The sequence below is a fragment of the Salmo salar genome, chromosome ssa20 (genome assembly GCF_905237065.1).
Source record: "Salmo salar chromosome ssa20, Ssal_v3.1, whole genome shotgun sequence".
NCBI lineage: Eukaryota > Metazoa > Chordata > Actinopteri > Salmoniformes > Salmonidae > Salmo > Salmo salar.
In genome coordinates, this window is record NC_059461.1 from 44,612,394 (window position 1) to 44,735,713 (window position 123,320).

Here is a 123,320-nt window from a genome sequence, read left to right on the forward strand (position 1 = left end):
CACACATTCCCCCCTGAGAGATCAGGTCACTGCTGACTCACTACAGCAGAACACTGTCTCTCTCTCTCTCACCATGCCTCCCCCTCTCTCCTGCCTCTCTCTGCCATCTCCTATATATACCATCTTGTTTCTTATGTGTCCCACCCCTTCTCAGGTGCGGTCTCTTTCTCTCCTAACATGCCCGCCCAGAACTTAAAAATAAAAACTTCCCCCCTCTCTCTCTATCCCTCTTTCCCCCTATCTCCCCCTATCTCTCTCCCATCCTCTCTCTCTTTTTGTGTTTCTTAGAGGGCACAGTGAATGACAGTACTGGTTAGTAAGAACTGCAGTGGATTTGTAGAAGCAGTGACCATGACTGCCTTTTCACTAGTGTCTTTGCAGGTTATTGTGTGTGTGTGTGTGTGTGTGTGTGTGTGTGTGTGTGTGTGTGTGTGTGTGTGTGTGTGTGTGTGTGTGTGTGTGTGTGTGTGTGTGTGTGTGTGTGTGTGTGTGTGTGTGTTCAGGTGAGCGGATTATATAACCATCAGAAGGTGTGTGTGTGTGTACATGTACTGTACGTGTGTACATGTATGTGTGTGCGTGCATGCACATGTGTAGTATGTACGTGTGCGTCAGGGGCAGAATGTGTTAGGGCTGCACGGTTAATCAAATTCAGATCGAAATTGCGATATTGACTTGTGCAACATCCATTTCCCAAGAGGCTGCAATGTTCTCCTTTCTTTGACACTGCGTTAATACAACAAAAACTAGAGTACGGTACCTCCTCCAATGAGATGTGTTAGACTTTGTTCATTCACTCTACATGCACAGAGGATGCTGAATCAGGCTCTCTCACTCTGCATTACATGCACATGCTGGTCAATAACAAGCATCCTTGCGTTGAGCATGCAGTTAGAAGATGCTGGTGAGGAGAAAGGGCGGTTTAGGTTTAGAGTTTTAGTATGAGGTTTAGAAACTCTGTGGCTTTACCTCAGAGTTTGAAACATTAGTGCTAACGAGAACTTGGATTTGGTGGCAAAGAGGGGCACATCTTCGGTGGTATGGCAGTATTTCAGCTACAGGAAAACCAATGTCAACCAAATGCAAGTGTTGTGCAAAAAGTGCCTCAGAGTTGTGGCTACAAAATCAAATCAAATCAAATGTATTTATATAGCCCTTCGTACATCAGCTGATATCTCAAAGTGCTGTACAGAAACCCAGCCTAAAACCCCAAACAGCAAGCAATGCATGTGAAAGAAGCACGGTGGCTAGGAAAAACTCCCTAGGAAAAACTCCCTAGAAAGGCCAAAAACCTAGGAAGAAACCTAGAGAGGAACCAGGCTATGAGGGGTGGCCAGTCCTCTTCTGGCTGTGCAGGGTGGATATTATAACAGAACATGGTCAAGATGTTAAAATGTTCATAAATGACCAGCATGGTCAAATAATAATAATCATAGTAGTTGTCGAGGGTGCAACAAGCACGTCCGGTGAATAGGTCAGGGTTCCATAGCCGCAGGCAGAACAGTTGAAACTGGAGCAGCAGCACGGCCAGGTGGACTGGGGACAGCAAGGAGTCATCATACCAGGTAGTCCTGAGGCATTGTCCTAGGGCTCAGGTCCTCCGAGAGAAAGACAGAAAGAGAGAAAGAGAGAATTAGAGAGAGCATATTTAAATTCACACAGGACACCGGATAAGACAAGAGAAATACTCCAGATGTAACAGACTGACCCTAGCCCCCCGACACATAAACTACTGCAGCATAAATACTGGAGGCTGAGACAGGAGGGATCAGAAGACACTGTGGCCCCATCCGATGATACCCCCGGACAGGGCCAAACAGGCAGGATACAACCCCACCCACTTTGCCAAAGCACAGCCCCCACACCACTAGAGGGAAGTCTCCAACCACCAACTTACCGTCCTAAGACAAGGCCAAGTATAGCCCACAATGATCTCCGCCATGGCACAACCCAAGGGGGGGCGCCAACCCAGACAGGAAGACCACGTCAGTGACTCAACCCACTCAAGTGACGCACCCCTCCCATGGACGACATGGAAGAACACCAGTAAGCCAGTGACTCAGCCCCTGTAATAGGGTTAGAGGCAGAGAATCCCAGTGGAAAGAGGGGAACCGGCAAGGCAGAGACAGCAAGGGCGGTTCGTTGCTCCAGCCTTTCCGTTCACCTTCACACTCCTGGGCCAGAGTATACTTAATCATAGGACCTACTGAAGAGATAAGTCTTCAGTAAAGACTTAAAGGTTGAGACTGAGTCTGTGTCTCTCACATGGGTAGGCAGACCATTCCATAAAAATGGAGCTCTATAGGAGAAAGCCCTACCTCCAGCCGTTTGCTTAGAAATTCTAGGGACAATTAGGAGGCCTGCGTCTTGTGACCGTAGCGTACGTGTAGGTATGTACGGCAGGACCAAATCGGAAAGATAGGTAGGAGCAAGCCCATGTAATGCTTTGTAGGTTAGCAGTAAAACCTTGAAATCAGCCCTTGCCTTAACAGGAAGCCAGTGTAGGGAGGCTAGCACTGGAGTAATATGATCAAATTTTTTGGTTCTAGTCAGGATTCTAGCAGCCGTATTTAGCACTAACTGAAGTTTATTTAGTGCTTTATCCGGGTAGCCGGAAAGTAGAGCATTGCAGTAGTCCAGCCTAGAAGTAACAAAAGCATGGATTCATTTTTCTGCGTCATTTTTGGACAGAAAGTTTCTGATTTTTGCAATGTTACGTAGATGGAAAAAAGCTGTCCTTGAAACAGTCTTGATATGTTCTTCAAAAGAGAGATCAGGGTCCAGAGTAACGCCGAGGTCCTTCACAGTTTTATTTGAGACGACTGTACAACCATCCAGATTAATTGTCAGATTCAACAGAAGATCTCTTTGTTTCTTGAGACCTAGAACAAGCATCTCTGTTTTGTCTGAGTTTAAAAGTAGAAAGTTTGCAGCCATCCACTTCTTTATGTCTGAAACACAGGCTTCTAGCGAGGGCAATTTTGGGGCTTCACCATGTTTCATTGAAATGTACAGCTGTGTGTCGTCCGCATAGCAGTGAAATTTAACATTATGTTTTCGAATGACATCCCCAAGAGGTAAAATATATAGTGAAAACAATAGTGGTCCTAAAACGGAACCTTGAGGAACACCACAAATGTATTCAATCCTTTGAAGAATAACCATCCCCTACTTTACGATGATTGCATGGTAAAAAAAAAGCACCCGACAGCAGCAAAGCCCCTCAGCCACAACCAGCCATCAAGTGTAACGCCCTACAAAAAAACATCCCGCAGACCAGTGGAGGCTGCTGAAGGGAGGACGGCTCCTAATAATGGCTGGAACAGTGCGAATGGAATGGCTTTAAACACATGGAAACCATGTGTTTGATGTATTTGATACCATTCCACTTCAGCCATTACCAAGAGCCCGTCCTCCCCAATTCAGGTGCCACCAACCTCCTGTGCCGTAGACACAGAAATCACAGAGGCTATCACCTTTCACATAGCCAAACAGATGGTTCCTATTTACAGTCAGCAAAGACGGCTTCAAGAAGAGGATAAGCCAACTGGACAGGAGATACAAATTCCGTCTTGCACATATTTCTCCCAAGTCGAACACCCCAACACTGGGTCGACAAGACGGCACCGGAGAGCAAGGCTGACGTTTTACGTATTCCTAACCAATTGTGTTTTTTTGTTTGTTTCTTTGCATTGTTTGTAACTTATTTTTTTACTTATTTTGTACATAATATTTCTCTTATGACCGAAAATAACTTCTAGACATCAGAACTGCGATTACTCACCACGGACTGGCAGAATCCTTTATCCTTTCTTTTTCCTTTAACGAGTCCGACGTGAATGATACACTTCTTTCCCGGGAACAGGCCTAGATCCCTGACATTTGTGTGAAGGTGGAGAAAAAGGGGCCAGCGGGATGGCTGCCTTCTGAGAATTCGTAGGCGATCGAATAAATCCCCACTTCCTTCCATTCTGCTAGCAAATGTGCAATCTTTGGAAAATAAAATCGATGACCTACGCGGAAGATTAAACTACCAACGGGACATTCAAAACTGTAATATCATAGGCTTCACAGAGTCGTGGCTGAAAGACGACATTATCAACATACAGCTGGCTTGTTAAACGCTGTATCGGCAGGATAGAACAGCGGCGTCTGGTAAGACAAGGGGCGGCGGACTATGTATTTTTGTAAATAACAGCTGTTTCACGATATCTAAGGAAGTCTCAAGGTTTTGCTCGCCTGAGATGGAGTATCTCATGATAAGCTGTAGACTACATTATCTATCTAGAGAGTTTTCATCTATATTTTTTTGTAGCTGTCTACATACCACCATAAACTGATGCTGGCACTAAGACCGCACTCAATGAGCTGTATTCCGCCATAAGCAAACAGGAAAATGCTCACCCAGAGGCGGCGCTCCTAGTAGCCGGGGACTTTAATGCAGGGAAACTTAAATCCGTCTAACCAAATTTCTGTCAGCATGTTAAATGTGCAACCAGAGGAAAAATAACTCTGGACCACCTTTACTCCACACACAGAGACGCATACAAAGCTCTCACTCGCCCTACATTTGGCAAATCTGACCATAATTCTATCCTCCTGATTCCTGCTTACAAGCAAAGATTAAAGCAGTAAGCACCATTTACTCGATCAATAAAAAAGTGGTAAGATGAGGCAGATGCTAAGCTACAGGACTGTTTTGCTAGCACAGACTGGAATGTGTTCCGGGATTCCTCTGATGGCATTGAAGAGTACACCACATCAGTCATTTGCTTCATCAATGAGTGCATCGATGACGTTGTCCCCACAGTGACCGTACGTACAGACCCCAACCAGAAGCCATGGATTACAGGCAACATCCGCACTGAGCTAAAGGCTAGAGCTGCCGCTTTCAAGGAGCGGGACTCTAACACGGAAGTTTATAAGAAATTCCACCATGCCCTCCGACAAACCATCAAACAGGGAAAGCATCAATACAGGACTAAGATCGAATCGTACTACACCGGCTCTGACGCTCGTCAGATGTGGCAGGGCTTGCAAACCATTACAGACTACAAGGGGAAGCACAGCCGAGAGCTGCCCAGTGACACGAGCCTACCAGATGAGCTAAACTACTTGTATGCTCGCTTTGAGGCAAATAACACTGAAACATGCATGAGAGCACCAGCTGTTCTGGAAGACTGTGTGATCACAACATTCACAAGGCTGCAGGGCCAGACGGATTACCAGGATGTGTACTGCGAGCATGCGCTGACCAACTGGCAAGTGTCTTCACTGACATTTTCAACCTCTCCTTGTCCAAGTCTGTAAGACCAACATTTTTTAAGCAGACCACCATCTGCATTTTTGAGAGGTTGAAAATGTCAGTTAAGACACTGTGCCCAAGAACACTAAAATAACCTGCCTAAATGACTGCAGACCTGTAGCACTCACGTCTGTAGCCATGAAGTGCTTTGAAAGGCTGGTCATGGCTCACATCAACACCATTATCCCAGAAACCCTAGACCCACTCCAATTTGCATACTGAGCTAACAGATCCACAGATGATGCAATCTCTATTGCACTCCACACTGCCCTTTAACACCTGGACAATGGGAACACCTATGTGAGAATGCTATTCATTGACTACAGCTCAGCATTGAATACCATAGCGCCCTCAAAGCTCATCACTAAGCTAAGGACCCTGGGACTAAACACCTCCCTCTGCAACTGGATTCTGGACTTCCTGACGGGCCACCCCCAGGTGATAAGGGTAGGTAACAACACATCTGCCACGCTGATACTCAACACAGGGGCCCCTCAGGGTGCATGTTCAGTCCCCTCCTGTACTCCCTGTTCCCTCATGACTGCACGGCCAGGCACGACTCCAACGCCATCATTAAGTTTGCCGATGACACAATAGCCAATGACAACGATGAGACAGCCTATAGGGAGGAGGTCAGAGACCTGGCCATGTGGTGCCAGGATAACAACCTCTCCCTCAACGTGATCAAGACAAAGGAGATGATTGTGGACTACAGGAAAAAGAGGACTGAGCACATCCCCGTTCTCATTGACAAGGCTGTAGTGGAGCAGGTTGAGAGCTTCAAGTTCCTTGGTGTTCACATCATCAACAAACTAACATGATCCAAGCACACCAAGACAGTCGTGAAGAGGGCACGACAAAACCTACTCCTCCTCAGGAAACTGAAAAGATTTGGCATGGGTCCTCAGATCCTCAAAAGGTTCTACAGCTGCACCATCGAGAGCATCCCCCCGTATATAGTCTATTGTTATTTTACTGCTGCTCTTTAATTACTTGTATTTCTTATTCATATTTGTTTTTAACTGCATTGTTGGTTAGGGGCTCGTAAGTAAGCATTTTACTGTAACCTGTTGTATTCAGCTCATGTGACCAATACAATTTGATTTTATAACCAAATTAAGGGAGAAGTTGAAACGTCATGTTGAATGACTGGACCAGACAATGTTTTGGACACAGGCTGCACCTTGCAATCGTCAGGCTACGCGTTACATGTTTTTAAGGCATGATTGGGCCAACTTCTAAATAATTACACAATCATAAGCTTCCTATTCCATCTGCATCCTATACCTGCCTGAGTAAATAATTAACCTAGGTTATTTAAGAACTCATAATTGTAAAATAGGAACTCATGTTATTCATTAATTAATAAGTGCTGCGCTTATAGCACACTATATTTTCATGATCATGTTCAAAATGTGTGTTTGTTAAAAACTTCGTAGGGATAGGGGCAGTATTTTCACTTCCGGATGAAAAGCGTGCCCAAAGTAAACTGCCTGTTACTCAGGCCCAGAAGCTAGGATATGCATATAGATTTGGATAGAAAACACTCTGAAGTTTCTAAAACTGTTAGAATAATGTCTGAGTATAACAGAACTGATTTGGCAGGCGAAACCCCGAGCACAATCCATCCAGGGAAAAATGTTTTTGAGGTCATTGTGTTTTCCAATGATTTCTATGGGAAACCTGATTTATTAGGGCCTAGATTGCAGTTCCTATGGCTTCCACTAAATATCAACAGTCTTCAGAAATTGGTCCATGTTTTTCTTTTGAGAAATGAAGAAGTAGTGCTGTTCTTTGTACGTGTCACTCTGAAGATCTCTAGTATTTTGGTGCGCATGAACAGGAGCGCGCTCTGTGTTATTTTTCTTCGGTATTGGAAACAGATTATCCCGTCTGTTGATTATTTACATTTTAGGATACCTGAGGTTGGATTAGGAACGTTGTTTGAAATGTTTGCACCAAGTTTACAGGTAACTCATTAGATACTTTGTAGTCATTTTGGGCGAGTTGGAACCGGTGTATTTCTGAATCAAACGCGCCAAATAAATGGACATTTTGGGGATATAAAGAAGGAATTTATCAAACAAAACGACCATTCATTGTGTCACTGAGACATTTGGGATTGCAAAAAGAAGATCTTCAAAGGTAAGGCATTTATTATATCGTTATTTCTGACTTTTGTGTCGCACCTGCCTGGTTGAAATATGATCTTCATGTGTTTGTATGTGGGGTGCTGTCCTCAGATAATCGCATGGTGTGCTTTCGCCGTAAAGCCTTTTTGAAATCTGACACAGCGGCTGGATTAACAAGAAGTTAAGCTTTATTTTGATGTATTACATCAATTTTCGTGAATATTGATATTTCTGTAGTTTGAATTAGGCGGTCTGCAATTTCACCGGATGTTGTCAAATCTATCCCGCTAAAGGGATTGGCGCATTAAGGGATCACTAAGAGGTTTTAAGTAATAATCCTATCTATTATCACATGTAGCCTGTAACATTGTTGGAAAATATTTGTTTCTTTTGATTTAGTGTTCAGTTAGCTAGCTACAGTAGGTGTTCGTTCATATGATCTATTTTTAGAAGTGATGTTCTCTACCCTTACAGTTGTTTTAACCATGTCTGATGGAATTACCATATTTTTTACCCTAGTGTTCAAAAATTCATAATCGAAATTTCAATATCTGGCCAAAAAATGCTATGAGATATTTTGTCCAACTCCTGCCGCCCTAGAGTGTGTGTGGAAATGGTTCCTTGAGCAAGATGCACTCAAATTTTAAAGGCATGTGAGAGTCTGTGCGTTCTGCATGCCACGTTCTCAGCAGTGAATAATTCATTCAGCACATAGTAAGACCTATGAGACCAAACCCTCTCTCTCCCTCCCTCCTTCTACTTCTATCGTTTTAAAACTCACAACTCTTTCTCACTTACACTGCGCAAGACTGAGTATTCTCTCCATGTTTGGTCCTCGTAAGCTCAGATCTCTGCTCTCTTTTCCTCTCTCTGTTCTGTCCATCTCTTCTGTCGTCTATGATTTATTCTTCCCTCTCCCCACTCACAAGCACCAGGTGAGAGGAGCTCCCCCCCCCCCGCACACTGTGGCGGATGTGTTGGCTCTGAGCTGTGCTGTTCAGTGAAAGGTCATCCCTCCTCCCCCACTGATCCACTCTGCAGACACACTGCCAAGAAACACTCCTCAGACTCCCAATACAGCACCGGCCATGGTGCAGAGCGGGAGCTCTGTTGCTAAGGAGAAAAAGTGCCTCTGTTGTTTCTGCGTTTCTGCGTAACCGAGTGTGTGTTTCTTCCTCACACCGACTGATTACAATCCCTCTATCTGTTATGGCACATTCACCACCAGCCTGTTTCTCCTCTTCTCTCTCTCTCTCCCCCTAGCTGGGGTTCTGGAACTAACATGTCCTGACAACTGGAACCCTAAGCTTCCACCACGCTGCGCCTTACCCATCGTCACTTCCTACCTCATACACTACACACACACACAGTCGTCCCCTCTGCGTGTGTGTGTGCTCCACAGAGAGCCAGTTATGTAACGAGCGGCTCTGAAGTTGTCTCCTCCTCTCTACTGTACTAGGTGTTAGAGTGAACTGCGCTGTGTGGGAGAGGGTGCATATGTTTGTGTACTGCAAGGATGGGGAATGTTTGTCAGTGGACACTTGATTGCTCACTCATTTGGCTGCGTGTGTGCGTCTGTCTTTACATGTCTACTTGTATATTCTCCCTCGTTTTCTCCCTGTCCACTCTCTGCTCTCTCCTTCTCTCTGTTCCTTTCTTTCACTGTTCTCTTTCTCTCACACACAAATGCACTCATGCATATTCGCATTCTTTTTTCCCCCTCTTCATGCTCCACTACCCCCCCTCAGTTTCTCTTGGTGCGTAAATCACAGAGAATGAGCCCCTGAATGAGCAAGTGAGTGATTGTATCACTGCTGTGTGGACGGCGCATCACATGTAGCCTAACGGTTCATAACAGATGATTTTCTCTTGTTTGTATTCATGTTCGCCTAAAATTCCCTTGTTTCTGCTGATTTGAGAATGAGATTTTTGTAGTGTGTGTGTGTGTGTGTGTGTGTGTGTGTGTGTGTGTGTGTGTGTGTGTGTGTGTGTGTACACACACACTGATCCTCTTGAAATGATGAACAGTGCTTCAGCTACATATTTAGGCGGTGACTCGTAATGAAAATCGAGAATCCCTCTCCTCCATTCCCCTCTCCCTGGGGGGTAGCCCTACAGGGAGCTAGAGGAACCATGTTACACTGGAGCCATTGTGAGAAGGAGGACATGTGTGCCTGCAACACAGCAAATGGAAGAGGACTTGTGTGGCAGCGTGCCGTGACTCCAGCATTCGACATGCTTAGATTTTTTTGTACTGTTCTGAATGGCCGGTGATATAATCACAAATACACACTGCATTACCTCAATGGAAAGAACTAGCTAGCAGCAAGGTGCGTGTGTGTGCTAATGCAGGGAGTCTGATTGAAATGTGATTCCCAGAGAGAGACACACACACACACACACACACACACACACACACACACACACACACACACACACACTCCTAACAATTGAGATTCAGCCTTCAAAACTGCATTCATCTGATCAATTCTCTAGGAGTGTAGAGGGGTAGAAAATTCTGCTCCAACCACAACCATGGGTGCGTCTCATATGTACTGAGTATAAAGCCATACACTAATTTGAAGCATCAATGAGTGGTGCGTCTAAATGAGCGCGCGTCACATGATTCTGAGACCACACATTGAAGGCAAGTGTCCAAAGCGTTAGCGGGTGCACGATCTATGGTCTTCACATACATGCCAAACTCCATCATGCTTATGTTAATGTGTCATGGTTTTCACAAGTGTGCTTTTGCTTGTGCCATTGTTGGAGAGAAACTCATCATTTCACATTAGTTTGGAATTATTTTATACATTGTATTGCCTGATCCACTGAGTCCATTGAGTGTTATATCGTTTAAATTTTTATGAGCCTATGTGTGTGTGAGGTGATGTTTGACAAATAAGTGTAGAGTTGGAGGTGTAGTGTGTGTGTATGTTTAGAGTTGTGTGTATGTGTGCGGTGTCATCTTGGTTAGCATTTCACTGTACTGTTTGCACCTACTATGTCCTGTGTATGTGACAAATAAACTATTATTTGATCTGTGTAACAGCTAGCCCTAGACGTCTAATCATGAATGTGTCGGTTGCTTCTTTGTGATCTCTCCACCACAGCAATCAGCTGAAGAAGGGCGATAAGAACGGGAAGGGCCTGAGTCATTTCTCCATGAAGGCGTGTGCAAAGGTGCAGAAGAAAGGCAACACGTCCTAGAACGAGGTGGCCGACGATCTGGTGGCCGAGTTCACCCACTCCACCACCGTCATGGCCACAGACTCGGTGAGTCCGTAAATACTACGATAGTTGAGTAGACGCTTTCATCCAAAACCACTTACGGTTGACAGTGACACAGTCAGTATATGTGGCCAATGCAGGAATCAAAACCACAACCCTGGGTAGTGTTCATTAGGCACCAAACGGAAGAAAATGGAATGAAACAGGGAGGGACTACCTGGAGAAAACGGTGCTTGTCTTTCAGTTATATTTTCCATTGCATGCCCTAATGAACACAACCCTGGTGTTGCCAAGCCCCGTGGTCCTCTAACCCATTGTGCCAGTAGAATGATAAAGTATTTCTGACTATACTTTAGCCAATGCCTCTAACGTCCCCTTTCATGAATAAATAAAGAACAAACCGATCTGGCCAACAGGCTAGTGGATAACACTCAACACGTGGTTCTTTTAATTCTTCTTGTTTATTTGCAATGTACATTTTTCTTCTTGTTTGTGAGAAAATTGTTGTACTCGGGACACCATTGGGAATGAGACCCTGGTCTCATTGGGCTACCCTGAATAAATAAAAGTTAATACAAAATATGTCCAATTTGACATTAGAGCAAAACAGCGATGCATTTTTCTTTGCAGATAAATGTTAGATACGTTTGTTTTTCCATTCATAAGCTGTTCAAGATAAGCAATTAACGAATGACAGCTTTGAGGTCATAGAGACTATGGAATGTTGATTATGTTGCAAACGGTTCCCTTGCATCCCAAAGCATTGTGTTGGAGGAATCCGACTGAAAGTTAGGCTGTTTTAATAGTGAGGAGGGAGCCAACCTCTGAATACTTTCCGGTATTAATAATGACATGGCCCCATAAAATAGCTTGGCCCCAGCCCTAATCTGCTTACTTCCTGTGGAATGTTAAAAAGTATCATTAATTAAAAACAGATTAACCATGAGGGCTAGGCTAGCAGTCAGTGCACCTCCGGAGGGGTAGTGGGTAGTCCTGGCCAGGGACACACACCATGGAGCAGTTACTAATGAGATGACCCTTGACCCCCCCCCAAGACAAGCCTAGAATCATAACCTCTTCTCTGCTATTCTGTTTCCTTGCTCTTCTCTTATTTTTTTGGTCTATTTTCTTTACTCACTTCTCTTTAATTTGATCTTTCCTCACTCTTCTCTCTCTCTCCCCCTCCCTCCCCAGCAGGTGTATGACCAGAAGAACATCCGCAGGCGCGTGTATGACGCCCTCAACGTGCTGATGGCCATGAACATCATCTCCAAGGAGAAGAAGGAGATCCACTGGATTGGCCTGCCCACCAACTCAGCCCAGGATTGTCAAAACCTGGAGGTGATCTTACACACACATTTTAAACCAGCAGAGTTCTCTCTGGGAGCTGAAAGTGAGCCTTGACAGCCACTCCATGACATCTGTCACTGTCACCGCAGGAAAAGAGGGACAGGGGGACGGAGAGAAAGGGGTGAGGGGAGCACAGACAAAGGAAATGGGAAGAAAAACGAAAGACCCTTTCAGTTCTCATCTGTATCATGTGTCAACTTCCTGCAGAATATAGATCTGTCACGATAAACACACGAACACACACAGTGACCCATTCTGGTGGAGGACTAGGAATAAGGGAGTGGGGAGATGGAGAGTAGAGTACTCCTACAGCTGGCCTGTTTTGACAGCAGAGGACTTTCGCAATCCATCACTACTGTCTGACAATACAAATAGTAATTGTCTTGCTTTAGTCTGGTCAGTTACTTAAAGAACAACACGAACTGTCTGAGTGGTGGGATATGGGTAGGGTTCTGTTGGAGCACAGCGTTAAGGTGGAGTGGAGGTTGGATGGAGGAGGGGCACAGACAGTACACTGACCAGCACCACCGCTGACCATCTACATCTAGTCAATAACTTCCAGACCCTGTCATGACCATGGCCACCCATTGGAGGCTTCAAGAAGCACTCCAAAATAGCTCCATATGCTGATCTAGCTACTTTTGTATGTTTCTTTTGAAATTGCTTGTTTGTTTTGCTTTACCAGCACTTTGAGATTCTTTATGTGATGTATGTTGTTATACCAGTTCTTTCTAAAATGCTTAATAAACTGTTTCTCTAATCAGGTGGAGAAACAGAAACGCCTGAATAGGATCAGGTAGAAGAGAACTCAACTGGATGAACTCATACTGCAGGTACGTGTGTGTGTGTGTGTGTGTGTGTGTGTGTGTGTGTGTGTGTGTGTGTGTGTGTGTGTGTGTGTGTGTGTGTGTGTGTGTGTGTGTGTGTGTGTGTGTGTGTGTGTGTGTGTGTGTGTGTGTGCGCGCTTATCTCTTTGTGTGTGTGCGAGGGAGAGAGGGGAAAGTCAGATGCCTTGGTCGTGAGTGATGAGCTAGGAAGCTGTCCATCTATAAATCCATTGGAGAAAAAAAACAGCTTATCGTTAGCATCTCAATAGCATATGAAAGGGAACTTTTGTATGACCCCTTGGAGTTCCAAGGGGCCAGAGGGTGTGGATGTGGGTGTGGTCGGAGTTCTCTTGATTGATTACTTCTCCCTGTGAGAAAGACTTCGCGATCACCGAAATGTATTCGCAGTCTGTTTCTTGAAATGTACCGCACAACGGATAGTTGTCATTCATTGCATCTCCGATTGATGGTGTGTTGTGGCTACATTTTGCTCTGCCCTAATGAAGGTTACTCACTCTAAAGCGAGATTTAAGCTTCAGTCTAAGCTCCTATTCCTCTGAGGTTTTCCCTCAGAATCGATTTAGCCACGATATGCTAGGGCTTGGTGTTTTTCCTGACCACATAACCTGACCAGGAAAGACTCGTGGCCCCATGCCCATGTATGATGTAGTTCCACTCATGAACCATACACGCTCAACCTTCAGAGATTGAAAATGTGTATGTGGGGATAAAAGTTTTTGAAGTATGTATTGATAAGATTAGCTGTATTTGTAGTAACAATGTATTTAAAACTGTGTGGATAGGTGTGTTCGAAAGTTTGCACTTTAGGACCAACGGAAGATTGATGGAATACCGTAGCCAGGCGAACTAAATCAAATGCACCTAAAATGTGTTTCTAAACATTGCTCGTCTCTCCTCAAACAGCAAATCTCTCAAGAACCTAGTGCAGAGAAACAAAGCCAGTGAGGCTTCCTCCCCGGCCCCTCCCCCTTCCAGCTCTGTCATCCAGCTCCCCTTCATCGTCCTCAACACAGACGTACGCACCGTCATCGACTGCTCCATCTCCAGCGACAAGTATGTGTCACCGCAATGTCTTCACCCTAATGCCTATTACAAAGACAACTCCAGGTCACTTATTACTGAATCGCTTATCCAAATGCCACAGTAGTATAACACACATGCTCATTGCGCCTTTATCATTAAAATGCCAACACTTCTCCTGCAGTGCTAAGAGTAAATTCAGTTAGGATCACAAGGTTTTGCCGTGATTAAAATATATGCGATTTATACGGATGGCTACCACAGTAATCCCCGACTCTCTGTAGGTAGCCAGGACAAACATATATTTTCACTAATATCATCAAAATCAATAAGTCATAGCACGTTTTTGTTCTCATTCAGTAGTTTTTACCTGATAAAGTAGAATCCTGTTGAAAAATAATATTAAAACGCACAGTTTATATTCCTAAAACATAGATTGAAAATTGCTGCTTCCTGTTGTAATGGCTTTTGATTCATGGCCAAGTGTCAAAACACTGGTTTTAGATGTCCAAATAAATCATCAACATGCTGAAATAAGTATTTTGAAGACCAATTCATGAAAGTTACTCCCTAAACACACGTGTCACACTTGTGTTCACACTACTTGTATTTTACTAAATTAGTAACTTATAAACTGCACACGCACCAATATTTACCAAGCGGTCACTCGACTGGAATTGATTAGCTTCACACTCAACAAGGGAAACTGTTAAGCGTGAAAAACACAGCAGCATTGCAGGTCTTGACTCAAACCGGTGCAACTGGCACCTACTACCATACCCTGTTCAAAGGGACTTAATTATTTTGTCTTGCCCATTCACCCTCTGAATGGCACGCATACACAATTGTTTCCTCCCCTTCATCTACACTGATTGAAGTGGATTTAACAAGTAGCATCAATAAGGGATCATAGCTCTTACCTAGTCAGTCTATGTCATGGGAAAAGCAGATATTCATGTTTTGTACACTGTGTATACAGTGCATTCGGAAAGTATTCAGACCCCTTGACTTTCTTCCACATTTTGTTACGTAACAGCCTTATTCTGAAATTGATTAAATCGTTTTTTCCCTTCATCAATCTACACACAATACCCCATAGTGACAAAGCAAAAACTTTTGTATTAAAAATAAAGAATGGAAATATCACATTTACATAAGTATTTAGACCATTTACTCAGTACTTTGGCAGTGATTACAGCCTTGAGTATGACGCTACAAGCTTGGCACACCTGTATTTGGGGAGTTTCTCCCATTGTTCTCAGCAGATCCTCTCAAGCTCTGTCAGGTTTGATAGGGAGCGACTTGTCCCAAAGCCACTCCTGCGTTGTCTTGGCTTAGGGTCATTGTTCTGTTGGAAGGTGAACTTTGGCTCAGTCTGAGGTCCTGAGCGCTCTGGAGCAGGTTTTCATCAAGGATCTCTCTGTACTTTGCGCCGTCCATCTTTCCCTCGATACTGACTAGTCTCCCAGTCTCTGCCGCTGAAAAACATTCCCACAGCATGATGCTGCCACCACCATGCTTCACCGTAGGGATGGTGCAAGGTTTCCTCCAGACGTGTGGCTTGGCATTCAGGCCAAAGATTTCAATCTTGGTTTCATCAGACCAAAGAATCTTGTTGTCATGTGCCTTTTACCGAGGAGTGGCTTCCATCTGGCCACTCTACCATAAAGGCCTGATTGGTGGAGTGCTGCAGAGATGGTTGTCCTTCTGGAAGGTCTCCCATCTCCACAAAGGTACTCTGGAGCTCTGTCCGAAAGACCAGGGATCCCATCGCTGACCAAGGCCCTTCTCCCCCGATTGCTCAGTTTGGTCGGATGGCCAGTTCTAGGAAGAGTCTTGGTGGTTCCAAACTTCTTCCATTTAAGACTGATGGAGGCCACTGCGTTCTTGGGGACCTTCAATGCTGCATACATTTTTTGGTACCAATCCTTAGATCTGTGCCTCGACACAATCCTGTCTCGAAGCTCTGGGGATAAGTCTTTCGACCTCAGGGCTTGGTTTTTGCTCTGACATTGTCAACTGTGTGAACTTATATGGACAGGTGTGTGCCTTTCCAAATCAATTGAATTTACTACAGGTGGAAACATCTCAAGGGTGATCAATGGAAACAGGATGCACCTGAGCAAAATGTCAAGTCTCATAGCAAAGGGTCTGAATACTTATGTAAATAAGGTATTTCTGTTTTTTATATTTGCTCAAATTTCAAAAAACTTGTTTTGGCCTTGTCATTATGGGCTGTTGTGTGTAGATTGGGAAAAAAATGTTTTTTACATTTAAAAAAAAGGCTGTTATGTAACAAAATGTGGAAAAAGTCAAGGAAGGGGTCTGACTGAATGCACTGTCTTTGAGAAAATTATTTTGGTAGATAGCCAAGAAAGGAAACAACACTTTTTTTACAGGATAATGTGAAGGATCACCACCTCACATCGGTTTAATAAATAGCGATCGGGTTTGGCTTTCATTTTAATGATAGCATAACCCTCAAATCCATGAATTCATGTCAGGCCAGAGACATTTATAGGAGGAGTGGATATTTATTTATTTTTTTGCCACCGTGGTCTGAAAATGACAGTTTGCGTCCCTCTACGGACTGACATGTATGACAAAAAACACTGATATTAATCTGTTTTAAGCAATCAATTTTGTGAGATCGTGATGACTATAAACTTTAATACTAACAATTAACCATTCTGAGGTAAAAAGTATGTGCATTTCCTGTAATATTGTGTGGTGAAAACTTTAGTCTGTGTAATGTAGTAACACGTTCTGTCCACCATAGACAAATTAGCGTAATATAACATAATGAAATATGTCAAAGTAATTCAATATTTTAATATATGATGACAGTAAATGTAGCACACTCACCCATTATTACAATGACATCTATTTCGTCCTACTTTAACCACTTTAAAAATACAATTTAACCAGTCACTCTAGACTAGAGCTTCCATATGGTCTGTGCAGCAGGCTGAACGTTTGACGTCCCTACTGTCGATGCGAATACCTTTTCGACTTCAACAACACCTTTGAGATCCACTACGACAGAGATTCTGAAGAGCATGGGGTTGTCCCTGGGCCTGGAGAGTGGGAAGTGCACCGCAGACAATCTCGTCCTGGCCAAGTCCCTCATTCCCAGGTCCCTGGAGATCTACATCATAGGTGAGAGTTGGAAAATGGCATTCATTGACAAGCATTTTTGACGTGTGTGGAAACAGGCCATTTCTGTCATTTCAATCTGTCCTCGTCTCTCCTCCCACTGGCATGGCCAGAGGCACCCGTCAAACAAGGTAGATTACCTCTCATAACTTTTCAATCAAAACTGTGATTTGAACACAATCCACTACCAAATAAGAACACTGTGGCTCTGTTCAAAAGTAGTGCACTATATAGGGAATAAGGTGCCATTTGGGATGTAGCCAGGAAATGATTCTGTTTTTGTGTGGCAAAATGTTTTGTTGCACACCTTACTGATAACAGAAAAGCTCAAGCCATATAAATGACTTAAGGTGGCATGATTGATTTTAATTTGAGAACTGAAGTGACTGACCAGTGGTGTGGGTTGTCGTGTTTCAGCTCTTTCCCAGATGACCTGGACTCTGCCTCTTTGAATGGAAGGAGGAGCTACAGCCACAGTAGCACCACCCTCTCCGAGTCTCGAGGCCAGACGCCCAGCTCCTTCAACGAGGAAGAGGAGGACGATGATGACAACAAACCCTCTTCCCCAGAGTGACTGATGGACAGACAGGCATCAGTGATGCACCATACCTCTCTCTCTGAGACAGGACTCTCATCTCCTACTCTGTTCACATGGGGAATGGAAGTTCTCTGGGGATGTGGCCAGATATACAGGAAATAAGTTGCCAGTCATTCAGGTCTATGATATGATATTTTAGAAGCATTTATATATCTGTTTCTGTCTTAATTTCTCTCTTGTAGTTATTTTTGTAAATGTCTTCATGGCTGCTGCCCCTGTATTTCCTCTAGCGGCGAAAAGGTTCCAAATTGTTCTGCCAAGAGGAGATATCTGCGTAATCTCCCAGAAAAAAGGTCTGTTGTTTTTAGATGGAGTGCAATGTTTTGTAGTCATTTTTTACTCTACATAAGTGCTAGAGGAGTGTGGCTATGCATAAAAACGCTCACACTGCCGTGGCACACCACAGACTCGTGACCGAATATTTTTCAGGATTATTGAAAATTATTTCCCTGTTACAATAAAACATGTCAAACGTATAGGAATAGTACGTGTGTTGATGTATGCTAGTGGTTTGACTTTCTGTTCCTCCTTTAACGCAATGTTTGTCTAATCAATGGGATCCCGTCCGATCCTATTCTAAGTTTGCATTTTAATTTAAGGTCTGTTTAGGTTAATAGAAGGGGATTTCTAGGCTTCTTTGAACCACCCCAAAACATTCTGTAAAATATATTTTTTTACGCTACTTATGATACTCCTTTACTATTTTTTGCAGTTTAATGTCAGCCATTAGATACAACTGTGTGTAAAGATGCCAGCAGTAACCTTTAACCCAGGTATTAGCCCTACCTTGTCTAGAAACAAGGGTACATTATGAGTAAATGTTGTTTTATTTTAAGTGTAAACCATTATTAGTCTATCATCAATACCTTTTTTAATATAATCATTGTGCCGATATGTAATGGCCTATTCCGTTCAATGCGTTGCACCCTCCTGAACACAACCTCTGTGTCATTGTGACCTTTGGACCCTTGAGCACGTTAGGCCCTCCACTCAGTGGACATTGTACTTGGGGAAATGTGTGTACTCTCTTTTAGAATGTTCTGCTTCGTGGTTGCAGATATGACTGGGTCATTATAATTTTGGCTAAATCAGTATTTTCAAGAAGAATTCTCTCCAAGTTTAGGTATTTATCTCTTGGACACTACATTTCCTTGTGTCAGTAAGCCTTCTATTTAGGACTGTGTTTCTTAGTCCTGGTCCTGGGGACCCAAAGGGCTGCACATTTTTGTTTTACACACCTGATTCCACTAATCATTGAGTTGATTAGTGGAATTGGGTGTGGTGCTGCTGCCTTAACATTTTTTGCAGCCTTTGGGTCCACAGGACCAGGATTGAGAAACACTGATTTAGAAAATGTCCTCTTGGTTTAATGGGTAAGATGTTGGTTTGATTGGTGACTAAATTATTAAGTGTGTGGGTACGTAAAATGTTATGACCCGTTCTTTAATCCTTGAGCGTAATCCTTTGAGAGTAGAAATCCCCAGAGTGAAATCCTCTCTCAGCCTTGCCAAGGCCTTCTGTTTTAGATGGGTGCACCTCAATAGTCTCAAGTAGCTTCCTCTTCATCTGCACCGATCTGAATTCATGGGATAGGTGAAAACATTAGTGCAGATTAATTGAGTAGGCATTGAGACTGGAGAGGAAACTACTTGAATGTGCCCATTGTAAAACTTCACACTTACATCTAGGGCTCGGCATCTGATCCAACCATAAATTCATACATTGTTTTTTCATATTTGACCTTTTTTTTTTTAACTAGGCAAGCCAGTTAAGAACAAATTCTTATTTACAATGACGACCTACTCCGGCCAAACCCTGACGACGCTGGGCAAATTGTGCGCCGCCCCTATGGGACTCCCAATCACGGCCGGATGTGATACAGCCTGGATTGTGCCCCATGGACTGAGAGGATTCAAGTTCAATATGTAGCTAGATGTAGAAGGCTAATGTTAACAAGCTAACGTTGCCCATGAGAGGAAGTTAGGTTTGTGAGCAAGCATTTTAGCCAGGTAGCCTGTGACAACAAAAAATGAAAGCATGTACTGTATGAAAGTCATAGACTGTTTTGTCAACATGAAAGCGAGGAGGATGGCATTGGCATTTCTCTACAAGTAAGGTTAGTAAACATGTTTTTTTCTACTTGCATGAACACACACACACACACATCAGAACCATGAACAGCCACTAGTTTACGTTGATTGGACTAAATTGTTTCTAGTATATTTCATTTGTCACTGTATTAGACAAAGCATAGGTGATTTGATGATGTTGAAATGGTGCTGAAATAGTGGAGGCAGCTCCTGTTTCCTTTTCGACTTGCGGTAACTCCATGGATATAAATCAACAGTTGTTTAGTAGTCCGAAAATGTCGGAAACGTTAACTTGCTTGACCATGCTGTAGGTCATGTAACTGTTTGTTATATGCAATATGTTTTGTAGACTTCACTGGAGAGAGGTTGCTCATTGGATTTGGGAATTTATTCTGCCACTGTCTTCTTATTGTCTCGGCCTTAGGCCTATATACTGTATCATGGCGGCAAGGCATATGAGCTAACAGGTTATAGAGCAAACAATCAATTATCATAACACAGGTTGTAAATGGCTTTTTTTCTGGCTTGGCTTCCCCAGTGATTTTACCCACGCACCGCTACTGCGCTCTCGGAGTCCCAGAATACCCTAATTGTTTATATCCGTTCCTAAATCCAGAGCAGTTTGATTGAACTGCCTTGTAATACTGAAACACTACTTTACCCTAGCTAGTGTGCTAGTGACCATTTTGTTCAAAACTATACAATCTTTATTTTCCATTGAAATGTCTTTTTTTTATTTAACCTTTATTTAACTAGGCAAGCCAGTTAAGAACAAATTCTTATTTACAATGACAGCCTACTGGGGAACAGTGGGTTAACTGCCTTGTTAAGGGGCAGAATGACAGATTTTTACTTTGTCAGCTCGGGGAGTCGATCCAGCAACCTTTCAGGTTACTGGCCCAATGCTCTAACCAGTAGGCTACCTGCCACCCCAGTTATTTCAAAAGAGGCTGGAAGCCCCTCGGGTCAGCCCAGAGCAGTGCCCCGGAGCAGGTTAGTGGTGATGTGGCTTTTTCAAGGTCACAAATGGTACTAGGCACCTGAGATTCTGATACCAGCATCCCTCCAGTTGCAAGCTCACTCCCACTAGATATTTCCTCTGGCTAAAGAGGAACCTAATTATCAATTTTCTTGGAGAGACCCACCCAAGTAACACATGCAAACTGAGAGGTTGGAAGTACAGGATCAGCCACAGTGCAGCATCCTGGAGCAGTGTATGGGTTAAGTGCCTTGCTCAAGGGCAAAAGGTCAAGAGATGGCAGTGGCATCAAATTGTATTTGTCACATGTGCTGAGTACAACAGGTGTAGAATTTACAGTGAAATTGCTTACTTACAAGCCCTTAACCAACACTGCAGTTCAAGAAATAGAGTTATGAAAATATTTACTAAAGTTATTTATTTATTTTTTTAAACAGCAACACACGAAAATTACATACTAACGAGGCTATATACAGGGGGTAATGGCACCGAGTCAATGTGTAGGGGTACAGGTTAATCGAGGTAATCTAGGATACTGGGGTGTAATCATTAGTCCAAACAGTTACAAAATTGTTCAATTTAGTTCAGGTAGGTCCCTGCCTGTTTCGTTCCGTTTAAGAAACGTTTTACAGAATCGGCGTAATGTATACACCCCTGATGACAGCAACCCTCCAGTTGCAGCTGGCTTCATCAGATTTTTTCCCCTTCAGACCTCTAAACTCTAGGCTCCATGACGGCGCTAACAGAACATATAAACACTGACAAAGTGAAGAACCAGCATCATAGATTGATATGGATGTGGCATTGCCATCACTTAATATTTATCAAATAGAGGGCTATTGATCACAAAAATAGGTTAGTCATTGGCCATATGCCTACAGCCTTCTCGATCCTCACCAGAAAGCTATATCGAAATCAGGGATGGGCAACTCAGACCAGGGATAGGCCGGGGCCATTTTCACAAAATAACAGTCGGGGTCTCAACTTACTGTTGAGAGTTAGAATAATAGAATACACAAGGTGCAATTTCTAAATTTGGTTGTGCATTGCAATCACTCAATTAGCCCATATCAGCAAAAATAATTATGATTGGTAAATTAGTCTAGTGGCCAGCTATCTAAACTTGTAAGCATGATCGAATTACCGACTGGGTTGGCTCATTAATAATCAGTTATCATATTAAAAATGGCTAAATCTTCTCTCCGCCCCATGGCAAAATGTATTGAATTGCAGCAAACTTGCTAATAAAACGGCAAATTTTTCTCTATGCCCCATGAGAAAATGTGCAGAATTGTAGGAAATGAACTTTAAAACTTAAATTGTTTCACTTAGCTGTCATGAGGGGGGCTGCTAAAATGTTTTGCTGACAAGGTTTGAGGTGTATGGAGGTGGGTAGGCAGACACACAGCCACTGTGGCCCCTCATGACGAGTTCCGTTTTTTTTTTTGTGTCCCCACCCCATCAAAGTTGGCCATCCCTGATCTAAATCAATCTAGCCTACTTAAAATCAATAGAACCTTTTAAGATTATAAATAACAAATCAAATGAACCACCCCTCTTGAGTTTTGAGTGCCGAAAGTGCGCATGCGCTGAGATGCTTCTAACGCGAATTCTCCTCCAGCTCAGTTGCTGCAGTACTGTAGCGGTGTGGAGAGGGTAACCCGAAAGGACTAGGCTATATTGGGTCGGAAATAACAGTCGATGATTTTTGTTTATATAAAACAGAGGCAATCCATCGTTTATTAACCGTTTGGGCATTATAACATTCTTAACCATCTACGGTTTCTCATTTTGAACAACCCAAAGCCAACCATGTCGACCAAGGAGGAGACACCCGCCGCCGACGGAGACAAACCGCAGACGTCCTCCTGGAAAGATTCTATCTACAACCCACGAACAGGAGAGTTTATTGGCCGAACCGCTAAAAGCTGGGGTAAGAAACCGGGTTGTGACGAGATCTGATCGGGTTTGCATATTCAAACAATTAGATTTCCCATTGATGTGACAATTTATAGCCATACAAAGGCTCATTGACCGGATTTAATCGTTGATCAATGTGAATGCAGCCTTGGATGCAAATGTGTATAGTAATTTTGATCATTAAATAAATAGCCTGTTTTTTTAAGTAGGCCTACATACGGAGACGTTTGTTCGTTGTGATTTTCGCCGCAATAATGGCAACAGCCAATCAAAGTTGATCTAATGGGATCGGAATGTTTTTTTCCCCTCTGAAGGCACCTTCCCCCTTATAACCAAATATTTCTTACGGTCACTGATCTACTGAATTTATTTTACACATCAACTGCAATGGCTATAGCCTCGAATACATGGTTTCCTTATGTCCCTGGACTTAAAATATTGGAATAAATATTTTAAACTGTGTCCATTCATCATTTTTTCTCTCTCAATGTTTCCACACATGGCTCGAAATAGGCTTTTTTTTGCCCAGTTATTTGCGAGTTATTAACTATTAGGTCACTAGTGTGGGGGGATTACACTTTTTTTAAACCTATTTGTCATTTTTTTTAAATGACGGAGCCTAACAAGCCGAATCTAGGCTGCTTTAACTAGGTCAGTAGGCTAATATGTATCGGAATAAATCGCAATGGAATTAACAAACTGGGATTACAGCATTCTAGATATATCCAAATAATAATCGGCCTGTAGCCTTACCAACACTTCCCCAATTTCGTCCCCCTAATCAGTGCAATTAAACTGTTCTTAGAGTAACCTATAAAGCACCTTGTATCCTCTTGAGAAGCAGTCTCGCACGAGGCTGGCAAGGGATATGGGGCATGCATACACTGTTTCATCCTGTCATATCACCCTTCTTATTTCATTCATAGTAGGTATAGGCAGATTTTGTGTGGCTTAATTCTACAATAAACAATTGGAAAGTATTGTGACACACAGAACTGTGAAATGTAGTGGGTCTCCGGAATCTGGACGCTTCGTTGAGTTTCTGAAGGCATTGGATGATATAATTGTTCCAGGCTTTGATCTGATCCAGGTTAATTTGAAACTATGTTGCCAATAATGTCGATGGGTTATGGTTAGTGACACTTTGTTTCTGCAATACAGTAATAGAGCGAAGCTATTTCTCGGCCACTACTCGCGTGCAGTCAGTCATGCTATAATTTATTTATCATTCATAGAGTTCTACATCCTATCCTCCTCAAATTCTCAAGGTCAAATCAATTATCTCTCATTGGGCACAGCAGGCACACCATTTGTAGCCTACTGTCAATGATAAATAGTGGGGGTTGATCGCCTACGAGTTGCAGGGAGCATAAATCCATTTTAGATTTGAGAGCAATACTGAGCACATAAATGCAGACATACCTTAGCTCTGTTTTAAAGAAGAAGATTGCGTGTGTGCATGTGTTGGTGGGCACCTGTGTGTGATTATAATTGTGCAAGTTAACTGTGGCATAATTGTGCTCCTTTTGATTCCTTCTCAACACATGCCCTTGAATATGGTTGATACTCTAGTAGGCTACAAACATGGGAAAATGGTAGGCTTACTGATGCTGTGGGGGAGGTAGCGCTAGGCAACTCCTATGGTCTTATACCAGGTGTCTGGCATTGAGGAATAGGAGCAAAGACACTAGGCTTCAGTCAACACCTGTCATCCAGGACCTCTATACAAGGCGGTGTCAGAGGAAGGCCTAAAGAATTGTCAAATACTCCACCCACCTAAGCCGTAGACTGTTCTCTATGCCTCCACACTGAAAACGGTACCAGTGCACCAAGCCTGGAACCAACAGGACCCTGAACAGCTTCTACCCCCAAGCCATAACACTGCTAAACAAGGCTGCTATATAGCTAATCAAATGGCTACCTGGACTGCCTGCATTGATCCTTTTTTTCCCTCTCTTGCACTGACACACACACACACGCTGTTGCTAATTTCTATTATCGATCCTGTTGCCTAGTCACTTTACCTCTATGTATATGAACATACAGTTGAAGTCGGAAGTTTACATACACCTTAGCCAAATACATTTAAACTCCGTTTTCACAATTCCCGACATTTAATCCTAGTCAAAATTCCCAGTCTTAGGACAGTTAGGATCACCACTTTACTTTAAGAATGTGAAATATCAGAATAATAGTAAAGTGTTTTATTTAGTAGCATTGCCTTTAAATTGTTTAATTTGGGTCAAACCTTTCTGGTAGCCTTCCACAAGCTCCCCACAATAAGTTGGGTGAATTTTGTCCCATTCCTCCTGACAGAGCTGGTGTAACTGAGTCAGGTTTGTAGGCCTCCTTGATCGCACGCTTTTTTTTAGTCCTACCCACATATTTTCTATAGGATTGAGGTCAGGGCTTTGTGATGGCCACTCCAATACCTTGACTTGTTGTCTTTAAGCCATTTTGCCACAACTATGGAAGTATGCTTGGGGTCATTGTCCATTTGGAAGACCCATTTGCGACCAAGCTTTAACTTCCTGACTGATGTCTTGAGATGTTGCTTCAATATATCCACGTAATTTTCCTTCCTCATCATGCCATCTATTTTGTGAAGTGCACCACTCCCTCCTGCAGCAAAGCACCCCCACAACATGATGCTGCCACCGCCATGCTTCACGGTTGGGATGGTGTTCTTCGGCTTGCAAGCCTCCCCCTTTTTCCTCCAAACATAACGATGGTCATTATGGCCAAACAGTTCTATTTTTGTTTCAGCAGACCAGAGGACATTTCTCCAAAAAGTATGATCTTTGTCCCCATGTGCAGTTGCAAACCATAGTCTGGCTTTTTATGGTGGTTTTGGAGCAGTGGCTTTTTCCTTGCTGAGCGGCCATTCAGGTTATGTCGATATAGTACTCATTTTACTGTGGATATAGATACTTTTGTACCTGTTTCCTCCAGCATCTTCACAAGGTCCTTTGCTGTTGTTCTGGGATTGATTTGCACTTTTTGCACCAAAGTACGTTCATCTCTAGGAGACAGAACACGTCTCCTTCCTGAGCGGTATGATAGCTGTGTGGTACCATGGTGTTTATACTTGCGTACTATTGTTTGTACAGATGAACGTGGTACCTTTAGGCGTTTTTGAAATTGCTCCCAAGGATGAACCAGACTTGTGGAGGTCTACAATTTTTTTTTTTTCTGAGGTCTTGGCTGATTTCTTTTGATTTTCCCATGATGTCAGGCAAAGAGGCACTGAGTTTGAAGGTAGGCCTTGAAATACATACACAGGTACACCTCCAATTGACTCAAATGATTAGCCTATCAGAAGACATCATTTTCTGGAATTTTCCGAGCTGTTTAAAGGCACAGTCAGCATAGTGTATGTAAACGTCTGACCCACTGAAATTGTGATACAGTGAATTATAAGTGAAATAATCTGTCTAAACAATTGTTGGAAAAATTACTTGTGTCATGCACAAAGTAGATGTCCTAACCGACTTGCCAGAACTATAGTTTGTTAACAAGAAATTTGTGGAGTGGTTGAAAAACGAGTTTTAATGACTCCAACCTAAGTGTATGTAAACTTCTGACTTCAACTAAGTATCAAAAGTAAATGTAATTGCTCAAATATACTAAGTACAAGTATAAATAATTTCACATTCATTATACTAAGCAAACCAGACGGCACGATTTTCTTCTTTTTAAATTTACGCATAGCCAGGGGCACACTCCAACACTCAGACATAATTTACAAACAAAACATTCCTGTTTAGTGAGTTTGCCAGATAAGAGGCGGTAGAGATGACCAGAGATCTTGCTGTGTGTGAATTGGACCATTTTCCTGTCCTGCTAAGCATTTGAAATGTAAAGAGTACTTTTGGGTGGAAAATGTATGGAGTAAAAAAGTACATTATTTTCTTTAGAAATGTAGTGGAGTAAAAGTAAAAGTTGTCAAATATAAATTCTAAAGTACAGATACCCCAAAAAACTACTTAGGTAGTACTTTGAAGTACTTTACACCACTGATAGGGAGAGGGGGGAGAGGGATTGTTATTGAATAGATAAAAGGATTGGACTCGAGTTAAAGGGATACTTTGGTATTTTGTCTTTGCCTTTTTATCTACTTCCCCAGAGTCAGAAACTCGTGGATACCATTTTTATGTATCTGTATCCAGTATTAAGTAAGACAGTTTTGCGAGCCAACGCTAACTAGCATTAGCGCAGGGACTGGAAGTGTATGGGTATCTGCTAGCATGGTAGTAGATATCCATGAAGGAAGTTAGAGGTAGTTTTACGAGCTAATGCTAGAAGATACCCATAGACTTCCAGTCATTGCGCTAATGCTAGTTATTTTGGGATCATTGCCAAAATCCCAAAGTATCCCTTTAATATCCAGGTTGTGGCCGTCTTGCTCTCTCATTCCTCTCCATCTGCACAACTCTCTGGTTTATGTCCCTGTGGATTTGGGGCTACACTCAATCCAGACCTCGGAAGATCCACGTTATAGTGCGATTTGAAATGTAAAGGTAATTTCCGATTGAGCCGACATATGCAGCGTCAAAGATTGTCTATACACTGAGAAGATACAGGACTCTCCATTCTAACAATGGGAATAAATTAAGATTAAGATCACTTTATTTGTCAATTGTACACAAGGTCCAACCAAATTTTGACTTCTGCTTTAAACCAACCCCTCTGAAAGAAATGTCAGAAAAGGTGGAAGGCAGGTGGGAGGAGCCTGGAGCAGGCGGAAACATTTCAGCCAATGAGATTGCAGATATGCATGTTAGCCGGCACAAGTCTAATATAAAATGTGCATAAATGTATTTTGTCCCCCTACACCAAACGTGATCACGACACGCAGGTTAAAACAAACTCTGAACCAATTACATAAATTTGGGGACAGGTCGAAAAGCATTAAACATGTATGGCAATTTAGCTAGTTAGCTTGCACTTGCTAGCTAATTTGTCCTATTTAGCTAGCTTGCTGTTGCTAGCTAATTTGTCCTGGGATATAAACATTGAGTTATTTTACCTGAAATGCACAAGCTCCTCTACTCCACCAATTAATCCACACATAAAACGGCCAACCGAATCGTTTCTAGTCATCTCTCCTCCTTCCAGGCTTTTTCATCTTTGAACTTATATGGTGATTGGCATCTAAACTTTCATAGTATTACCACAACTACCGGCAAAACAGTTCGTCTTTCAATCACCCACGTGGGTATAACCAATGAGGAGATGGCACGTGGGTACCTGCTTCTATAAACCAATATGATGGGAGAGGCAGGACTTTCAGCGTGATCGGTGTCAGAAATAGAAAGGAGTTCTATTTTAGCCCTTGGCAACGCAGATGCTCGTTGGCGCGCGTGAGCAGTGTGGGTGCAATAATTGAATAACATGGATTTCTATGTTTATTTTGCGACGCGCGCAACGTGTCCGGTCTGGTCAGCATGTGAGTCACGTGGCTATGGCTTGCTATATAAAGCAAGCAGACAGGCATCGAGGCATTCAGCTACTGTTCGATTGAACGTTAGTGGGCAAAATGAGTGACCTAAGCGACTTTGCGCGTGATATGATCGTCGGTAACAGGCATCAAAACTATGAGTTTGACACCCATGATTTAAAAAAATGAACATCTTCTGTCCCAGTGTCCATTGGCGTTTTAGAGGGAGATGCGCTTTCCATGTCTATATTAAGGTTTTGTGAGGGAGCTAGAGGAGACATGGGGACATCTCAATAGTGTAAAGTGACTTTCTTGCCTTGTCTCCTCTCCTATATCTACACCAGTGGAGGCTGGTGACTTTAACATTCTTGGAGGATGTGAGACCCACAGTATAGGCGCGAACCACATAAAGACGACAAAGTGCTTTAAAAAAATCGTTAGACGAATGATTATGGGGAATGGGAATGAGAGGGTTACTTACAGTGTTGGGAAGGGATCACAGCAGTGATTTGAATTAGGGTATGAGGTATGACTTGGTGTTCAGAGGCTTGACTTCATTGCAAGACAAGGGTTGAGGTGTTCAGTTTTATATCACAAATTTTAGATGTGTAAATATTTTGAACATCAGAGCAATCTTGAGGGAATTCTATTTGAGTCAGAAAAGGATATTCATATGAAAGGTTAGCTATACAAAACATGGCAGAGAGCCTATATTGCAATTGCACTTGAAGAAATTTTCAAAGTTCTTAATGTTCCGTGTTGACTGACCTTCATGCCTTAAAGTATTGATGGACTGTCATTTCTCTTTGCTTATTTGAGCTGTTCTTGCCATAATATGGACTTGGTCTGTTACCAAAGGTCTATTTTCTGTATACCACCCCTACCTTGTCACAACACAACTAATTGGCTCAAACGCATTAAAGAAGGACAGAAATTCCACAAATGAACTTTTAACAAGGCACACCTGTTAATTGAAATGCATTCCAGGTGACTACCTCATGAAGCTGGTTGAGAGAATGCCAAGAGTGTGCAAAGCTGCCATCAAGGCAAAGGGTGGCTACTTTGAAGAATATAAATATAATTTGTTTCACACTGTTTTGGTTACTATATGATTCCATGGGTGTTATTTCATAGTTTTGATGTCTTCACTATTATTCTACAATGTAGAAACTTTTGACTGGTACTCTAGGTCTGGGCAGGTCTGTGATGTAGTTGATGTTTGTGTGATGTTTGTATGTATTTAAATAAACAAATGATTGTGTATGTGATTGACTCTACATACAGTAATGAGAGAACATTGACAGGGCTAGTCACAGTGCTTGGAGAGGAAACATTCAATGTACCAGTGGACGAGGGCACATGAGACATGGCTTCAGTTCATGACAGAAGAGTTGACACTGGTAGTGGAGTGGTGGTCATCACCTCTTCATCAGGGAACAGGAGGGTACTTAACTGTAAGTACAAATCGCAGATACGTTCCATTACAGCAACACCATCATAGGTTTGAGCAACAAGTTTCTCCATGAAGTTAGACTCCGACATCTCCGATGTAACCAAGTCGAACACAGATTGCGCATCTCATCCACTTTACATATCAAAGTAGCCCAAGAAACACCCTGATCATCGCTTACGTGCGTTTTGTCGTAGGTACTACACTGCGTACATTTTGTGTAAGCCCATTAGGCTACTTATTTGTTGTCATTAAATGTCCTTAATAATAAAAGGAAAATACTTTGGGTGTTCGCACAATAGCGTGGGCTATCCTACACAATTGCGCACGGTAGCCTAGACGCAGTTTCCAGTAAGACGCACAGAAACATATGAAAACATGAACTGATTACCTTGATGCTTTCTCTGTTAAATCTTCTAGACCCTGCTGTAAATCAAGCAGACAATGGCAGATCATTTTAAATGTAGGGGTATTGAATTGGATCTAACCAACTGTCTTCACTGTTGCAACGAATGAGAAATCAAAATATCCTGGACATTCTTCCGAACATCTTTTTCCCGCACTGGCTGTTTTTGCATGTTGTGCTATAAGCCTATCACAACAGCTGTTTGTCAGAAAAATATTTCCTGCATCGGCTGATGATGGTTGACAACATCACTAGGTCTAACTAAACAGCTGGATACCAAATGCGCACGGAAGAAGTAGGTCTATTAGCCTACGTGTATCCCATTGCAGAACCATGCAAGTTAGGGGACTCTTGTCGGTTAGAACCATTCAATTTTGCAATTGCATACATTTTGGATTTGTGTCCCATGAATACAGTTTTTCACGGCGTAGCCTGAAATATCAATATGAACATTTGATAAAGCGGTGCTGCCGTTTAGTAACGCACCATCACATACAGTGCCTTCAGAAAGTATTCATAACTCTTGACCTTTTCGACATCGTGTGTTACAGCTTGGATTTAAAATTGATTACATTGAGATGTTGTGTTATAGTACTGGCTTACACACAATACAGATAATGTCAAAGTGGAATTATGTTTTTAGAAATGTTTACAAATTAATTTAAAAAAATGAAAAACTGAGTCAATAAGTATTCAAACCTTTTGCTATTTGCAAGCCTAAATAAGTCCAGGAGTAAACATTTGCTTAAGTTGCATGGGCTCACTCTGTGTGCAATAATAGTGTTTAACATGATTTTTGTACCCCACACAGAATTATCTGGAAGGTCCCTCAGTCAAGCAGTGAATTTCAAACACAGATTCAACCACTTAGACCAGGGAGGTTTTCCAATGCCTCACTAATAAGGGCACCTATTGGTAGATGCCTAGATGGGTAAAACAAAAAGAAGCATACATTGAATATCCTTTTGAGCATGGTGAAGTTATTAATTACACTTTGGATGGTGTATCAATGCACCCAGTCACAACAAAGATACAGGCGTCCTTCCTAACTCAGTTGCCGGATTTTGAAGGAAACAGCTCAGGGATTTTACCATGAGGCCAATGGTGACTTGAAAACAGTTAGAGTTTAATGGCTGTGATAGAAGAACATTGAGGTTACTCCACAATACTAACCTAAATGAAAGAGTGAAAAGAAGGAAACCCTGCACAGAATAAAAAATATTCCAAAACATGCATCCTGTTTGCAATAAGGCACAAAACAACTTGGCAAAGAACTGAATGTCCTGAATACAAAGCGTTATTTTTGGAGCAAACACAACACATCACTGAGTACCATGCTATATGCCAGCACGCATCTTTCTCATGTCAGTTAGTCATGTGAGAGGTTCGACGCGGTCTAAATAACTTAACTGTCTTTAAAGAGAAGGGCGGGCTGCACATTGATCCTGCTGGTCTGATTGGATAGAGTGAAGCTGTATTTCTCCATCCACTTGCTTCATAATTTCCTTGCATGTTTTCGGAATGATCATTTAGATTGCTGCTGCCTGCTACTATGATAAATCACATGGCAAGGGCGTTTGCTATCAAGCTGTCAATATCTAACAAGCAGAGCAAGGGTAGGGGGAAAAGATGAAATGCTGATGCTCATTCTGACTGAGTGACAGCAAACTTGGCTGCCAGCTGCAAATTGAGGACACACAGAGACACTCACACACCCCTCTGCACGTTGCTCCTAATCTGCAGCGTTTTTGCAGTGAGAAGGTGCAGGGAAGTATTTTGCACACACCTATTTAAGCATATTAAAACACTTCCGGTTTTTTTTTCAGATCACGAGTATCATCCGATTCGGCTATCAACTGTCAATGTACAGATACGAATACGAGTATGGCCATGTCGGTACACTCCTAGTATTTTCGTTAGTCGTTATGATTCTTATTTTATCACACATGCACAGCATACAGATATGAGCCCAGTTTAACCAGAAAATCTGTCAGACAGAGCAAGAGCTGCTGCTATACCTTGCTGTTGGAGTGAAACGTGATTTTTTTCAACCTAACCATTGCGCAACAAATCTAAATGAAATGACGTGAACTTTTTTTTGATAGCCACAATTATAAATAGCTATTTTTATTTCTCAACTGGTAATTGAAGTGCACTTCCCATTCACCATTAAAGTGCATATAACGGTGGGCATACTTGAGCACATGGCACAGCACTTTTTTTGTATGTAGTTTATGGCTACTGAATGTATGCATTTGGGATCTATAGTCCCACAACTGTCCCAGAGTTTGTTTGGAATAGACTATCTTTCTCGCACCTAATGGCAAGCTGACCAATAGAATAGGCCAAGTTTCTACCATGGGGAATAATATATTGATATAGACCAGGGGTGTCAAACTGATTCCACGGAGGCCCGAGTGTGTGCGGGTTTATGGTTTTTACTTTCAGTTAAGACCTAGACAACCAGGTGAGGGGATGTCCTTACTAATTAGTGACCTTAATTCATTCATCAAGTACAAGGGTGGAGCGAAAAACCCACAGACATTCGGCCCTCCGTGGAATCAGTTTGACACGTGATATAGACATTTTTTTATATAATTTGCTTGTTGGCAGAAAAACTACATGTGGACAGTTATTCAAACATTTTCAAATGCGCCAATTTTCAATATAATCCACAATCTAGAGGAATAGCTGATATCAGGGGCGGAAATCCCGGGGGGGACACGACCCCCCCATCCTTGGAAAAATATGATTTGTCCCCCCCAATATATCACTGAAACATAACTATGTAATTTAAATAATATTAATAATACGCAATGAAAGCAATTGCGCTGATTATAGACACTTAATAGCGCGTTTTTAAGTTTCAAAAGATTGCGACCCCCCCTCGCCCTTTGCCTCACAATGGTTTGATCCACTGCCAGTTCCTTAGCTTGCTACGTAACTGCCATGAGGTTCATCCAGTCAATCGCGCACACACACACTTGCTGAATATGCAGAGCTAGCGCGCAAATATTAACTATTAAGCTAGCTAGTACCTATTCCATTTATGTGGTGTCGTCAAAGATGGAATCAGCATGCAGATGATGTAAGTTAGTGCTTCAAAGTCCCTGTGATAAGGTTAGCGATAAACTGAAGTCCAAACTGAACAGAACTACACTCTCATCTACCATTGTCTTAAATATATTTAATGGTCTCGTTGCAAAAGCTAAATTGTCGCAAGGGAACTTTTATTTATTTATTTTATTTCACCTTTATTTAACCCGGGTAGCAAAGATTATAGCAAACACCACTGAAACTGAATTGGTGCTCGCTAGCTTTGCAAATTCAGCTATTGTTGGAAGCCAGCCAATATGAAACAAACTATTAAAATTACAAAAGGTTGCAGCATATGTTGTGTAAATGGTGAACTCATACAGCTGTCAACTCTTGTCATTTTAATCCGTTTCACATTTGCTAGCTACCTTTTAGATTGAAGCCCATATAGAATGATTGAAGATGATAGAAGCCCATCTCCTACTGTAAATAACCTACACACTGTGTGTGTAGCCAGCCAGGTAGAAAAATGGCAGAAAAATAAAAGACGGACATCAGAGTATTTTTCAATACACCAAAACGCATAGTAAGAACCCTAGTAGCCTAATATCTCAAAGACTAGTTGATAAAATGTTCATAAGAAAGAAATTAAATTCTAATGGAAATGTTTCACAATGATGTCATTAGGCAGAGCAGGCAACAGATGGCACACAGACAGCAGAGTTGGGGACAGACTGGCAGAGACAGGGAGTCTCTGGTAAGTTTGTTGAGTCTTTGTTTGGCAACATTATGAAAGGTTCTCAATTTTTTTGACTTGTAAAATAGGAACATAATTGGAAAATGCCATGGATACCCCCACTCTCAACTTAAACTGGTGACTGAACTAAGATTTGTTAAAGGCAATGGTATTGCTGTTGTGATTAGTTGTGTAGTTTTGGTTACCGGTTGTTAGTAGTACGGCAAACACCTTATTTCTTTGGTTCCTCAATATACATTTACCATATTACAATGTACAGCACTACTTTTGGTGTCCCCCTCAGGAATTGCTCTTGAGAAAATTTCATGTAATTGTCCCCTCCAAAGTGGATATCAGATTTTCGCCCCTGGCTGATATGCTGTGGAGAGGCCAAGTGCATCGTTGCACATGAAAGAACAGTGAAGACACAGCTCAAAAAGCTACCCTATTGATCTAGTTTAGGGACAATACAATTATTCTACGTAGACTAGCCTATAACACCACGATCCAATGAGTAATTGTATTGTTGTTTTCAATTCAGTACAATTCTACTCGAGGCTGTAAACTGCAGTGAAAACGTCATTTGAATAATGGGGCAAAAACCCTGTCATTTGAACGTTTTGGATCAGTTGTGGGTCGACTCTCAAAAGATTCTAGAAAGGTACAGTAGCATGAGAGTCTGGCTGTATTTTTACTTCTGATGCACTGTCTGTTGCCCATCATCATTCTCCGAAGTCATCCTGTGCTCCTAAATATTTGTCATTTAACTTTTAAAATGTATTTATTGTGTGGCATAAACACAACTAGTCACAATGTTTTAATCTGATCAGGCTACTTCAAAAGTCTCCTGTAGGCTACCTGCGCATGTTAATTCACTCCAATATAACCTCAGCATCCAAACTGCGCAACGGCCATTCGATTAATGGAAATAGACATCTGTTACAAAACACCGAAAGGTTTAATGACATTCGGAGATTGTCAAACCAAGCCTTCGATGCTAAGTAGGGAGGGATGTATTTTCTCTTTGTCGAGATTGACGTACTTGATTGTTGTGACGAAAACGCAAACCATGATGATAAGCGCTCAAATCGGCAACCGGTATGCGTTGCTTATTGGTTGAGTGTTGTGCATTGGCACAGAAACCTGTTAGTGGAAATTCGTTGCATATATTTAATTATAAAAATAGAATAAAAATGTGAAAATGTGATTTTCCCCCTAGCTGATTGTCTGCAGCCGGCTCTGATCGCAGTGTATTGGGACAGGCAGGGAGAATGAGTTTGGACTGGATTAGGTTTTAAGGTTAAAGGGGAAGGGCTGGTTTGAGTCACAGGCCTGGTATGAACATGGAAATAAATGACCTATGATGCATGAACCGGGCTGGTGTGTGAGAGACTTGGTGTGTGTGTAATTGCATATTTGTGTTCCTCTATGTGCGCGTGTATGTTGACATGGGTGCGTGGGAAAAGTAAGGACAACACCAAGGCCTGTGGTGAAACCATTCACTCATGCCTGTCACTTTACAGAAGTTAAAAAACTTTCCCAAAGAACTGTCTGATTGCCCACCACGTGTTCTTGTCATTGCTTGGGCTCTGTAATGTACACCTCCACACCCCTGGTCCCCACCTCCTCTGGGACACATTCCCACAACTCACCCCTAGTCCACACACACACCTGATCTTCACTCCTCCTGACACACACACACACACACACACACACACACACACACACCACCCCTAGTCTTCACTTTCCCTGGGACACCCACCACACCCCTACTCCCCAGCCCCTCTGACCCTCTCCTTTGGGTATTAATAACCCCCATGACCCACCACTGAAGAGGGTCACAGCCACGCGAAGGTATGTGGTTGACAAGGTTCAGTTACAGGCGACCAAGTAAAAAACGTGAACAGTGGAAAAGATGAGTGGAAGGGTCTGGAACCATTGGCCTGGACAAAGATTAATTAAAGACATTTAAAAAAAATGCACTCATTTAAACTTTTGACATGTATGAAATGTCAGACAAATTACAGATAGCCCATCTGACATCTCTGTGGTCCATCAATGTAAAAGGCTCTATCCGTTTTTGACAAAAATGCAAACAGTCTGTCTGAAGTAATGTGGCCTAAGGATGGCAGTAGGATTGAATGTTTTCCCTGTATTTTACAATTGTTCCATCCCGAGAATAAATCACTCTTCTCCCAGGTAACCCGTTATTTCCTGCCAAAACCGGTGTCATTCAAAAGCATTATAAATCATATAAATATGTCTAGATTTGATTATTGCTTTGATCAGCATGACAATTAAAACCTGATGCTACCTGAGCCTGATGAGCCATGTATTAAATACATTTATGAGCCCTACATTAATGACATTTAATGAGCCCAAGCCCCAAAAAGCCCAAATGATTGTGCCATTATCCAATATATATATATATATATATATATATATATGATTTAGGCTACTGCACATTCCGCACAACAGAAAAGCCCATAGAGGTAGCTAGCTATATGCTCTCTTGGGTAAATAAATGGAACTAGCTCCAGTAGGTTAATCGTATTGAGTGTGAACTGTATTACTGTATTGTATTTTAAGAACTGGAATTAGGCACATCTTTCAAACCATTATAAACCAGAAGAGAACGTGATTCTGGTGCAGCACATGCGGCCTACAAGTACAGGCTAGCAATTTTAATTTGAAAATATAATAGGGCCCATTGGTATAATTAGTAGGCTGATGCATACTGTATATACAGTACCTTTAATAATATTTCCCCCAATGTTATTAACCTAGCTCCTCTTTCTCTCTCTCTGTTTTATTACTTTCTTGCTTTCAACAGGTAAATGAAATAAGTTCCATTCTCCCCATCTTTCTCCCCATCTTCATCCCTAATGACATCCTTGAATAATATAGGACTAGAATTAGATGCAGAAGGCTTTCACTTCTCTTCATAAAGATTGAATGGTTATGGGCCTGAATAAATAACTGCTATAGCCTTTCTCCATCGCATGTTTGCGTTCGTTTCAATCTAGCTGTGAGTTCTATTGGCTGCTGTATTCAACATTCAGTGAAAAAGAGCTTGCAACCCTCTTCAAATAGTCTATTGGTATAAGAAATGTAAAAAATAAATTTAAAAAAGATGTCCGTCAAGCTATTCTAGTCTAGTTTTTCTGCATGGGACTCCAAGAGCTAAGGAGCGTTTTTTACGGAGAGGCCAGCAGAGCACAGGTGCTTGCATATTGCACAAGAGACAGAGGCTTTATGTTAGAAGCTTATTATGCATAACCCATAATTAATTAGCTAAATATAAGCCTAATACTGCATTGAATTAATTACCTGAAAGAAGTAGGTAGGACATCTATATATTGGGCTATTTATCGATCTAGAACAGGATTATCTATTTTGGATGCAATTTTAATGGAGTTGATGGAGAGAGAGAACACTGTGAGAGAGTGCTCACACGTGCACTGATTTAAAGCAACGAAAAAGACCGATGTAAATGGGTAAATTAGATGCGCATTCTGTTTTATATTACTGTAGCATAGGCTATGCTGCAGCAAATATAGGCCATGATAAGATGATAGGTCTACATGCATTGTGAACTGAGCTCCATACTGAGATGGGCTGTCTGTCCCCACCATGAGCGATGATTCATCATGCAGAGGCCGTAGAGAAGCCTGATTTTGACATAACATTTCATTTAACATTTGGATTTCACACAGTGCTGTTCCTAAAAATAATTTTACGTTTCTCGCACTTATTTATCCCGGGAAAAGGGTATGGTTTTGGGCGGTAAATCCCGGTAAATCTCGGTAATCAGGTTACCGCCATTCAACCGTAGAAGGCAGTGATTAATGAATGAGTGCAGTAGTGCTCCCAAAGTCATGGTGTTAATGGGGAGTCGGGACAAAGGAGACTGTGTAAGAGAGTTGGGAGGTGAGGAGAGTCTGTCAGGGTGAGGGGAGCAGGATTATGTGTGAGAGAGTAGGGAGGTGAGGAGGAGAGACTTGGAGCGGAGGAAGTTGATTGAGAGTGGCGCAGTTTGCTGCAAGGTGAATAAGTGTGAGTGTAGTGGAGAGGAGTGGGAGAACTTTGAGACAGGGACCGAGGGAATAGGTGGAGAGCATACTTCGAGGTCATGGTATTAAATGAAGGGAGGTTTTGTTTCTCCCAAAGTGTGCACTTGTTCACTTCCCTTAAAAAGAACGGATCTGGTATAAGAAATGTGTTGGAAACTCTGTCTATCATATGATTACACCAATCCAATGTGTGCACAATACAGTCTTGGGGCGAAAGGACATATTTAGACGCAGGGAATGAACTGTGCAGTATGCGGGTAGGATTCGATAAGGCTAGTGGGAGTACTGACCAGAAGGAATGGAGGAGACAGAAGTGCTGCTGTTGCAGTGTTCAATTAATGTGGATGGCAGTGAGTGTAGGAGGAGTGTGTGGGTCAGAGTTGTGGACAGAACTGCTGGAATTTGAGTAGCTAAAAGGGATACCTTGCAATCTCAGTGCGCAGGAGCTTCTTGTCTTTTAAAAGGACCGTACGTAGGGCATGGGTGTTTTTCCCGATTGCATGGCCTGACCAGGAAAAAAATCAAATCAAGTTGATTTTAAGTGTAGTCTCAACACTTTACAAAATGAGGCAATTGCAAACACAGCTGGTCACAAAAAACTCCTGGCCCTAACCATGAGAGCAACATACTCCCATGAGGAAAGCTAGAAAGTGGGTAGGGTTAGGTTTAGGCATACTAGTGATTTGGTTAGATAACGGATCAGGTAAGAAGAGAATGGAGGCACCGCCATCAGAACCCCTAATGAATATGAACCTCCCTTCGCCCACTGATCCTTGCCTCCTCTATCCATTCCACTGCAGACTGATGGTTGATTGATACAAGCCCAGGATCGATGCTTGAGCAACTGCAGAGCCGACGCTAGTCAACAGCAGCCCAGAGAGCAGAGCTGCGTCCGAGAAGGCACCCTATTCCTTATATATATACAGTCCATTTGGAAAGTATACAGACCCCTTGACTTTTTCCACATTTTGTTAAGTCACAGCCTTATTCTAAAATGGATAAAATAGAATAAGATCCTCATCAATCTACACACAATACCCCATAATGACAAAGCGAAAACAGGTTTTTAGAAATGTTAGCATAAAAATGTCAGAAATACCTTACTTACATAAGTATTCAGACTCTTTGCTATGAGACTCGAAAAGATGTCTCTACAACTTGATTGGAGTCCACCTGTTGTAAATTCAATTGATTGGACATGATTTGGAAAGGCACACACCTCTCAATATAAGGTTTACAGTGCATGTCAGAGCAAAAACCAAGGCATGAGGTCGAAGGAATTGTCCGTAGAGCTCCAAGACAGGATTGTGTCGAGGCACAGATCTGGGGAAGGGTACCAAAACATGTCTGCAGCATTGAAGGTCCCCAAGAACACAGTAGCCTCCATCATTCTTAAATGGAAGATGTTTGGAACCACCAAGATTCTTCCTAGAGCTGGCCGCCCGGGCCAAACTGAGCAATCGGGAGACCCACATGACAGGCTGCTTGGAGTTTGCCAAAAGGCACCTAAAGACTCTCAAACCATGAGAAACAAGATTCTCTGGTCTGATGGAACCAAGATTGAACTGGTTGGCCTGAGTGCCAAGCTTCACGTCTGGAGGAAACCTGGTACCATCCATACGGTGAAGCATGGTGGCAGCATCATGCTGCGGGGATGTTTTTCAGCAGCAGGGACTGGGAGACTTGTCAGGATTGAGGGAAAGATTAACGGAGCAAAGTACACAGAGATCCTTGGTGAAAACTTGCTTCAGAGCGCTCAGGACATCAGACTGAGCCAAAGTTCACCTTCCAACAGGACAATGACCCAAAGGACGCAGCCAAGACAATGCAGGAGTGGCTTCGGGAGACAAGTCTCTGAATGTCCTTGACTGGCATAGACAGAACCCGGAACGATCAAGCATCTCTAGAGAGACCTGAAAATAGCTGTGCAGCAACACTTCCCATCCAACCTGACAGAGCTTGAGAGCATCTGCAGAGAAGAATAGGAGAAACTCCCCAAATACAGGTGTGCCAAGCTTGTAGCGTCATACCCAAGAAGACTCAAGGTTGTAATCGCTGCTAAAGGTGCTTCAACAAAGTACTGAGTAAAGGGTCTGAATACTTATGTAAATGTAATATTTTTATTTTTTTATACATTTGCAAAAAAAAAAAAAAGGTTTTGCTTTGTCATTGTGGGTTATTGTGTGTAGATTGATGAGGGGGAAACAATTTAATCAATTTTAGAATAAGGCTTTAACGTAACAAAATGTGGAGAAATGTCCTCTGGTCTGAACTGTTTGGCCATAATGACCATCGTTATGTTTGGAGGAAAAAGGAGGAGGCTAGCAAGCCAAAGAACACCACCCCAACCGTAAAGCATGGGGGTGGCAGCATCATGTCGTGGGGGTGCTTTACTGCAGGAGGGACTGGTGCACTTCACAAAATAGATAATCCTGCGGTAGGAAAATTATGTGGATATATTGAAGCAACATCTCAAGACTTCAGTCCGGAAGTTAAAGCATGGTCGCAAATGGGTCTTCCAAATGGACACTGACCCCAAGCATACTTCCAAAGTTGTGGCAAAATGGCATAAGGACAAGAAGTCAAGGTATTGGAGTGGCCATCACAAAGCACTGACCTCAAACCTATAGAACATTTGTGGGCAGAACTGAAAAAGCTTGTGCGAGCAAGGAGGCCTACAAACCTGACTCAGTTACACCAGCTCTGTCAGGAGGAATGGGCCAAAATTCACCGAACGTATTGTGGGAAGCTTGTGGAAGGCTACCCGAAACAACATTTGACCCAAGTTAAACAATTTAAAGGCAATGCTAACAAATACTAATTGAGTGTATGTAAACTTCTGACGCACTGGGAATGTGATGAAAGAAATAAAAGCTGAAATAAATCATTCTCTCAACTATTATTCTGACATTTCACATTCTTAAAATAAAGTGATGATCCTAACTGACCTAAGACAGGGAATTGTTACTAGGATTAAATGTTAGGAATTCTGAAAAACTGAGTTTAAATGTACTTGGCTAAGGTGTATGTAAACTTCCGACTTCAACTGTATGTAGTGCTCTACTTTTGTCCGGAGTTCAGGCTTTGGTCAAAACATTGTGCACTATATAGGGAATTGGGTGCCATTTGGGATGGAGGCCAGGCTTTCTGAAAGGTCACACTGCTATTATGAGGAGATAAAAGCACTTGGCATCCCAGTCTTGGGTCTCAGTCCTAATGACCAATGGCTTTCCATTGGAAATGGTTTTCTAATGCTGGCTTTTTTTTTTGGGGGGGGGAGTGGTGTGACTGCCTACATAATGACAGTGCTCCATGAGGATGTGTTGGAGTGTCAATCCCAATTACAGTTTAAGCATCAAAAGTGGTCCAATGGATTTCTGGCGTTTTGTTAAGACATTAAAAAAATAGAGTTCTATCTGATACATTTTACATGACCCAGCCATCTAAAGCTGTGTGTGTGTGTGTGTGTGTGTGTGTGTGTGTGTGTGTGTGTGTGTGTGTGTGTGCGTTCATGCATGCGTGCGTTTGTCAGTCTTGCACTAACGCTGGGGTATATGATGGATGTGATAATGCATGCATGTGTGCGTCCATATTTGTGTGTGTCTGTACATATCCATATGTGTGTGAGTGGCTCCATATTCGTGTGTGTGTGTGGCTCTAATCCATCTGACGCTCCCTACCCAGCTCCTCTTCCTCAGGCCAGTGCTGTGCCGTCACTTATCTATCCTCCCCCACATCCTATTTATAAACGCACAGTTTACCTCAGAGACTTCAGGAAAGAAGCAATGCATCTATAATTAAACTGAAGCTCTCTATCTTTTTCTCTCGCACACATCTCGATCCATCCATATCTTGTTTTCCCATCATCCTGTCTTCTCTTTATACGATATATCTTTGAATGTATTTACATTTGTTTTTTGGTCTATCTAGGCTACATCGCTCTCTGTCCTATATAGAACTGTATCCTTACACGTCCTTATGAAGATCTCTCTGTAGCTCATTTGACCGTTTTGTGCCTTTCTCACCCCCACTATTTTCACCTGTTTCTCTTTCATTTTGTATATCCTTTTTCTTTGTATTCCCCTCTCTTTCTCTGTTTGTAACTATTGTTGTGTAATAGCTGACAGTGGGCTCTTCCCTGAGCTTCAGTGTTTCTGTAGAGATACCATGCATGGTGGTGTAATAGTGACTCTACCATAGATATATGGTATACCGTGCATTTGGAAAATATTCAGACCCCTTGACTTTTTCCACATTTTGTTACGTTTTACAGCCTTATTCTAAAATGGATTAAATCGTTTCCCCCCTCATCAATCTACACACAATACCCCATAATGATTAAGCAAAAACAATTGTTTTGCAAATTTTCTCAAAAGTGAAGTTTATCAACTTTAGAAGCAGGATTACTTTTTCCATTGTTCCTCAACTGTAGTGTATGATATACCATTTTCTAGCTCTGAGTCTCTACTTTAATCCAATGTAAAAAACACAATTTCAAATGTTGCTACATAAGACCAAATCGAGCCGGTCGTTCACATATAGACAAGTGTGTGCCTTTCCAAATCATGTCCAATCAATTGAATTTATCACAGGTGGACTGATCAATGGAAACAGGATGCACCTGAGCTCAATTTCGAGTCTCATAGCAAAGGGTGTGAATACTTATGTAAATAAGGTATTTTGGTTTTTTATTTTTAATATATTTGCACACAAACTTTTTCGCTTTGTCATTATGGGGTATTGTGTGTAGATTGATGAGGAAAACATTTTCTTTAATCCATTTTAGAATAAGGCTTTAATGTAACACTGTGGAAAAAGTCAAGGGGTCTGAATACTTTCCGATTGCAGTGTTTATATATACTACCGTATCTCTAAGCTCTCTGTTCTTCGTCCATTAGACAGCAGGGATATCCCCCTGAAGCTAGGACAGCAGAGTCCCTGCCCATCTTCTGAAAGCACCTGAAACATACACTACCGTTCAAAAGTTTGGGGTCACTTAAAAATGTCCTTGTTTTTGAAAGAAAAGCTCATTTTCTTTGTCCATTAAAATAACATCAAATTGATCAGAAATACAGTGTAGACCTTGTTAATGTTGTAAATGACTATTGTAGCTGGAAATGGAATATCTGCATAGAGACCCATTATCAGCAACCATCACTCCTGTGTTCCAATGGCACGTTGTGTTAGCTAATCCAAGTTTATCATTTTATAAGGCTAATTGATCGTTAGAAAACCCTTTTGCAATTATGTTAGCACAGCTGAAAACTGTTGTCCTGATTTAAAGAAGTAATACAACTGGCCTTCTTTAGACTAGTTGAGTATCTGGAGCATGAGCATTTGTGGTTTCGATTACAGGCTCAATTTGTCAGTCTGTTCTTGTTCTGAGAAATGAAGGCTATTCCATGCGAGAAATTGCCAAGAAACTAAAGATCTGGTACAATGCTGTGTACTACTCCCTTCACAGAACAGCGCAAACTGTCTCTAACCAGAATAGAAAGAGGAGTGGGAGGCCCCGGTGCACAACCGAGTAAGAGGACAAGTACATTAGTGTCTAGTTTGAGAAACAGACGCCTCACAAGTCCTCAACTGGCAGCTTCATTAAATAGTACCCGCAAAACACCAGTCTCAATGTCAACAGTGAAGAGGCGAGTCCGGGATGCTGGCCTTCAAGGCAGAGTTCCTCTGTCCAGTGTCTGTGTTCTTTTACCCATCTTTAATATTTTATTTTTATTGACCAGTCTGAGATATCGGTTTTTCTTTGCAACTCTGTCTAGAAGGCCAGCATCCTGGAGGTTCCTCTTCACTGTTGACGTTGAGACTAGTGTTTTTTAGCTACTTTATTGAGGAAAAGTGTACTTACTATGCCTGTGATATGTGGTTGTCCCACCTAAGATGAATGCACTAACTGTAAGTCGCTCTGGATAAGAGCAGACTAAAATGTAATATCATCGTCCTGTCATCAATATAGCCCAGTCTGCTCCCAGATCTGCACGGGCTCCTCTGACTGTCATGGTCAAAATCAGAAAAGAATTATACATGTTCTTGTATGTCTGCTCGAGAATAAATGTAATGAATCTTTAAACAACTATGTTGACTGGTTTGAATTGTGGAGTTTATTTTTTAAAGACAACCGTCTTTTCTGTCACTGTCATGATGCCACAAATGTCCTTAGCTGATGTCTCTCCCTCTCTCTCTTCAATTAAATTCAAAGGGCTTTACATATGTTTACATTGCCAAAGCAAATGGAATATCCAATAAACAAAAGGGAAATAAACAAGGGAAATAAGAAATCAGTAAACATTACACTCCGTGTTAAGTTTTAAAATAATGTATACGTTACAAATGTTGTATTATTGGCTATGTACAGTGTTGTAACAATGTGCAAATAGTTGAAATATGAAAGGTAAAATAAATAAACAGATAAAAAGAAGTTTTTATTTACAATGGTGTTTGTGCTCCACTGGTTTCCCTTTTCTCATGGCTATGGGCCACACATTTCACCTATAAGATATGGGAGTTTATGAATGTTTGATTTGTTTTCAAATGATTTGTGGGTCTGTGTGATCCGTGGGAAATATTTGTCTGTAATGTGGTCATACATTTGGCAGGAGGTTAGGAAGTGTAGCTCAGTTTCCACCTCATTCTATGAGCAGTGGGCTATGGCGGCCTATCTCAATATCAAGGCTATGCTCACTGTACATAGTCAAGGATTTCTTAATTTGGGGTCAGTCACAGTTGTCAAGCTCTCTCCATCTGGCTCGCTCTCTGTCCTGTGCTGGCACTGATATTTTCTTTCACATTGTCCTCTCCAGCAAGTATGGTGGATGCCTAATTATGGGGACAAAGAATCAAGTCATGTGACTTACACTGATGGGAGGAATGCTTTTTATCTGTTGAGCCAAGATTGTGTGATTAACAGATAATAATTACTCTCTCTCTCTCTCTCTCTCTCTCTCTCTCCTCAGCCCTGATATTGCTTTTCTACCTGGTCTTCTATGGCTTCCTGGCGGGGATGTTCACGCTCACCATGTGGGTCATGCTGCAGACGCTAGACGACAACATTCCTACATACCGCGACCGAGTGGCCAGTCCAGGTGACTTATTACGCTGCAGCAAAACAGACACTCAACCTAAACAGAACAGTGCTCAAATTGAAATTCACCTGCTAGTTGGCTGGTGAGCTCACTCACTAACGTCAGAGCTGTCTCTGCTAGCGCCTGGCCTGGCTTGCACAATGTCTCAGACTCTGCTGCCATGTCCCAGTAAAGGCCTTACTGGCGTGACAGAGGAGCTGGCTGCCACTGCCAAAACACGCAAGCACTCAGGGAATAAACAGATCAGTCAAACATTGACTGACCGATATTGTAATTTTAGAAATGGAAAAACTACCGGCCGAATCTCAAAAACCCGTTAATTAATACTGTGTCAGTGTAACAACAAAAAAAGAGAAGAGTTAGAAATGTAATCCTGTGAATTATGAAGCAGAGGTGTGTGTCTATGTGTATGTGTCTGTAGGAGTGAGAGAGTCTGTCTCCCAGGCTCTGCATGCATCCTCCCACTGGTCCACCAGTACAGCACCCATCTGTTCTGTCCCCACAGCCTCTCTCCATCGCCCTGACAGTGAGGCCATCATAAAAACTAACTCCCCTCCTCTAGGCCTATGTCCTAATACTGTACAGTATCTCACAAAAGTGAGTACACCCCTCACATTTTTGTAAATATTTGAGTATATCTTTTCATGTGACAACACTGAAGAAATGACACTTTGCTACAATGTAAAGTAGTGAGTGTACAGCTTGTATAACAGTTACAATTTGCTGTCCCCTCAAAATAACACAACACACAGCCATTAATGTCTAAACCACTGGCAACAAAAGTGAGTACACCCCTTAGTGAAAATATCAAAATTGGGCCCAAAGTGTCAATATTTTGTGTGGCCACCATCATTTTCCAGCACTGCCTTAACCCTCTTGGGCATGGAGTTCACCAGAGTTTCATAGGTTGCAACTGGAGTCCTCTTCCACTCCTCCATGACGACATCACGGAGCTGGTGGATGTTAGAGAACTTGCACTCCTCCACCTTCCGTTTGAGGATGCCCCACAAATGCTCAATAGGGTTTAGGTCTGGAGACATGCTTGGCCAGTCCATCACCTTTACCCTCAGCTTCTTTAGCAAGGCAGTGGTCGTCTTGGAGGTGTGTTTGGGGTCGTTATCATGTTGGAATACTGCCCTGCGGCCCAGTCTCCGAAGGGAGGGGATCATGCTCTGCTTCAGTATGTCACAGTACATGTTGGCATTCATGGTTCCCTCAATGAACTGTAGCTCCCCAGTGCCAGCAGCACTCATGCAGCCCCAGACCATGACACTCCCACCACCATGCTTGACTGTAGGCAAGACACACTTGTCTTTGTACTCCTCACCTGGTTGCCGCCACACACGCTTGACACTATCTGAACCAAATAAGTGTATCTTGGTCTCATCAGACCACAGGACATGGTTCCAGTAATCCATGTCCTTAGTCTGCTTGTCTTCAGCAAAATGTTTGCAGGCTTTCTTGTGCATCATCTTTAGAAGAGGCTTCCTTCTGGGACGACAGCCATGCAGACCAATTTGATGCAGTGTGCAGCGTATGGTATGAGCACTGACAGGCTGACCCCCCACCCCTTCAACCTCTGCAGCAATGCTGGCAGCACTCATACGTCTATTTCCCAAAGACAACCTCTGGATATGACGCTGAGCACGTGCACTCAACTTCTTTGGTTGACCATGGCAAGGCCCGTTTTGAGTGGAACCTGTCCTGTTAAACCGCTGTATGGTCTTGGCCACCGTGCTGCAGCTCAGTTTCAGGGTCTTGGCAATCTTCTTATAGCCCAGGCCATCTTTATGTAGAGCAACAATTCATTTTTTCAGATCCTCAGAGAGTTCTTTGCCATGAGGTGCAGTGTTGAACTTCCAGTGACCAGTCAGTATGAGGGAGTGTGAGAGCGATGACACCAAATTTAATACACCTGCTCCCCATTCACACCTGAGACCTTGTAACACTAATGAGTCACATGACACCGGGGAGGGAAAATGGCTAATTGGGCCCAATTTGGACATTTTCACTTAGGGGTGTACTCACTTTTTTTGCCAGCGGTTTAGACATTAATGACACAAATTTATTCCACCCACAGTCTCCTGTCATCTTCTCTCACTCTGTGTCCTCTCCCATTGTCCCCTCTTTTGGAGTCCTTCCATTGTGTCGTCTATCACACCACACACTTTCTAAGGGGGTCCTGGGTGTTGACGCCTTGAGGTCAAAACTAAGACGTACTCATCTGAATCAGCTACGAGTGAAATTCCATCACAGCGTCCAGATAATAAGGCTTCCTCGGGCTTGTCGTTTGCAGTTGGCTTGCCTGAGTTCCAAATGGCACCCTATATCTTACATAGTGCAGTACTTTTGACAAAGGCTTATAGGGCTCTGGTCATAAGCAGTGCAATATATAGGGAATAGGGTGCCATTTGGGACGCATCCTCTGTTTTGACGGTCGGTCACAGCTGACCCTCTTTGCCAGCAGGGTTTCATCTGGCGAGTGTTAATAACATTGGCTGTTGTGAAAACTTGTCTTAGCTATTAAAGTATATATTTTTTTTAATCAACTCTCTCCGCAACCCATTTGAACAATAGATACAGTATTACAATATATGGTTGTCAGGCAGCATAAGCAATACATGTGGCTTATTGTAGTATAAGATTTTGATAACAATAATAGTATTATTAGTGTGACTGCCTGGATTTAAACTGGGGCCATCTGCATGCCACAAGAAATGAGGCCTTAGCTTAGGGAGCTAACACAAATCTTCAGGTCACAGCCCTAGCTATGACGGTTCATGAAATTGTGTCAGCCGGTGATTGTCAAGCAAATAACTGTCGTCTCACGGTAATTGACCGTTAATTAACATAAACACATTTAGCATCTCCTGGCTTCCACACATTTTTGGAACATCTACATTTTTGCGCAGACTCCACACACTTCATCAGTCTCTCATTCCCAATTTGACAAGCACTTGATAATGCCTTGAATTTCCCGGCAGCATCCCTTTTGTGTCGCCTTAATGCCCCCTAAAAAATCCATGCCTTTAGCAGCCAGTGGCCGTTGTGCCCTTGAGCTGAATATAATAATTATAATTTCCTACTCCCAGCTGCATGCTCCGAAGCACTCACTCACATGGCTCTCTCAGATAGCTAAATTCTTATTAGCCAATGCCCGTCACGTGATCACAGGCTACAAGGGAAGACAGACACCGGGGAGGCAACTGCGCGCATCCTTATCCAATTCCGCGGCGCATATTGAAGATATTGGAAGAACTGTCCACATATACTTTTCGTCAGCCAACATGATGAGTAGGCCTAACGACATCAAAAACACTAGCTTATGTCAGTGTACTATCCCCCATAGTACAAAGGTTGAACTATTCAAGTCTGTGCGAGAAATAAATATTCCAAACATAGTCTGGGACAGTTGTGGGATGCGATAGATCCCAAATTAATACAACCACTAGCATCAAACAAACTTTTTGAAGCAATGAGGCTGACACAACAGATCAGAACGTTTAACTTATAATGTTGATAACCTATTAGGCTATTTCTTCACATTACAAGCACAGAAATGTGCACATGGCAGTAGGCTATATGTGCAAATGTTCCAAAATGCAATCAATTAGCGGGAAAACACCATTCTCAAAAGTGACCGCAAATGCGATTATGCATGTAATGGTTTTATTATAAAATGTACGCCAGTTAGACTTTACACCCATTGTAAAGCGGCATAATGTGCTTAATTTTAATAGGATATTTGGCCACTTAGTTGTGATACAAACCTTATCAAAACATATAGGCCTATGGGCTAGGCTAAATGAGGTGTGCTACTACGATTTTGAAAAAGTTGCAAAAAAAGGCATGCTCTGTTTCTTGCCTTACTGCACAAAAGCTGGGCATCATTCACAAGTGATAATGTATTATTCACATGTGATAGGGTAATATTGTCACCCATCAGACTATTCTTGATTTAATCTTGTCTTTACATGTACTAAATAATATATGTGTTAAAGTAGTTTTGATTTAGAAAGGACCATTATCATGCACCTGTCTCAAAACTGGGGCAGGGGGAGAAAATAAATAATCTATGCACTTAAATGTTTTTCCCGTGGTTTATTTTCATGCCAGCCAGGTAGGCTATACTCCTGTTGTAAAGAGAAACATTGTGCTTAATATTAGGAAAGTTGAGAAATAAATATAGTAGAAATTTTATGGGATCCTCTTCTTTTTAATAGAAGCCATCACTCTGTTTTCTCACGCAATTGCATAGCCTATAGAAATGTTGCGGACATGAGCCCATGAGCTCTCATGAAGTGTTTGATTAGATTTTCGATTAGATTTGGATTTATGTCAGAGTGCTGAGTACCAGGCAGTTAGCAAGTTTGGTAGGCTAACTAATGACCATCAGCAGAATCAGAGGTTGAAGAGGCCTAATTACTGTGACTAAGCGGTCACGTGGAATTTGACTGCTGTCATGACTCGTGACCACCGGTGTGGCGGTAATACGGTCACTGTAACAGCCCTAGTCTCAGGCAAGGATTCTCGTCACGTGAGCGAGGTTGTCCATCTCCATAACATTAGTAGGTGCAGACAGTTGACGTGACATGTTTCCCCCTACCTGTCCTCAGGTTTGGTGATCAGGCCCCGGTCCTTGGACATCGTCTTCAACCGCACCGACCCTAAGCAGTACGGCCAGTATGTCCAGCATCTGGAGAACTTCCTTCAGCGTGAGTGATAGATCCCCTCTTTCAGTCCCATTTAGTTTTCTAAAGAATGTGCACATCTGACATCTATGCACAAATACAGTTTTATTGGTTAAGGAAATTAGTTTAAGTAGTTGCAGTTGATTACACTTTGTATACAGTACATTACTAAGGAGAGTATTCTACCTGACTTGAAAGGGCACTGTAATCCTTGGCAGTAGCACTGGAATATGTGAATGCATACTAACTACTTTTTACATGCAACACAAAACAGGCTAACTGATTATGTAATATGTATCCCAAAGAAACAAACAAGTAATGAATACATTACTGTGACATAATTATTAGCTATAATTTTGACATGTAATATTTAGGTGAATACTGTCTGTACCAGGTAAATAGCAGGCTGTCAAATACAGTGGAACTTGAGTCTGTGCCCTATGTTGGGACCCCTCAGAATACAACGACACTGTGCAGGAGAAGAACGAGCTGTGTATGGTGGGAGAGTACTATGAGCAGGATGATCAGGAGGAGAAGAAGGTGTGTCAGTTCAAGCGCAATCTGCTCCGGCAGTGCTCCGGCCTGTCTGACACCACATTTGGCTACGCTGAGGGCAAACCCTGCGTCCTCGTCAAGATGAACAGGGTGAGTGCCCCGATTTGGGATCGTTGGTCGGACTCTTCTCAAAATGAAATGGACAGCGTTAGCCCACTGAACTAAAGCCTAAAGACTGGAGCTTAAAGCCTAAGCCATTAGCTCTGGGAGCTATCACAAGTCATCAGGTCTCAGGCAAGGTCACTCATCACACAAGCGTGGTTTACTGAACTACCTCCCCTACACGAGTACCCTTATCTTAGATCCATTGCCTTTGAACTACAGCTTTTCAGTGTATCCTCTCTCTGTCTTCATGCAGAAGTAGAGTTTGTTCAAATTCATATTGAAAAATGCTTATTCTGTCCTTTCGACTGCACTTGTTTCTTAATCACTATTTGGAATATCCTCTGTGCCGACAGGGCATTCTGTGTCAGCATCTCTGTTTGCAGGGATAGAGGTCAGAGTGCATTGATTGGCTTGTGTTGCCTGATTGGTATTCAATCTAACTTAATGAATCCTATCAGGGGCAATTAAGAAGATTCTTAGGCATCTCTGAGGCAGCTATGTTTATGAAAGTACAAGTTCTTGGCCTTTCAGTAAGCAGGCAGCACACATGTGCCCGATCTACTGACTGGTCCTTATACGGCCAGCTCAAACCAAATCATTTCCTTGCGTCACTGAGCTACTTCTCAACATCTTTTAACTCAAATCAGTGCTTCCATTTTTGAGACCATTCTGGAATCTGGTATGTCTTGATCATGTTTACATGTAAATAAGTTTGAGGAATGTGTAAGAAACACCAGAACGAAATGTTGAACTCACTGAAGGTTGCTATAATAGTCTTTATGATATTCTTCTCACTCCTGTAGATCATTGGACTGAAACCGCGCGGGGACCCCTACATTAACTGCACAGCTAAGGTAAAGCAAACAAACAGTTTTTCTTTTGGGTGTAACAATGAATTGTGTGTGTGTGTGCTCCAGTTTGTGTTTTTGTGTGCTAGGACTTTGAGACAGGTTTTGTACTCCATAATGTGTCTTTTGTTTTGTATTTGTGTGTGTGCTTTATGTAGGAATGCACATGTATGTTTCTGTCTGTGTTTTCACACAAGTGTCTATATTTGATTTCTCTCCACGCTGCCTGTAGGGCCAGCAGTACACTGGTGGGTAAGAAATCGGGTCCTAGCCCCCCTATGTTTCCCCATGGTCCTAGCCCTAGCCTTTCTCCATTACCTTTCTGCGCTGCTTTTGTCCACCTCTGTGATGTGGCGCTTTGTCATCTGCTGCTTTAAACAGCATTCATGGCGTCCATGTTTTAGAGCTTTCTAATCTAACCCCTATAACTAATCACCCCAAAGACAATATAGACAGAGGAATAGTCAATATTAAAGTGTTGATCTTTTTGGTAATTATTGTCACTGACTGTATATAACTGCAGTTGGTGTATGTATCTGTATGGTAATGCATTGGAACCTGAAAAGGTTCCTTCCGTTGATTTTAGAACTCTGCTTCGCTGCCCATGGCTCCCACTAACGGTGTTTCCATGGTTTTCTTCTGGCTCTGACATTCTAACAATGTCTCTCTCGAGCGCGCACGCTCTGGGTTCCATCCCTTCCTCACCGAGACTGTCAACTCTGACCTTTGTGACCTGTTTGTAAATGTTTGAAAGTCTACAGAGAAACACTGATGCTGTATTCTGCCCTTCAGCAAAAGATAGAGACTGGCTCTTTTAACTCCCCTCCATCTGTCCTCCTCTCTTTCTCTCTGAATTCATTTGAATTTCTCCTCTCCACCCTAAACCATTCTGATAACCATAGAGAACCATCTGGTGGCAGATTGTGTGTGTGTGTGTGTGTGTGTGTGTGTGTGTGTGTGTGTACTGGTATGTGTGAGTGGGTGGTAACTATATTGTGTGTGCGTGCGTGGTAACTACATTGTGTACTGTGAGAGTATGTGGTGGTTTACACCTGTCGTGTGTAAAGCTACAGTATGTGTGTGTTTGTAGACTCCAGGATTGTTTTATGTGATTGTGTACAGAGTTAGTCAGGTTGTTGTTCTGAGAGTCGGTGGAGGCAGCTTCGTACGTTCCCAGTGCATTCATATGTATAGTTCTGTGATCTCACACCTCTTTCTCACCCCCCTCCTTCCTCTTCTTCCACCTCTTCCTCCTCATCCCCTTCCACCCACAGAGAGAAAGCCCCCTGCAGATGCAGTACTTCCCATCCGAGGGGCGGTTCGATAAGATGTACTTCCCTTATTACGGGAAGAATTTGCATGTAAGTACATAACGCTACATATTTATATTGTGAAGGAAACTGTTCATGAGATTGAATGCAGAATAATTTAATTGTAATTACAAGTAGTAAATGTTACTATTGTCAAGGCAGTCTGGGGAGATGAGAATCCTGGGAAATGTACAGTATGTGGGTGGACTATATTCACCTGAGGCACTGAATGCAAATTGATTGTCAGTGTATTGTCATGACAACCACTTATGTGTATGGATGTGCGCACGTCTGTGCATATATGAATTAACAGTGGTCTCCCTCCATCTCTCCCTGTGTGTTTGCCAGTCAACCTACGTTCAGCCCCTGGTTGCGGTCAAGCTTCTGCTGACCAAGGAAGACTACAACAACGAGCTGACCATGGAGTGTAAGATCGAGGGCTCCAACCTGCGGAATAGTGACGACCGTGACAAGTTCCTGGGGCGCGTCACATTCAGGGTCAAAGTGGTCGAGTAGTGGTTCAGGAAAACCACTAGAGCTGCACAATGCCGTCTTTGTGTGTAATCAATGCCCTCACCCACCTCCACTGAACCGTCCTCCTCAATCCACTTCCCCCCTCCATCCGGCCAGGACCAGGCCCTGCCCCCTTGGCTACTGGAGGGGTGGATCAGGGGAAGCTACAGTAGCTTGGTGGTGTGCACCTTATATTAGTTTTTAAATCCCCATCCCCTATCATATGTCACTGACTCCTCCACCTACCTGCTCCCCTTTTGGCCCTTCATCACACCATGAAAAGGGAAATACAATAAACTAACAATTTGAATCCCCCCTCAAACACACACACACACACACACACACACACACAAACACACACACACCTCTCACCTCCATTAAAGTCAGTGGTGATGTAGCGACATCGTCCCATAGTATGGACCTGTATATAGCTGTATTTGGAGCATTGAATTGATGTGGTATCCCGTAGTGCTGTGCAGTCTGCTGTGTGTGATGTGTTGGTTCTGTATGTACATACTTGATGGCTATAAACACTGTTTCTGTCTTTAGCTCACTGTCTGAACGCTGTAAGAAATCAAACTAAGAAATAATGAATAGCTGTAATTTAAGATTATTATATAAAAGAATACATTTAAGGATGAAAAATGCACAAACATATATCTGCTTATAATTCAACCTACCTGTCCAACATCTAAGGGAAGAGGTTTTTACACACCTATGGGAACTGTGCTTTGTACAGATGCCTGAAGGTCTGTATGAGAACAAATTTGAAATAAAGATGATTTTAAAAAAAATCTTTGTCTATTTACTTTTAGTGCCATGGCTGTGTCTAAGAACACCAAGGAAACCTGCCTAAATTACTACCGACCCGTAGCACTCGCGTCTGTAGCCATGAAGAACTTTGAAAGGCTGGTCATGGCTCACATCAACACCATTATCCCAAAAACCCTAGACATACTCCAAATTGCATACCGCCCCCAACAGATCCACAGATGATGCAATCGCTATTGTACTCCACACTGCGCTTTCCCCCCACTTGGACAAAAGGAACACCTACAGTGGCAAGAAAAAGTATGTTAACCCTTCAGAAATACCTGGATTTCTGCATAAATTGGTCATAAAATGTGATCTGATCTTCATCTTGGTCACAACAATAGACAAACATGGTCTGCTTAAACTAATAACACACAAACAATTACACGTTTTCATGTCCTTATTGAACACACCGTGTAAACATTCACAGTGCAAGGTGGAAAAAGTACGTGAACCCTTGGATTTAATAACTGGTTGACCCTCCTTTGGCAGCAAAAACCTCAACCAAATGTTTTCTGTAGTTGCGGATCAGACCTGCACACGGTCAGGAGGAATTTTGGACGATTCCTCTTTACAAAACTGTTTCAGTTCAGCAATATTCTTGGGATGTCTGGTGTGAACTGTTCTCTTGAGGTTATGCCACAGCATCTCAATTGGGTTGAGGTCAGGACTCTGACTGAGCCTCTCCAGAAGGTGTATTTTCATTCTATTGTTGATTTACTTATTTGTTTTGGGTCGTTGTCCAGTTGCATCACCCAACTTCTGTTAGCAGACAGCTAGCCTAACATTCTCCTGCAAAATGTTTTGATAAACTTGGGAATTCATTTTTCCGTTGACAATAGCAAGCTTTCCAAGCCCTGAGGCAGCAAAGCAGCCCCAAACCATGATGCTCCCTCCACCATACTTTACAGTTGGGATGAGGTTTTGATGTTGGTAGGTGCCTTTTTTTCTCCACACATAGTGTTGTGTGTTCCTTCCAAACAACTCGACTGTAGTTTTATCTGTCCAAGGAATATTTTGCCAGTAGCGCTGGAATATCCAGGTGCACTTTTGCAAACGTCAGATGTGCAGCAATGTTTTTTTTGGACAGCAGTGGCTTCTTCCATGGGGTCCTCCCATGAACACCATTCTTGTTTAGTGTTTTACGTATCGTAGACTCGTCAACAGAGATGTTAGCATGTTCCAGAGATTTCTTTAGTTGACATTCTAGGATTCTTCATAACCTCATTGAGCATTCTGTGCTGTGCTCTTGCAGTCATCTTTGCAGGACGGCCACTGCTAGGGAGAGTAGCAACAGTGCTGAACTTTCTCCATTTATAGACAATTTGCCTTACCATGGATTTATGATTATCAAGGCTTTTAGAGATACTTTTGTAACCCTTTCCAGCTTTATGCAAGTCAACAATTCTTAATCTTAGGTCTTCTTAGATCTCTTTTGTTCGAGGCATGGTTCACATCAGACAATGCTTCTTGTGAATAGCAAACTCAAATTTTGTGAGTGCTTTTTATAGAGCAAGGCAGCTCTAACCAGCATCTCCAATCTCGTCTCATTGATTGGACTCCAGGTTAGCTAACTCCTGACTCCAATGTGTGTGTTATTAGTTTAAACACACTGTCGATTGTTGTGACTTGCATGTAGATCAGATCAAATTTGATGACTAATTTATGCAGAAATCCAGGTAATTCCAAAGGGTTCACATACTTTTTCTTGCCAATGTATGTGAGAATGCTTTTCATTAACTACAGCTCAGCGTTCAACACCATAGTGCCCTCAAAACTCATCACTAAGCTAAGGACCCTGGGACTAAACACCTCCCTCTGCAACTGGATCCTGGTCTTCCTGATGGACCGCTCCGAGGTGGTAAGGGTAGGTAACAACACATCTGTCTAGCTGATCCTCAACACGGGGGCCCCTCAGGGTTACGTGATCAGACCCCTCTTGTACTCCCTTTTCACTCATGACTGCATGGCCAAGCACGACTCCAACACCATCATTAAGTTTGCTGACGACACAACAGTGGTAGGCCTGATCACCGACAACGACGAGAGGAGGTCAGAGACCTGGCAGTGTGGTGCCAGGGTAACAACCTTTCCCTCAATGTGATCAAGACAAAGGAGATGATTGTGGACTACAGGAAAAGGAGGACCGAGCTCACCCCCATTCTCATCGACGGGGCTGTAGTGGAGCAGGTTGAGAGCTTCAAGTTCCTTGGTGTCCACATCACCAACAAACTATCATGGTCCAAACACACCAAGACAGTTGTAAAGAGGGCACGACAACACCTTTTCCCCATCAGGAGACTGAAAAGATTTGGCATGGGTCCTCAGATCCTCAAAAAGTTTGACAGCTACACCATCGAGAGCATCCTGACTGGTTGCATCACCACCTGGTATGGCAACTGCTCCAACTGGCACTACAGAGGGTAGTGTGTACGGCCCAATACATCACTGGGGCCAAGCTTCCAGCCATCCAGGACCTCTTTACCAGGCGGTGTTAGAGGAAGGCCCTAAAAATTGCCAAAGACTCCAGCCGGCAAGCGGTACCGGAGTGCCAAGTCTAGGTCCAAAAGGCTTCGTAACAGCTTCTACCCCAAGCCATAAGACTCCTGAATGTGGAGTTAAATTTATTTAACTAGGCAAGTCGGTTAAGAACAAATTCTTATGTACAATGACAGCCTAGGAACAGTGTGTTAACTGCCTTGTTCAAGGGCAAAACAACAGATTTTTACCTCGTCAGCTCGGGGATTTGATCTAGCAACCTTTTGGTTACTGGCCCAACACTCTAACCACTAGGCTACCTGCCACCCTGAATGTTCTGTAGTATTGTGTTGACATGCTGCCATCACATGGTGGTCCTGTGGAAAGAATCCTGATGAAGGTATATTAACTGAAATGTTGATCCATTAAAACATTTTGGAGGATATATAAACGCTACACGTAAAGTGTTGGTCCCAGAAATTGGTCCCCGCACAAAAACCTTTTTCCTCTCAAATTGTGTGCACAAATGTGTTATTATCCCTGTTAGTGAGCATTTCTTCTTTGCCAAGATAAACCATCCACCTGCAGGTGTGGCATGTCAAGAAGCTGATTAAATAGCATGACCATTACACAGATGCACCTTGTGCTGGGGACAATACAAATGTTAATTTCTCTACCGTACGCTGCCTGGAAATATAATCAACTTGGTTCTAACCAAGACAGAATCATTTATAACTGACTTTTTCCCTGACATAACATAGGTACAGCAGATTCCCTTATTGTATGTGTCACGAATGCTAGGAGTGGTGGTAGGAGTCAGGCGCAGAGAGTAGAGGTAAGAAAAAATGAGATTTATTTTTCTCTGGTACGACAACGGTCGACGCCAACACAACAGGTGTGTGAACTAAGTGACCAACCCATACACAACGGGCACACAGTCTGGAAAGAAAATAAATCAGGCAGATCGCCAGCACATCCAAAAAAAGCACACTGACGTAAAATAATCCCGCACAAACCTGGGCGGGCTAAACAGGCTTAAATAACCACAAATCAAGATACACAAATAAGGAACAGGTGCAAACAATAAGACATACCAACAGAAAAGGAAAAAGGGATCAGCGGCGGCTAGTAGGCCGGCGACGACGACCGCCGAGCGCCGCCCGAGTAGGCAGGGGAGCCACCTTCCGTGGGATTCGTGACAGTATGTGACACTTTTAAACGTGCCTTTAGAGGCCATGCAATTCAGTACTCACCTTTAAAACCAAAACAACTTTGGTCAAAAGAGTTCATATTAACAAAGGAAATAGAGGGACTAACAGATAGATGCAATAAAAACTGTACCATAGAGGCACAAAATAAGTTAGATAAAAAACAAAAATAAATGGAGGAACTTATTCAAGAAAAATCAAGTGTAATATATTATAAAATAAAAGATAGAAATGCTACCAAAAAGAATTTACTGAAACTTGTTACAAATGATGGAGTCACCCATGATTCACCAAACTATATTTTGAAAGAGGAAGCAAAGTACTTTAAGCATATGTTTTCATTTCAGTCTTCTCCATCTCCACTAAACTAAGTTAATTGTAAGGATTTTTTTTCTATTAATAATGTAAAATAAACAGCTGTACAGAAAGGCTCATGTGAAGGCCAAATTACATAGGAGGAACTTCTTGATGCAATTAACGACTTTAAGTCCAGGAAAACGAAGAGGCTGGATGGCAAACCAGTTGAGGTAGCAAAATGCATAGTGCATAGAATTAAAAAGGTTTGTCGGATATTATTAATTCTAATCAGACAGGTTTTACATGGACAATAGATTTTAGATAATGTAAGACAAGTACTGGAAACAAGAGAACACTATGAAACATCTGGGAAACCAGGCCTGGTATTCATAGCTGACTTTGAAAAGGCTTTTGATGAAGTACGACTAGAATTTATATATAAATGCCTGGAATATTTCAATTTTGGAGAATCTTTTGCATTGTATAATGGGTTAAAGTTATGTATAGTAACCCTAGGTGTTAAATAGTAAATAATGGCTACTTATCAGAAAGTATTAAACTGTCAAGAGGAGTAAAACAAGGTTGTCCACTATCGGCAAATCCATTTATCATGGCCATCGAAATGTTAGCTATTAGCTAAATCAGATCCAACAATAATATCAAGGGGCTAGAAATCCAGGGCTTAAAAACAAAGGTGTCATTGTACACTGATGATTCATGTTTTCTTTTAAATCCACAATTTGGATCCCTCCAGAGCCTCATAGATGATCCAGATAAATGTTCTATCCTCTCTGGATTACAACCAAATTATGATAAATGTACTATTTTAAATATTGGATCACTAAAAAATAAAACATTTACATTACTGTGTAAAGCACAGGTCTTCCCAAACTGGGGAACTGGTATTCCCCAGGGGTACGCACAATGCCATTGGGTGTACGCCAAATAAAAATGTGACTCACATTTAAAAATATATATATATATATATATATATATATATACAATTTAAAAAATGTTTCTTCACATTTTTTTAACAGTACATTTATATTTTCCAACGGGGCTTTACATTTGGGTGAGGTTTTTTCTCGGCTGAATATCCTCGTTACACTGCCAAAAATACAATTAAACCATCTAGTGTTCATCAGCATAACAACACAATGTCAAATACAGGTGGCCTCGTCAAATAATTAACATCTAATCACATTAACCATTACTCTCTCGCGGGAAACCTTCACTCTCGAGCAGACATTTAGAAACAAAACATGACAATTTGGAAAATAAGCCACAAGAGTTTTTTGAGCCAGAATAAAGACAACTTTCAAGTAGTAAGACGTATAAAAGCAACAGACAACATTAATAAGAAGGGGCTAGAAATGTCTTATATGGTGAGCTATCGAGTGGCTAGGACAGGCAAGCCCCATACTATTGTGAAGGACTTAATTCTTCCTGCTGCCGCGGATATGGCTGGGACAATGCTGGGGGAAAAGGCCAAAAAAACTATACAGACAATGTCTTCATCAAACAACACTGTTTCACGACGCATCAGTGACATGGCAGGAGATGTTTTGAAACAATTACTGCTTCGCATACAAGCCAGTGAATTATATGTGTTAAAGCTGGATGAGTCAACAGACGTGGCAGGCCTGCAACAGCTCCTGGGATATGTCTTTTACGTTTATGGGGGGACAATTAAGGAAGACATCCTCTTCTGCAAACCACTGGAAACCAGGACAACATGAGAGGATATTTTTTAAAATACTGGACAGCTTTGTGAGATCAAATGAACTTTGGTGGTCAAGATGTTTGTGGTATCGGTACTGATGCCGCAAAAGCCAAGACAGGGAGACATAGTGGAGTGGTAACGCGTGGGTAAGCAGTTGCTCCCGACGCCACTTGGGTACACTGCAGCATCCACCGAGAGGCTCTTGCTGCAAAGGGAATGCCTGACAGATTGAAAGACGTTTTGGAAACTACAGTGAAAATGGTTAACTTTGTTAAAGCAAGGCCCGTGAACTCGTGTGTATTTTCTACATTATGCAATGATATGGGCAGTGACCATGTAATCCTTTTACAATATACAGAAGTGCGCTGGTTATCAAGGGGCAAAGTATTGACACGTTTTTTTAATTGAGAGACGAGCTTAAAGTTTTCTTTACTGACCATCATTTTCACTTGTCTGACTGCTTGCATGATGAAGAGTTTCTCGCATGACTGGCCTATCTGGGTGATGCTTTTTCTCGCCTGAATGATCTGAATCTAGGATTACAGGGACTCCCCGCAACTTTATTCAAAGTGCTGGACAAAATTGTGGCTATGATTAAGAAGTTGGAGCTCTTTTCTGTCTGCATTAACAAGGACAACACACTTGTATGATTTTGTATGATTTGTTTGTGTGCAAATGAACTCAAGCTTACGGACAATGTCAAATGTGATATAGCGAAGCACCTGAGTGAGTTGGGTGCACAATTATGCAGGTACTTTCCCGAAACGGACGACACAAACAACTGGGTTCGTTATCCCTTTCATACCCTGCCTCCAGTCCACTTACCAATATCTGAACAAGAGAGCCTCATTGAAATTGCCACAAAGCAGTTCTGTGAAAATGTAATTTAATCAGAAGCCACTGCCAGATTTCTAGATAGGGCTGCGCTCAGAGTTTCTTGCCTTGGCAAATCGTGCTGTTAAGACACTGATGCCCTTCGCAACCACATACCTATGTGAGAGTGGATTCTCGGCCCTCACTAGCATGAACAATAAATACAGGCACATTGTGTGTGGAAATAATTTAAGACAGACTCTCTCCAATACAATACAACATTGCAGAGTTATGTGCATCCTTTCAAGCACACTCTTCTCATTAACATGTGGTGAGTTATTCACAATTTTTGATGAACAAATAAGGTTTTATATGTAAGATGGCTAAATAAAAGAGCAAAATTATTGATTATTATTATATTATTATTTGTGCCCTGGTCCTATTAGAGCTCGTTGTCACTTCCCACGAGCCGGGTTGTGAGAAAAACTCACAGTCATTCTTATGTTTAATAAATGTATCATATAGTGTGTGTGGCAGGCTTACAATGACGGCAAAAAACAGAACTTGAGAGTGCGCTGAGCCTGGTGCTAGAGAGGGTACGCAGATGGAGGTTGAATGTTTGAAGGGGTACGGGACAATAAAAAGTTTGGGAACCACTGGACTATGCAAACGATTTGGAATTTCCAACATTGTTTCTTATAAAAACAAGTAGCGATGCAGTCAGTGTTTCATCAACTCTTAGCCAAGAGAAACTGTCATGCATAGTATTGATATTAGCCCTCTGATTACAATAAAGAGCAAAATGTGCCGCTCTGTTCTGGGCCAGCTGCAGCTTAACTCTGTCCTTCTTTGCAGCACTTCACCATATGACTTGACAATTGTACCCCAAAAATTAACAAATCAACTAGAGCCTGCAGGACTTAATTGACCCCCCATAAACGTAACGGACATATACCAGGAGCTGTGCCAGGCCCGCCACGTCTGTTGACTCATCCAGCTTTAACGCATATAATTCACTGGTTTGTATGCGAAGCAGTAATTGTTTCAAAACATTTCCTGCCATGTCACTGATGCGTCATGAAACAGTGTTGTTTGATGAAGGCATTGTCTGAAAAGGTTTTTGGGTCTTTTCCCCCAGCTCTGTCCCAGTCATATCCGCGGCAGCAGGAAGAATTAAGTCCTCCACAATAGTATGGGGCTTGCCTGTCCTAGCCACTTGGTAGCTCACCATATAAGACGCTTCTAGCCCCTTTTATTAATGGTATCTGTTGCTTTTATACATGTCTTACGACTCGAAAGTCATCTTTATTCTCGCTCAAAAACTCCTGTGGCTTACTTTCCAAATTGTCATGTTATGTTTCTAAATGTCTGCGCAAGAGTGGTTTCCCGCGAGAGTAATGGTTAATGTGATTGGATGTTAATTATTTGACTAGGCCACCTGTATTTGACATTGTGTTGTTATTTCGCTGAACACTAGATGGTTTAATTTTATTTTTTTATTTGAAATTAAATTTGATTCACATTTCTATTTGACGAACCCCCGATGGCATTGCACGTATCCCCAGTTTGGGAATACCTGGCATAGTCAATTTACCCCACCAGACATTACACCAAGGGTCTTTTCACAGTCCCTAGGTCCAGAACAAATTCAAGAAAATGTACAGTATTACAGTGTACAGTGGAGCTCCCATCCATCTCATATAGTGCAAGTCAACTGCAAACCTGGTTTCAAAAAACAAATAAAGCAACACCTCACGCCACAACATCTCTCCACCAAGTGACTTACTTTTGGTGCGTATGTACTGACAAGTATGTGTAACAATTAGATGTGCACACACGTTAATGTTTTTAAATATATGTGAATTGTAAAGTATTGTGTCTGTAATGTATTTTTTGTTGTGTCGGACCGCAGTAAGACTAGCTGTCACCATTGGCATCGACTAATGGGGATCCTAATAAAATCATATAAATTATTTTTTTTTAAATCACAGCACCTCCCCTCCCAAAAAACACCTTCGTCTTTCCTTTTCTGCAACACTCCCTCATCTTGTCTTACTAGCACTGACTTCACTGAGGAAAAGTTTTACTTACTATGATTGTGATATGTGGTTGTCTCACCTAGCTACCTTAGGATGAATGCACTGTTAGTCACTGGAAAAGAGTGTCTGCCAAATGACTAAAATGTTTATGTAAATCATTGTTACCATAAGGTGGCACTATTGTCTATTGGCTAAAATGCCCTCCATGTACCAGGATGTGGTTTGCTCACTGTAACCTTGCGTTCATTGCAGATTGAAAGTTGAATATATGTCTGTCTACAAAATGATTAGTCTTTACACCAAATTGATAGTCTTACATTTTGTGTTGAAAATGCAGATACTGTTTGAATGAGTGAAAATGAAACCAGTTGCTGTCTGTCAAATCAGACAAAATACAAGTATATAAAATTATGTATGGCTACTCTGGCATGTGCTTGAGGGGTATAATAATGTGCATGACGTACTTTAGATTTGTAATAATATATTGCATATTCAAATACAAAAACACTACGTCTCTACAATTAGTTTGAATGCATCCCCCCCCCCAAAAAGGATAATTCAAACTGTAAAACACTAGGACCAAATCATTTATCGAAGGCATACCATGAGCCCATTTTAAATACTTGATGATTTAAAATTACTGATTGACAAACTTTTCACTATGAAGCAGACAGCAACCATCTGTAACAAAATACAGCTGCCGCACCCTCTCAAAGAGCACTACATTATAGTCGAGGTCATTATAGGAATCTGAGAAGTTCCCTTTAAGTGAGGTGAACTCATGGGATTCCATCTTACCGTACATGTACACACACCCCACCCCGAGCCATCAGACTGGAAAAACCAGTTATCACCATTCATAGTCTACTGTGACACTCTCTGGGTAAATAATAGGCCTAAGACAAAGCAAATGTAGAAATATTTTTATTAGAAGAAATTCAGAAGAATGCACCCAAAATTATTTGGTAGTTTTTATACTAAAAAGAGTCTTTCAGAGATGTATCAAAGCAGTTAAGAAAATAGAATGTTTGGCTCGAAATGCTGTTAAGAGATCTGGTGGAAAATAAAGACAAGTAACATCTGTATATTCAAGGCCTGTAAATTCAATGGTATTTATAAACTCTCCATTTCGCAGATGCTAAAAATCGAATCGCAACCTAAGTATCAAAACAATGGTCAAGTAAATATAAATTCAAAGGCCTCATTTATCAGTAAGAAAAATATGGTACCAGTCAAAAGTTAGGACACCTACTCATTCATAAGTTTCTTTATATTGTACAATAATAGTGAAGACATCAAAACTATGAAATAGTTCTTGTAGTAACCAAAAAAGGGTTAAACAAATCAAAATATATTTGAGATTCTTCAAAGTAGCCACCCTTTGCCTTGATGACAGCTTTGTACACTCTTGGAATTCCCTCAATCAGCTTCATGAGGTAGTCATCTGGAACGCATTCCAATTAATTACAGGTGTACCTTGTTAAAAGTTAATTTGTGGAATTTCTTTCCTTCTTAATGCATTTGAGCCAATCAGGTGTGTTGTGACATGGTAGGGGTGGTATACAGAAGATAGCCCTATTTGGTAAATGACCAAGTCCATATTATGGCAAGAACAGCTCAAATAAGCAAAGAGAAACGACAGTTCATCATTACTTTAAGACATGAAGGTCAGTAAAGCCGGAACATTTCAAGAACTGAATGTTTTTGCGACTGCACTTGAAGAAACTATCAAGCGCTATGATGAAACTGGCTCCATTCATTAGAGATAACAGCACCTCCGAAATTGCAGCCCAAATAAATGCTTCACAGAGTTCAAGTAACAGACATCTCATCATCAACTTTTCAGGAGGAGGAGACTGCGTGAATCAGGCCTTCATGGTCAAATTGCTGCAAAGAAACCATGACTAAAGGACACCAATAAGAAGACTTGCTTGGGCCAAGAAACACGAGCAATGGACATTAAACCGGTAGAAATCGGTCCTTTGATCTGATGAGTCAAAATTTGACATTTTTGGTTCCAACCGCCGTGTCTTTGTGACGCAGAGTAGGTGAATGGATGATCTACACATGTGTAGTTCCCACCATGAAGGAGGTGGTGTGATGGTGACACTGTCAGGGATTTATTTAGAATTCAAAGCACACTTAACCAGCATGGCTACCACAGCATTCTGCAGCAAAACGCCATCCCATCTGGTTTGCACTTAGTGGGACTATCATTTGTTTTTCAACAGGACAATGACCCAAAACTCACCTCCAGGCTGTGTAAGGGCTATTTGACCAAGAAGGAGAGTGATGGAGTGCTGCTTCAGATGACCTGGCCTGCACAATCACCCAACCTCAACCCAATTGAGATGGTTTGGGATGAGTTGGACGACTGCAGAGTGAAGGAAAAGCAGCCAACAAGTGCTCAGCATGTGGGAACTCCTTCTAGACTGTTGGAAAAGCATTCCAGGTTAAGCTAGTTGAGAGAATGCCAAGAGTGTGAAAAGCTGTCATCAAAGCAAAGGATGGCTACTTTGAAGAATCTTTGTTTAACACTTTTTTTGGTTACTACATGATGCCATATGTGTTAGTTTTGATGTCTTCACTACAATGTAGAAAATAGTAAAAATAAAGAAAAAACCTTGAATAAGTAGGTGTGTCCAAACTTTTGACTGGTACTGTCGGTCAAGTACACTTCTTTTCATCAAACAACGCCGGTGTCCCAAATTGTACCAATATAGGGGATAGGGTGCAATTTGGGACACGAGAGCCATCTTAATTCCAGACTCCTTCCTTACGCTATACAGAGCTTAATTGATTTAACGTAGCTTAGTGCTCTATCATCTTGACAATAGACATTTTCCATCTAATGGATCAAGCACACGATTTCACAACGTTGCATTATTTTCAAAAGTACAGTGTGCTCACTGTCATGAATAAAGGTGCTGGTTTTTGAAAGCCACTTATGAGTCAATCTGTCAGTAGGGATGGGGAAGGACTGGAGGTCTAGCACTGGAGTATGCAAAACACTCAACTACCTGTCATTAAATCAGAGCGTTATAATACCTATAGCTGATAATGGACAATGCATTGTTCAAGACACTTTCACCATTGTTGAACCTTTAGACTCATGCCAAACGGTAGCCAAACTCCACAATGATTTCATTGAAAGTTGAGCAGACTAGAGTTTAGTTGAACCTCCAACTCACTTTGCAGTTGATACTTCAAAAATGTAAATTCTTAAACCCTTACCGTGTACCTATCTTTGCCTGTTGTTGCAGGCCTTTGTTTGCAAAGATCCCTACTTTTTAATTACACATTAATCAAATACAACCGACTGTTTCTTCATTGCTGTTGCTCTAAGATTGCAACTCAGCGTGAATGCGCATGTGTCAACTGAATCTCAAAAAGGAAACAGTCAGTGGTTGTATTTGACTAAAGTTTTATTAAAAAGTATGGATTTCAGCAAACAAAAAAAGGCACGCAAACAGGACAAACATGGTAAGGGTTTAAGAAATTAAAAAAAGTGTATGTATCTACTGCACAGCGACTGGAAGGAGTTGGAGGTTCATAATTATTATTATTTTTAAATAACTCTAGTCTGCACTCAACTCTATGAATTAAATCATCTTGGAGTTAAGGTACTTGGCTAGACAAACAGATTAAGAGTTAACCTTTATCTTGGGCAATGCCAAATATCTGCTAGTGCGTTTGACAACTCATCTTTCATGTACGTGTGTCATGAAAACGCATATTATGCACAACTAGTGCATTATATGTATTATACACAACTAGATCTAGCTACACACCAGGCTATTCTGACATGGTTGGATTTATTTAAAAATTCTAAATACTATAGCAAGGGTAAGGGCCTTTGGTCAATGTTGATGCTGAAAGATATCAATACAGTCAACGAGCGGTTGAGTATTGGAAGGATAAAGCACTTGGATATAGTTGGAATAGTGAAGGACCACTGATACACATATTCTCTCCCACTGTCAGCATAAGTAGCCTGGTCCCCAGATTAGTTTGTGCTGTATAGCCAACTACTATGGTCGTTGTCATGCAAAACCCTTAGGTCGGAATCTTCTTAAGTAATTCTGCCTCATTGGTTTGTTGCGCTGGTCAGGACGTCTCTGGTCCTTGTCAACTTCACGGTCATCTCTCCTCGTGGTGCGTTGGTGCATGGCACCCGTAGTGTCTACATACAAAGTATTGTGGGTAGTGCCGTTTGCATGAGGAAAAAAGGGCTCTCCTTCAGGGTACTCTCGGTTTGACATGACAATAACCATGGGAGTTGGCAATTCAGCATAAACAGATCTGGGACCAGGCTAACGTGTAAGCACTAAAACCGTGTGTCCACCTGATTCCATAGCAGAGGGATTGAGTGAACGTCTGTCAGCTTTGCTTATGTCAACTGGCTTAATTGAGAAACAATGTATGCAGTGTCTATGGGTTACAGAACAAGCACGCGTTTCATTTCTGGCACACAGCAACACACTTTTGAGTTGGAGGCCCCAGGCTCCATCGGCACACTGGGAGAATGTGAGCCAGCCAGCCAGCCCCAATCTACAGGTATTTCCCTGGCCGCTGTAACTTATCAAGCTCTGAACCCTTAACAGACTTAAGGCTTTTAAAACTAGACCACCACAGGGGATGTTGCTGCTTTTCTGAATGCAGAGTAACGACAGACAGAGAAATCCTATGGATGTGTTCTCAGCTCAACCACTAATGTAACTGCTTTCCATTTTACAGGGGTTCAACTCTAACAGTTACATGATTCCAATCCATTATTAAGAGCACTTGGGGCTTATACAATGCAGTCGGAAAGTATTCAGACCCCGTCCCCTTTTCCATATTTTGTTACGTTACAGCCTTATTCTAAAATTGATTAAATTACATGTTTTCCTCATCAATCTATACACAATAATGACAAAGCTAATTTATTAAAAACAGAAATACCTTATTTACATAGGTATTCAGACCCCTTGCTATGAGATTCGAAATTTAGCTCAGGTGCATCTGGTTTCCATTGATCATCCTATTCCTAAAACTTGATTGGAGTCCACCTGTGGTACATTCAACTTATTGGACATGATTTGGAAAGGCACACACACCGGTCTATATAAGGTCCAACAGTTGACAGTACATGTCAGAGCAAAAAACAAGCAATGAGGTCGAAGGAATTGTCCGTAGAGCTCTGAGACAAGATTGTGTCGAGTCACAGATCTTGAGAAGGGTACAACATTTTTCTTTCTCAGCATTGAAGGTCCCCAAGAACACAGTGGCCTCCATCATTCTTAAATGGAAAATTGGAAACACCAAGACTCTTCCTAGAGCTGGCCTCTCTGCCAAACTGAGCAATCGGTGGAGAAGGGCCTTGGTCAGGGAGGTGCCCAAGAACCTGATGGTCACTCTGACAGAGCTCCAGAGGTCCTCTGTGGAGATGGGAGAACCGTCCAGAAGGACAACCATCTCTGGAGCACTCCACCAATCAGACCTTTATGTTAGAGTGGCCAGACGGAAGCCACTCCTCAGTAAAAGGCACATGACAGCCTGCTTGGAATTTGCCAAAAGGTACCAAAGGACTCTCAGACCATGAGAAACAAGATTCTCTGGACTGATGAAACCAAGATTGAACTCTTTGGCATGAATGCCAAGCGTCACGTCTGGAGGAAACCTGGCACCATCTCTACGGTGAAGCATGGTGGCAGCATCATGATGTGGGGATGTTTTTCAGCAGCTTGGACTGGGAGACTAGTCAGGATCGAGGGAAAGATGAACGGTGCAAAATACAGAGAGATCCTTGATGAAAACCTGCTCCAGAGTGCTCAGAACCACAGACTGGGGTGAAGGTTCACCTTTCAACATGACAACAACCTTAAGCACACAGCCAAGACAAGACAGGAGTGGCTTTGGGACAAGTCTTTGAATGTCCTTGAGTAGTCCATCCAGAGCCCAGACATGGACCCGATCGAACATCTCTGGAGAGACCTGAAAATAGCTGTGCTGCAACGCTCCCCATCCAACCTGACAGAGCTTGAGAGGAAAAAAAAAAGGTTTTTGCTTGGTCATTATGGGGCATTGTGTGTAGATTGATGAGGGGAAAAAAACAATTGAATACATTTTAGAATAAGGCTGTAACGTAACAAAATGTGGGAAAAGTCCAGGGTTCTGAATACTTTCCAAAGGAACTGTATAAATATATGATCCCTTACTGTATTTACTAGTAGTAGGTCTCCAAAGGAAAAATACAAATATGTTATTAGGTCCTCTTATTCTAATAATATGACATAATATCCTTATCGGCTTGGAGATATGAGCTGTAGGAGTCCATTCAATAAAAGAAGGAAGTGCTCATGTCCAGTCATTGGGTTTCTGTGGTTTATTGAAGGTATAACCTCCCCTGGTCATCCCTCCAGCAGGGAGAACCAGTACTCTGGGTCCCCAGGACCATCAGAGCAGTGGAGAACTGGAGGGAGAGGAGGTTAGTCTAGTCCCCTCAAACTCAACTCTGGACCTCAAAGCCAGTTCCACTGCTTTCATTCCATTGCTCCCCTCTAATCACAGACTGATTTACACCTTGGACACCAGGTAGATGCAAATATGTATCAGGTAGAACAGAAAACCAACAGGCTCCAGACCTCATATGGTAAGAGTTGAATACCCCTGGTCTAGTCTATGGGTGGTAAGGCCACATGTAGCAAGTCCCTTGTTAATTTACGGGAGGTAGGTGGGGGGAAGGGGGGGGATTCCCAAGGCTTGGGTCTCAGGCTCTAAAGATGTGAACGGCGCGCACCACATACTGCCTGCAGATGGGGCACTCGTTCATCCGCTTGCCACACTTGGTGCAGGTGACCATGTGGCCGCACTCCAGCAGGACACAGTCAATAGGAGAGTCCATGCAGATCTTACACAGGTTCTCCTCCTGGCCAGGGGTACCACTGGGGTCTGGGAGAAAGAAACAAGGAAAAAAACACCCTTATACACAAACACATTTCATTAAATACTAGCTTGTACTAAGTTGACCAAAGACAACTTGTTGACTCTCAACCAACTGTTATTAATCGGATTTATAATACCTATAGCTCATAATTGATTGTTCAAGGCACTTTCACCATTACCATGCCAAACGGAAGAGTTTCAACTTTCATCTTGGGGAGCTTTGCATTGCCTTAAGTGCAGGGGGGGGGGGACTCACCTGTGCCGTCATTTGTACTTGAAACTGGAGGATAAAGGGAAGAATAAAATGAAAAAAAGCATGTTAAACACTTCCTTGAATGATGCAAGAAATTCCCTGTTGTTTTACAAGGTATAAACTTCAGTAATAGTAAAACATTTAATTTGAGAGGTATTTCATTTGTTGCATGTGTCAAGCCTCAAATCAGACAAACAAATGCCATATCATTAGATGCCTTCCCATAATTTGTTTACTTTCACAACAATTTGTGAAACTACAAACATATTGTGGTGCGAGTTGGGATAGCACATCGCCATGGAGCCTGCAGTGTTGCTGCCTCGGTTGAAGTGGGAATCGGCGGTTCTAATAATTATATACAGTGGATACAAACAATACCCCATAATGACAAAGCAAAAACAGGTTTTTAGAAATGTTTGCAAATTTACATGGGAATATCACATCACGTATTCAGACACTACTCAGAAATTTGTTGAAGCATCTTTGGCAGCGATTACAGCCTTGAGTCTTCTTGGTTATGACGCTACAAGCTTGACACATGTATTTGGGGAGTTTCTCCCATTCTTCTCTGCAGATCCTCTCAAGCTCTGTCAAGTTGGATGGGGAGCGTAGCTGCACAGCTATTTTCAGATCTCTCCAGAGATGTTAGATCGGGTTCAAGGCCGGGCTCTGGCTGGGCCTCTTAAAGACATTCAGAAACTTGTCCCGAAGCCACTCCTGTGTTGTCTTGGCTGTGTGCTTAGGGTCATTGTCCTGTTGAAAGGTGAACCTTCACCCAAGTCTGAGGTCCTGAGCACTCTGGAGCAGGTTTTCATCAAGGATCTCTGTACTTTGATCCAGTCATCTTTCCCTCGATCCTGACTAATCTCCCAGTCCATGCTGCAGAAAAACATCCCCACATCATGATGCTGCCACCACCACACTTCACCGTAGGGATGGTGCCAGGTTTCCTCCAGACGTGACGCTTGGCATTCAGGCCAAAGAGTTCAATCTTGGTTTCATCAGACCAGAGAATCTTGTTTCTCATGGTTGGAGAGTCCTTTCAGTACCTTTTGGCAAACTCCAAGCGGGCTGTCATGTGCCTTTTACTGAGGAGTGGCTTCCGTCTGGCCACTAACATAAAGCCTGATTGGTGGAGTGCTCCAGAGATGGTTGTCCTTCTGGAAGGTTCTCCCATCTCCATAGAAGAACTCTGGATCTCTGTCAGAGTGACTATTGTTTGTTTTTTTTAAATACATTTTAGAATAAGGCTGTAACATAACAAAATATGGAAAAGGTCAAGGGGTGTACACTGTATATTAGCCCTACAGTAACCTAGCTAAGTGAGTAAGCGAAAACAGTGAGCTTCTGTAATAGAAGTCCAAACAGGATGTCTCATCTTACAGTCCTCTAAATTTGAGTAATTTAGCCGACACTCTTATCCAGAACAACTTACTATCCGGGCTGTATTTATTAGTGCACACTGTAGTAAACTGCTTTGCAACATAATCTTTTTTTTCTCAACAAAAACAAGGTACTTATTGGACAAATTCAGGTATGTCCCGCACAGCTTCGTCCTAGGTCCCTCCCAGTTACGTCCTGTTCGATTCCGTTTCATTCCTAGTAAATACACCCCAGTTCAACTATGATGCCGGTAGGGAAAACAACCATATATCCCAATCATTGCAGGTAAAACCTCCTTTACCCAGATTCTGGAGGTCCTTCTGGTCGTGATAGAGGCGGGTGACCCTCTCCATTAGCTCCCACTTCTCACAGCAGCCCTTGTAGTTAACAAAGTTACGGGCTAGGATCTCCTTGAGCTGCCGAACGCTGAGGGCATCGATGTCGTCTTCCGTGGCCAGGTCTGACAGCGACGCCCTGCGGCCTGGCGCCAGCACCTCATCTGTGTCTGAGGACTGAGCAACAGCATAGCAAAAATCAGAGTTGCGTTCAATAGTGAACAATGTTGTGGAACGTTCAGATACATTGTGTTAAGGGCCTGTGAAACGGACATGCATTGATCTATAACTAACACGTGCATCTAAGAGAGGTTTATTTATTTAACCTTTATTTAACCAGGTAGGCAAGTCGAGAACAAGTTCTCATTTACAACTGTGACCTGGTCAAGATAAAGCAAAGCAGTTCGACACATAACACAGAGATACACATGGAGTAAAACAAACATACAATCAATAATACAGTAGAAAAACAAGTCTATATACAATGTGAGCAAATGAGGTGAGATAAGGGAGGTAAAGGCAATAAATAGGCCATGGTGGTGAAGTAAATACAATATAGCAATTAAAACAATGGAATGGTAGATTTGACAGTAGATGAGTGTGCAAAGTAGAAATATTGGGGTGCAAAGGAGCAAAATAAATTACAAAAATAAATAAATAAAGTAGGGTAAGAGGTAGTTGTTTGGGCTATCTATAGATAAAGTATCAGATATCAAGTCAGCTCGATTCCTGACATTTTTTAACAGCCATGTTCAGTACGTTGCGCCCTCCTTAACCCACGCTTGATTGGCATAAAATAAAAATCTAGTGAAAAAGGTTACAGGTTCATTAGAATGGAATGACACAAAGGCTATTCCTGATTTTCTAAGGTCAGACGGAAATCGTGAACAATCACATCACATTTACAGCCATCATGTTTGAATGTCAGAATGATTGATTAAAAGGATCCATACACTAACTGAACAGGGCCCATATTCATAAAGATTTTCAAAGTAGTGCTGATCTAGGATCAGTTTAGCCTTTTTGGAACATTAATAATAACAACAACAAGATTGGGGAACTGATCCTAGATCAGTACTACTGCTCTGAGACACTGAATACAGGCCTAGAACCTACGCCACAAGATGGATTTTGGTTCTTTGAGATCTTTTTCTAGGTCGACAATTTGAGTCATTGTGTGACAACACCAACTATCTTGTTTAGCTACCCCAACCCAAACTGTATTAAAAGGAACAGTGTCAGTCACATGGGGCATTCACAGCCACACTGCAGGAAATGGCAACACGCCACATTACATGCCAAAGCTGAAATCCATCAGTGGGGATAAGAATAGATTACTGCTTGGCTACAAGGGCCTACATTTCTGACAGACATGTGAATAATGGGGCACACCATGCAGACATGGGGAGCCAGCCATCAAACAACAAAACACTGCTCTACAATGGGACTCTGTCTGAGCACAATGGCACTGGAGGGTCTAAAACAGTAACTAGCCTTATGTCCTACAGTATGAGTAAACTAAATATATAGGCTTAGCAAGAGAGTTTTCTAAACTCACCATATCATGTCAAGATGAAAAAATAACTTGAAAGGGTGTCTCAAAAGTGTGAAATTACACTTGTCCTTCAGCAAACGCAGAGCATATCTTGACCCCATACTGAACCCTTACTCTATCACAGCCGTATCTTAACACTTTCAATCCTCCTATAGCCTAATGGCATGTGCCAAAGTTTAATACATTAAAACATGTGGTGTAATACATTTGTAATGCATGTTTGCAAAAATGTACTATGATATGGTAACCTCTTAAAATTACATTTTAAATTAAAATGATCAATTAAAGGTAAAATTGTTTTGAAACCATTATTTTTGGTCTATCTCCACCTCGTATTTGACCAAAACCTAACCAACCTCCGGCCTTCTGACACCCATTCAAAACCCTAACCCCATCACCACCAACATGACAGGCGAGAATGATAGATTAACAATGAACAGACGGCAGACTGGCACAGAAGCCAAGAACAATAAACACATACAATACCAGTTAGTTTGGACACATCTACTCATTGTAGAATAATAGTGAAGACATCAAAACTATTAAATAACACATATGGAATCATGTAGTAACCAAAAAGTGTTAGACAAATCAAAATATATTTTATATTTGAGACTCTTCAAAGTAGCCACCTTTTGCCTCGGTGAGACCTTTGCATACTCTTGGCATTCTCTCAACCAGCATCACCTGGAACACTTTCCCAACAGTCTTGAAGGAGTTCCTACATATGCTGAGCACTTGTTTGCTGCTTTTCCTTCACTCTGCAGTCGTCCAACTCATCCCAAACCATCTCAATTGGGTTGAGGTCAGGTGATTGTGGAGTTGATAAAATAATTTATATGTTTTAAGATAATGATTAAATAATTCTACCCTGAAACGTAACTAATTAGTTGCTTATGTAGGATGTATAATGAATAATTAAAGTATTAAATATAAGTCCAACTAGGTTGGACTGGGAGGGAGATAAATGTGTGCATGTGTGTGCTGAAGAAAATACCAAGAACAATTAAAACTATTTGGCTCGACCTTGCTAGAACTGAGAAACTTAGGATAGGACAGGGAGTACTCCAAGGCTTCTCTAATCTCGGGGGAATGGAACGGACAGCGCTGGGTAGTGATACACAGTGGTGAGAACTCTGGAGAAGCACACAACTCACCTACTGTTCGTGTGCATGTATGTGCGTAGGATATCTACTGTTTGTGTGGATGTATGTGCGTAGGTAGGAAGTGAACTATAAAATGAATGTCTTTGTATAATGAACTTCAGAGTACGCTCATGAATAAACATTTTGACTATTGTAAGCTGGGACTCTCGTCTGTTTCATTCAACCAGAATCTTACAAATTCTGGGTAGCAGACTGAGTAGATTAATTGAAGTTTATGAACATTGATAACGAAATTCACATAACAGGAGTCCAGGTCATCTGTAAGGAATCATTTTTTCTTAACCGACTTGCCTGGGTAAACAAAGGTTAAATTAAAAAAATGATGCAGCACTCCATCACTCTCCTTCTTGGTCAAATAGCCCTTACACAGCCTTGAGGTGAGTTTTGGGTCATTGTCCTGTTGAAAAACAAATGATAGTCCCACGAAGTGCAAACCAGATGGGATGGTGTTTTGCTGCAGAATGCTGTGGTAGCCATTCTGGTTAAGTGTGCATTGAATTCTAAATAAATCACTGACAGTGTCACCAGCAAAGCGCCCACACATCCTCCTCTATGATTCACGGTGGCAACCACACTTGCAGAGATCATCCGATCACCTACTCTGCGTCTCACAAGACACAGCGGTTGGAACCAAAAATCTCAAATTTGGACTCTTCAGACCAAAGGACAGATTTCCGCCGGTCTCATGTCCATTGCTCGTGTTTCTTGGCCCAAGCAAGTCTCTTCTTCTTATTGATGTCCTTTAGTAGTGGTTTCTTTGCAGCAATTCGACCATGAAGGCCTGATTCACGCAGTCTCCTCTGAACAGTTGATGTTGAGATGTCTATTACTTGAACTCTGTGAATCTTTTAATTGGGCTGCAATCTGAGGTGCAGATATTCTAATGAACTCATCCTCTGCAGCAGCGGTAACTCTGGGTTTTCCATTCCTGTGGTGGTCCTCATGTGAGCCAATTTCATCATAGCACTTGATTGTTTTTGCGACTGCACTTGAGGAAACTTTCAGTTCTTGAAATGTTCCAAATTTACTGACCTTCATGTCTTAAAGTAATGATGGACTGTCGTTTCTCTTTGCTTATTTGAGCTGTTCTTGCCATAATATGGATTTAGTCATTTACCAAATAGAGCTATCTTCTGTATACCACCCTTACCTTGTCACAACAACTGATTGGCCCAAATACATTAAGAAGGAAAGAAATTCCACAAATGAACAAGGCACACCGGTTAATTGGAATGCGTTCCAGGTGAATACCTCATGAAGCTGGTTGAGAGAATTCCAAGAGTGTGCAAAGCTGTTAAAGGCAAGGGGTGGCTACTTTGAAGAATCTCAAATATATTTTGATTTGTTTAACAATTTTTGGGGTTACTACATGATTCCATCTGTGTTATTTCATAGTTTTGATGTCTTCACTATTATTCTACAATGTATAAAATAGTAAAAATAAAGAAAAACCCTGGAATGAGTAGGTGTGTTCAAACTTTTGACTGGCACTATACGACACTCCTCTTTCTAATATTTACGATGATCCAACAAACAGTTCCAATTCCAGTTTCCACCATTAACCAGAGAGGTTGTGCGGATTTGCCAACAAATAATACAACGGTCAACTTCCTTAATTGAGTTAATATTTAACATAGTAAGTCGTAGTAAATCCGTCATATCAACCTTTACCCTTTCTGAGAATGCTAGCTTTTAATAACTTCCTGCCAAAGCAGGTTCTAGCCATCACAGTTAAAAGCTTAGAGGAGGAAGCCCATCTTGCGTCAATGGAGGTCAAATCTGGTAAATGTCACAGGACTCTATTTCACAGAATGTTTGTTCTCATTCTGTATAGGGCACACATAGTAAAAACAAAAATCTATCTAGCAACCTAAGCAGGTTCTGAGACCCATCTGAGATCAGGGCCTGTATTCATGAAGCGTCTCAGAGTATGAGCCAAGAACTATGAAATACTTTTCTAGACAAAGGGATCATGAAAACCCTTTTAGCAGCATTAGTGTAGCCTTACTTTGATTTTTGGTTGTATCCACTATCTGGTACAGTAGAGTAGTTCCCCAAGTTCATCAAGAACAAGCTACCGACAGGTCAGAATAAAATGGCAAGGATCATTCTGAATCTTAGACCTCGGGCGCATGTTGTACGTCCTCAGCTCTGTGAACTACAGCGGCTATCAGTTGATAAAAGGGTCATTCAGTTGAAGTTGGCCCATAAAATCATGTAGGGTACAGTTCCCCCAATATCTGAAAAAGTATTTTTATGCAGTTAGGGACTCTAATTCCTACGCCACCAGAGGAAGTGCCACAGACTTCGTGCCATATAGATTCAAGAGCTTTACTGGTCAAAACACATTTTTATATACAGCAGTGGTAGAGTGAAACAAACTCCCGACTGAGATAAAAACTGTTTCGCCCAGTCATAGGTTCAAACACTCCTGCAAGGCATGGTTAATGTTGAGATAGCCTTTATATTTTGTATACATTTAAATATTTGGACACTATGATTGAATGAATCTATGGCAGTGCCCATGTCATTTGTTTTTTAACTGCAGCCCTTGCCTACCAATAGAGGACCACAATGGAAACAAGTATTTAGACTGCGTTTATAATCCTCTGAAATGTTGGTATATGTATCTGTTGCCTGGTGTAACATTTTGATGTATTTTAAAATCAAATCAGGCACTGATCTAAAAATCATATCATTGTTTTGTCTTTTAGACTAATGAATCAGGGGGGAGCTGATCCTAGATCAGCACTCCTACTCTGACATGCTTTATGAATACAGGCCCAGGGCTAAGGAGAGGATTCCCATCGCTGCTATAGCAGTACCATGGCTAGGGCCAAGAGTACTACTATAGCAGGGTCAGGCTGTAGTACCTGCAGCTCCTGCTCTCCCTGCAGCTCTGTATCTCCCTCATTGTCCAGTGGCTCCTCAGGACCCAAGGGCACCAACACAGACGGGGTCTACGAGCAAAAACCCACCACACACCAAAAACACTTAATTAGCGAGCTAGAGTTAGCCATGCTCTAACTGAAGGGGCCATACAGAAGGTTAGTAATCTATTCTCAAGCTACTGTTAATGCTACATGACACAAAAGGTGAGGTGATGGACAAAATTGTAAATTAATGGTTGACAGACAAACAAGGGTAAGGGGTTAGTGGTGTGTGGTATAGTAGGTTCTCGCCTCACCTGACTGCCCTCCTGAGTGGGTGGCGGCTGTGAAGGGACATGGTCTGCAGAGGTGGAGTCGGGGTGTGTGGAGGGTGTGGTGGTGCTAGTAGTGGGGGCTGGAAGAGGAGTTGTCTCATGCTGGGTCGCGGTGGGGGTCTGTGTTTGGGTCAGAGGGTTTATGATTGGGCCAGAGGATGATGGTGTCTGCTGTCCCAGGACCAGCTCCACCAGTTCCTCTTTCTCACGGCACATCTGTGTTGAGACCTCGTGCAGGTGGAGGTAGTCGCGCAGGTCCTTCACCTTGAGCTTCATCAGCTCGGTGCGCTCAAAAAGCGTGCCGTGAAACCGCTGGCAAGTGTGGCAAAGGCGTTGCTGGGGCTCAAGCTGGGCCGAACATCTGCCGCAGTAGTTCTTCTTGCAGTCCATGCAGACATGCTGCGGGGGAGAGGAGACCGACACACAATCACTGTCAATCATGTGTCTGTTAGCGTATTTTCCCTCCCTGGCTGTTATAATTCAGTAAATTATGGGACCAAAAGAATTCCTTTTAAAACTTGTCCCAGACTTTGCTCCAACTCTAGCTGCAACCTGACACTGACAACGCAATGTCTAGATACTGAAGACCATGAAGCATAAATGCTTGTCTTGTTCAAATCTTGCCCTGAGGCTGGTTCCGGTACAGTAAAGTACATAACCATTGCATTGGTGTTACCCTTTTCATGCCTCCACTAGATAATGGAGGTATTGAATGATGTGGAAAAAAAGCTAAGAGCAGCATGGATACTCAAGAGTCAAGCCTTGAGGTCTGGAGTATTGTTGGTTCTCTTTTCTCGGCAAGCCAGTCGTTCCGGTAGACTTCCAGTCATTGCACTAACACTAGTTAGTATGGGCTCACGAAACTACCTCTAACTTCATTTATACTGGACACAGACATAAAAATGGTATCCATGAGTTCACCTGACTCTGGGTAAGTAGAAATTACCAGAATGTCGCAATATCCATTTTATCAATGTTGATCAATTTCTAATTGGCCAAGTCTGAATTAACCACTGATTAGAGCGGAAGGATGAAAAACCTGCCGTTCTACAGATCTCAAAGGCCGGATTTGGGAAAGGGTGGGCTGAGAGTGTTTTAGGTACCTTTCTGGCAAGGGTGACGAAGCGGCTTCCGCAGGCTTTGCACGTGTGTTCCGGGAGTGGGGGCGACGGGTAGCTGCTGTAACCTGAGTTAGTATAGGCCTGGTGACGCGTGCTGTTGTTGCTCTCCTCCACCGTGGCAGTGTCCAGACAGAACCAGTTACAGCAGGACGTCCACATGCTCCACACCTGGAAACACACCAACTCTTAGATGGTCTCACCACCTGGACACACACACACGTGTTAATATGGATAGAGTGGGTTAGTGAAGATGGATAGAGTGGGTTAGTGAAGCCAGACCACTGAGTTAAGAGTTTGTGGGAGGAAAAGAGTAAGGAGTGTGGAGGTGTTGAATGGGTAAGATCATGAACAGAGTGAGTAGTGAGTGACTAAAGAGGCTAGGTATGTATGAGTGGGGCAAACTTTTGAGAAATTTGAAGGGCATGAGCAAGGGCTGGGATGATGCAGTGGAGAAAGAGCTGTAAGAGAGGTTGAGGAGGTAGGCTAGGCTATAACAAAAACACATGAAGTGCTGATGTTACAGTGCATTGGTGGTAATATGTTCGGATGTGCAATGTCGTATACAGCTCAATCAATGACACTGGGATTGCAATTGAAATGAGAGATGTGAAGTGAATGGCGTTGGCCTCAAACTTTTGTCAGTAAGGAGAGCAGGTAGCTGGCTTTTGGCTACCAGAAGTAAGGCTCCCATCATTAATTCAGAGCTTGTTCGCAGTCAGGGGTGCAGGAGCACAGGCTGGTGGGGCGGTATGTGAATTGGAGTGGGTCCAGGGGGTGTGGGATAATGGCATTGATGTGAGCCATGACCTGCCTTTCAAAGCATTTCACAGCTACAGATGTGGGTGCTACGGGATGATAGTCATTTAGACCGGTTACCTTGGCGTTCAGTAGGAGTGCTGATCTGGGATCAAGTGCCCACGTCCATGCAATATTTAAGTAATAAGCCCTGAGGCCGTGTCGTATATGGGTACGCGTGCCTGGATACAGCCATTAGCCGTGGTATACTGGTCATATACCACAAACCCCAGAGGTGCCTTATAAACTGGTTAGCAACATAATTAGAACAGTAAAAATACATTTGTCATATTGCAAAGCTTTTCAGCAAATATGCATTCAGGGCACAAACCATCCGGATTATAATATTCATTATGATCGAAAAGGTCAAACGGATCCTAGATCAGCACTCTTACTCTGAGACGCTTTATGAATACATACAGGCCTTACAGCATAGCATGTAAGGTGAGGTCTACTAACTAGCTTTAGGCTACACCCTCAATCTCTCTCAGGAATTGACAATAGGTTTGATCAGTTTTCAACTACTGCATGGGCCAATTCTCAGTCACTTGTTTATGCTCTGGTTCCCCTGTGGAACTTAATAATAGCTAGGCTACACACAAACACACTGCCATAGAGACCAAAACAAGACAGACCTAACAGCGCCTACCAAACAGCAAGGCAGATCCACATCAACAGCTGCTGCTAAGGAAATGCCTGCCACCAGGCTGCATCAAGTGGAGAACAGCTGAGGGAAAAGTGACTTGGTGCCTCAGGCATCCAGGGGCCAACTGCAAAGGTTTCACACCTGAATGCAGTGCAAAGTTAAGGAAGCCTAGTTGTACAATGAAGGAATCACTTGTAAAACTAACATTAGTCTGACCATGTCCATGCAATGTTACATTTTTTGATTGATAATAATACAAAGTGAAAGACAGCTGTCCCCCCAACTTATTCTAAAGTAGCAGCCTACATGCTAGTAGGCACATTCTGCCCCGATATAGGCTATCTTACCCTATCAACGTTAAGCAAAAGTTGGATGGAAAATCAAATAAAAAAATAAACTTCATAGCCAGTGTCCATATGATGTAGACTGGCTTTAGTGGATGTAGACTGGCTTTAGTGGCGTAGGTCAGGGTAGCCCAAGATTATCTCTGAAAATAACAGCTCCTTAAGAGCATGACTAACTCTGGCAGCCAAAACAGCCAAGTACTTCATCTAAGCGTGACTCGATTATCAATTGCGATACGGTTCTATTAACATAAAGCCCTTTACTTTCATATCAAAAAATAATTTCCCAAATGCAATATTGACACTCTGTCAGGTTGGTGGCACCTTAATTGGGGAGAACGGGCTCGTTGTAATGGCTGGAGCAGAAATAGGGGAATGGTATCAAATACGTCAAACATGGTTTCCATGTGTTTGATGCCATTGCATTCCAGACATTATTATGAGCCGTCCTCCCCTGCTGTACACTGTTTTAACTGGCAGTTAAAATATTTCCCGGTGACTAAAGTACAGTTTCTGGCATTCTAATAATTAACACAGTCTTCCGTAAACACACGATGTAACATGGATAGATGTCCGTGTGGGAACAATAACTATATAAAAAAGGTGTATCAATTTAACGTTTAAAAAAATAAAAAAATCTCGCTGATATGAAAGAAGTCCTTATGCTTCCAAAACCGTACCGCAAGCGATGCGTGTTAATGTTCTGCCCAAGCGTCGGAGCTCTTAACGAAACTCCATGTACTTACGACGCATTCGTCCAATGTCTATGATTTGTGTACTGCAATGGAACTGAGAAGCCAGAGTAGACTACTCAAAACCCCACACTCAATTGTCACAGTTTGCACTACAATAGGCTTTACGTATACCTAGTTCGTTAGGTTTAGTGGACACTAATTCAACTTTTGTAACTTACATTACACCGTGACAGCAATAGTTACAGGGTCGCAAAGTCCAACACAACAAAGACACAGGGTCCACAATCAAAACCAATATAGCCACCCATATATACGGTATGTAGTTAACGTTAGCCACCGCATTCAGAACGAGGCACAGAACCAAAACAATTGTGGGGGATGTCCCCGTACAGATGGACACGCCATCATCTTCCCAAATAAATATTTAGTAAGACCGGAAAGAAAGCAGTAACGTTAGACTCGAAATCAATGTAGCTTGCTTTTCTCATAATACGTTTTCCCATTAATCTGCTGTTGTCAGTCACTTGGTTGCCTACTAGCAGACCACAAAAAGTAAATTCACTACGTTGCGTTACCAATACATTTGAGTTGTTCAGATACTAGCGAACGCAGACCATCTGCCCATAATAGCTGGCTAGTAAACGAACGTTAGTAGCTAGCTAGCTCCTGGTGCTAACTTTATCGAGTTGAAATGATCGACATAGCTACCTCGACACGAAGCCCGGGGTCGTGAGACGCGTGCTAGCAGCAGCTGGCAAGTAGCTCGCGAGCTATGGATGACTTTTGTGGAGCTAATGTTCTCCGACACTCACAAAATGACAAGGAATAAATCGAAGTTAGCTCGTTGGAGTGAAACAGGAAGAAAGTGCTTCTAGCCAGTGACACTCCCCCGGCCAGTTTCTATCGCCCCAGAGAGTTGCTGATGCGTGTGCGCGTACATTTCGAATCGCTAGTTGAATGCAGACACGTACGAAAGTTTTCATAAGTTTTGCATGCATTTTATTTCCAGGGAAGTAGTGTCCTCTGGTGGACACTAATAAAACGACGGGGATAATGAATAGAGTCCTCAACAATTTAAAGTTATTACAGTTATTACTATCAATTACATTGCAAATAAATATCACACATTGTAAACCCATTGGTTTATCCAGAATGTCTCTGCCGCTATTTGATTGTACCAGTAAAACATAGTACTGCAGAGGATGATTATCACGGAAGGCACATCATACAGTGCCTTCAGAAAGTATTCATACCCCTCGACTTATTCCACATTTTGTTGTTACAGCCTGAATTCAAAATGGATTAAATCGATTTTTTTCCCTAACCCATCTACACCCAATACCCCATAATGACATATTGAAAATGTTTAGAGACATTTTCGCATTTACAAAAATATCAAATTTACATAAATATTCACACATTTGGCAGTGCAACCGCTGGCCAAACCGCTGGCTCAAATGACAGTGTCTGCAGTAACGTAGCAGGCACAAAATAAAGCAACAGCAAAGTTGATATTGTGAGATTTCCAAACGTTTAAAACCATGACTAGAAGGAGACTGTCAAGGACTACAGCAAAGAGATTCTGTATTTATAAGTGAGTTTATGTTTAAGTTCTTACTCAGCACTGTCAACACTTTGTATTCAACACTTTTATAAGCCATAAAATGTATATTCTTACTATTTCCACTCAGCGCTACAACAAGCACTGCAGCAGTAATGAATGAGTAGTAAAGTGTATCTATAGGCTTGCATTGTTGTTACTATTAGCGGCTTGGTTCTTTTTTAATATCAAGGAATATTTCACTTTCTCTGTTCATAGGAGTAACAACATGAATTTGTGCATGAGGCATATATAATGTGGTGCGACTCGAGTTATGCCATCAGCTGGAAGTCGGTGTCCCTTTTTGGTCAGTGTCAGTGGAGGAAAAGGAGAGTGGAGGGATGTTGAGTGTCAGACCCTCAAGCAAAGCCAATATGTGGGGATAATGTATTGGGCCTATAGCTTATTTCACAAACCTAATTGCTACAGTACTGTTTTTAATTGGTTAATGTTGAATACGTTTTAAATCAAGTTTTTAAAAAATCTGAGCGGTAGAACTTGGCATGCATTTGACTCAGTGATCTTGAGTAAGAAAAGTTTGTTTACCACTGTTTTAGAGTTTTCCCTGTTAACACAATCAACGTTTCCATTTACTGTGGTAATTGCGATTCAATCAATGAAATATTAGCCACTTTCAGTGCAACATACCGAAACAAAACAAAGTATGCAAGAGATTTTGTTGTAGGCAGAACGCATCTGAGTTTTGAGCTTCCTATACAAAAGCACAAAACGTGTACATTTTTAGACATCTTTGAAAAGTGAGTCAGGTAAAGAGCTTTTTTTTTATAGTCTTGAATAAGCTAAAAAGCCAATAGGCAGGGGGTAGCATAATTTGTCCGATTCTCTGTAATAATTCTATGGGAATAATAATGCATTTTATTTTGTAAAGTGATTTCTTGCACCACACAACACAACATTTTTAATCACTTACTTGTCTAAAGGACAAGTCGATAAAGAGGTTAATGTTAAGCCCTGCATGTTTTTTTCAAAAGTGTCATGGAATGTTGGCCTACATTGAACACCACAAGTCGCTCTGGATAAGAGCGTCTGCTAAATGACGTAAATGTAAATGTAAAAACATTGGCTGCTACTGTAGGCAGAATGATAGAACAGCTATTTCCATGTTAAAATGTTATGCATGCTTTTTCTCCATTGTTTTTAATGGTAGGCCACTCTGGTAGGCCTGCATTATGATCAAATTGCCACAGTAGTGTTATATCTAGCTTAGCTGTAGAAGAACGCACATCTACACGGTTTCACATTGTACATCATTCTGACATTTAATGACATGTGCCACTCATTCTGACAACCCATTCATACGTAAAGCAGCACACTGTCGTAAACCATAACAACGTACAGTACGACGTACAGCACGTCGTACCATACATAACACCCCCCCCCCTTCCAAAACCAGGGACTGATACCATATATAAAAATGTCCATAGGGAAAGAACCTAGAGTGATACCTGTGAGAAAAACATTAACCCTTAAACAGGAGAGGTAAACAACGACTCTCCAAACTAGACAGGCTAAGACACCTAATGGAGCCTAAGAATGAAAGGAGGTTAAGTAGTCCTCCAGATGAGCAGGGCGAGTTCGTGCCCGCATAGGCCGTTCTTCAGCCACCACCACTTTTGGCTCTTGGGTGATAGTAGTGGGTGTATGTACAAAAATGTATGCACTCACTACTGTAAGTCGCTCTGGATAAGAGCGTCTGCTAAATTACAAAAATGTAAATGTAAAATGTAGTGGAGGAGGTCCATCAGGTGCTGTCCCTTGCCTGTATGTCTGTTTTGTACTGGCCTGTGAGAGAGGAGTGGGAATTTCTATTCCTTGAGGGCCAGGGACTTTTCTGAGGCGGCTGGCGTGCCAGTACGATCCATTGCTCAGCATGAAGGTGGCGGACCCCAGTTGTCGACTGACCTGCAAGGGGTCCGACCAGAATGAGACCATTTTGTTGCACCGCTGAGGCCGTCGGGCCCAAACCCAGTCTGACACTCGGATGATCGGATTCTTCACCCCGTGTGCCTTGTCGAAATGCTGTTTCATTGCTCTTTGGTGCCTGGTTACTACCTGCTTTGCTTGGGTGACCTAGTCGCCGGTGCAGCCACGCTCTGTGTTCTGAGTCTGTCCAGTGGCAGTTCCATCTCACGATCTAGCATGAGAGATGCCGGGGAGACCTGTGTTGTTGTGTTTTTGCTTGCTCTGTAGTGCATCAGCGTTTAGTTCAAGGCAGTTTGGAACGTGCACCCCTGGACCATGTGCGCTTTGATACCGTTCTTCAGTGTTTGGTTGAAGCGTTCCACCCCTCCGTTAGCTTGTGGGTTCTAGTAGGCAGTGCAGATCTGTTGTTGCTGAGATAGGAGGAGAACTTGACAGAGGTTAGTTGGGGCCCATTGTTCATGGTTAGGGTGAGGGGTAGGCCCCACCTTGTGAAAAGGCTGTCTAGGATGTCCACGATGGCCTATGCTGTGACAGTTCCAACACAACTTCTGGCCAATTAGAGTGGCGGTCATACGCCACCACCAGGAAGCGCTGATAGTGAGGGACTGCATGTCCATGGATCAGCTGGATGTGTTTACAGCCGCGGAACAGCCTTGTAAGAGGCTGCATGGGGGGGGAGACTTTCCTGTATTTCCACTGAGGAGGCATACAGCACGATCCCTGACCAGGGCATCAATGTCGTGATTGATGCCTGGCCACCACACAAGGTCTCAACATTTCTGCTTGACCTTCACTATGCCCAAGTGGCCTTTGTGCACCATGGATAGAACATGCGAACGCTGGCCACTCGGGACTACAGTGCAAAACCCTCGAGAGACACAGAACTCTTTCCAGCAAGAAAGTTTGTGCTTCACCCTGGCGAAAGGTGCCAGCTCTTCCTTGCACACATGCTGTCCATCCAGTGCATATGTAGGGGCACAGGGTAGACCGTGTGGGTTCCTGTTCCAATGCTTCAGCTCTTCCAGTGAAACAGTTGGCTGAAGGGGAGCGTAGAGCATTTGTACAAGCTCTGTTTCGTTGTCGTCTGGCAAGACGGTCGGAGTAGGAGTGTCAATGACGCGTGAGAGAAGGTCTGCAGCGGTGCTATCCCTCCCCGGAGTGAACTTCAGCTGATAGTCATACTGTCTGAGGCGGTCGTCCCATCTGTGCAGCCGAAGTGGCTTGTGGCCAGTTCATGAGGCTGACAGTAGCGTCGTGAGGGACAGGTGGTTGGTTCGGAGCGTGAACAGCCAGCTATACAGGTAGAGGTACCACCTTTTGCACGCCCAGACACAGGCCAGTGCTTCTCGTTCACCAACAGAGTACCGTTGCTCAGTGGGGCTCAGGGCCTCGAGGCGAAGGTGACGGGCCTCTCAATGACATTCTGCAGCTGTGAGAGGACAGCTCCTAGTGCTCCAGCTGAGGAATCACAGGTGGCATTGGTGGGGCAGACGGGGTCAAAGTGAGCCAAGACTGGGGCTGTGGTGAGCTGGCTCTTCAGTGAGCAGGCCGCAGTCCAGGCCCATGGCTCGTCCTTCTTGAAGAGATGGCGAAGGGGCGCTGTGGTCTGAGAGTAGTGGGGCAGAAACCGGAGGTAGTAGGCTGTCATGCCCAGGAATGAGGCCACCTGAGAGGCTGAGGTAGGTTCCGGGATGCGGTGAACTGCTTCAATGTTCGGCATAAGTGGGGCAATGCCTTTGGCCGACAGGCGGAACCATACAAACTCGACGGCTGGAGCTGCAAGGATGCACTTGCACCATTCAGGGACAGATTGTTCTGCAGTAGAGTACTGAATACTCTGTGGAGTCGATGGTCATGTGGAGGTCGGGGCCATGGAACACGATGTCGTCCAGACAGACTGCAACCCCGGGTATTCCAGCGAGGATGATACTCATCACGTTCTGGAAGCAGCTGGGGGTGGAGCTAAGTCCAAAAGGCATGTGTGTGTATCTGAACACACCAGCATGTGTGACGAAGGTCTCTGCTGTCTGGGTGGAGGGGTACCTGAAGATAACTGTGACACGGGCTGAGCTTCGTTAAGACCCTGGAGCCGTGAAATTGTGCGGTCAGCTCCTCAGCTGTAGGCAAGGGGTACTTATCCGGGACAGCCTTGTTCAGAGCATGGAGATCCACACAGGTCTGGATTCCACCTGACTTTGGTTGCAATGACCAAGTTTGAAATCCAGGGGGCAGCGTTGACTGGCTCAATGATGTCTGCCTCCAACTGTGACTGGAGATCTTTAGTGACATCATCACACAGTGCAAAGGCAATATGCCACAGGGGCTGCATGACTGGGGCCACGTCCAGGTTCAGTAGGGGCCTGTGAGTAAAGGTTGTGAGGCAGCCCAGTCCTTCAAACAGAGCTGGCCAGTTCTGTTGCCATGTGCAGGTAGCCTGGTGGATAGCAGACCCACTGTCATCTCTCAGTGTAAACCCCACGCCTGTGAAGCGGTCGAGGCCCAGGAGTTTGGCACCGCGCTTTGCAACGTAAAATGTGAATAGTGGTAGATGCTTGGCGCTGTAGTGCACTCGGACCTGGAGGGTGCCTGCAATGTCTATCTTGGAGCTACAGTACCCACACAGGGCAGTGGAGAGCTGTTGGAGTGGTAGGTTACTGAACAACTTGTAGTAAGTGGCAAGGTTGAGTAACGACACCGCAGCGCCAGTATCCAGTAGCAAAGGCAAACCCACCTCGCTCAGCTGCACAGTGCACATCTTGAATGACACATGGTTGGTGGAGACAGTTCGGATTTCTGTGTGTTCATGTCGAGAGCGAGTGGAGAATATGGGCCTGTTTTGAGTGGAGCTAGTACCTGGGGCAGAACGACACACTTTTGCAATGATGGTATTTTGAACCGTTTTTGCATATCTTTCCATGGGCTGGGCAGTTTGGTAATCCTTCTGGCCCAGTAGACTTGTGAATGTTGACGTGTTTAAAGGTCTTACTCACGTCGGCTACGGAGAGCGTGATCACACAGTCGTCGGGAACAGCTGATGCTCTCATTGCATGCCTCAGTGTTGCTTGCCTCGAAGCGAGCGTAGAATGATTTAGCTCGTCTGGTAGGCTCGTGTCACTGGGCAGCTCGCGGCTGTGCTTCCCTTCGTAGTCTGTAATAGTTTGCAGGCCCTGCCACATTCGACAGGCGTCGGAGCCGGTGTAGTACGATTCAATCTTAGTCCTGTATTGGCGCTTTCCCTGTTTGATGGTTCGTCGGAGAGCATAGCAGGATTTCTTATAAGCTTCCGGGTTAGAGTCCCGCACCTTGAAAGCGGCAGCTCTACCCTTAACTCAGTGCGAATGTTGCCTGTAATCCATGGCTTCTGTTTGGGGTATGTACGTACAGTCACTGTGGGGACGACGTCCTCAATGCACTTATTGATAAAGCCAGTGACTGATGTGGTGTACTCCTCAATGCCATCGGAAGAATCCCAGGACATATTCCAGTCTGTGCTAGCAAACAGTCCTGTAAGTTTAGTATCTGCTTCATCTAACCACTTTTTTTATAGACCGAGTCACTGGTGCTTCTATCAGGAGGATAGAATTATGGTCAGATTTGCCAAATGGAGGGCGAGGGAGAGCTTTGTACTCGTCTCTGTGTGTGGAGTAAAGGTGATAAATAACTTTCCCCCTGGTTGCGCATTTAACATGCTGATAGAAATGAGATAAAACTGATTTCCCTGCATTACAATCCCCGGCCACTAGGAGCACCGCCTCTGTTTGAGCGGTTTCCTGTTTGCTTATTTCCTTATACAGCTGACTGAGTATGGTCTTACGGATTCCGTCAACGATCATCCGTCATTGACGGAAACCCTCTGGAATAGACAAACACAGGCATTTTATAGGCCTATTATGAAAGCCACTGCTATTTAACAGAGAACAGATCAGTAACTCAAATATTTGACATATTGGTGTGTAAAAGAAATGGGGACAGAATGAATTAAGTAAGAAAAGTAATTGAGTTTTCAGTCAGATAAAGTGAATATTCGTTTGGGTGAGCTGATGCCTATAGAATGTTCACCCTGTAGTTGAGGGCAGTGCACCGGTGATTCCACAAAGTCCAGACACTGACAAGAAGAGTGTTGGTTAGGGCCCTTGCTCACCAGTTACAGAGATTAGTGTCTAATAGCATTAGCAGCCTACTGGTGCCTGTATTATGACACCATCAGAAATAGTAGAAAAACATTTAACTTACCCACAAACAATGGCACTACTATTCTTTCATTGTTTCTGAAAAAGCTAAAGCAAATTATGGTTTTGTTTGTAATTAAAGTAATGCCATTAATCTAATCCCACCAATGATAAGAGCACAACACCAAATCCATTAGGATGAGTATTCAAGGAAACACACGTACGTGACTGCCATTGGCATCTCTCAATGACAATAATACATATTTAAGGATATTTTAAACAAATTCATTAGGCTCTCCTTTTAGAGCAGAATAGAATACCTAGCCTGGTCCATAGTGCATTTTCTCTGGACCCAACTTTTCTATTGTATCTACAGTATGTTTGTCATACATTTGGCATGCGAACACAGAGGAGTTGGCTAAATCACAAACATACTGGACATAAAGGAAACAGAATACCTACTTCCACTATTAAACTTAACACATTTGTGGATCAAATATTTTATTCTCTTCATGTATTCAGTGGCAATTTTAGCATGTAAATCTTGGTGGGACAAGCCCTCAAATTTTGGGGGGATGCATAGCCACAACACAACACTAAACATGAATTGCACTATAACGGTGACAAACAGTGCCCACAAATTGTTAGGGCCCACATACTGTAAAGCTGTCCCAACAGCAGAGCTTTCTTTTCAGCACCATGGAGTGAATCCTTACTACTGCTACACCTGGCTATCAGCGGAGCCTCGTCTGGCAGCGAAACAGTTCATTCAGCCTCATTTACTGCTTAAAAAAACATGGCTGACTTGCTTAAACAAATTTGGTTTCTACTGACAAACTATGTACAAACTATGGCATAATGGAACGATGAGCGGATAAGAGCCAATCCATAGTTTCAATTATGACATTAATGGGCGAGCGACGATGGACATAGTCAATATACATACAGTGCATTCAGAAAGTTATATTCTAAAATATTCTAAATTATTCTAAAATTGGGTGCCTTGGTCAGGGATGTGACCAAGAACCCGATGGTCCCTTTGACAGAGCTCCAGAGTTCCTCTGTGGAGATGGGCAGCCATCTCTGCAGCACTCCTCCAAATCAGGCCTTTATGGTAGAGTGGCAAGACAGAAGCCAATCCTCAGTAAAAGACACATGACAGCCTGCTTGGAGTTTGCCAAAAGGCACCTAAATACTCTCAGACCATGAGAAACAAGATTCTCTGGTCTGATGAAACCAAGATTGAACTCTTTGGCCTGAATGCCAAGTGTCACTTCTTGAGGAAACCTGGCACCATCCCTATGGTGAAGCATAGTGGTGGCAGCATCATGCTGTGGGGATGTTTTTCAGCGGCAGGGACTAGTCAGCGGCAGAGACTAGTCAGGATCGGAGAGTCTTGAATCCTTAAAAATCCTTGAAGAGATCCTTAAAGAGATCCTTGATGAAAACCTGCTCCAGAGTGCTCAGGATCTCAGACTGGGGTGAAGGTTCACATTCCAACAGGACAATACCCCTAAGCACACAGCCAAGACAATGCAGGAGTGGCTTCGGGACAAGTCTCTGAATGTCCTTGAGTGGCCCAGCCAGAGCCTGGACTTGAACCCGATCTAACATCTCTGGAGAGACTTGAAAATAGCTGTGCAGCAATGTTCCCCATCCAACCTGACAGAGCTTGAGAGGATCTGCAGAGAAGAATGGGAGAAACTCCCCAAATACAGGTGTGCCAAGCTTGTAGCGTCCTACCCAAGAAGAATCAAGGCTGTAATCGCTACCAAAGGCACTTCAACAAAGTACTGAGTAAAAGGTCTGAATACTTATGTAAATGTATATTTCCTTTTATTTATTATATATATATATATAAATAATATATATAGTATTCAGACCATAGCAAATATTTCTAAAATCCTGTATTTGCTTTGTCATTCTGGGGTATTGTGTGTAGATTGAGGGGGAAAAAACTATTTGATCAATTTTAGAATAATGCTGTAACCTACCAAAAGTTTGGACACACCTACTAATTTCGGAGTTTTTCTTTATTTTTTTACTATTTTCTAATAAACTATGAAATAACACATATGGAATCATGTAGTAACCAAAAAAGTGTTAAACAAATCCAAATAGATTTCATATTTGAGATTCTTCAAAGTAGCCACCCTTTGCCTTGATGACACCTTTGCACACTCTTGGCATTCTCTCAACCAGCTTCATTAGGAATGCTATTCCAACAGTCTTGAAGGAGTTCCTTCAAGACTGCTGAGCACTTGTTGGATGCTTTTCCTTCACTCTGCGGTCCAACTCATCCCAAACCATCTAAATTGGGTTGAGGTCGGGTGATTGTGGAGGCCATGTCATCTGATGCAGCACTCCATCACTGCTGTTGGGACTGCTGTGGGGGCAGCTTTATGTAGGCCCTAACAGTGTGCGCGCACTTTTTGTCACTGTTATAGTCCAATTAATATGTTATGTAGTCGCTTTTCTGGTACGCATAAAAAAAGACTGCTCAATAAATAATTTCTATTGAAAGTGCTATATCCAGGAGTATTTACTCTGGGTACAGGAAACCGTGCACCAAAACCTTTGGGTTAAAATAAAGTAATGTGGTCAGATAGTCTTGCTTACCTGTTTCCACTGGCTGGGTCTGGGTCCACCTCTGTATCCATGCCTGGCTGACCAAAGTGACTGAGCCAAAGAAGCAGAGCACACTTCCTCTTTCACATTGAACTCCACGCTACATCTGCGGTCCACTACAGAGCAGTCTCTCTCAGATACTTCATCAACTGTATGTGTTCCTGCCTAGTTTGATTACCAAAGGACCTGCAAGTTGATCACTGCACCTGTAGGCTATATAACTCTCCCTGCACTTTTATTCAAACACACTGTTGTTGTGGGGTTTACCTAGAGGTTGCGATGCATCTCCATACATCTCATTGGAAGTGTGGAATCTGCCTTTTATGGCATTTTCAATTCCAGGCTGTCCACCATAGCCGATGACAACCGGTTTGCATTCAGCAGGACACAACATTGTGCCACATTCAGATGGAAATACAGCATGTAGAACAAACATCCTTCTCGGATATGTAAAATAAGAAAGTGCCAGACCTATTCATGACATTTGTATCTGCACCTTTCCACGTTTGCCTATTTGTGGCCCTGGTATTGTGCATACAAATGTGTACTCGGAGTGCTTCACATGGGGTAGGCCTATATTCACCATAGGCTTATTCAAAGGGTTGAAACTAGCAGAACATAATGACTTCTCATGTGGAATATACATCTGTCAAATATTTCCATCTAGCCTGGTCCCAGATTTGTTTGTGCTCTTGCCAATGCCAACTCCATTGCTGTATATTTTGTCAAGACAATGAGTTAACATGACAGCACATACTGGCACTCAGTCTAATTTCCATCTGCAAAACTGAAATATTTGATGCTAAATATGCATTAGGGATTCATCTTTCAGAACATTGTAGATAGGAATAAATAAAAAAATATAAAATACAGTAAGACAAGTTTATTATTTCATACTACCTCAACTCTACTGCATCCTTCCGGATATTCATTGGATCCTCTTTCGGGCTAGCCATTCAGTCAAAGGTTTGACAGAACATAAATTCTTAACATTACAATCTCAGTAAGGTCCCCACTCAGACATCACCAAGAACACAATGACATTATGCATGACAAGCTATGTAGGTTATTGGACAAAGAGTCAGTAGGCAATGAAATGTGTTGTACTTGACACACCAAAATGTGTTTAGAGTGAAGATTTATTGACAAAATGTGGTCAACACAGTGGCCTAATACTTTGAAATGTCTCAAGATTGTTCCCCAAAGGACTAAATGTGAAATTGTTTTTCATGCTAGAACATTTGATACTGGTACTTCCTTCAGATAAAACAAATACCCAACCTTTTCATGTAAGCAGTGACAGACAATTCAATTGTTTTATTAAAAGATTGTTCAAAATACCAAACCCTGTTATCTACTCTGCAAAACAAAATGGACAATTTAAAACAAATATTGGGTTATTCAAAATAAAGCAAACATTCTTGCTCGGGGGCGTATTCATTACACCGATTGTTGCAATACGTTTCTTAAAACGGAAGCAAACAAAAACAGGGCGGGACCTACCTGAAATTTGTCCAATAGAAACAATTGTTTCACTCAGTTTGCTTCTTAAACAGTTCATAATGAATACACCCCTGTTCTCAAAGTTCAACTAACCATAAATTCAAAACAAAGATTCTGTCTGGCATTCAGACACACACAGAAAAGGATCCGGTCTCTGCACCTCGAAGCAGAACAGGCCTCTAAACGGTATTCTACATACACTCTGCATTATGTTGTAATCCTGTGGGGAAAGCATTGAGGATGAGGAACTAGGTTCTCTGCATGCAATACATTGTTTCTAATGTGGGCAGAAAGACACTTGCGAACATAGAATTTGTAGGAAATAATCAATAATAACTTAAATGGACATGTATGTGTGTTCCTTACAGAGTTTTCAAAACACGCTCCATCAATTAATTTTTTTTTCTTCTTCTATGTTCACATTGCTTTGTGTTCTCAGAGAACTACTTCATTGCCTTTACTTATTCACCCACCCCATTCAAACACATTAAGAATTAATGTAAGATACATTTTATTGCCATAAACAGTGTAGGAAAAAAAAAAAAAAAACTAAAAAATAACCCAGATCTTTCTATAGTACAGTAAGAACAAGGTATCACTTACTAAAATTTCATAACCAGTAAAATGTAAATAAAAATGGTTGCAACACATTCTCAAAAGCATCCTCCTACACAATCTACTGGTAGGCAGACTAGATTTAGCCGGTCTCCATGGGACAAATGAGAGCAGTTGATTTTTGTTCAGTTTCCTGTTAAAGTAGTACATTTTGCAGTGTCTAAGTGATCAATTTTTTTGATACAATGCATATAACTATTAAGATGTGGAAGTCAAAAGTTGCCAAACATCGAGACCGTTGCAATAACCCATGTTTCTGATTTAATCTAGTGTGCACTTCAGCCGCTCCGCTAAAACACCTTCGGCATCGCTCCATTATGCAGGAAGCCATTTTGCCTGGATTTAACAGACTAAGATCAAAAATCTTTCAAAATCAGGTTCCAGAAATACACATTGAGAGACAACAATAAGGATTCAGTTCTCTTGGCAATGTTATCATTTAATATTTAAGACAGTGGCAATTTGAAGCTGAAATGATAATCATTTCACAAATAGAGCAGAAATTTAGGAGGAAAAGATATAAAAGACACCAAAGGAACAGCCTTTTGACAGCTGTATGTCTAAAACTGCAAATCATTTGGTGAACACAAAGGATGCCTTGGGAAAGGTAAGAGAAAATGACACATCAAAGTCCTTACCCAAAGGCAACAGAACCAAACTGAAGCCCCTGTCCCGAGTTCCTTTTGATGTGTGTGGGGTACGGGTCAGGTTGACATAGGCCTGGCCCCTGCCCCTCACAGCAGCCTTGGGTCCAACTGCTTTTTTTTACCAATTAGATGAAGGCCTGCTTTGTGTTAGCGAGCAGAAAGAGGAACCCAGCGCCTGACTCCCCAGCGAGCTCTTTGGGAGAAGTCTTTGAAAGATTTTTGGTAAACAAAGCCAGTAGATCCAGAGTAGACTTCCAGAATAATGCAGCCGCGTGGATATATCTATTCCTTTTCTGCCTCTTTTTCAAGCTTTGAGAATGGGAAACAAACAAAAAAACATTATGGTTAGACAGGTTCAATTCCGGGGGAAATCTTAAATGATTTAACAGGAGAAATAAAATAGTTTTAACAACTTCTACAGTACAATTGGATTGTTAAGCAGATACAATGACCTTAAACAGCTCCACTAATAAAAAGTGTTACTTTCTGCACTGTTCCCAAACTGAACAATGTGTTTTAACGTAACGCCAATTTACATTTGGAAGTCAAGGGGGTAAAACAAACAAAAGCAGCACATTTCTGACCAAGCTTTCTTGTTGGTGTGTGTGTGTGTGTATAGGAGGGGAGCAGACAATGAAGGTGTTGTGTAGACCAACAGTGATAACAAAACCTTCTGGACTCCTTACAGACGCTCAGCCACAACCGCCATGAACCAAACCATCAGCACAAACCATTCTATTCTAACAATTCATGTTATATTGATTTTGTAAACAGGGGCAGAATTCTTGTGGGGGATCAATGCCTACCCACATGGAAGCATAGCAACCACTTCAGAGTTGGGGTCAAGACACACTTCATTTCCAACACAGAGAGTCGAATAGCGTAGTGAAATACACTACTAAATAAACTGAAAAGTTGGTTACTTTTCAGCTCAATTGTATTCATTCTTTACTGCAATCAACATGTGAATGGACCTTCCCAACAGAACTACAGACAAAGCAGGCAAAAATCACAGAGAAGCAGAGGTGTACGTAAGAAACATGTTTACAGTTTGACATGCATTCACAAGCTGCTCTCTGGGTGTTGGTGTGTTGTATTATTTTGTCCAAGAGTATGTGTGTGTTCTCATCTTGTTTTTATTCCGTCTCGAATAAATATTTCACTCAGAGGGTTTTGTTCAGTTTGTCATCTCCGATAGAGGATTGCTAACGGAAGGCGTTAACGTATCCCATTGGCATCGTTTCATTTTTCTACACCGTCCCCTGCCCTTCCCTCCCGGGCTCTGAGGCCTGGTCAATTTCTTAAGGGTTGTCTTTGGGAATTACCTCCTCTCTCGGCTTGGCTCCGCCAAATATGGCAGAGTTGGGGTTGGCGACTTGGTTTAGCGGGGCAGCCACCGTGCGTGGCTTCAGCTGAAGCCGCGGTCTCTGTGCCCTCTCCTCTGTGGAAAGCAAAGGGAAAAAATGACTAACATGATTAACTGGTCAAGTCAAATGTTATCACATCAAATAGGTGGCAACTGGGTTCAGGGCTTTTCGGTAGAGTAAATGGGGGGGGTCAATATTTACACCTTCACAAAAGCTGTACTGTAACAAAAACACAAAGTCATCAAAAATCCATTTAAACTGATCCATTCTTCCTGATCCATTCTACCAAGACTAAAGGGTGCTTTTTCTCAAACCTTGATGCCAGAAGTACTGCTTATTTTCATTATTCTCCTCTAAATCAGGGACGAATTCAGGCATGGGACACCAGTTGAGGAGTCTGCCCAATCAGTGACATCTATCAATCAAGTACCCAACCACAGTGGAGAAGAAAGCCCTCCAAACTCCACACGTGGGAGTACCTCTGGTCTAGAGTATTTTATATGAGATAAGAGAGATTGTGACACCGTCAGAGGGTTCTCTGAAGTCATCCGCTCCAGCGCGCGGTGGTGGTCCGCCGTCCCTGTAGCGTCCCCCCATGCCTGCTCCTCCACCGCCTCCCCTTCGGTCACCACCGCGGCCACCTCCTCGGCCTCGTCCGAAGTCATCGTCTCCTCTGTAGCCTATACAAGGAGATGCAGAGGGAAAATACATTTTAGACAGTCTTGGGCTCATGCAGGAGTGCAATGTTACAGAACGTTCAGATAAAGTTTAGTGTAGAACAGACATTATCTCGTAGAATAAAGATAAGGAATCTTGTGAGCTCTAAACACCACATTACTATCAGTAACATTGTAAACATTGCAGATCTGACTAAATTAAATCTGCGTCCTTGCACAGCACCTGGAGCAGCCCTGTAAGGTGACAAATGAGAATGATGAACCTCCTGTATGAGTGATAAACAAAATGCACCAAGGGACAAAAAACCTGTGTAAATCGCAAAAGAAAAACCTGTGAATTCCTATGGGGGAGGAAATTACATACCGCTTATATCAAACTATTCTGCAGATTCAAGCGTCAAAAAATGGGAGCAATTGGTTTGCTTCCTTAGCTTGGTGCACACTCTACCAACTGCACTGCTTGATCTTAAACTGCAGGATTCAAACTGGGTCTGATCTAATGACAGGTTGGGGACCGGCTAAACCAGCGGAACGCTCATCCCACCTCCTTCATAGTCGTCTCTGGAACCTCCTCTGGGACCACCTCCACGAGAGCCCCCTCGGCCTGCAGGGGACAGGGCTCAGTTTTAACAATAGTGGCGAGTGTTGCTTAGGGCTGAGGCAGGGGTGAGGAACCCAAGGGCCTAGTGCTGGTTAGCCAAGGACCTAGGTTAGTAGTACTGCTTCTAGAGACAGCTAGTTGAAGTCTTTGGTTAGGAAAGTATAGAAGGTAGAAAATATTTAGTTTAGCTGCTCAAATTTGTAGGGTTGTAGAGCTAAACAGGTCAAACACCATTTACTACAGAAAAGGAAGCAGGAGAGAAAGATGGGTGAGTAAGTGTGAATGGATAGATTATGAAAAGTGCCAGAAATTCTCAAATCCCAGTATGTAGTGACATACAACAAGAATAAGGCCAGAGGCAACAGTAGTGGTAGTAGTACTAGTGCAATGCACACTTATAAGGACTGATGATTTTGGTTATAGCGGATTCCATAATCCATTGATCTATAAATGTGATGTACAAGCATCTTGTCATGTTTTTATGACCACAAATGTTTGATTCTTCCGTTATTCTTATAAGTGGAATGCACTGTATGCTTAGGAGGAAGCAAACTCAAACAGAACAGCAAAGCTTCTGATAATTGACAGATTTTAAGACAGCCTTGGATTTAAGTATGATGGTGAAAGATGAGTCTCAGGGCAATATTAAAGATGTATAATTATTCAAATCTAGGCCAAGAGTTATTGCTACTTCATATTAATATTTACAGTTAAGACAATCTACAAATCAACTCATTTTGACTCATTAGAGAATGTAAGAGATCAACACTAAATCAGCTGACGTAAGTAATTGACATTTCTTTGTAGTTGTAATAATATACAACATATTAATAATTAAGAAATATAGTAAGCAGTAGGAGGAACAAACAAGTTCGCATTCCAGTGAGCGCAAGCAGGTACCTCCTCTGTCGTTCCCCCGGAAGCCGAATCCTCCAGCGCCCCTCTCCTGCTTTCTGCCCTCTGCTATGTCAACCCTGAGTGACCGGTCTCCAAGGAGCTGGGGAGGCACAAGTCAGCATTAGGAGGAAATAAAACAACATGGTCCACTTCTCTGATAATGCTTCCAACAATGTTTATGTCCTACAAATATATCACTGTTGGACGCATCACTGTATTTAAATTGTCCCTTTTATAAAATGATATTTGTCACTGTACTAATTTTTAAAGCACTTTGGACAGCAATCTATTTTATGAAAGGTGCACAACAAACTAAGTTGATCATAGTGTTGGAGACAGTTTTATTTGTTTTATGAAAAAACAGCATAATTTATTCCTTTGTCACGATACCCATAACACAATACTCAGATTTTCTATACGAAGCAGACTGAACTGTATGGTCCTTTTGAGGTATACTCAGCAATGCATGAATAAACAGAAGTATCAGGATGATTTCCAAAACAACAAAAGGGACAATACCAGAGGATAATCTCCTCCGCGGTTGTCACACAGCCATCACGTTGTATGAAAGTGAAGTGAACTCCTATGCACATGCGCAGATGCTCTGTGTGAATGTTCACAAGCGGAGCCTCTTGCATCAGTGCCACTCTGCAATATCTTTGGTTCACATTGCTGCTCATGGCCACATAACGCTGAGGACTCAGTTTAAGAACCTGTTTAAATGTTAAATAGTTTGTGCTATAGCTTTAAAATCAACACACGGCTGTTAAGGTTCCATAATTTGAACTGGAAATTCAGTCCTGTGATACTGAATATTGTGACAACACTGAACCACAGTATCCCTTTTACACTTATGAACCAGATACAAATGAGGACCTGAGAAAACTAATTGTGGGTACTCACAGCACCATCATACGTCAAAGCTTCTTTAAGGGATTCCAAGTCATCAAACTCTACATAACAAAAACCTGAAAGGAGAAAATTGGTTACAAAAAAGAAAACTGTTGCCGTGGCTTGTGATGTTTGTTATGCTATACAAACGGGTGCTTGCTCACCTTTAAACTTGTCTGTTTCTTTGTCTCGGACTAGTCGAACACTCCTGACATTGAGGTCTTTGAAAATGGCGTCTATGTCTCCTTGTACTGTGTTGAAGGGCAGGTTGCCCACGTAGGCTGTGTATGGGGGCTCTGTGGGTAGATCCTTCTGCTTGCGGGGTCCACCAGGTCCACTGCCACCTCTGGGTCTACCAGAAACGAACACCTCCATGAGAGAACAGACTACAACAGATAGCCACGCCCCACATACTGGACCCTGAGTTTTTCATGGTCAAGAATTACTAAGGACCACCGCATCAATGGCTGAGAGTCTGAGCTGGAGATTATGGTTGATAGTTAGGACATTAACTGAGTCACAGGCAAAATTGTGGCACAGAGGTAGTGCAGTGATACTTTCCAGCTGACTTTCTCTGAGCCTTCGATAAATGATGTACACTTGGACAGATCCATTAACAATCAAAATACCAAAGATCTACAGCTCAGATCCCATAGGAAAATACATAATGTTTCACATACAATACAGGAAATAGGACTAGGCTGTCTGCAAACTGAAGAAAGAATTGACAAAGAAAAATAATAATCTGTTCCATTTCAATGCCAACCATGTTAGCAGCACACAGATAAAGATGGTGGCCCTATTGTGATAAAATACTGGTAAACAATAATACAGAGATAATCTCATTCGTTTCATTTTTTTTTACCCTGAAGAAGGCATATATGGAGCTATTTTTATAGCTTATTCACCGTTAGTCAGCACATCTACAAAAAATTATCTCTGGGTGTGCACCAGCTTTTCATTTTTCTCAGTTAACAGAAGAAGTTCCTGTGCACTGATAACAGCCATTTTGAAGAAAGGTCTACTTGCAATGAATGTTCTATGTAATAGTTTTTCCCTAATGAACTTTTTCCCCTATGAATACACTGGACAAGAGAGTCTGCTATAATGATTTAAATGTAAAAAATATATATATGTATGCTCCTCATGAGGAGTGGTGGGGCACTGCCAAACCTTCAAGGAACCTGTTCCCTTGCTGGCAACAATCTGACAGGGCTGAGAGAAATGCAGATGGGGTACTGCATGCCTGCAGCATTCCTCGGGTGTCAAAGCAAACTGAGCGACCAGGCTGAACCAAGATGTACAGCCACCTAGCTATAGGCCCCAACAAGGGAAACGGGATATCAGTTGCATAACTGAATGCATTCAACTGAAAAGGGTCTTCCAAAGGGAGGGAGGTTGGGCATATAGATCTTTCCCACAATTAGCAAGGAGAGCAAGCGATTTTTTTGTAAAATAACCATGTTGGCTGTTGTGATCTTACATAGCATTTGATAAGAGTTAAGGTGATAATCTGTAGTTATTTGAACCATGGTGTCAAATTAATTTACGCCAAGTAGCCCAATAGATACAACACTAGTTTAAGTATTTCAGGATCAGGGGCTCCAACTCATTTCCTGTGTGAATCAAGTAAAGCAGAATATGATTACAACAACTAACGTTAAAGGTTATGAGTCACTGACAAGGGGTGGCAGACAGATAAAACACAGATCTTCATTATGATCATATGTACGTTTATCCTATCCAAGGGATCATATTTTAACCTGATGTACTTTATGCCGGTAGCTACCTAGTCTAATGTAGTCTAGTGTTTTCGTTGATTAGGCTACTTTTCATTTCTGGCTAGTTAATGACCTAGCTGGATTGAGTTCCAGAATATATTTCAGTATCGCCGCAACATCGTCAGCAAGTAAAGTTTACAATTTCCTGTATTGAATGCCTGGCGTCAATGCACGAGTTAGCCCACGTTATGTTAGTTAACTGCATTGCTAATCGTTCAAACCTAGCTAGCTGGCTGGCGAGTGCGCGCATCAAGCTAGATAGGAATGGATGCAGGGTGCAATGGGCCCAAACTAGACTAGCTAGCAGAGTTAGCTAGCTAGTTCTCCGCATAAATCGTCATGCAATTAGCACAAGCTAATCTAGCGAGCGCACTAGCTAGCTAACGTGACCACTAACAATGCATCAAAAGACTTGTGCATTGAATAATGATTACTAACCAACTAGCTAAACATGCTATGCATTGATAATGATTTCGGGGATTGGCGCATGTTGACATCTCGAGCTGTTATCACCCGATTTAGCCATTCAGCGCAGTCCCTGCCTTGCTAGTAGTAGCATAACATGTAGCCCATGTGGGCTGCTTTTTAACGCGATGCTGGCGCCAAGTGCCATGCTGGCAGTCTGAGAATTATAAAATGTATTGCATTCATAACCATGTCATAATATGTATTGTCAAACCGCCATGAATAAGTCGCTAACATTCTGTAATGGAAAATCTCACGCACATCTGAAAGTAGCTAGCTATGGTCAATCCACGAGTTTTCCCCGCCCTCAATACCGGCTTCCCATTCATCAAAGCGGCGGTGAGAGGCTAGCCACTGGCACTGTCTGGCCCGTGTTCTGAGCCCAGGCCTATCTTTGAGAAGAATTTCGAACAAGCCCCTGCATAAAAGTGAGGCATTGGTGCGTTTTCTTGCATCACCATACGGTAATACTGACACATTCTATTCGTCCAGGTATTTTCTTACCCTCTGCCTCCACCAAAACTACCGTAAGCCCGATCTCGGTCATCGTAGTTATCGTAATCCGCCATTGCCGAGATTGCTGTCGGAGAAAGCAGTTGGGTGTCGAAAGGTCCTTCAATATAGGGATAGCTCAATTTTAGTTGTCCTTTCAGTGCCTGAACCATTGCACAGTCAGATAGATACTACAAGTTAGCTACCCTCAAATCCCCCAACTAAACTAAATATCAGTAAAATAACAAGATCCAACCCCAGTGTCATTAGTGTTTTGCATCTGTATATTGGTATTTATCCTGGTTGGGCATTCTACTACTGTAAGAAACAGGTGCATATGATGTTAGACAATTTATACAGAAGTATAGTCCTTTAGCCAACACTATCTCCGCGCTATTATCCACAGGAATATCAATGTGGCCTACCCCCAACCCAGCTAGAGTTACACCATGCCAACCTGGTCTCAGAGCATTTCGTATTATTCTTTACCTAAATCCGAGACATTCCATTTAGTATGATATGTTATGAATTACAATTCGTATTATGTGAAGCGAATTTACCAAATGTAAAATATGTTACGAATTTGCGAAACTTATTATACTGTAAGTATCAAAAGTAAAAATGAAAGCTGACAAGGTAAAAATCTGTCTTTCTGTCCCTGAACAAGGCAGTTAACCCACTGTTCCTAGGCCATTATTGTAAATAAGAATTTGTTCTTAATAACTGACTTGACTAATTAAATAAAAGTTAAATAATGTTTTTTTATGTATAAATCATTTGAAATTGCTTGTATTAATCAAACCAGATTTATTTTTATTTTACTTTATTTACGGATAGCCAGGAGCACACTCCAACACTTAGACATCATTAACAAACAAAGCATTTTTGTTTAGTGAGTCCGCCAGATCAGAGGTAGTATATCTCTCCCCACCTGCCCTGAATGATGCGTCGCCACTGTTTGTATTTGACACCATGATACATTTTGCTATCCCTGCTCCCATTCAACACTCATTCTAACATTACACCTTTCAACTGCCTTTTTCAATTCTTGATTGCCTTTTTTTGCAGGAATAATCTAGCTCGGATGGAAGGATGGAGAAAGGAACAAAGGGAAAGAGTACAGAAGTTATCCAGCCTGCTCACTAAGAAATGTAAATAGCCTGACTGCTGAGGGACAACATAGTCAATGTACTTGCTAGGATAAGTCTAATTAAGTGAAGACCTTAATCAGGATTTTGCTCTATCTTTACAGTTCCTGAAACATGTCAATGACCTGATGCATGGCCTCTACAGCAGTGCGTGGCTACCCAATTAGTTACCAGTGACCTATTCTGCCACATCCCAGTGAAAGGAAAGAGCAGAACCACCCCTCCTAAATCCAGTCTATAGCTAGGTTTCCATCCAATTGGCGACAGATGTTCACGGGAATATTCTAAAATCCGCATAAAAACTATTTGCACATTTTCCCACCAGAAATCTTTCCATCAAATTGACTTTTACGGATAAAAGGCTTTGTGTGATGACGTAGTGCATATACAAACTTTTGCCGTTAAATTCCCATGTAACTAATAAAAAATACAATTTCAATGGGATACCATCGCATTTTCAACTCTACTGATGGTTTTGTCATAAAAAATCTTTAAAGAACTACTTAAGTAGTTTTTTGGGGGGTATCTGTACTTTACTATTTATATTCTTCACAACTTTTACTTCACAACATTCTTAATGAAAATAATGTACTTTTTACTCCATACGTTTTCCCTGACACCAAAAGGTACTTGTTACATTGCTTAGCAGGACAGGAAAATGCTCCAATTGTCAAGAGAACATCCCTGGTCATCCTTACTACGTAGAGGTTGATAATGTTCTCTAGTTGCGCCGTGATTGGCTCAGTGTTCTGTCACTCAAGGGGACACTACGTCACTGCAAAATCTATGGGGAGAGCTCTAAAATTGAAGCCTCTTGGGTGCTGCCATAGAGTTACATTAGAAGTGCCCATCCAAGAAGGCTCGGTCATTGGCCACTGATAAAATTACGTCAAATCACGTTATAGCTACAGTGGATTCGGGAAAGTATTCAGACCACATTACCTTTACGTTACAGCCTTATTCTAAAATTTATTGAATACATTTTTTCCTTCATCAATCTGAACACAATACCCCATAATGAGAAAGCGAAAAAAGGTTTTTAGGCAGTTTTCCAAATTTATAAAAAATAAAAAACAGAAATGCCTTATTTACATAAGTATTCAGACCCTTTCCTGTGAGACTAAATTGAGCTCAGGTGCATCTTGTTTCCATTGATCATCCTTAAGATGTTTCTACAACTTGATTGGAGTCCACCTGTGGTAAATTCAATTAATTGGGCATGATTTGGAAAGTACACACCTGTCTATATAAGGTCCCACAGTTGACAATGAATGTCAGAGCAAAAACCAAGCTATGAGGTCGAAGGAATTGTCTGTAGAGCTCTGAGACAGGATTGTGTCAAGGCACAGATCTGGGGAAGGGTATCAAAACATTTTTGCATGATTGAAGGTCCCCAAGAACACAGTGGCCCCCATCGTTATTATATGGAAGAAGTTTGGAACCACCAAGACTCTTCCTAGAGCTGGCCGCCCGGCTAAACTGAGCAATTTGGGGAGAAGGGCCTTGGTCAGGGAGGTGATCAAGAACCCGATGGCCACTCTGACAGAGCTCCAGAGTTTGTCTGTGGAGATGGGAGGACCTTCCAGAAGGACAACCATCTCTGCAGCACTCCACCAATCAGGCATTTATTGTAGAGTGGCCAGACGGAATCCACTCCTCAGTAAAAGGCACATGACAGCCCGCTTGGAGTTTGCCAAAAGGCACGTAAAGAACTCTCAGACCAAGAGAAAAGGTGTGTCAACAAAGTAAAGGGTCTGAATACTTAAGTAAATGTGATATCAGTTTTTATTTTTAATACATTTGCAAAAACGTCTAAAAACCTATTTTTGCTTTGTCATTATGTGGTATTTAATCGATTTTAGAATAAGGCTGTAATTTATCAAAATGTGGAAAAAGTGAAGGGCTCTGAATACTTTCAAAATATTAGGTGGCAAGCTAGCAGTCATCATCATGAATCAAGTCGACAATCTACTGGCAAATCCTTTTCAAACCTTGTCATATGAAGAGAAATTAGAGATAAAACATCTCGGTGCTCATCGTCCATTGGACATAAACATTACACAACAAGTCGGAAATCGCAAATTAAACAATTGTGGTTTGGAAGGAAGCAGTAGAAGGAATCACTATTTTGGAGACGGTGTGTGGTCCAAGTCTGGGTTTAAGGATTTAAAACATCTGTCTGAAAGGGTCTCAAAACATGAGAATTGTGCATCACATATAAACAACGCTGTTAAACTGGGATTACTTGTAACGGCTGTCGTCGGGAATAGAGGACCAAAACGCGGCAGGAATGTGGATGCTCATCTTGTTATTTATTTTAAATAAAGAGAACACCAAAATAACAAACCGAAGAACGCACGAACAACAAAACAGTCTTGTCACGCTCACACAGGCAAAACAAGAAACAATCTCCCACAACACTACACCAAACAATTACCCATATATAGGACTCTCAATCAGAGGCAACGAGAAAGCACCTGCCTCCAATTGAGTCCAACCCCCCATTAACCTACACATAGAAATACCACAAACCAGAAAGAACATAGAAATACAAAACAGAACATAAACCAAAAAACGGAAATAATAAATCTAACACCCTACTACATAAACCATCACCCCGAAACACATAAACAAAATACCCTCTGCCACGTCCTGACCAAATTACAATAGCAAATAATCCCTAAACTGGTCAGGACGTGACATTACTGGGGAAATCAAACATTGTGGCTCAGCTAGACACCGCATATAGACGAGCCATCGACCTTCACAACCAACAAAAGGAGGAGAATAGGTATGTGCTTGCCATAATTATAGCATGCATTAAATTGTGTGGCAATTGTGAGACATCACTGCCGGGCCATGAACCCAGGCGTTTTCAGGTGTATTTTTGAGACCAAGCATGAAGGAGATTACAGGGTACAAAAGGCATTATGACGACCAACCAATTTATAAGGGTACATCAAGCACGATCCAAAACAAACTTTTGGATTGTATGTATGAAGTGTACAGAGAAGCTATAGCTAAGGAGGTGTCTGAGACTCCTTTTGCGTCTGTACAGGCAAACGAGACCACTGACGTCTCCTGTAAATCACAGGTGGTAATAGTGCTGCACTACATGTTACCAGACAACAGTGTGTGTGAGAGGTTTTTATTGTTTGTAGAGGTGAAGGACAAAATTGGCGTTGGCCTCTCCAACACTATCAAACAAGTCCTAGTGCCACTGAATGCCAAGGAGAAGCTGGTTGCACAAACCTACAATGGGGCAACGGTAATGAGTGGTAATGTACGTTGTGTCCAAACGCTACTAAAGGAGACTTACCCAAATGCGCAAATTGTGCACCGTTACGCACACCAACTGAATCTAACACTTCAGCAACTTTGTGCAGGGAGAGTGAGTGTGCTAAAAGTGTTTTTCCACCTTTTTCACATGCTCACTCAGACTCTCCGCTCTCGCAAAATCAACAAACAGATGGGTCCCCACCGGGTACACAATGGAACTTCAAAAGCAGAATTGGCAATGCTGTGTGGGAGGACCGTGAGGCACTGGCCCAGTGCATGGAGGACATCTGCACGCAGCCTGGATGGGATGAGAACACCATTAGCAAGGCTTATGGCCTGTCCATGAAACTCAAGGATCCCACTTTTATGGAACTGCTTTAGTTATTTTCCTTGGTCATGCCAGAGGTGGATTTTCTTGTACAACATAATGCAGAAACTAACCGTTGATGCAGCAGGAATCGCCGGAGCAATCAACAACTTCAAGGTGAACATTCAATTTGTAAGCAAACTAATGCACTGGCCAAAGGACATGTTGATTCCACTGAACCAAGGTGGAGAAAACTTAACAATGCACCAGTGATGAAGGAGGCATGCAACACAATCGCTGCTAATGTGCAAGAAAGGTTTTCTGAAAGTGACAGCAAAGTTGGTGGACAGCTCATTTCCCCCCAGTATATATATTCCTTTCTGACCGCAGAACTCCAGTGTGCTACAAAGCTATGGCCTGTGGCTAACCAAGAGAAGTTGAAAACAGAGCTGTCCACTCTTTACCAGCATCCTGAGCTGCACACTGGAAAGACAACACTTTATTTATTGTAATCACTCTATGATAATAACCTGCAGGAGGCCTTGTCTGAGATGGTCTTTCTTCTCAAAATCACCATAACCACTCCGATGACAAACGCAGAGTCAGAGAAAAACTTTTCCATCCTTAAAAGGATAGAAACCTGCACATGCAACTCCTTGGGCCAGAAAAGGTTAAATGCATTGGTCCCGCTGTCAATCCAGCATGACTTCATCCAGAGAATGCCAGACTTTGATGACAAAATAAATGAGTTTGCCCACAAGAAGGACCGCCGGACCAATTTCCTGTTCAAGTGAGCACAGCACAACAATGGTGAGTCCATAAATATGTCTAGTATGCTGCTGCATAAGTGATGTAGTATGGAGAGATGTATAAATATGTCTAGTATGCTGCTGCATAAGTGATGAAATATGAAGATATGTATACTGTAGCTAAAAAAGTAATACTAAGTGTATGCTGTGTAGTAAGCAGTTAGTAACCTATATGTCTCACCCTAAGAATGTAGTCCCTTTCCCCTTTAGAACTTAGCCTACTGTTCTGACTTGGTGGTGCACATGTAGCCTATAGCCTGTTTTAGAGGAATGTTATCGTCAAATATTATTACAGCTTTCATTGTCTGCTTACGTGCCCCCATTGTAAGAGCTTTCATTGTCTTGCTTATGTGCCCCCGTTAACTTAGCCTACTGTTCGGACTTGGTGTAAAGGGAGAATACTCTAAGAACGGCTGTGTTCTGAATGATGTTGCTGTCCATTTCGAAAGTGATGAATGAATAGGCATATAGCCTACTGTTCAGACTTGGTTGTGCACATCTAGCCTATAGCCAGTTTTAGAGAAATGTTATCATCGAATATTAAAACAGCTTTCATTGCCTGCTTGCCTGCCCCCATTGTAAAGAGTTTTCATTGTCTGCTTATGTGCCCATGTTAATTTAGCCTACTGTTCGGACTTGATGTACAAGGAGAATACTGTATGAATGGCCCATGTTCTGAATTATGTCTCTGTCCATTTCAAAAGTCCCGAACAAATAGGTGGCATGTAGGCTACATCTGTCTCAGTTCACTCATGTCTTAATCAAAATTATGGCTTGCCTCTTAACCGCTTATTACATTTACATTTAAGTCATTTAGCAGACGCTCTTATCCAGAGCGACTTACAAAATGGTGCATTCACCTTATGATATCCAGTGGAACAACCACTTTACAATAGTGCATCTAAATCTTTTAAGGGGGGGGGTTAGAAGGATTACTTTATCCTATCCTAGGTATTCCTTAAAGAGGTGGGGTTTCAGGTGTCTCCGGAAGGTGGTGATTGACTCCGCTGTCCTGGCGTCGTGAGGGAGCTTGTTCCACCATTGGGGTGCCAGAGCAGCGAACAGTTTTGACTGGGCTGAGCGGGAACTGTGCTTCCTCAGAGGTAGGGGGGCCAGCAGGCCAGTGGTGGATGAACGCAGTGCCCTTGTTTGGGTGTAGGGCCTGATCAGAGCCTGAAGGTATGGAGGTGCCGTTCCCTTCACAGCTCCGTAGGCAATCACCATGGTCTTGTAGCGGATGCGAGCTTCAACTGGAAGCCAGTGGAGAGAGCGGAGGAGCGGGGTGACGTGAGAAATGGTTATCATCATATATGTGACTCGTTTCAGGAAACTAGAATGTAAACTTAAAAAAAAAAATCAAAATGTGTTTTTTTTGGCAGAAATACCTTCTGGAACATGTAAACTTTCATATGCCTTAATAACAAACTTGTATGCCATTTGTAAATACAAATAAAATTGTTAAATTACGAGCCTAGTTGGTTTAGCCACAGAAAAAGCTAGCAACCTTCCTGCTAGCCATGATTGGCTGAGATAATGAGTGGGCTGGACATGCTGAGAGATGAATTTGTATTGGTCTACCATGTAGCGCACTTCTGTCTATTTGAGCTGGCCAGTATGTGTAGGTAATCCTGTCTAACGCTGCTTTAAAAAATATATATATCGCGTTGTAGAACTGTTGTTGTTGAACGCTGTTGAACGCTGTCTAACGGCAAAACCTGAACTAAGGACCTCAGTTTAAAAGCTGACAGTGTTTTTCTATACTTTTATTTTATTTTGAATCCTGTGGCTCTGTTGGGCTAAATTACTGAGAGCGCAGCTATCTGTCCTGGGATCCTGCCAGATTCCGCGTAGGGGGAGAGACGCCAAAGCCCAGTTAGCCTAGCTGGCTCGGCAGTCTCAAATGGAGGCCACTTTTGAACGTTTCCAGCATTGCAGGAGCTGTGTTTACCTTGCTTTGTTCCGGGACAATGTGGACCGCACTGACTTTCAATGTAGCAACTGCTTGCTTGTGGAGAACTACAGGAGCAAAGTAGCTACTCTTAGCAAACAAGTAGCAAACCTACATAAGCTACTGGGGAACCTACGCCCACCTACTTTTTATTTTTCTTCCACCCCAGTTGCCGGACGCCGCACTGGTTTCGCCGAAGAGGGCACGACAAAACCTTTTCCCCCTCAGGAGACTGAAAAGATTTGGCATGGGTCACCAGATCCTCAAAAGGTTCTACAGCTACACCATCGAGAGCATCCTGACCGGTTGCATCACCGTCTGGTATGGCAACTGCTCGGCATCTGACTGTAAAGCGCTACAGAGGGTAGTGCGAATGGCCCAGTACATTTCTGGGGCCAAGCTTCCTGCCATCCAGGACCTATATAATGGCGGTGTCATAGGAAAGCCCATAAAATTGTCAGAGACTCCAGTCACCAAAGTTACAGACTGTTTTTTCTGCTACCGCACGGCAAGCGGTACCGGAGCGCCAAGTCTAGGACCAAAGGGCTCCTCAACAGCTTCTACCCCCAAGCCATACGACTGCTGAACAATTCATTAAAATGCCACCGGACAATTTACATTGACCTCCCCTCCCTTTTGTACACTGCTGCTACTCGATGTTTGTTTGTTACCTGTGCATAGTCACTTCACCCCCACCTACATGTACAGATTACCTCAGCTAGCCTATACCCCCGCACGCTGACACGGTACCGGTGCCCCCTGTATGTAGCCTTGTTATTGTTATTCTTATTGTGTTACTTTTTGTTATAACTTTTTATTTTAGCCTACTTGGTAAATATTTTCTTCTTCTTGAACTCCATTGTTGGTTATGGGCTTCTAAGTAATCATTTCATGGTAAAGTCAACACTTTTATTCAGCGCATAAAGTTTAACAAATAAAGTTTGATTTTATTTGAAACAGCTTTGCCGCCCTGGATCCAGAAGTTCCGGCACCTTCATCCTTGGTGGCTTCTCAATCAAGATCGGATCCGGAGGTATCCGTCCTTGGTTCTGTCTCCCTCTCCGGTGGCTTCTACCTCGGGTTCAGATCTTTGGAGCTCCCAGCCTCACCAGACCATGAAGCTGCCTGAGAGACTGGCCAATTCAACATCACCAGCTTTCATCATAGGACGCTCTATGGTGAGAAACATCTTGGTCCCCAAGGCAAAAACTACCAGGAGCACGAGTACCCAGGAGCATGAGTACAGGACATAACAAGGCTGCTTCCGACTGTTCTACCACAAATGCCGGGAGCTGACACTGTCGTAGTCCATGTGAGGTCAAACGACATCAGGAAGGCAAACTCGGAACATTTGAAAATGGATTTTAAAGAACTGATTTTACCATTAAATGACTCCAAAAAACGGCCAATAATTTCAGGTCGTTGGGCCGCGGGTGTGAAAGATTCAGCAGACTGCTGGCATTGCACATCTGGCTAAAAGACTACTGTAGCTCTGGTGGAGTCACTTTTATTGATAACTTTAACACCTTCTGGAAACAGAAGATACTCTACAGGAATGACGGAGTCCATCATAAATTATCTTGGCTCCTGGACTCTGTCCACGCATTTCAAGGCTGCGTTGAAACAATGACTGACAAATGATCCAAGACCAGCTCAGTTAATCCCTACTCCATAAAGTCAGTGTGGAAGAGGTGAACAAATTATTGTTGTCTATCAACAATGACAAGCCACCGGGGTCTGAACTACTGAGGATAATAGCAGACGATATTGCCACTCCAATTTGCCACATCTTCAATTTAAGCCTAATAGAGAGTGTGTGCCCTCAGGCAAAGAGGGAAGCTAAAGTCATTCCGCTACCCAAGAATAGTAAAGCCCCCTTAACTGGCTCAAATAGCCGACCAATCAGCCTGTTACCAACCCTTAGTAAACTTTCGGAAAAAAAGTGTGTTTGACCAGATACAATGCTATTTCACAGTAAACAAATTGACAACAGAATTTCAGCATGCTTATAGGGAAGGACACTCAACAAGCACAGCACTTACACAAATGACTGATGATTGGCTGAGAGAAATTGATGATAAAATGATTGTGGGGGCTGTCTTGTTAGACTTCAGTGCAGCTTTTGACATTATCGATCATAGTCTGCTGCTGGAAAAATGTATGTGTTATGGCTTTACACTCCCTGCTATAATGTGGATAAAGAGTTACTTGTCTAACAAAAAACAGAGGGTGTTCTTTTATGGAAGCCTATCAAATATAATCCAGTTAGAATCCGGAATTCCCCGGGTAGCTGTTTAAGCCCCTTTCTTTTTTCAATTTTTACTAACGACATGCCACTGACTTTGAGTAAAGCCAGAGTTTCTATGTATGCGGACGACTCAACACTATACAGGTCAGCTATTACAGCGACTGAAATGACTGCAACACTCAACAAAGAGCTGCAGTTAGTTTCAGAGTGGGTGGCAAGGAATAAGTTAGCCCAAAATATTTCTAAATCTAAAAGCATTATATTTGAAACAAAACACTCACTAAACTGTAAACCTCAAATACATTTTGCAATAAATAATGTGGAAATTGAGCAAGTTGAGATGACTGTAACACTAGATTGTAAACTGTCATGGTCAAAACATAGTGATGCAGTAGTAGCTAAGATGGGGAGAAGTATTTCCATAATAAAGCGATGCTCTGCCTTCTTAACAACACTATCAACAAGGCAGGTACAACAGGCCCCAGTTTTGTCACACCTTAACTACGTCATGTGGTCAGGTGCCACAAAAAAAGGACTTAGGAAAATTGCAATTGGCTCATAACAGGGCAGCACGGCTGGCCCTTGGATGTACACAGAGAGCTAATATTAATAATATGCATGTCAATCTCTCCTGGCTGAAAGTGGAGGAGAGATTGACTTCATCAGTACTTTGATTTATGAGAGGTATTGACATGTTGAATGCAACGAGCTGTCTATTTAAACAACTGGCACACAGCTCGGACACCCGTGCATACCCCACAAGACATGCCACAAGAGGTCTCTTCACAGTCCCCAAATCCAGAACAGACTATAGGAGGCACACACTACTACATGGAGCCATGAGGACATGGAACTATATTCCACATCAAGTAACTGACGCAAGCAGTAAAATTAGATTTAAAAAAACAGATAAAAAACACCTTATGGAACAGCGGGGACTGTGAAGCACCACAAACATTGGCACAGACACACACACACACACACACACACACATACAATAACATATGCACTATGCATACACATGGATTTAGTAATGTAGATACATACAGTGGGGGAAAAAAGTATTTGATCCCCTGCTGATTTTGTACGTTTGCCCACTTACAAAGAAATGATCAGTCTATAATTTTAATGGTAGGTTTATATGAACAGTGAGAGACAGAATAACAACAAAAATATCCAGAAAAACGCATGTCAAAAATGTTATAAAATTATTTCCATTTTAATGAGGGAAATAAGGATTTGACCCCTCTGCAAATCATGACTTAGTACTTGGTGGCAAAACCCTTGTTGGCAATCACAGAGGTCAGACATTTCTTGAAGTTGTCCACCAAGTTTGCACACTTCTCAGGAGGGATTTTGTCCCACTCCTCTTTGCAGATCTTCTCCAAGTCATTAAGGTTTCGAGGCTGACGTTTGGCAACTCGAACCTTCAGCTCCCTCCACAGATTTTCTATGGGATTAAGGTCTGGAGACTGGCTAGGCCACTCCAGGACCCTCATGTGCTTCTTCTTGAGCTACTCCTTTGTTGCCTTGGCCGTGTGTTTTGGGTCATTGTCATGCTGGAATACCCATCCACGACCCATTTTCAATGCCCTGGCTGAGGGAAGGAGGTTCTCACCCAAGATTTGACAGTACATGGCCCCGTCAAATGATGCGGTGAAGTTGTCCTGTCCCCTTAGCAGAAAACCACCCCAAAAGCATAATGTTTCCACCTCCATGTTTGATGGTGGAGATGGTGTTCTTGGGGTCATAGGCAGCATTCCTCCTCCTCCAAACACGGCGAGTTGAGTTGATGCCAAAGAGCTCCATTTTGGTCTCATCTAACCACAACACTTTCACCAGTTGTCCTCTGAATCATTCAGATGTTCATTGGCAAACTTCAGATAGGCATGTATATGTATTCTTGAGCAGGGGGACCTTGCGGGCGCTGCAGGATTTCAGTCCTTCACGGCGTAGTGTGTTACCAATTGTTTTCTTGGTGACTATGGTCCCAGCTGCCTTGAGATCATTGACAAGATCCTCCCGTGTAGTTCTGGGCTGATTCCTCACCGTTCTCATGATCATTGCAACCCCCCGAGGTGAGATCTTGCATGGAGCCCCAGGCCGAGGGATATTGACAGTTCTTTTGTGTTTCTTCCATTTGCGAAAAATCGCACCAAATGTTGTCACCTTCTCACCAAGCTGCTTGGCGATGGTCTTGTAGCCCATTCCAGCCTTGTGTAGGTCTACAATCTTGTCCCTGACATCCTTGGAGAGCTCTTTGGTCTTGGCCATGGTGGAGAGTTTGGAATCTGATTGATTGATTGCTTCTGTGGACATGTGTCTTTTTTACAGGTAACAAGCTGCGGTTAGGAGCACTCCCTTTAAGAGTGTGCTGCTAATCTCAGCTCGTTACCTGTATAAAAGACACCTGGGAGCCAGAAATCTTTCTGATTGAGAGGGGGTCAAATACTTATTTCCCTCATTAAAATGCAAATCAATTTATACAATTTTTGACACGTGTTCTTCTGGATATTTTTGTTGTTATTCTGTCTCTCACTGTTCAAATAAACCTACCATTAAAATTATAGACTGATCCTTTCTTTATCAGTGGGCAAACGTACAAAATCAGCAGGGGATCAAATACTTTTTCCCCCTACTGTATGTGGTAGTGGTGGAGTAGGGGCCTGAGGGCACACAGTGTGTTGTGAAATCTGTGAATATACTGAAATGTTTTAAAATTGTATGAAGTGCCGTAATTTAGCTTGACCCCAGGAAGAGTGGCTAATGCTTTGGCAGCAGCTAATGATGATCCATAATAAATACAAATACAAATACAAATACAAATGGGGTTGAATAATCTCTGACTCTGTTCTGACTTTCTGGTGAGGCCTGCTCACCCTCACTAGAAAGGCTAGAGATATTGGGTAAGATGTAAATGTAATATGCAAACACTGATAATTCTGAAAAGTTTATAATTCATCAATAGTCCTGTAAGTGATTTGGACCATGAGAAAGAGAGATAGAGCACTGCCCCTGAATGAGGGAAACCTGCCTCTAGTCTATTTTACTCTTACCTTATAGCAGCTATTCCCAAACTGGGGTACGCCTAAAACCAGGGGTACGCACAATGCCTTCGGGGATACGCCAAATAAAAATGTGATTCGTATTTAAATGTATACAGTTGAAATCGAAAATTTACATACACTTAGGTTGGAGTCATTAAAACTAATTTTTCAACCACTCCACAAATTTTTTGTTAACAAACTATAGTTTTGGCAAGTCGGTTAGGACATCTACTTTGTGCATGACACAAGTCATTTTTCCAACAATTGTTTACAGACAGATTATTTCACTTATAATTCACTGTATCACAATTCCAGGTCAGAAGTTTACATACACTAAGTTGACTGTGCCTTTAAACAGCTTGGAAAATTCCAGAAAATGATGTCATTGCTTTAGAAGCTTCTGATAGGCTAATTAACATAATTTGAGTCAATTGAAGGTGTACCTGTGGATGTATTTAAAGGCATACCTTCAAACTTTGCTTGACATCATGGGAAAATCAAAAGAAATCAGCCAAGACCTCAGAAAAAAAATGGTAGACCTCCACAAGTCTGGTTCATCCTTGGAAGCAATTTCCAAATGCCTGAAGGTACCACGTTCATCTGCACAAACAATAGTACGCAAGTATAAACACCATGGGACCACACAGCCGTCATACCGCTCAGGAAGGAGACACGTTCTGTCTCCTATAGATAAACGTACTTTGCTGCGAAAAGTGCAAATCAATCCCAGAACAACAACAAAGGACCTTGTGAAGATGCTGGAGGAAATGTTTTACTGTGGATATAGATATTTTTGTACCTGAGTCCTATATCGACATAACCTGAAAGGCAGCTCAGCAAGGAAGAAGCCACTGCTCCAAAACTGCATAAAAAAGCCAGACTACAGTTTGCAACTGCACATGGGGACAAAGATTGTACTTTTTGGAGAAATGTCCTCTGGTCTGATGAAACAAAAATAGAACTGTTTGGCCATAATGACCATCGTTATGTTTGGAGGAAAAAAGTGTGAGGCTTGCAAGCCAAAGAACACCATTCCAACCGTGAAGCACGGGGGTGGCAGCATCATGGTGTGGGGGTGCTTTGCTGCAGGAGGGACTGGTGCGCTTCACAAAATAGATGGCATCATGAGGCAGGAAAATTATGTGGATATATTGAAGCAACATATCAAGACATCAGTCAGGAAGTTAAAGCTTGGTCGCAAATGGGTCTTCCAAATGGACAATGACCCCAAGCATACTTCCAAAGTTGTTGCAAAATGTCTTAAGACAACAAGTCAAGGTATTGGAGTGGCCATCACAAAGCCCAGACCTCAAAATTTGTGAGCAGAAATGAAAAAGCATGTGCGAGCAAGGAGGCCTACAAACCTGACTCAGTTACACCCGCTCTGTCAGGAGGAATGGGACAGAATTCTCCCAACTTATTGTCTGATGCTTGTGGAATTCCACCCGAAACGCTTGACCCAAGTTAAACAATTTAAAGGCAATGCTACCAAATACTAATTAAGTGTATGTAACTTCTGACCCACTGGGAACGTGATGAAAGAAATACAAGCTGAAATAAATCATTCTCTCCAATTATTCTGACATTTCACATTCTTAAAATAAAGTGGTGATCCTAACTGACTTAAGACAGGACATTTTTACTTGGACTAAATGTCAGGAACTGTGAAAAAACTGAGTTTAAATGTATTTGGCTAAGGTGTATGTAAACTTCCGACTTCAACTGTATATATTATTTTTTTCTCGCCTGAGTAGCCTCGTTTCACTACCAAAAATAAAATAAACCATCTAGTGTTCAGCGAAATAACAACACAATGCCAAATACAGGTAGCCTAGTCAAATAATTAACATCCAATCACATTAACTGTTACTCTCTCGGGGGAAACCTTCACTCTTGCGCAGACATTTAGAAACGAAACATGACAATTTGAAAAATAAGCCACGGGAGTTTTTTGAGCGAGAGTAAAGATGACTTTCGAATCGTAAGACATGTATAAAAGCAACAAATACCATTAATAAGAAGGGGCTAGAAGCGTCTTATATGGTGAGCTACCAAGTGGCTAGGACAGGCAAGCCCCATACTGTTGTGGAGGACTTATTTCTTCCTGCTGCCGCGGATATGGCTGGGACAATGGGGGCGGCAGGTAGCCTAGTGGTTAGAGTGTTGGGCCAGTAACTGAAAGGTTGCTGAATCGAATCCCCGAGCTGACAAGGTAAATATCTGTTGTTCTGCCTAAGGCATTTAACCCACTGTTCCCTGATCGGCTGTCATTGTAATTAAGAATTTGTTCTTAACTGACTTGCCTCGTTAAATAAAGGTAAAAAAGAAATGCTGGGGGGGAAAAGGCCCAAAAAACTATACAGACAATCACTTCATCAAACAACACTTTTTCACAACGTGACATGGCAGGAGATGTTTTGAAACAATTACTGCTTCGCATACAAGCCAGTGAATTGTATGCGTTACAGCTGGATGAGTCAACAGCCTGGCACAGCTCCTGGTATATGTCCGTTGCGTTTATGGGTGGTCAATTAAGCAAGACATCCTCTTCTGGAAACCAGGACAACCTGAGAGGATATTTTTAAAGTACTGGACAGCTTTGTGACATCAAAATGGACTTTGGTGGTCAAGATGTGTTGGTATCTGTACTGACGGCACAAAAGCCATGACAGGGAGACGTGGTGGAGTGGTAACACATGTGCAATCAGTTGCTCACGACGCCACTTGGGTACACTGCAGCATCTACCAAGAGGATCCTGCTGTCAAGGGAATGCCTGACAGCTTGAAATATGTTTTGGAAACTACAGTGAAAATGGTTAATTTTGTTAAAGCAAGGCCTCTGAATTCTTGTGTATTTTCTGCATTATGCAATGATATGGGCAGCGACCATGTAACGTTTTTACAACATACAGAAGTGCGCTGGTTATCAAGGGGCAAAGTATTGACACATTTTTTTAATTAAAGTTTTCTTTACTGACCATAATTTTCACTTGTCTGACCGCTTGCATGATGATGAGTTTCTCACACGACTGGCCTATCTGGGTGATGTTTTTTCCTGCCTGAATAATCTGAATCTAGGATTACAAGGACTCTCCGCAACTATATTCAATGTGCGAGACAAAATTGATGCTGATTAAGAAGTTGGAGCTCTTTTCTGTTTGCATTAACAAAGACAACACACAGGTCTTTCCATCATTGAATGATTTTTTGTGTGCAAATGAACTCAAGCTTATGGACAATGTCAAATGGGATATAGCGAAGCACCTGATTGAGCTGGGTGCGCAATTACGCAGGTACTTTCCCGAAATGGACAACACAAACAACTGGATTCGTTACCCCTTTCATGCCCTGCCTCCAGTCCACTTACCGATATCTGAACAAGAGAGCCTCATCGAAATTGCAACAAGCGGTCTGTGAAAATGTAATTTAATCAGAAGCCACTGCCAGATTTCTGGATAGGGCTGCGCTCAGAGTTTCTGGCCTTGGCAAGTCTCGCTGTTAAGACACTGATGCCCTTTGCAACCATGTACCTATGTGAGAGTGGATTCTCGGCTCTCACTAGCATGAAACTAAATACAGGCACAGACTGTGTGGAGAATTTAAGACTGAGATTCTCTCCAATACAACCCAACATTGCAGAGTTATGTGCATCCTTTCAAGCACACCCTTCTCTTTAACCTGTGGTGAGTTATTCACCATTTTTGATGAACAAGTAAGGTTTTATATTTAAGATGGCTAAATAAAGACCAAAATGATTGATTATTATTATTATTTGTGCCCTAGTCCTATAAGAGCTCTTTGTCCCGTCCCACAAACTGGGTTGTGATAAAAACTCACACTCATTATTATGTTTAATAAATGTATCATATAGTGTGTGTGTTGCAGGCTTACAATGATGGCAAAAAACAACATTTGAGAGTGAGCTGACCCTGGTGCTAGAGGGGGTATGCAGTTAGAGGTTGAATGTTTGAAGGGGTACGGGACTATAAAAAGTTTGGGAACCTCTGCCTTATGGGATACAGTTATTTCCTTATGGAGTTATCAAGAGTTGTAATTCTAATTTGATTTGTTATTCTAATTCATTTAATTTTTATTTAACCGACAGGGTTTTCTAGAACGCATGAATCACGATGTGAGTCATGTGTCCAAAGGGGAAATTACCAGTCTTCTGGGGCCCTTTGGTAACTATGGAAATCGATTTGTTCACATGCCCAGTTGTTATTTTACCATGTAAATCTTGATGGGGCAAACTCTCCCCCAATTTTTTTTAGATGCATGCCAGCAAAGCCACTACACAACACAACACGAAACAATACATTAATTGTACTATAACGGCAACATGCGGTGCCCACAAACATTTAGGCCCTACATAAAGCTGTCCCAACAGCAGAGCTTTCTTTCCAGCACAATGGAGTGAATCCTTACCACCGGTACACCTGGCTTTTAGCGAAGCCTTGTCTGGCAATTCATTCAGCCTCGTTTACTGCCTTTTTAAAAAACATAGCTGATATGGCTGACCATATCTCCCTGGCATATTACATCATTTATGCAGCAGCAAATAAGACATTTTTGGACTCACCTTGTTGTGCGTGGCAGTCCTTCGTTTACAAATTCTGTCATCAAAGAAAAATATTTACAATTTCGAGTTGGATGACCGTTCAAAACGTATTTTCCCAGTCTGACTTCCCAGTTGCAGTGCTTGCGGTTAGCCAGTCTCACCAATTCCTTCCAATCATCTCATTGTTGAATTTGCGATTTCCTACTTGTTGTGTAATGTTTATGTCCAATGGCCGATGAGCACCGATACATTTTATCTATATTTTCTCTTCATTATATGACAAGGATTAAAAAGCATTTGCCAGTAGACTTGATTCATGATTATGACTGCTAGCTAACATTGTGAAAGTAAGATGTTGACATGATCAGTCCAATCAAAGCTACTGTACATATAACGTGATTTGACGGCATTTCTGTGGCCAATGACCTTAATATAATATAACTCTATGGTAGGACCCAAAGGGCTGACATTTTGGATGTCTACCATTACTAAAGGACTGAAGCTAGGTGATTGCGCATGGTCCCCATGAGTGACAGAAAACCGACGCAATGCTCCTATTTTCTGCTTGCCAAACCCCAACACCACAGAAAGCCCTGAGCTAGGCTGAAACACCTGGATTTTGGAGCTGCTTTACTTAAGAAAACAAAAAAGAGACCATGTTTGTATGCAGCTTTATTAACTCAATTATACATATATTTTTTTACATTGTTTAGCAAACTGATATGTGACACGTATTAATGCCAAAATAACATGCAATCGTTGTTGTTTTTTTTTTTTTTTGTTGTCTTGCTTCAATACACATCTCACCAGACTGGGTCTGCTGGACGGTTGGGATTTCTCCCTAAGGATTAGCCATCTAACTCCCTGACCCTGTAACTCTGCGGTGAGATCGCCAAGATGATAAGACAATTTGCAAAAATGGTTTCAACTGTGTGTTGTTATTCTCTTTGACATTTGTCTTAGACATTAGTATTAAGAATATTGGTAGAAGTAACAATTTGTCATACAGTGAAAGGTTTGTCTGGATTTCCTGAATCAGAACTGCCCTAAACTAAACTGTTGTTCTGGTCTGTCCTCTCTCAAGGTTATGGTGAAGGTGACCACAGATGTGACTCGTTTCAGGAAACTAGGTGTATGTTGCGCGTCATTACTTCACAGGAGTGTCATATAAATGTAAACTTAATTCGTTTTTTGGCAGAAATTCCTTCTGGAACATGTGAACTTTCATCTGTCTTAATAACAATCTTGTATGCCATCTGTAAATACTAATAAAGTGGTAAATTACGAGCCTAGTTGGTTTAGCTATGGAAAAAGTCAGCAACCTTACCGCTAGCCATGATTGGCTGAGATAATGAGTGGGCTGGACATGCCGAGAGGTGAGTTCGGATTGGTCTGCCATGTAGCAAGCTTCTGTCAATAATATGAGCTGGTCAGTATGTGTATGTAATGCTTTCTAACACGGCTTTTTTGAAAGATATCACGTAGTAGAACTGCATAAGTGTTGCTATCCGCTTTCTGGAGGACCGAGTTTAGAAATCTGTGTAATTAGAGTATGATAGCTAAGGAGATGGAGAAAATGATGTTGTTTGGTTGCAATTATGCAGACGGAGTCAAAAATAGAACATACAAAAGGCTCGGGATTACATCTTCAAACTAAGGGCAACCATGGCATCCGTGACACAGAGGGAGAAGCATCCATTCATGTACAGTGCCTTGCAAAATTATTCATCCCACTTGGCGTTTTTCATATTTTGTTGCATTACAACCTGTAATTTAACCTCACTAGTGTAGGGGGCACTATTTCCGGTTGAAAAGTGTGCCCAAAGTAAACTGCCTGTTACTCAGGCCCAGAAGCTAGAATATGCATATTTGGATAGAAAACACTCTAAAGTTTCCAAAACTATTAAAATAATGTCTGTGAGTATAACAGAACTGATATGGCAGGCGAAAACCTGAGAAAAATCCCTCCAAAATCCATCCAGGATTTTTTTATGTTTGTAGTTTTCCATTGAATGCCTATACAGTATCCCATGGCTTAGGACTCAAATTGCACTTCCTATGGCTTCCACTAGATGTTTAGAAATTGTTTCAGGCTTGTATTCTGAAAAATTAGGGACTAAGACCACTCTGAGTAAGTGGATAGTGGGAAGTTGCCAGACCTGTTTCTTGCTCGCAACCGAGAGCGCGCCTTTCTTGTTTTTCTTTTATATTGACGAAGCTATTGTCTGGTTGAAATATTATCGATTATTATAACTAAAAACAACCTGAGGATTGATTATGAACATTGTTTAACATGTTTCTATGAACTTTACGGATGCTATTTGGATTTTTCGTCTGCCTGTTGCGACTGCCTTTGAGCCATTTGATTACTGAACAAAACGCGCCAACAAACGGAGGTTTTTGGATATAAAGAGGACCTTTATCGAACAAAACAAACATTTATTGTGAAACTGGGAGTCTTGTGAGTGCAACCATATGAAGATCATCAAAGGTAAGTGATTAATTCTATCGCTATTTAAGACTTTCGTGACTAATCTACTTGGCTGGAAAATGTTTGTATGCTTTTGTAAGCGGGGCGCTGTCCTCAGATAATCGCATGGTATACTTTCACCGTAAAGCCTTTTTTAAATCTGACACCGCGGTTGGATTAACAAGAAGTTAATATTTAAGCCGATGTATAACATTTGTATGTTTTATGAATTTTTATTATGAGTATTTCTGGTTTTGAATTTGGCGCTCTGCAATTTCACCGGATGTTGGCCAGGTGGGGCGGTAGCGTCCAACATACCCATAAGAAGTTAAATTGATTTTTATTTGGATTTCATGTAATGGACATACACAAAATAGTCCAAATTGGCGAAGTGAATTGAAGAAAAGAACTTGTTTAAAAAAGTCTAAAAAATAAAAAAACGAAAAGTGGTGCATTCACCATCTTTGCTATGAAGACCATAAATAAGATCTGGTGCAACCAATTAACCTTCAGAAGTCACATAATTAGATAACTAAAGTCCACCTGTGTGCAATCTAAGTGTCAGATGATCTGCCAGTATATATACACCTGTTCTGAAAGGCCCCAGAGTCTGCAACACCACTAAGCAAGGGGCACCACAAAGCAAGAGGCACAATGAAGACCAAGGAGCTCTCCAAACAGGTCAGGGACAAAGTTGTGGAGAAGTACAGATCAGCATTGGGTTCTAAAAAAAATATCCGGAACTTTGAACATCCCACTGAGCACCATTAAATCCATCATAATTTTCTTTTAAAGAATATGGCACCACAACAAACCTGCTAAGAGAGGGACGCCCACCAAAATGCACAGACCAGACAAGGAGGGCATTAATCAGAGAAGCAACAAAGAGACCAAAGATAACCTTGAAGGAGCTACAAAGCCCCACAGCGGTGATTGGAGTACAGTGTGCTGTAGAGTACTGTAGAGTCTAGCTAGCGGCATTTTCAGATATTGCACGTTTCTAATTCAGTCAGAAAGTCGTTTTCGTTTCAAGTTAAAGTGTACTGTTAGCTAGCTAGCTAACGTTACATGTATGATCTATATAGTAATATTATTCGTATCTGAGAGCCATTTGCTTTGCTAGTTATAGCCTAATGTTAGCTAGCTAACATTGAACCTAGTTGGTTAGCTACCTGCAGATGCATGCAAGGTAGTAACCTTATGAGTTGGGATTATGGTTCATTGTTTAGCTAGCAAGCTGCATGTTTAAACAAAAGACTCCACTCTGCAAGTAACTATGTCAATAGAATGTTTATGATGTCACTGCAACAACTGTTGACAGACGTAGCTGGTAAATTAGCTCTGGCTATCTACAGCAATTTCAGAGCACTCGCGTCTGAGTGTGCCAGTGCGCAGAATAACTGACGAATTTATGAACGCTCAACACCCGTTGAATATGGGCAGTGTCAGTAAATGTTGGCAAAAAAAGCTTAATTAAATTGTTATCAGCAGCACAGTTGCTGTCACCAACGCTCTGGATAACATAAAAGCAGAATTACTTTTCCATTGTTCCTCAACTGTAGTGTATGATATACCATTTTCTAGCTCTGAGTCTCTGCTTTTATCCATTGTAAAAAAACACATTTAAAAATGTTGCTACATTAGACCAAATCGAGACGGTCGGTCACAGATGGTATCTAGATGCATGGATAATTTGACCATGAACAGTGTGAGCTTCACCCCCTCTAACCGGCTGCAGTAATGGCGACAATGGCATACACAATGGTCCTTCAGCACTTCTGCCCGGAGACCTGAGTCTGAGCCAGCAACCTGTGCACAGCATGCAGTTGGAGCTATGAACTGCCTTTTCTCTCATGCCTTTTCTCTCAGGAGTGCAACATGAGTCCATGTGCGTCGAGTGAGCATGGAGAGAGATCCCGTCCAAACTTCATTCATGCTGCTGGTGTACTGGTAGGAAAATGGACAAGACATAATGGATGGGAAAGGGTGGTGGCGGCTCAGGTGAGAGAATCGTCTGCTTGAGAAAATTTGATTATTCCCCAAATATTGAAATCCACTTTGAACATGTATTATTGGAAGGATGAACTGAAACACTATCTGAAGAAGGAAATGAAGAAACGCCAGAAGAATCCCGGGAGGGAGGGGGGTGGTCAACCATGCCATATTGGCTTATCCAAAATTATTTATCTGGGGTTTCAAGTTGATTGTGGAGGTCTGCACACTGCAAAATGTATAGTAATTTAGACAAAAAATGCATTGAGATACCGATCTGTTATTAACATGCCACTCGTGACAAAAGCTCCAGCTAAAATGTCATTGTAATGAAGCATATGTATAACTGCATGAAGTAAAGGTCTTAAGTTAAAACGTTGTACAGCAAAGGTTTTATAAGTAAGAGCTATGGAAACAATCAGAGTATACAGATCCCTTGTGTGTATTTTACATTTTAGGAAAGGGAAAGGGAAAATACCTAGTCAGTTGTACAACTGAATGCATTCAACAGACATGTGTCTTCCGCATTTAACCCAACCCCTCTAAATAGCAACC

General features: G+C 42.2%; 4 protein-coding genes across 11 annotated transcripts in view; 2 read left to right on the plus strand and 2 right to left on the minus strand.

Annotated features, from left to right (window-relative positions):
* tfdp2 (transcription factor Dp-2) overlaps window positions 1-17,616 on the plus strand; it is a 19,319-nt gene extending 1,703 nt beyond the window's left edge. Inside the window, 7 exon segments of the mRNA XM_045703372.1 lie at window positions 10,551-10,713; window positions 11,863-12,009; window positions 12,783-12,859; window positions 13,770-13,922; window positions 16,884-16,928; window positions 16,930-17,045; window positions 17,471-17,616. Of these exon segments, the coding sequence (XP_045559328.1) occupies window positions 10,551-10,713; window positions 11,863-12,009; window positions 12,783-12,859; window positions 13,770-13,922; window positions 16,884-16,928; window positions 16,930-17,045; window positions 17,471-17,616 (847 nt within the window).
* A 4,693-nt stretch (window positions 17,617-22,309) lies between these two features.
* On the plus strand, window positions 22,310-53,671 carry atp1b3b (ATPase Na+/K+ transporting subunit beta 3b). Its single transcript, XM_014161967.2, has 7 exons — window positions 22,310-22,642; window positions 44,736-44,864; window positions 49,481-49,579; window positions 50,013-50,200; window positions 51,019-51,069; window positions 52,338-52,424; window positions 52,722-53,671. The coding sequence occupies exons 1-7, from the start codon at window positions 22,522-22,524 to the stop codon at window positions 52,887-52,889; spliced, it is 843 nt and encodes a 280-aa protein (XP_014017442.1). The 5' UTR covers window positions 22,310-22,521; the 3' UTR covers window positions 52,890-53,671.
* Window positions 53,672-68,606: 14,935 nt separating this feature from the next.
* On the minus strand, window positions 68,607-81,655 carry rffl (ring finger and FYVE-like domain containing E3 ubiquitin protein ligase). 6 transcript variants are annotated; one of them, XM_014161972.2, is made up of 8 exons: window positions 81,391-81,640; window positions 79,647-79,784; window positions 78,185-78,370; window positions 77,064-77,480; window positions 76,750-76,836; window positions 71,122-71,332; window positions 69,441-69,464; window positions 68,607-69,190 (listed from the first exon to the last, which is right to left on the minus strand). In XM_014161972.2, the coding sequence occupies exons 3-8, from the start codon at window positions 78,359-78,361 to the stop codon at window positions 69,009-69,011; spliced, it is 1,098 nt and encodes a 365-aa protein (XP_014017447.1). In that variant the 5' UTR covers window positions 78,362-78,370; window positions 79,647-79,784; window positions 81,391-81,640; the 3' UTR covers window positions 68,607-69,008. The 6 variants fall into 6 exon arrangements, with proteins under 6 accessions (XP_014017447.1, XP_014017444.1, XP_014017445.1 ...); XM_014161969.2 differs by lacking the exon at window positions 79,647-79,784 and having other exon boundaries at window positions 81,391-81,655; XM_014161970.2 differs by lacking the exon at window positions 79,647-79,784 and having other exon boundaries at window positions 78,185-78,405; window positions 81,391-81,639.
* A 10,465-nt stretch (window positions 81,656-92,120) lies between these two features.
* On the minus strand, window positions 92,121-101,277 carry eif4h (eukaryotic translation initiation factor 4h). Of its 3 annotated transcripts, none has more exons than XM_014161976.2 (8): window positions 100,972-101,276; window positions 98,386-98,573; window positions 98,234-98,298; window positions 97,334-97,430; window positions 96,377-96,436; window positions 95,680-95,835; window positions 95,114-95,229; window positions 92,121-94,097 (listed from the first exon to the last, which is right to left on the minus strand). In XM_014161976.2, the coding sequence occupies exons 1-8, from the start codon at window positions 101,130-101,132 to the stop codon at window positions 94,071-94,073; spliced, it is 870 nt and encodes a 289-aa protein (XP_014017451.1). In that variant the 5' UTR covers window positions 101,133-101,276; the 3' UTR covers window positions 92,121-94,070. The 3 variants fall into 3 exon arrangements, with proteins under 3 accessions (XP_014017451.1, XP_014017452.1, XP_014017453.1); XM_014161977.2 differs by having other exon boundaries at window positions 98,386-98,567; window positions 100,972-101,241; XM_014161978.2 differs by lacking the exon at window positions 96,377-96,436 and having other exon boundaries at window positions 100,972-101,277.
* Between the last annotated feature and the right edge of the window lie 22,043 nt (window positions 101,278-123,320).

Excerpts from the sequence above, each read along its gene's own strand:
- rffl (XM_014161969.2), bottom strand. The coding sequence starts at position 78,361 with ATGTGGACGTCCTGCTGTAACTGGTTCTGTCTGGACACTGCCACGGTG. Across the intron at positions 76,837-77,063 it reads CCACTCAGGAGGGCAGTCAG|ACCCCGTCTGTGTTGGTGCC; the intron begins GTGAGGCGAGAA and ends TTTTGCTCGTAG. Across the intron at positions 69,465-71,121 it reads GAAGGACCTCCAGAATCTGG|TTTCAAGTACAAATGACGGC; the intron begins GTAAAGGAGGTT and ends TTTATCCTCCAG.
- atp1b3b (XM_014161967.2), top strand. The coding sequence starts at position 22,522 with ATGTCGACCAAGGAGGAGACACCCGCCGCCGACGGAGACAAACCGCAG. Across the intron at positions 22,643-44,735 it reads CCGAACCGCTAAAAGCTGGG|CCCTGATATTGCTTTTCTAC; the intron begins GTAAGAAACCGG and ends CTCTCTCCTCAG. Across the intron at positions 50,201-51,018 it reads TCCTCGTCAAGATGAACAGG|ATCATTGGACTGAAACCGCG; the intron begins GTGAGTGCCCCG and ends TCACTCCTGTAG.
- eif4h (XM_014161976.2), bottom strand. The coding sequence starts at position 101,132 with ATGGTTCAGGCACTGAAAGGACAACTAAAATTGAGCTATCCCTATATT. Across the intron at positions 98,299-98,385 it reads AGAAACAGACAAGTTTAAAG|GTTTTTGTTATGTAGAGTTT; the intron begins GTGAGCAAGCAC and ends TTCTCCTTTCAG. Across the intron at positions 95,836-96,376 it reads CAGAGACGACTATGAAGGAG|GCTACAGAGGAGACGATGAC; the intron begins GTGGGATGAGCG and ends CTCCTTGTATAG.